The 144,179-nt window shown below is 51.3% G+C and overlaps 2 protein-coding genes across 3 annotated transcripts; both read right to left on the bottom strand.

Annotated features, from left to right (window-relative positions):
- Nucleotides 1-7,601: 7,601 nt before the first annotated feature.
- LOC135905468 (apoptosis regulator Bcl-2-like) lies at nt 7,602-78,275 on the bottom strand. The gene is made up of 2 exons (XM_065436422.2): nt 77,498-78,275; nt 7,602-10,616 (listed from the first exon to the last, which is right to left on the bottom strand). The coding sequence occupies exons 1-2, from the start codon at nt 77,927-77,929 to the stop codon at nt 10,470-10,472; spliced, it is 579 nt and encodes a 192-aa protein (XP_065292494.1). The 5' UTR covers nt 77,930-78,275; the 3' UTR covers nt 7,602-10,469.
- A 35,787-nt stretch (nt 78,276-114,062) lies between these two features.
- Nucleotides 114,063-142,375, bottom strand: LOC135905457 (neurogenic differentiation factor 1-like). Of its 2 annotated transcripts, none has more exons than XM_070531897.1 (3): nt 142,249-142,375; nt 128,593-128,962; nt 114,063-115,689 (listed from the first exon to the last, which is right to left on the bottom strand). In XM_070531897.1, the coding sequence occupies exons 2-3, from the start codon at nt 128,941-128,943 to the stop codon at nt 115,447-115,449; spliced, it is 594 nt and encodes a 197-aa protein (XP_070387998.1). In that variant the 5' UTR covers nt 128,944-128,962; nt 142,249-142,375; the 3' UTR covers nt 114,063-115,446. The 2 variants fall into 2 exon arrangements, with proteins under 2 accessions (XP_070387998.1, XP_065292479.2); XM_065436407.2 differs by lacking the exon at nt 142,249-142,375 and adding an exon at nt 130,038-130,215.
- Nucleotides 142,376-144,179: the final 1,804 nt, after the last annotated feature.

Genomic DNA, 144,179 nt, shown 5'->3' on the forward strand with positions numbered 1-144,179 from the left:
CATTATCTGCGAGGCATGCGCGTAGGAGAACGGTATGTCTCATTTACAAAAGTGACACGCAGGTGTGAAGATAAATGTTCTTTAATGCTCTCATACACTGAGTTGAATATAATTGCGTCACATAATGGACACTTCAAAAGTTGAACAGCTCGGTGTCGCGAAGTTTTTGACAGCTGATGGTGTTTCCAAAACAGAAATTAATCACCATATGACTGCCGTGTACGTTGAACACTGCATTTCATTGACCACTGTGAAGCGTTGGAGCAAACGGTTCAAAGGACGTTGCAAAGACATTCCAAGGCCGGGCCAAAACCATCGTGCAATCACCCCCCACACAATTTCAAAGGTTCATGAGCTGCTGAAACAAGAACGGAGGATAAGCGTCGATGAACTGGCGGACCGTCTGAACATCAGTCACGGTTCCGTTCACGCCATAATTCATGAGCTTCTCGGTTATCGGCTCTTTGGTACGCAATGGATCCCCAAGATTTTTATCCATCGCGAGAAGACGGAGCAGTTTCGCGCTGCCTTGACTCATCTGATCGGGTATCACAATGAGCATGACGACTTCTTGTTTGCAACTGTGATCGGGGACGAACCTTGGTGCCACTACTACGAGCCTGAAACACGACGGCAAAGCTTACAGTGGAAACATTCGAATTTACCACGCCCAAAGAACGTAAAGGCCAACAGGGTCCATTACTGATAGAATTTGCTAAATCTTGAGAGGCTATCAATTGTTTCCGATATTGTAAAACGCCAGAACGGCAGCGTGTCGCAATCAAGAGCGAACAACGTGGAAAATTGACGAATGGGGTCATCTTGTTCCACGACAATGCCTGTCCCCACGTCGCTTATGCGGTTAATACAAAACTGGCCAAGTTCAAGTGGTTCAAAATCCCGCCATACAGCTCAGACCTGTCACCTTGCGACTTCTACATTTTGGGGCAACCGAAAAAACAGCTCAAGGGAACCAGATACAGACTTTTTGAAGCAGCAACCCAAGGAGTTTTATAAGACGGGAATCACGCAACTCGTTAGTCAATAGGACAAATGTCTAAATTCTCATGAAGACTACTTTTAAATAATGTACCCCGTTGTTGGCTCATTCAATTGACTTGCCCTCATATATCTTGAAGAACTCCTGCTTTTTATACGTGCTCTCTGTCGCAACTATAACTTCGGTGCAATTACTCACGATACACGACAAGGAACAGCTACTCCTGCGTAATACATTGGAACAAACGACAGCGTCATTGAGATTTTTCACTGGCCATTGCACATATACAAGAATGTAAGCACGGTTCTTGAATGACAAAGTTTCATTAACATATTTGTCCTCAACTTGTTTAGTTCGTTGCCTTTTAATTTTTCATATCAGCGGCATGCACTGCTTTCCTGGTTTCGAACTGACGTAGTTCTAAAGTTCGTGTGATATTTTCTTTACTTAATAAATAGACAAAAACATGGAAGCATTGACGTCAGTTATGTTGGGCACAATATTTGGCACATACGAGTACAATATTTAATGAAAAAATACATATTTTATTTGTATTTACAGTGCGTAGCTTTCAAGAATTCGTTTGCAGCATCTTTGGCAATGACAATGCAGTTATTATTCATGTATTTGATCCCTCGATAAATTGTGTAAGAGGAAGCTTTAGCTTGGGCCCAATCCGACGCGGCCTATTCAAATACTTGTAAAACGCAGAAATGCTTTTCTGAGATAATCCTGCTAATCACTTCAATTGAAATTGGTTGCATTTGAGAGAGAAAGTTTAAATCCTAGTGTCTGTTGGAAACAGAACTTCGATTTAGGGCCTGAATTTTGTTTAAAATATTTTGGAAAATTCGAAAGTTTGAAAAAATAGAAGCACGGCGTTTACAAACTAATAGCTATGCATGAAGAACAGATATTGTGGTTCTGTAAACGGCATTTATTATAACAGTCAAAGCGGACAAGTTTGCTGTGTCAATTTGTATCTTACGTGAATTGGTTACGTTGTGTACAAGGGTTCTGCAAAAGCCGTATTTCCACAATACTAAATTTTTTTAGATTCATGTGTAACATATCTATTTTGTCCGCTGTAGATCTACTATTAGGTGCAATTCACGGAATTGTGATAATATTTTTCATTGTTGAGTCACGGAGTTTTAAACTTGATAGTTTCGTTTTCTGAAAATTTTTAATTTTGGCCAATTTTTAATAAATAATTGACCACCTAAATGAAAAATTCCAAGCCAGTAGTCACGAGACTTAAACATTTTCTTTTAAATGCAACAAACCTCCTCAAATTTGGTGAAGTGGTTGCAGGGAAAAGCGAATTCCCCTTCTACATGTACGTAAATAGTAGCACCCGAGCTAAAGCTTCCTCTTGAGGAGGAGGCTGAGCTGCAAGGTGGAGCTATATATATATATATATTTATATATATATATATATATATATATATATATATATATATATATATATATATATATATATATATTGGGCCAGTGGCGTAGCCCCCCCCGAACAAAATTTCTGGCTACGCCACTGGCGCGCCGGTGCATCTAGGAGGCTACGAGCGGACTTTGCGACGGCACGGCTAGATGTCACAGCGTGTCCTTAGGAAAACGCGAGAGAGGAGCCCAGCTGCAGTATACGAGGCTCATACGCACCTACGCGCCGCCGATGCAAATCTCGGAGGTCATGCAGAGGACTAATTCGCGCGTACTTCGCGGCTGCGCCGCTAGATGGCTCACCGTGTCTAGAGGGAATCGTAATAGGGGCGCCCGGCTGCAGTAAACATCCACATACATAACGCGTTCCGGCGAAGGCAATACGGTGCGACTCTACATTGCTTCAATGCTAAACGCGTGACTGTCGACTGTTATCCTGAGATGGATACAGCCGGCATTTTTTTTAAATGCCAGTCAGCAATAAGAACCATTCTGATAAGCGACTATGTCCCTGAGCTGTCTTCGGGTCTCAGGAGGTCAAGAACCAGAGAGCCTGGAAGAAAAAGACGTCTTTTAGCGTTTCTTCATATGCGGTGCCCAAAAAACAGGTTAAAATTTTTAAATGCACAGCCTTCTTCGAAACACGTGAAGCCGCTGAACACATGCCCGGTGCTGTCGTCAGGCACGGCTCCTCGGCAGCTACTGAGATTTGTTGCCCCACAGCCTCAGAAGTTGGGAAGACCAGCGTTTCTCTGCTTGGAATCGGAGTGACGGGCGTGCTATAGAAACAATGCAACAGGCTTCTGATACGCGGGAGACGTGGCTTCGAAACCTTTAGCAGAGGTGGTCACTACAAGAACTTGGCCACACGAGGTAGATTCACAGGAGACCAAATTGCCGAATCATAGCGTGGATAGAGCATGACGTAACTCAACGTCATCGCCGCATCTTCTGGCGGCGCGACTCGGTGCCGCTGCTCGGTCCGCGGTCTGAATAAGCGCTTGCACACGTCGTATGACTGTAAGAGCGTACTTCTCGGTTCTCAACGATTCGCGAAAATCCCGAAAACAGGTCCAGGCAATGCATGTGATGTGCAAACAAAAGTGACGCATCGCAGTGTCACTGCATCGTAGCTGTCGTTGATCCTGGGAGGGACGTCTCACCTGACCGACTCATCATTCTGGCTTTATGCGGCGGAGTATACAAAAGGATAGTGCCCCGCACCTTGTTCGTATAATCAGCCGAGTCGGGCGTGTTTGGTCAGGCTGTTGCACAGAGGACCCAAATGGAAGTTTAACGAGAATGACGAGGCTGTGTACTCAGCTTCGCTGTCTGCCTCCATAGTTTTTATTTCTTGTTACTTTAGTTTATTGAATTGTGGGGTTCGGGAGCTTCTCATTTATGCAGCGATGGTCGCCGACCGACAATGTGCGCATACAAAGGCGCATGAAAAAGTGCGCTAACCTCTTTCTTTTCTGTTTTGGTAATCTTTGTTACATACGTGAACAAAGACATAAAAAGGATGCCATGCGTCAAGTGTTCGTGGGGCAATCTGCTCACTTGGAAATAAATGTCGCTCGCCTTTCCACTTTTCCTTTGCTACTGATCTGAACAGGAGATGTTAATACGTTAGAAATACAGTCAGTCTGCGTTTCAGGCAAGAGGTACAACCCGCATTTAACTTGCATGCCGTCGCAGAAGGCTCTGGCTTCATAATTTCAGCTTTCATTTCTTCTGTTTGCTTGCTTGTTCGCAGCGACAAACTGAGCTGCTAGTCTTGGAGCACAACGCCAGATTCCAGGAATCTGTTTGTAAAACAGAGGTTATTATATATCATGGCCGCCTGGAAATTGAATCGTTGAACAACGATCCGATTAAAAAAAAAATGGCTGTGGCTTAGGTAAGGTTAAGCCCAGGATGCGAAGCATACTAGCCTTTATTTTAGTTGTTGAACCACTGTTTAGCCTGGTGAACTGCTGTTGCTTGGCTATATTTGGTTCGGCTAGACGAAGAAACAACTCATGCATTACTGCTTCGCCTTCAAGAGTGGAACGCGACAGCGTTCCCGTCGACCCGCCAAGGGGTGTAAGACAATGGGCTACAGGGCAGCGACTACGCGCCCCGCATTGGACGCGGTGAGCGTCGAGCAAAGCAGCGTTCGGCGCGGCAACGAAATGTGCGCCTGAGCAAGAGACGCACGCCTTAGAAACAGCTCGTTTCTAAGGCAACACCGCATTCACTAGAGGCGCTTTTGTACCGCTTTGAAGCATCGTACTCGTGGCTCAGTGGTAGCGTCTCCGTCCCACACTCCGGAGACCCTGGTTCGATTCCCACCCAGCCCGTCTTGCAAGAGTTGAGCCAAAGCCACTTCTCCTCTGTCGTGACGTCACGGTGTCACGTGGTTTCATGGCGACACCGCCGCGCCTGAGGAGCTGGGTTGAGCTCTCGTAATATGCTTCGCATAAAAGCAAACAGTCGCTTTTTTTAGGGCACTGTCGCAGTGCCCTTAGATACGTATAGATAGCGTTTTAAGAAAAACGCGAAGGGTGTCTGCGCTTCGTTGAAAACACTTACGCAATACTCAGTCAACAATATGAAAGGGAACACCTCAACTTTTTTAAACTCCTGTAAAGGTTACACACACATGCCATCCATAAGAGTGTTCAATGAACCTAAAAGCTAAACAGAAAAAAAAAGTTATTGTTGAGCATCAAGTTTTTAGATTTGCGACCATGCATCAGGGGTTATCGTCAATAATTAAATAGAAAGAGACAGAATGAAAACAAAAGAAAAATTCGCTTTTTCCTTTTATATTGATGGCTGTGCATTCATATGCATGGGTACGTTCATGCGCTTTGCAAGACTGCTATTGCAAATTAATCTCTCTAAGCATCCTGCAGTTGTTGTGCACGCCGTGTTAAAAATACACAATAAATTTTCCTTACTTAACTATGGCCCTGAGTATTGCGACTCTTGATTAAGTGCAAAATGGGCAGCCGGAGTAAAAACTTTACGGACCGCAGGATTTGAGAACAAGCTGAACATTCGCTCACACCCAGCCTGGTTTGCCAATTTCCAGCCAACGCACACATGCATATATATATATATATATATATAGTGCGGTTTGACTGGCTACGCTCACGAACTGCCCGGAAATTTGATGTTTTTCAGATCCCGCAAACTTTTGACGATGACTGTACTTCGCCACTTGTGTTCTCCTGTCACTCGAGATGAAGACCTGAATATTAGTCACGGAAAACCGGTAAAGCGCTTTGTATGGGAGGCATCTGCAGCCGTCAAAGGTTTGCACTTTTGCAGTGCCTTGACCCATTCCTGCTTCGAAAGTTTGAAGCCACTGTTGATGCGCGGCAAAGAGCAGAGGATGATTTATAGGGGATGATTTATAACCCTCGACGAACAGTAAAAAGAGCGATGACTCACCAGCGAGGACGAAACGGGAACGCGTGAGTACACGTACAGCTTCCGCGCGCGCACTAATAACAGAGGCCTGGAGTAGATCTGACCACAATAAATTGTACGAATGTTTCGCAAATGTATTTCTCATATCTAGAACTGACTATCAAGGTGAACACTTATTACGCGTTCCGATTTTCGTTTTCCCCGTTCTATGTATAGGATGTGCTCGATGTTTACCTTCTAAGCCTTACGGCTAGGCGGGCAAACATGTTATATGCTATACGAGGTGATGATTTCCGAGTTCTACGGAATCTTGAAAAGCCGCATGTTGCAGATAAGACAATTCTAACGCTTGAGCGCGATTATTCAGAGAGGCGGATATGCACGAAAAATCGACACACGTATTAAACTAATCACCAAATACTTAACCAAATAATTACTTTACGCCATACATGGCAATTAACGAACTGCAGCCAGCGAGTTTGCGAGGCATAACCTTTTCGAACGAATTTCTAAAATGACACCAGTTCGGAGATATGCACCTTCAAACTCACCGTAAAAATGCACTGTTGCTCCACTTTAACGAAACGCTGATTTATGCATTGAAGCACAAAGGTAACTAGAACGGCCATATGTATTTAGTGGCACGCTTCAGGTAATATCTCGAAACCGGTGTCCTCCTAGCAATTCCTTTCAAGTACATACGTCTCGCAAACTCACCGGCTACAATTCGTACATTTCAAATATGTTCCGTAAAATAATTAAGAAGGTAATTAGTTGAATATGTGTTTCGATTTATCGTGCTAGCAATGTCCACCTCTACGAATAATACAGGAAGAATAATTCATCCCGGTCTGACATTCCAATCCGGGACCAACGCCTTACCGAGGCGGTGGCTCGCTCTACCATCTAAGCTAACCGCGATTCTGACAGATCAAAGGGCGAGGGCCTATTATCAACAGCTCGAACTACTTGCACACCGACTATGGCTAATCAGTGCTGGCGAAGCACGCAAGGTGGAGCATCGAAAGTTCACGAAAGGGAAAAATTGCCGTCCACAACGACTGTATATAACACGAAGCTACAGAGATAACCCACACCCGATTCCCACCACCCCGTGGATGACAATTTATCCCTTTCATAGAGAGATAGATACATGGAGATATAAATGAACTTCATGCACAACAAGCACGCGAACGAAGGTAGCTCCTCTGCTCTGCAGTAGGTGGTCCGCCGAGTCCACGGCCTTAGCTGCCCATCTCGCCCGGTCCAGTAGTGCGAGCAGGTCGGTCCGTCGACTGAGCTGGATAGCGCTGCCTCCAACTACCGTGTGGAGGGAGGCGTTAGAGATGCGAGCTCTGGTGTGCTTGCGCATGGCCTTATCACGTGGTAAGGCGTTGAGCATTTGTCGCACAGTAGAAATTTATAAATGTGCACCAACTCTGGGCTGTCCAGAGGGCCCGTGTGACGGCAGAGGGGCTCGGCCTCTCTGTACCGACGTGGGAGCGGCCAGCATCAGTCCCAGACCGATCCCTCAGGACCTAAATAAAGTTCTTCATACCATGCCGCAAGACGTATGACGTGATACAGACTCCAGGATGGATGTGTGTTTGTTGGGTGCGCAGTGTACAGGCTCCCCCCCCCCCCAAAAGATTGTAAGCCAATGTCTCAGCGCTATGCCCGACGCAGCATGACTGCTCCGTCACAAGGGCACTTGCAAAAAGAGGAGTCTCACGCAGTAATGTACAGCATAACGTGCTTTTTATTTAGTACCTCAATAATTTTATCCTCTTTAGGTTCCAAAAAAGAAAAGCACTAGATATGTACAGTACAGTACGACAAATGAACGAACGCGAACAATCAGAACTGTTGCTGTTTGAACACAGGAACATAGATTCATCATCACGGGGAAGAACTCGGGTCACACTAATTAAACACGAGAACCGAACAGGGTGAGCGGATATTAGAAGTAACTCTGTATAAAAGCTTGCCGCCGAATACAAAAGAACATGCGTGTTCGACAAGCGATACCTGCTCGCGTACACAAGCATCAATTAGTGCAGATCCCCAAGACAAAACGCTTTTACGAAGGGGTAGGGGGGTGGGGGGGGGGACGTGTGCGGCTTGCTCCGCGATTTGAACAAAAGCGCGGCTCCCTAGAAACAATACACGACTGACGATAGGAGAATTGGCCACAGGGAGAAAAAAAACCTTCGCATACAGCACAGACAGACCAAGGCGAACGATGCTATCCCACGCCATTCGTTTTGTCCAGTACTGCATCCATTCTCACCATAGAAGAAACATTCGTTACAAGGTACTCCTAAGGTTGACAGGGGATGAAACACGCACAACCGGCGCGAATTAGATAAATTATAAATACGGCGGCGCATTCGTAGCGTGCGTACGTACAGGATCGCGCATGCCACTGCACATGTGATAAACCTAAGGTAAACGAAGGCCCTCGACCCAGGAGAATGGCCGTCCCGACGGCAATGGTCATGTCGATTAGAGAATTTAAAAAAAAAGCTGCCGGAGAAAAACGGCGCGAACCGGGCCTGCGCGTGTGTGAAATACTGCTAGCTCGCGCAAATGTAGATAACTTTTACAATATCTATGTATGAGGAAACACAAAAACAGGTTACTGTATCACACGGTCGCAGCAATTGTGTCGCCGGGAGAGGGAGGCTCACATAAGCATGCACTTGACATTCACTGCAGGGATGCAGAACTTCCGAGGGTCGGGGGCCTTCGAACGAATAACGCGAGATAATACTCTGCAAATGCTCACACTCGTTTGCAATCAGCTACCTTTCACGCGTTAGCGAAGTAATCGACAGTACTATATAAGAAAAGGTGACCAAGACTCTTTCTTTCTTCCATCACCGCTTTCAGGACATTGGTAGCCACGAGTACACGAAATAATAACGAAGGACTGCAACACTAAACAGAAACACACTCGGAGCGCCGTCGGGTTGAACCGCGCAGCGATGGAGGGCTTAATCAATCGCGGAAGTAATTAAGATTCATATTCACCAAGGGAAGTGCCAGACGAGCAACTAATTGGCGGTGTAAGGCTGTTCCAGCGAGATTTTGCGAGAGCTCGTGCGAACAGGCCCCATTTTCCCTATAGTCACCGCAACATCGACCTGAAAAGGCACCGCTGAAAATAGGAGACCTGGTTAGACATCGCTGAAACTTAAAGCAAAGCCTTAGGTAGTGAAACAAGGCTACCTTCGTCGTCCCGGGCATGTTTTACGCGCGCTCCTTGGGGAATCGGCTGTGTATTTTGGCAGTGTTTCATGAATCGACAAGATCGGCATGACAATGATGCTGTAAAGCGACATTAAGAACATTAAATAATGGACATTAAGTATGGGTGCGTATAAAATGATGCTGAGCAGTCTTTTCGCTGCACTGTTGAGTTCCGCCTACACAGAGAACAGACCCCCCCGCGTATAATAATTGTGCCTAAGTGGTTTCGATAAACTTTTTCCTTTTCGACAACGGCTGTAATCACTGTTTTATTCAAAGAGCAGCGTCGGACTAGCTGGCGTTGCGGACAGTATGCGGTTTCCGGCAGCGGAAGTAAGAGCATTCGAACACAAAAGTAACCAAAAGAACAAAAAAACGCAATCAGAAAAGAAAACGACAAACAGTCAACTACAGGCAAGACTCTCGCACACTGAACACGTTCACACAAGTAGTCCACAGCATTAAGGTGGAACGAGAAAGAAAATTTCACTCAACTACGCAACTAGCACTGCTGTTTTTAAAATTGACAAAGAACGCGACCGAAGCGCGACGCGTACAGTAAAGCGACGCTCATCTCGGCAGGTGATTGCGTTCAGCATACGGAAAGTCCGCGAATAAAAGTAGCAAAAGGTACAGACAATTTTTTTTTTCTTCTTTCGGGCGAACGGCGCACATCGCGGCACTGTAGTAGGCGCTCGCTTTACACACGGGCGAATTCACCGCGGCGGAGGACACTTCCCCCTCACCGCTGCGCCATCACACATTTCGTTCTGGAAGTCCTGCTGGCGAGCGGGCCGTATAAGAGACGACGAAGCAAACGCCGTCGTTTGAACTCTCGTAGAAGGAGGGGTCGCTCGTCCACGGATGGGGTTAAGCATTGTCCGTGCGTCCGTACCACCGCTTTCCGCGAGCACCACACCAACGTGCAGCCGGCCACCGACCGGCCGGCCCGCCTTGACAAATGCCGCGCGCCGCACCACAAACGAGGGAGGCGCCGCCACGACAGCGACGAGGAACGCGAAAAAGTCCGAACCACCGAAGACTCGCCCACTTGACCGCGCGCTGCTGCCGCTGTACTCTTTGTCCACCGCCACAGTCGCGACAGGCACCCTGGAGTTGAGGCACAAGTCCGAGAGTGTCCTCGGCGTGTGCTGGAAGAACGCGAGCTCCTCGGCAACGTCGGTCGGGGACGCAGTGGTCGAGAAAGGCCGGCCGGCTGGTCGCCTTTCTCGTGCAGGTACACGTGAAGCGAGTGTGTACTGGGTGGAGCTTGTGTGTCCAGGCCAGCCGCGGCGCGAAGAATCCGGGGGCGCGGCGGGCCGGGCGGCTGGTTATCGTCCGGCGCCTGCGCGGCGACCTACGACTTGGACGTGAGGAAGGCGCCGAGCGTGAGGGCACCGAGCGCCGTGACGGCCACCCCGCACACCACGTTCTTGAAGATGGGCCAGGGAGACTCGGCAGCGCCGGTGTCGTCGCGCTCCTCGCTGAACACGACCAGGCCGTCCTGCGCAGAGGGGGGGAAAAAGAAACAGTTCCGTGTTTAGCGGTACGCACGTACAGAACAGTCATTTCACGAGCGCTGCAGCGAAACAACGCGAATGCAAACACAGTTTCGCCGCTCGAAATACCAGGGAAAGTGGACGGGATTCCTTGAAGTCCTGTACACCACTACTAGATATCATTGGCTGCGGCGAGTCCTGTATACCATTCCGTGGTATCACAGAATTGCATGATGCAAACTCCTGCGCCTTCTTCCACCGATTCGCGTTTTGCTTCAGGAGGCAGCATTAGATAACAGTCTATGACGTCTACAGGAAACAAGTTTCAAGAAACCAATGATAAGTGCGGAATCGTCAACAAAATTGTAGCCAACTTCAGTTACAGTAATAGTAGAGACTAGGTAACTCAACTCGCTACGAGGCCTGCAACGACACTTGGCAGCGTTTATAACGATTTAGCCCCATGATGCCAGTTCAAGGCGTGCCCGCATATGACGCAATGAACAAAGAGTATGCAGCGTAAAAAAAAAAGAGAGAAAAAAGAAAGCCTCGTATTCTTATGACGCGTGGAAGTTATGCATACACGTGGCGTGAGCTACGCAGGCGGACACAGGAAGGACGCGAACTAGCACGCGGCTTGCGCAAGGAGAAGCCAGGAAAAACAGAGGGCAGAGGCGTTGGCGCTTAGGCAGCTAACGCGTCCGCAAAAACCTCGATGTGTTGGTGTCATCGATTTTGCGATACGCCGCGGCCCGTTTTTATCGATTCGTCGGCGCCCTTCCACCGAGAGACTGCTATTGCCGCGCGAGGGGTCGCGGGGGCCGCTCACCCGATGGCCTCGGGTCACGCAGGGGAAAAATGGGGGAAGCGGAGCGGTACCAGCGGTGCCGCAATGACGCTGGCACGACGTCGCTTGACGATGGTGACAAAAACGGGAGAGACCCCTCTTGGCAGGTTGGGCAACGGCATCGAAACTGGAAAGGCGGGGATGGGGATAGTAGGGCGCTCAAGCAACGTACTTTGGAAGGCGCGCCCGGAATCTTAACTCAACCTTAGCGTTCTGGACACGCGGCTACTCATCCTATATGTCTGCGGGAAACGCAACGCGTTGTGCTTCTAAGTCAAGGATGCGAATGCATGCTTGCTTGGTACGCTGCGAGGAAGCAGTGGTGACGACGGAAACATGACTGCCGGGAAGTGGAAAAAAAATGTGAGCTTTATAACGAAACGAAGAGGGCAAACATACTCGACGTGTACCGCGCTTGCAAACACGGATGAAGCATTAGCGAGAAAAACCGAGGCGTGAAGACGGTCCCATTGAAAAGTGAGAACGTAAACGCGAGCTTCGGCCATCATTACGCGGCGCTGTGTTTACGACGACAGCGTGAAGCACTCACTTAACCCAATACGCGACACCAATTTTGTCGTCTTGGACAGGCCTGTCAGCGAATGCCTTTCGCGTCAACGTGGAGACGGCACGGCGCATCCCTTAGTGGCAAGAGAAACGGCAAGACTCCGCATCGCGACAAGCAAGGCTACATATGCAAGAGCGCGCGTCCTCGGAAAGGCCGCACTACTGGCGCAGACAGGCGCGTTTATTGCGCTCGCTGCGGGCGCCCGCAATCGCTGCCTCATCCGCTAGCAGGAACGAGTCGAACTGCAACACAACAATGGCAGCAGATTATTACAGGCCCTGCGCACTGCTAACCTCGACACTATTCTGACAACCGCAAAACCTGATCGAAATATGTACGCTGTTCAGAAAGCTGGCTGTATAGAGGCCTTCGAAAACAATAAGTGGTTCAATATAAACATTTGCAGGCTTGAAAAAGGCAAGCATGTCCAGCGATGAAAATGTCGGTATACAGGAGCAGCACGTGCAATACGCGAACGAACAGATGGACCCGCTTCATATCTTGGTATCGATTTGAAAGCGCAAACTCTTTTCGAAGGCTCAAAACCGTAAACAGCGGTCATCTCGCAAACTTATCTGAGCAATATCCACATGCCCTCTTCGCCAGAGGGTCGTTCCAAAGTGCGGTACGGGAGACCACGCAGAATAAGGAAAAGATTGGAAGCCCATCCGGGTCGAGGCAGAGGAGCGCCATCAACGTCAGGAAGAAATGAGGAGGAGGAAGCGGGAAGAAGAGAGTCCCGCGCAGTTTATGCAAATGCTTCAAACTCGCACGCGCTTCCCTAAACGGGCGTGACATGTCCCCCGCCCCGACAGCATATTAGCGCGCGCTTTGAGGACACATCACGCGAGGCCGCGGGCCAGGGCGGCGGCGGCTGCAGACTGGTGACAGCGCGAGAGGCGTCAACGCGCGTTCGTTTCCGAGCGGGAAATCGGGGGAGCCGTTCGCACGCACTTGACATACGTCACGGCTGTGAAGAGTTGAGAGGAGATCCTGCAGGACGGGGGCGCCAGTGATGAGAGGCGAATAGGGCCGGAGGTGCGTCAGTTTGCTTATTCCTGCGGTCAGGCCGACGAAACGGATTGTCCACGCATAGTGGTCATATTGCACAACACGGACGGGCCTATGTAGGCTGACAAGCCTGCGAACGTACACAGCCGCGCCCGTAGGGTGGCGCAGCTGTGGAAAGCGGGAGCGCTCGCTCCTCAAGAACCCTTTCTTTTCTATACGACGCGTGACGTGACGTGAATGCGTCGCTGAGCAGACCTGAAAGGCGGGTGTTGTGTACACAGACGACCGGCGACGCGTCGCAAGGTGCGACCCTCGAGGATCCCACGAACGCATAACGTGTGTTCTACACGTGCGCGCGCTGCGGCGCTCTACAATGACGTAGACAATAGGACGGCGGCGCTTACAACGTTTCTCACAACGGTGCACCGTTTTGCCGAGGCATGCGTGGCTACAACGGGCGAAGCATATGCGCTGAAGGGTTGCTTGGCGGTGTGATCTCTCCGGGGCACACGACGATTTGCAAAAAAGAGCGACCACGCAAGCCTCCTTGCTACGTTCAGTATACGGTCTGTTCGCTCAGGAATATTCCGTGCGCGCAGGATGAGTGAGACAGGGAAATCGTGGTTTTGCCGATGGCAGAGAAGACGGCGTGTGTTCTTATCGTTGTGATGCGAGCCGTGCGAACGGAGCAAACATACGGGGTTGCCGATAGGGGGCCGGAAGACGGGGCGGGGGGGAAGGGCGTGAAAGGGAGTGTATACGCTATGATGCGGAGAGTTGAGCGTGCGCGCCGTTGTCGGTTTATTAATTCTTTCTCCACCTCCTTGCAGTCTTTTTTTTGTTTGTTTGTTTGACAACGATTGTTTTGATGCGCCTCGCGTTCCGCCTCGTTTCACACTCGGAGTAGTGTGTCAACATCACGAGATGTTCGGGCTCGCCCGAGGTGACGGCGCCAAGACAGCAGACGAAGCTCGCTTCGCTCTCGTGCAAGTTGGAAGAGGAGGCGAGAAGTCAGCGCGCTTTCGAGTAACAGCCTCCGTGGCCCGTAGTAGAGTAGGTGCTGTTGGCATAGAGAAAGAAAAAGACTAAGAGCGGACACTCCGAGAAATCTGGCCTCAGGAACTACGTCACGGCTACGTAACGAACGAATGCTCTCATCAAACGCCAGGGGACGCACGCGCAAAAAAGAAAATGTTGTAATGAATTCTGCTCAATCGCTTTACAAAATAATAATCATACACCCAAATTTGGCGTGTTTCTGATACATAAGAACAGAATTTATCGAGAACACCTTCCGTGCTTTTTGTTCTTCATTCGTACTGCCATCAACACCAATTCGTGCATGGAGAAGAAATCAACGACACCAGCGGCGTGCCAGCGGGAACGTCTCGTGAACGTCGGCTGCGGCGGTGTTCTTGTGTGTGAGCAAGGTGAGTCACGTTTTTAAGCGAAGCTTGGAGTAATTGACTTGTGAGCGCGACGAGGTTCGCTAAAAAAAAGCAGTTTGCGGCTCTATATGAGGCGGCGAGACGCGAACATTGCGAAAAGCATCCCCCCTCAAGAAACGCGTAGCAAGAGGGCTGTACTAGCTGTACTTCCTTGCTATCTCCACCGAGAACGGCATAATCTTTGTTGGTTGCGTTCCGTGAAAATAATCAAACGACGCGAAGCTGCCATTACCTTCCACCGGTTCACGGCTGTGCACTGCACTGCGACTCGCAGCTTGTCAGACGCCATCGAGACGCTGCGTCTAGGTTTGCGAGGGTAAACCGTTCTTGCCCAGCGCTGTTTGCGATAACCGCGGTATCGGCGTTCCATTGAAATAGTTCGTGTTGGCGGATTAAAAATGATCTGCTGGACAACGCTTAAGGTCGATATCATGAATTGCGCATTTCAGGAAAATTCCGGTGTCGAGAAAATTGAATTCCTAAACCGCGTTTAAATGATCGCGTCACGGTTGACGGTCTTTTCGTTGGCCCGTTCTAGAGGCTGACGAACGCTGGAAAGAACATAAAAGACGCCACGCTGATTCAGTCCGAAAACGGCGTTCCGGGGACGGGCGCTACCTAAATAAAGCAGGACGTTAGGCACGCTGTAGCGAAGTTTTGCTTGCTCGTTTCCTTTATAGAGTAAGGGCTCCTGAATATTTTAACGATATTGCTTGCAAACAATGGCATGTGACATAAACAGCGAGCATAGCTTATTGCGTTTGGTACTTTAGCGAGGTGTGTGTCTAAGGCGCACGGACGGACGCTGGTGTATGCGTCCGTGCGGATTGTTTATACAGAAAAGTAACGGTGGAGAAAAGTCACCAGTGACTACTGCACGTACTTATTGCGGCGGCCGTGTTGGGAAGTACTGCGCATTCTAGTAATTTTCGGTTCCTTATCATTTTTTTGTGGCGAAGACATTGCACAACGTATTGTCGCGTAGGCGTGGCGTGGCGCGCATTTGAACAAAGGCCTCGTATTTGGACGTTTCGAATGTATCTTCATCACGCTTATGTGAACTGCTATTTTGCCTACCAATGTACTCCTTATACTGAGTACGTACTAGGGGTGTCCAAAACTTCACAGGCCGCGATGCCCTCCATGGGATTAAATGGGAAAGCGGCCTGGGAACTTTTGAACACCCCTGTACGGGGTATCAACATTTATCCTTGTAAGTCCGGGTTATATGGGTCAGAGGTCAGGATGTGTCGGTGGTTTTATATTATGCATCGGTTCGCTATTCATTCAAAGCGGTTTCCTGGTACAATTATGACGTGTGCATATGTTTTTGGTAAATAATGAAGCGTGCACTTATTGACATTTTCAGACCGTGCTGATGCCATGCCGTCCGGCGGTCCAAGCTACGGCAGCTACTGCAGTGTGTCGTGGTGCTTTGACAACGGCAGAACCCAGAAGAAGCCTGTCTTGACTTGCAATAAAAACATTGCGGAAACTCTGTCTCTTTGATACATATGAGCGCTTGTACCAAAACACAAAAGACAAGCGCGATGGATAAAGCCGTAGTGAATTATGATTACCTCTATCTCCATCTGTTACAACTTAATCAAAATAAAAATTGTGTCACTACCTCAATTCACACCAAATATTGAACTAGACAAAAGAGTGAATCGCTAAATCAAAGCGACAAATAAAAGCGTTGCCATTTGGGTGACGAAAAGTGGTCTGAAATGACAAGCTTCCGCGACAGCCCAACGTCGGTTACGCGGGGTAATCCAAATTTCGCGCCAGCGGAACCGAAACAGGAAGTGCAGGCCAGTTGCTCTCATCAACCGCCAGGTGCGCTAGGTTCGATTGGGCCGCTGGGGGTGTATGGGAGTGGCCGCTCTTGACTTTTTTTTCTTTCTCTATGCTGTTGGTGGTGGGCGACAACAGTGCTTTTGGGAACGGAACACAAAAAAAGGCAACCGTCTTGTCGACCAGCATCCCTCAGGCCACAGCGGGTTCAATATTGCGCAAACCTCCTGCACGAAGAGGGCTGATGTTCAGTAATGTCAGCAACTTGCGGCTCATCGCGGCAGACGTAGTAGCAAATTACACAACAGGGCTTGGCTGCGACCACTGGGAACGCACGAACTTGAACAGCTCAAGGATTCCGCTTAAGATTGCACAGACGCCTGCTCCAGTCGTAAGAAAAGGAGCGATCGCCCTCTGACGCTGAGCCTTGTCAGATGGAAGGAAGTGCTTAGAGTCCTGCTACGGGGCTCTATATTTCGCAACAATATTTCGCAGCAGTTAGTAGTGCAGTTATGTTTATTCGTCCCCAACCATATGCTGTTAGTGTGGACTAAAGAGTCCATATGGCCGCTCATGGGTGGTAGCACGGCCCTCGCAATGAGGAGGCATGAGAGAGAGAGAGAGTAAAGTAACGGGGCGGTGACGCCTCCGAGGACCACCAAGCGAGCCAATGGGGAAAAAAAGCGAGGCGCCGGCCAAGACCCACACACACGCGAGCTCGCACGCGCATCGGGAGCGCCACGGCGAGGCAGGAACGGCGGTGGTGGCGCCTCTTTTATGACAGCGACAACGTGTCCGCCACACGCTCCTCCGTCCGCGCCGCCGTGAGAACGACCTTGGGGAAATTAACCGCGCAACACAAACACAATCGGACTGCCGCACGCGCGCGAGGCCGCCGCCGCCGCAAAGGCGGAATGACGTCTGCACCGGGCGTGGGACCGCAGACAGCCAAGGAAAGAGCTCCTCCCTCGGCACGTAGGTCTTCGCGAGGGGAGGAGGGCCGCCTCGCCGCCTCACGTGTGACCGCGGCGCCGATGCTCGTCTCGCTGTGCAGGGCGTAGCCAGAATGCATTCACTCCGCATCTGCCGTCGGCATTCAAATGCGGAGACGGGGAGTGGGATGCTGCTAGCAAAAGTGCAAACATCTCGCCGAGAGAGAGAGAGAGAGAGAGAAACAACTTTACTGGTGCATTATGAACTGAAACGCGTTAAGCGTCTGATGGGGTGGCTCCCTCTTCGCGGGCTCCATATGCTTCCAGGGCCGCCTGGCCCCTGTGGATCAGTCGGAGCTGGTCTTCCAGGGCGGAGCGACGACAGGCAAGAACGCCGCTTATGTACTCTGCGCTATTCACCGGAATGCGCGCACAAATGCGCACGCGTTCTCTGCATGCATTTTCGAACGCCACTGATGCGCGCACACGCTATGGTACACACGTCAAGTATCGCGGAGGGATCCGCCACACCCAGGACTGCACGACCAGGGCAAAAGCTGCAACGGATCTTCGGAAGCCTTGATGGGAGCGGCGCAGAGAAAAGGGTCAGAAAAAAAGCGCTGGTACGCCTCATCCCGCGCCAAGAACAAAGCGTCCCCGTCCCTTTCACTCCCGGATGTTGCGTATAGCAATGCGGGGCACAACGACGAGTATCCGCACAATGCGGGCGTCACCCAGAAACAAAAGCCTTTTGTTTGCTACCGCGCGCCATTAGGGAGGAGCACCGCTGGCTTCGAGCACGAGACAAAGTACTTTCCCCGCACGACGCGCCAAGGTGTACCGGTGAAGAGCGCCGTCTCCTCCAGTCCCGGCGTGCGCTCAGCGGAAAGGCGGGGGCTCGGTGACTACGGCACCTCGCGTTCCTCTGCCAGCGAACGTGTCGTTCCGTTTGCCTCGTTGACCGGGGCGCGGAGGCGGACACGAGGCGAGAAAACTCCCAAGCAGCGGTCGAACTGTATACGCCGCGGCAAGCGAGCCAGCCGAAGCAGAAATAAAGACCCCCGGCGGCTGACGTCGCCGCAGCAGCAGCGGGCGGAGTGCTCGGTCTCCCCGGCCGAACGTAAATCACAGCCTCGATCAGAGCGCGAGGCACGCCGAGGAGATAGCCGGAAGGAAGCCTCGCGGGCGAAACGAAAAGATGCCGGCGTTTTGTCTTTCGGGACCGCCGAACGAGCCGCTATAGCCAAACGCACGCACACAGTTCCCATTAAGAGAAGACCAGCCAACCCTCCCCTCCACTGCTCGCGCAGCCAACCAGCGTGCGTGCCCCACCGCTTGGTCCGAAGCCCCGGCGATCTATCTCTCGAGTATTGGCGAACGACGTCGAAAAGGCGCCGCCTTTTGGCCGTGGGAAGCCCCGCTTGACGGACTGCCGAGACTGGACCTTCATTTTTCACTGCCTCGCGGCGCAAACCTCTGGAATGCGGCGGTGGCCGCCTACCATCGTCCTCTTTCCCTGCCTCGACCTCCTCGCCTAGCTCTATCGGCCGGCCGGCATCTCCAGGGTATGGCCGGTGGTCATTCCCGTCAAACATCGGGTGCTTCCGAGACGAGCGTCACAGAAGGTCGAAGCGGGAGAAGGGATTGATGCGCAAAACCAGTCATCGTCGCTGGCGAAGTGCGCGAGATTGCGCTTCTGGCAGGAGACCTTTTTATAACAGCCACCATGTGACCACCGGGAAGTCGTCAGCTGCGCGGTGGCTGGCAGAGCTAGGAACTTCGAAGCGCCTACTTCCCACGGCCGCTATGGCGGGTCGGGAGCTGCCATTTTCGAAGACTAGGCTTACAGGCGAACGTGTCCATTCGGTTGCATTTGTTTTTCCGCGCAAAACTCTCTGCGCAAGGCTGCAGACAGGGCAAGCGAGAATCCCGTTAATGTCCGCGCTGCCAATAATACACTTTCGAACGCAGCAATGAAGTGAAAAAGGGCTCAAAATAATGAGGTTTATCCTCGGGAGAAAACAGTTCGTGCAGACAGCACCAGTGAGCACCGCCAATCTTCCTCTCGCCGCATTCGTGACCGCACTACAAACAGTCGAGCAAGGGCAGGGCCTGAGGGGGGCAAAGCCGCAAAAACAAACGCGCGCGTCCCTTAGCAACAAAACAGTCACAAAGTGAAGGACAGAGGAGTAGCAAGCTGCCGCCGCCGCCGCAGCAGCAGCGGCCGCACACGAGTGCGATTCAGAAAGAAACAAAAACAAGACTTACGCTAAAGAAAGAACGAGACAAATGGCGTTTCACAGATGGGATCGCCCAAGGCCCCCGGATTTCACGCATCGTAGGTCACGGCGTCAGCACGCGCGTGATGCAGAGGGGCGTGGGGGCCAGCCCTCTGTCTCAATGCTTGTGCACTTCTTCCCTGCCTGCCTCAGCAGCCGCCAGCCAGCCTAAAAACAGGAGAGTGGGCAAGGTTGCTTGGGGAATGCAGACGAACACGCGATGAACCCTTCAGCTCCCGGAACGTGCTGGTTGGTCTGTGCTCACACGGAGGACCTTCGCCCCGAGACGCACGGGGAATCGCCGGCAGTGCTTGTGATGCAGTTGCAGCGGGATGCCTGTGTTCGTGGCTAGCACTCAGTTTCTTTGCGAACAGGAGTTGGTGTACGTATGCAATCGCACAGCCTTATCGGCGAGCACATGAACATGCGGCGGATTGGACGTGTGTTCCGTTTTTTTGGGGCGACTTTTGCGGATTAACATGTATCAGCTGGGACGCGGATTACGGCTCTGCAAAGCATTACTCGGTCGTCGCCCTGTCGTCGTAAGATTTTTCAGGATGGACTAAATGTCAAGGAGTGAAGTGAAACCCGTCCTACAGCGACAACAGCATTCAAACGCGAAAGCAGGGCAGCGGTTGTCGCCCCGGCACCCTCGAGGCGATGACGCAGCCCTTTCCCAGGAGGGCCTGAATAGCCTCCCAAGGTCGCATCGTCATGACTACCCCGAGAACCCCGTCTATGGCTCACAAAGAATACAGAGTGCACCCTCACCCCCTCCCAACCACCCCAACTCCGGCAGCCGCAAGGATGTGCAGACCCCCATGCCGCCTACATCCGCCCCCGCGGCCCCGTTTCCCGTACCCACCAATAAATAGACATCGTCTACAGCAGTGATTGATAGCTTTACTCATTTAAGTGAACTCATTGCGATAAATGAGCGCTGCAAGGGTGAACGTTCGGGCTGAGTTTTATTTCAAGCCCTTGCCCGTAGAACGCAGCGAGTAGCTGTCCCGCGATAATGGTCACTACAGAGGTATTGGAGCGCGCAATAGCACGAGACCCTAACTTTCACTCTGAAATTGGAGCTAGTGGAGACGCCGTATACCGTTATCGAACTGAGGCAGCAATGATGGTATAAGCCCCCTAATGAGACTCAAAAGCAAATACGAATGAGCACAGTAAGACCGTTTGCAGGACAAACGCACGCTTCGCATCGCAGCAGGGTCTTCACTGGAGGTTTCCGCACCCGAGGTGAAATATTTCGGCGCACTAGATACCTTGGCTCTGTGGACGAAACAACCGCGAATGCCTCGCACGAAGCCAGAACGCTCGTCAGTATGCCCCCTACACCTCACCTCCTCTTCGAGGCGATATTGTTATACTGCAAGGAAGGCACCTTATTTTGGAATTTGGAAGCACGCCGCCCGTGGGCTATGTAGAATGTCAGCGGCTCCGTGGTGGCGCCGACAGAACAGCAGCTCCGTCACGATCACGAACGAAAAGATGCGCAGCACATTTTCCAGGGCGACCGGCGCCACGTATGGAGGCCGCCGCCGCCGCCCGCCCGCCCGCCCCAGAAGCCTGCAGAGGACTTCACGGGCCAAGATGAAAAGAAGAGAACTGCAGGCGCCACACACGTCGAGGCGCGGCGCGCACTTTGTGGCTTTGCCTTTCACGCGAGGCGTATACGCGGAGCGAAGAGACGACGAAGGGCGCGCCTGCGGCTAAGCCTCGGCGCCCTCTGTATATGTACGCAGCGCGATCCAGGAAGTGACCGGCCTAGACGGCTCTTTTTCCTTACGTCGCCGAGAGACTGAGCGAAGATGCCGCACGCTGGAAGAGTTACGAAAGCTCGTGCGTTCGCGCTTCGCCACCGCGGGCCCTGGCAGAAGGACACGGAAAGAGGCCATAAACACGAAACACGAGACTTCGAAGCGCCGCGATTATATTCTGTAGGTGGAATGCAGTTGACGCCACTTTTGCATGTCATGCGCAATAACTATTTCGGAAGTTCCACTTCGCGGCGTGGACGCGTAAGGCAGCAGCCCTTTCGCGACATAGATGACAGCTCTGCTGTGGTTGCGCAGGTAATAAATCTTGCCTTCTCACTTCTAAATACGCGTGGACAACCGCACAGCTCCAGCAGCATTAGATGCGCTTGAGGTGGTGGATGAGCGGGTGCCGACTGAACACGACGTGACAGCGGCATACTAATAAAATCGACCGTGCGCGTTGCGCAGTAACCGCAGGCGACGTTCCGGCCCACACGCAGCGGCACGTCCAATCAACCGGAACTGCAGTGGCATCGACAGGTACCACGAGCGACTCCAGCCAGTGCACGCGCAGCAAGACTGCCAGGGTCGTTTCGTATCGCCGTGAAACGCATCCCCCCGATGCACGAATTGGCTGACTGCACTACAGCATGCAAGCGGTCAAGCCGAACAGAAGCAGAGATCAGTCCGTGACCAATCCCGTTCCAAGTCGCCAGTCGGCTCGGCTACGCCCCCCTCTGTCGGCACACAGCGTGGGAGCACTAGAGAGCAGAGAGAGGAGAGTCGACGGCAAAGAGAGCCTTGAGCCCGAGAGCCGTGATGGCCCGCTCAGAATGCCGAGCGCCGGCCGTCTCCTACTGGAATTGACAGGAACAACGGCCCGCTTCACTCCTCCCGCTTCTGCTGCAGCGGCGCGCATCCTGTTCAGGGTGGCGGCGGACGGGAAGACAGGGAGGGAGGGGAGGCACGACCGTGAAAACGGACGCAAGCAGAGGTCCCGGCAAAGGAGCAGCGCTGGCTGCAGGCATGCGGGGCGTGGTGCGCGTGGGCTACCGCGGCCCGCGGGTCATTAGGAAGACCTCGAGGCTCGAAGCAGTAGCGAATTGTACGGTCGCTGCACCTCGCAGACCAGAAAGTTCCCCTGCTTCTCTACGCACGACCGCGGCGAGATCCTTGGACTGCATCGCGCGGTGTATTCCGCATGCCAGCGGAGACTCCGCGCGGCGACTTTAAAAGGACGCAAGGGTACTGCGGTGCGGCTTGCCGCCAGCGAATTACGTGGCATATGAAGCAAAGTGATATTTGAAATTACTGCAACTGGTGTTCACAGTAAATGAATTGAACCTTAAGATCTGGGATCGTCTCAAGAACACGTTAGTGTTCTTGCAGCTAAATGTGTGTCACTGTATATAACGCGCGCTCAGCATGAGCTACAACGCGAATGGGCGTGGCAATGCCGCCACGCGTTGTAGCTCATAGTGAGCGCGATAGTATACGCGCCCGGGAGAGGGCCAACTTACGCAACTTTTCACAGCCGTGACCACTTCTCTGCGAGGGTCTGGACACGACGGAGCCTCGGGATGGCACAACGACGGCATTCCAAAGGGGCACGCCTACAGAAGAGGCCCCCGAAGCAGTCACGTTCCTCCCAGACAAAGGGCACCGCGCGGCGAGGGCCCCAAACTAGATGCAGCGCCTTCGACGCCTCGCGCGCAGGATTTGCACGCCCTCGCCTGCATCGTCCTTCTCAACTGTCACAAAGGCAGCAACGGTAATCGATACGCAAACCGCTCAAGGGCGGCTAGAGGCAGTCCTCGGCGGGCCATCGCAGGGAGTGCGGCCGGTTCTCCTGGGGGCCTGCCGTGGGGCGAAGCCGTATCTTGGGAGCGAGCGTCCGCGTCTTAACGAGGACAACAACGTCTTCGCTCGTGATCACTGACACGGGGCGGAGAGTTCGGAACAAGCGCCGTTAAAAAGGCCCGCCGTGATGGATTCGACGGGAAGTCGCGCGAGTGCGGTTGAGCGGGAAATGAAATTGGCTTTTGTGCTGCTGCTGCTGCTCGCCAGCCGAAAACAATCGAGGAGATCCGTGAGGAACGCGCTGCTGCGCGTTTAAACGCTGCGCCACTGCGGCCCTAGCGACTTATTACCTGTAGAAAGGAACGTTATTACCTGTAGAAAGGAACGAACACAACAAGGCAGGGAAGTGACAATAGAGCAAGATTCGATCATACATATGGCGGAGTTGTAAAGCCCTATCCCGGTGAAGTCCGTTGCTGCGCTGGAAAGCGTGCAACCAGACTTGACTGCTTATGGTACAGAGTGGACGAAATTACCGGCACCAGGCGACATCTGAAGTGTCACCTTATAAAGCACTAACAAGCCTATGCCATGTTGCGTGGAAGCATTCAAGCATTCGCCCAAAGCAAGCAAGAGGCCAACAGATGGAATGCGGAAAGAGCTTCGTTAAATATATACGCTGCTTCAGGCGCTATTGCTCTTCCGACCAGGAAGCTGTTTGGCCGATAAACGCAATTACTGGCAAGTGCTACATGCAAAGTTACACAAGTTCACACTCCCCCGTCATGACAGACAAGTCGGCATCAACGTCAGAACACAGACAAAGGAAAGAAAGCTTGCAAAAGTCGTCTTCAAAGAGCACCGTGACAACACCCAAGACACGACCCCAGGAGCAGGAGGCACTCCTCCGCGACAAGCCGAGTCCGGTCCGTGAACTCGACGGCCGAGGACCGTAAGACTGCGGCAGGCAGGCAGGCAGACTCGCATTCTTCGCGTTCGGGATTCACGGCCCACGACCGGCGGCGGCGGCTGTTCGACGGCTCGTCAAAAGCGATGCGGCTGCGGCGCCGCCGCCGCCCATGAACCGCATTCCAAGACCGCCGGTGGTGTCGCGTCTCGCTGCTGCTGCCGCCGCCGAGGAGGAGGAGGAGGAGGAGGAGGGAGCCGGGGAGGGAGGGGAGACTGGCACACCGCGCGCGAGCCTGTCTCGTATACAAAAAAATGCAAACGTCAGGACGAGGTAAGGACTGAGAAGGAAGAGGGTAGACAGGCAAAGAAGCCACGAAGCAGCGGCGGGGCGAATCTAAGGCGATCGCTGAGCCGGGGTCGCAGGGGCCCCCACCGAGCCTCTCCCCCGAAGACGACGTCGGCTGCGACGGCACGAGAGGGAGAAAGGCCTTAGCAACGGCGCGGTTGTTCGAGGCGGTTTCGGGGGCCATGGGAAAAAACAGCCGAGCCACTGTCGAGTCATCGGGACATGGGAACCCGCGAGAACACGCGCTGAGAAACTAAATGCATCACACGCACCAGCGAACGAACAACCACGCCGCCTGCTACCGCGCACACACTGGGGGTGCGAGGTCGCGCAGGAAGCGAGAGAACTGCGGAAGAGTGCTCCGTATCAGCCACGAAGAAGGGACGGCAACCAGTTCACTAGGGACGGGTTCGTCGCAGCTTCGCCTGCGATCAACCGTCGATGCGCGAGCCAGTACACTCGATAAGAGGACGTCCAACGCGCGGAGAGGAGGCGGGAATTCCTCCACAGAGTACGAGAGGTATCACGTGCACTTCCGTGCACCGGCTCGAGCTGGCGAACCGGCCATAACGAGATACTGCAAAGAATTGAAGAAAAGTTAAACTATAGATAACGCGCGTATCGCGCGGCACTTATGTATCGACTCGGCCACGGAGAAAGAAGATGCACCGGATGCTCGAGATGAATGGTCAAACTGGAGAAACCACTCGCACAACATGACACCACAGATAGGCGGCTGTTCAACGTTCCAGACGCGCTAATAACGAGCTTGGAGGGGATCAAATGCAGCGGCGAACTGATACAAGGCTCGCGGAAGTATACCAGCCGACATCGGCGTACACGTCCAATTGGTTGTGCCGACATGAGGACGCTATAGACTGGCAAACCAGAATGTCTGCCAACCACGTAACAGAAACGGGAGGAAGATAGGCAACGCGAACGTGCAGCTGGCGACCAAATCAGCTCCGGAAGCGCAGAGAAGAAAAACCGCCAAAAAACACGCACAAGACGAGCCGGGCGAGGCGTCGCAACGACGAGGGGTGGCGACACGGAGGCGCCCGTTTAATAAGTGCCTCCAAGCGCCAGCCTGGTGACAGCGGAATAACGCCAAAGTGGCCGTAAACGCGCCGGCGCTCGGGGCGCAAGAGGGAAACAGGGCCGCGGCCCTTTCCGGCCGCGTGAATCAGTCAGCGGCTTCGATCGGCCGCCAAGAGAAAAGCGGGCCGACACCTCGAGGCGTTTTCCCATCGCGTCAGCCAGAGAAACCAGGGTCGACGGCCAACAACACAGCTGGAGAACCTGAGGTGGAGGACTGCAAAAACAATGGCTAACGAAGTGACTCCATGCACTCAAGAGTCGCATTTGGGGCGTTAAAGCGCACATGTAAGATGATCATGACGACGGTGCGCTGGTCCCGCGGGGCCGCTAAGTAAACGCGCTCTGTCGAGAAGGAAAAGTGCGTGCGAACCGGCAACCCAGGCGACAATCGCTCATTAAGGCGTTGGTTGACTCCGACCAATCGGTTATGTTCCACTGAGGAAAAAAAGCGTCTCGCCCATCTGTGCTTTGCGCTGCTGTCCACAAAAGCGTTGTTGAGCGTCTTTTGGGTGTTCGAGGAAAGGAATAGAAAGAACACGAAATAAACGGTGTCAAAGCGCGTGGCAGAAATCTGTTTCATGCTACCGAGGGCTCTGGCTGTAGCTGTCACGCGGCTCATATATACTGATATGACAGCGTCCGGTATGTAGAGCGAGACACCCGATGCAACAGTGCCGCGGCGCCAGACGGAGCTCCGGCAGCCGTCAAGCTGGAAGTGATGAGGTCACCGCTCCGCGTGCGTCATAAGCGAAGCAAACACGGAAGCCAACGTAAATCAGACAGAGCCACGTGGTCGAACGGCCTCCGAGATAGAAGACGAAATAAAGTTAATCCGAGTTATGCTATGCCGTACAGCTGGGGCAACTTCCGCCACACTTCCCGTGTTGCATAAACGCGCTAAACTGAATGCTCCCAGTGAACTATATGTAAGACGGGAAAGCGAGAATATAGGTACTTCTTTTTCACGGTCACGTCAACGGCAGGACAAATCCCGCTAAATCACGCGCGGTTAAGAAGTGCAGAAACGAAGAAAGGAAGAAAAAAAGAATTATCGCCATTTTCAGATCAACACTAGCTCCTCGGCTCCCTATTACTGCCCGCCCTCTATTGCCATCTTTCAGACGCCGCTTCGCGTGTGTACACAACGGACAAAAACAGGCCCGTCTCTATGCGAGGAGATCGAACAAGAGGACTCAGACGACGGCGCGAACCGGCTAGAGGCCGAGTCAATAAAGTTGCGTCACGAAAAAAAGGTCCGCCTGCGCGCAAACACGATGGAGCTCGAATCAACACGGCCGCCAAAGCTACGGGTAGCATCAAAAAGAAACACTGGGAACAGGGAGAGAAGGCGAGCTCAGGTCGCCAGCAAAGAGGAAGACGAAGAGGCACCAGTACAGAGTAGTAGCGGGAAGGAGAAGAAAGACTAAAGACGGCGAGCCGTAAGAAGCGACCGAAGGCGACGTTCCCACGCCGCCGCGGAGTGCCGATGGCCTCTTCCCCTTCTTGCCCACGCTTTTTCAAACTCTCCGCCTACCACCGGCATCGCCACTCGTCGGCAACGGAGCTCAAGCTCGCTCGCTCGCGCTTCCGCCTCCTCCAGGCACGACGACAGATGCGTCAGAGCGCTTCTCTTCCGACGCCGGGCGCAATTGCACGCACGTCGGCGCGTAGCGGCGGCGCCTCTTTTCCAGGCAGTGGATGAGAGTCCTCAGTCACCGCGCTGGAAACGAACGACGGGCGAAACGTGAAGCCAGTTGTTTTGCAGCGGCAGCTTGCTGGATGCGTTGCGCACTGGGCCACACATTCTGCGAGAAACGCAGCGCCCCGGGAGAAGGCGAGAGACGTGGCAAGTGCCGAGAAGACGCTGCAGTGACGTGAATGATCGAAGAGGACGAACGCGCTGCGCTAGTAGGCGCGCTTGAGACTGGAACAGCGGTTTAAGAAAAAAAGAAAGAACAAGCTGCACGTACTTCAACTCGATCTTGTCGTGCGACAGAAACGACCCGAACCCCACTTAATCGGCCATCTTGAGTCGAATGCGGTGGCACATTATGACATCAGGCAACAAATGCGCGAAGGCAAATCTGCAAGATTTGAGTCCTCATTGCCGAGCGGCGATGCGACAGTGACGTTTTCACAGATCGTGCGACGGGGCCGCTAATGGGCACAGCTGACAAGCGAGTACTTGTATGTCGTAAGCGAACGTCCCCAACGCGCCGCCGCAGTAAGACGACTCATCCAGCGTTCTTGGATTCTGCGAGCAGGATTCACGAAGGCTGAATCGACACTAATAATAAACAAAACGAAAGACAGAAACAGGCGAGGAGCCGTAAAGGCTGTGCACACGAACTGCAACATGTCGGCACAGCAACAGCGCAGCGAAACTAATCTCCAGGGCGGCTACCTCGCAGAAGCATAACGTCGCAAACAAGACGCGCGCGAGCATTGCTCACCGCCAACGAGGTCGAGAGGAAGACGAGACAAGCACGCCGAAAGTCTCAAAGGAGAGGCGAAGGAAGCCGGAGAGGGCAGAGTTCGCGCACCCTAGGCGGCGGCGCTGCTTCAGCAGAAACGGGGGCCATCGGCAGAGCGACGCCGGAGACTGCGGCAACTGCGGCCGCCGTGCAGGCGCACTTGACGCAATCCGGAGAGAGCGAACACGTCGCGGGCGGTCCACCGGATAGCGTGGACGCGCGGCAGAAAGTCCGTATAAAAGGCTCCTCCCCCACACAAGCTGCCTTGAGGAAACGCCGCGGAGACAAGCTCCCTCGCCCCTCCCCCGTCAGCGGCGCCAAGGATTATACGACTCCGCGCATAACTCGGCAGGGTGGTTCACGTCGGGCGCGAAGTGCGCACAGTTGTCAGCCGCAGCTCGCGAACGCGGCCGGTGAGTTGTGGAATATTGTAGCTACGGTGGGTCCCAAGAGTCAACTTGCCTGTGAACGTCAGCGCTCAATCTACAGAATCAACAAGCCCCAAATGAACGCACGGCAGTCGCGGAAACATCGCCAGAAAAAGCATCCATCGACTGGTTGTAAGCTGCAGCTTACGCTGTGATAAGAGGAATCGCCGCTGTCGACGACTAAGATGTTAACGTGTAACCGTGGAAGATTTAACTTTCCCAGCAAAAGTGTATGGACTCCGTTGCACCGTCCAAACGTCGAGAGGGGGCAAGCTGCATCTGCGGAAGCGGCGTCGATCATGGCCTCCGCATCAGCGTTGTTCCCGCGCCGACGTAGCAACTAAAAGGGAGCGCAGTTCCCGCGACAAGGGAAGGGCGCCCGGGCAACCACTCCTAATGTTTCCAGTCGGCGCCAGCGCAAGGGAACAGTGCTCAGAATCCCCGCCCTCGTAATGACCGGCTCCCGAAAGCGTCCAGTATACGGCACGCGCGTCAGGGTCGGCCCTGCACCCGCGTATGCTCACTCAAAAGTTGACCGGGAAATTCGAGGGGCTGGGCAGGGCGCATGACGCCTCTTCATTGCGAACGCTTCCCACCCAGGAAACTGCACCCGCATATGTAAAAAGGGACACAGCAGAGCACGACGCGCCTTAATAGTTTAACCAAGACTTTCCTGCGGGTCGGGGAAAGCTGTTCGTCCAAGGCGTTTATCCGCCAAGAGCGATGCTTATTAACAATGACAAGAACGAAAGAAGCAGAATAGTGCATCGTATGTTGACGGAAGCTGTTTCAACAATGCAATGCAAGTTAACCGTTTGCTGGCGACAAAATTAGCAGATACACAGGCCGCATCACAGGCGCCGAATGCATGCAGCTTAGAGCGCAGGATGAGGTTTGCGCGGAAGGAACTGCTCACAATGCGAACGACGGTTCACGGGAGTGCGCCTGCTTAACCACGTGCCCCGAAGAATTAGTTCGTCACAGACTCAGTATGTGGATTCCGAACTCCGGTGGTGTACTAGAACTTAAATTTTATGATCTGACTTTCCTTTCAATCACAAATTATAGACCCCGAACCCAAAGCGAATGGTCTCTGCCATGCAAGGCTGTCCACTGCGACACCGATACCTCTTTAGCCGGTATCTATATAAGAGCCAAAACGGCGGCGTGAAGTAACAAATGCGAAGTGAGGCGCCGGCAACAAGAAAAGGGCCGGGAGAGGGGGCAAACCGTTGGTTGCCATTAGGAGCCCCGGTAATGAACTCCCGATATCGGGGGCGCTCATCAATGAAGGTCGTCACGGCGCAGAATGCATTTGAGGCCGGTTTTCGGCTCGCCTGCTGCAGCGCCTAGAAAGGAGCTAGCGTTTACGGCCTGCGTCGGTGCCGTGAATCATGCCTCGGCGGCGCTGGAGAGCGACGGTCGCCGTTCCTCGCTCCGCTTGGCAGCAGCAGCGGTGGCGGCGGCGGCAGACTCCGTCGTGCGATCGGCTCGCACGAGTGCACTGCCTGACGCGCGCGTGCTGCTCCGAAGGTCGAAAAACAACAGTGCGGCGCCGCCGGCAACAGCCAGCCACTGCTGCTGCTGCTGCCAGAGTCGTTGCGAGAGCGGCTTCGAACTGCGCGCTGGGAATACTTCGAAGTTGCTTGAAAGAAGCTCGTATCAAAGACGTGGAGTTCTGCGGCGTCACCGCGACGAATTCGCTGCAGAACAGGCGGGCTAACACCAGAGTCCGCTCGCGCTAAGTATTTTGCCTTTGGATAACGATATCAGCGGCTGCAATTAGGGATGAACGCGCAAGCTACCCGTAAGCTTGTGAAAGTGACGAAGGTTAATTATCGCAAGTGTTGCTTCTAGTCGACTTGAGGCGAGTTTTTCTACCACAGGTCGAAGTGCTTCATGCGATCGGTTCAAAAATGAAAACTCCTAAATGACCAGTTCTTACACAGCCGTGGTAACAACGTCACAGCAGAAGAATCAAACATTCGCGGTCCGCAAAGTTTGGTATGCTGTGTGCGCTTGAGGGTGAACCGAGTGGACACACCATGTGACAAGCGCGTCACGCAGCAGAAATGTTACGAATGTCTCATTAAAGCAAACGTGAGGGACCAGCGCTATTTAGCCAACGCGTGCGAAGGACTCCACCCAAGCAGGCGAAGTGACAACACAGTGGCCTTCAAGACACGCTCTAAGCGATACGCGCCGACGACTGGCAAGTGGCTAATCCCATCTCCGCGAGCTTACACTTTGACGGCAGGCCACTTCCTCCAACCCACAGATAAGCGATGTTTTAAAACACAAACACACGCCGCGACAAAGACTTCCTTCGCGGCGAGTTTCCGCCGAAGGCTTGAGGACGTGCCGTCGCTCTGGCCTGCCAACGTCAATCGCTTCCCGGTCCGTTTCTCACGCGTTCCGCGGCCTTTCTCGGAAAGAAAACGAAGAATGACACGCTTGAGATCCTACGTTCCAGCTGAGAAGGGCGTTACATGCGTGCCGTGCATATATTGGAGTCGCAGATCGCGAAGCTGCATGGTTATAAGGGTGCGTGCATCTGGTTAGGCTTCAGTGAGCTTCGAGGGTCCATATGGCAGGTTCCGAAGCAGGCGTATATATACTGTATGGGCATCTGCCACGTCATCGAGAAATTGCGTCTGGGCACGCGAGCAAGACGACGGCACTACAGCGATCGAGTTTGCCGACTCTCAACGAGGGACTAAGCTTACGACGAAAGTGTGCGACGGTAACATGCGGCGAGCTATGCAACGAACTTAAGGTAGAATATTGTGAAACAATGCGTTGAAAACGCGCGTCCAACCGAAGTGGCAAATTGAGCAGCTGTATAGTCTGCATTAGGGGCATGCGAGTAGTAGTTGCTCGAGCGATCGCCGAAACAATACATGCGGTTTGAAAACTTGTATAAACGGCAAGGTCAGATCGCAACCAGCAGGAACTGCGCGTACCAACGCATTTTGCGTTTCATCGGTGCATTCACTTGGGGGCGGTATTCCAGCCTCTGCGGAGGCTGAATGCGCCGAATGTTATCCATGGCCATAGACAGCGGAAAGTCAGTGCAAATCGAACAGAAGGAACACTAAAGTTCCCTTAAGTTTTGTTGGCGGAAAATGGGCAAGTAAGATGGCCCACCCTAATCAACCGCGAGGGGAGGGAATACCATCCTGTCTGTACGCTGTCGTTTACGCTGCCACTAATCCCCAAATCTTTTTGGAGCCGACGAATGCGAGGGCCCGTAAGCAAAGACCAACAACGAACTGGCTAAAACATTGCTTTTTATTTTATACCGATAGCGCTCATGAGCGCACACGTCATAGACGGGACAAGTGAATGGCGCTGTAGCAACATGAGCACGTTCCTCAGTTCCACAGCGAACGAAGGCAATAGCGGCGTCACTCGAGAGTACCGTTACGCAACGTCCACCTGCGGCTGGCTTGCCAGCGATGCGCGCATACGAACGCGGAAGACATGGCGGCCGGACGTTCACCTTCGGGCGCGCCGCACGTTTTCTGCGCGTGCATTTATTCTGTTCCGGCAGCTGGCAGCGGTCAATCGGGCCGCCGCCGCCATCGACCGCGCACGGCCCGGCGTTTTGCGGGCATGCATGACTGACGCGGTCAAGCTTCGACTCGCGGTCGCGCCTCGAGTCATCCTCGGCCGACGCATCACATCTGCATGACCGAGCGGAGAGCACCGCACGGGGCACCCGCTCGGAATGGACGGTTTGCAAAATAGTGAGCGCCATCTGGTGCATAACAGGCAAAGCTGCAGTTCTCTGCGTGCGAGAGTATGTGGTTAGAGAGCGAGTTTCGTTCCTCGGCTGCTGCCTTGCATCTGCCGCGGAAGCCCCGTGCGTTCATGGCGTCAAAAATAATTGAATACGCCGTCACTCCGTTCCAGTTTTCGTACATGTCATAGACCTCCGACTTCTCGAAGCGTACCACTCAAACTGATCGCGTGTGGCAATATCTGCTTTCTATAACTGCCACTATTCGCCAGGCTCATCGAGGCTCGGCACTGAAGGAAGATCACGTTAAAAAATATCGTATATTTGGGGCTGCTGATGCCAGCACGGGACTGATGCGAGCGAAATACACTCCTCCAACAAAGAGCAGAGTGCGCGTCGTCGAAACACGCTGCCGATGTGTCGCCGAGTGTCCGCACTTGGTTTCGCAGACTGGCCGCGCGCAGCTACCACCGTGCAAGGTTTGCTCTTTGCTGCCGACACAGTATACAGAGAACCAACTCTACGTTCATTTAACCGCGACATAATCGTCCAGACGCTAAAATACTCACGAAAATAAACACATTATGGCCCGCTCCGTTTTCTTTGCAAGCGCCGTCGGCTGCTGCTTCGACAACCGGGAGCTAGGCCTGCCGGCTCGAGCGATCGGCGGCTGCCGACAAAGTCAGCGCGCCGAGGGTGATGCTCCGCTTAGGAGAGTTTATCCTACTAATATAGCCCATCTGGAACAAAGCAAAGCTTCACGGAGCTGTATGATTTGTTACGACGGTCCTTTTTTCGCGCACGGCAAATACGGGAATGTCTCAAACGACGCGCCGTTCTCTCGACTGTATACGCACTAATTGCCATCGCTGAAGACAGTAGGCCTCGCTCGCTGGCCGTGGGTGTCGCCGGTTACGAAGAAGCTTCTGCTGGGAATTGAACGCATAGTTTCCTGCGAGCTCTTCGACTCTTGTATTAATATTAAAAGGCCAAATAAGAAATACATTTGGCTATCTGTACACCGCCGGCAGAAAAGAGCAAACCAGCCGATCGATTCGAACTCCGTCGCACGGTGGTCGCTCCGCGCTGCCCGTCGGTCGCACCAACTGCCTTCCAATGGTGTGTTTCGATCACTTCAGTGGCGTAGTAGTAGGCGCTGATTGTCATATGAGGCGCACTTTCGACATCACTTTATAGTATTTAGTATAATAACATGTCAGCGACAACTGAGTGATACCCCTGCGCGTTCGCAAGCGCTGTCCGTCCTCGTCCATCTTAAGCTTTCCCTATTCCGGCAAAATGCGGCTGCGTTTAAGGGTGTCTCGAAGCTTGCAGGCCGAAATAACCTCGCTGCGCTGGCATATTACAATTCAGTAGCAGCAAATAGCGCGATGAGAACCGGCTCTGCGAGGAGCGAGCAAGTTGTGTGCTGTGATGGCATCTCCGGCCGTCGCTTATACATGCTGTTTTCCTCACCGGATAGCTCTTCTCGGACGGAAACCGAAATAAACTCGTGCTCCGTTTGCTAGTGAAACACTTTGTGCACAACACGCAGCACAACGAGCCGTCCTTTTCACGAAAGTACCGCGATCAAAACCACCACAAACCGTCGTCTCAAGGCGCGCTATAGCTGCGTTGGTTGTTCGTCTGCTTCTCGTACCTAACCATGTAGAGGGCGCTCGTGACAGCCGTGTTCGCGCATGCGCAACAGTATTTTTGCAAACCGTCAATTACTGTGCTCGGTGGTCGCAGTCGCCCGCCCTCGCCCAACCGGATCACAAGCGGGCATGCACGCAAAGCAAGCAGCTCGAGATTTGGAATGCGCAAAAGCAGCTCTTGCGTGCCCTTCGTTGGCGGGTCGCGGCTTATTCTTTCACGCTCCAAAGCGCCAGCAACGCAAAGCATACGCTGCCGTGCAATCGCACAGTCCGACAGTCTGTCGTACCCGGGACACAGGGGTAATGGCGCCTTGCTGCTGCCTTGTGTTGAATGGGAGAGGTAGCGCGTATGCGAATCCTACGACAGCAAATTCGCTGCCGGTGTCCTGGATGACATCCAGATCCAACGAATAAAAACAGCTACATCCAGATCCGACGAATACAATCACCCCCCCCCCCCCCAACCTTTCGGGTTAAACTGGGCCCAGGTGACGCGAGTACAAGTCACCGATTATAAAATCAGCGGCTGAGAACGAAACCGCGGGTGAATACGAACACATACGCAGTTGCGCATGACCGCATCAAGCTTCATTTACACAAAACAGTGCACCGCGGAGCGTGATCAAACAGGAAGACTTATCTGCCTTACCACATGGCCACGCCTTTCACAGCGTGGGGCAACCACGCAAACATTTGCGGTACAAAGCCGTCGGACGTTTGCTACTCGGAGATGTGAAAAAGACGAAAGATAGTCGAAACCACACCAATAAGGTATAAAAAGGATGTTTCCATCTTTTCAAGCCGCGGTTGCCGGCAAAGACGAAGTCCGCGACTCACGCTGCTGTAACAGGACCCCCCGGAGACGAGAGTCGGAAGGTTCTCCGGATCAAAGGAAAGCCGAAGGAGCGCCAATTTCCGCTAGCAGGAGGTGGGTCCGGGAAAGAGCAACGTCCAGATGTCTCAACGAGCGGAAAAGAGCGACGAGAGTCGAACGTACGCGGCAGCGGGAAGCCTGCTGCACCATCGCTGAGGGCACCCTCGTCGAGTACGGTTTCGAACGTCCGTGTGTTCGTGCCGCCTATGTATACAACACAGGGCCGAGCGAGCGCCCATAAGGCTTGGATACCGCGTGCCGCGCTCATAGGGCCGAGCGGGGGAACATTGTGGAGCGAGAGAGGGAAGACAAAGAGGAACGCCGGGCGCACACGTTCTACGGAGGCGCACCACCGCTGCGCGGCAACAGCCGTTTTCTCCCGCAGCGAGCCAGGCGATCGGTCGGCCGACCAAGATAGAAGATGCCTCGCCGCCGGGTCTCATCTGCGCCTCCAATCTCGAGGCGGCGCGAAAAGGAGGAGCTCTCGGGAGAAGGAACGCCAGTGCCCGCAGCACCAGCTATGCGAGGAGGGGAGTGGTGCTGCGGACGCCATCATTTTCGAGGCCTGGCCGGCCCGCTCCCGAGGGCGCTAGGCCGGATGGGCGCCGGGCCAAGCAAGAGCAACAATGGCCGGAGCGGTCACGTGCCGCTGCCGCTCCACGGCCCACATCCGGGTTGCCTCGGCACATCCACCTCGGGCGAGGCGCCAGTGCTGCTCTCGTTCTTGACCGTGCCGCGGCGATACGTATATATCTTGCCTCGATCGCCGCTGCCACACGGACTCAGCCCTGAGCGACGTTACATACGGGCGCCGCCTGGACCGCCCACTTCAGAGACGCCCAGTTGAGAAATGCGACGCTAATGAGCTCGCCAACAACCCGAGCAGCAAGGACAGCCTTGCTGGGATATATTGTTGCTGGGAGGTTTACGAACAGCGCGGTCAAACCGTTACCTATATATATAAAACGCCAAACGTCCTGGCGACAAAACGAGGCCGTGACAAGAGCTGACCTGGTGTGTCATCTAGGTCTGCCGTAGAAGGCTAGCCGTTTCGGATCTTCGCTATGGGGACAAGAATGCGTCAAACTGCAAGCAGAAAAATATGATTCGAAAAGACTGATCCAGCTGAATAAGTGGGCCTCAGAAAGGCAAACCTGTGATGCAAGTTGGTTTGTTGTGCCGCGCGTTTGATCGCACTCGACAATAGGCCGCTTTTCCTAGGGACAAGCAGCCCAACAGCTACTGCGTCCTCACACACAATATAAGACGGGCAGACATACAGGCGAGTAGCGTGACTTGTCCTGCACAGTAAGCAAAGCAGGCGTGCCCCTGAAGAAAGCCGCAGTTCCAGAAGAGAGGGCAGAAGTGACTCGAAAGAAAAACAAGGGAGGCGTGCGGTCGTGGAAAGTTTTAAAAGCTCGGCAAACCGACGAGGGAGACTCGGTGCGGCTCAGCCGGCCGACACGAGAAGCCAGGCAGACGCCCCAACGGCGACGACGAGTGCGAAGCCACGTTCCCACGGAGGAGAACACCGCCGAGATGCGGCAGCGAGGATGAGGAGGAACCGCGGCGACGAATGTGGGAAGAAGGAACGAAGATGGTGATGAACGCCGTGGAGGGAGCGAACGAAGGAGCCAGAGAAGGACGCACGTGACTGGCCCCTCTCCGCCATTCCCCACCCCTCACGTGACGGGCGCAGAGAGAAAGAGGGGGAAAAGTTCATTGAGGAGGCGAGAAAATTCCTGGAACGCGGCCCCTACAACTTATGTATACTCTGGCGGAGAAGCCGCGCAGCGCTAGCGCGCCGCAAAGAACGCACGCACTCGGCGGCAGACCAACAGCCACGGGGAAGGCAGGAGAGAGGAGATTCGTTGAAGGGACGTAGGAGAGAGGACCAGCCGAGAATCCGAGAACGAAAGAAGGAACAAGGATGCGAGAAAGCAGTACGCAGCAGGAGTGCCGGCGGGGCATGCAAAAAAGAACAAAGTCCAAAGGAGGGGAGAGAACGAAGCCCGAGTTGTACTTTCCCCTCCGCGCACGCTCTCTCCAGAGAGAAGAAAGGATGCCTTTTATGTTTGCCGTCGTTTTTATGCACGCCGCGGCGCTCTCCCTCGCCACTCCCCTCTCCGCATATAGAACGGCAGGGCAAGGGAAGCAATGGAGGAGGGCCAAGCGCGCGCACTTTCCCGCGAGGGCCGTCGTTTACGTCCCGTAGAAGTCTCCAAGTGACTACGCGTACACATGGAGCGGCGTCCAGCGGAGGCGCACTGCAAGTGGGGATCTCGAAGCTCATGCACAGTGCATGGTACGAACGCAGCGATGAATTACTTGCGATTTCAGTTATATGCACGGGGGCTGAGATATTTACGTTTCACCCACCTAGCCGAACATATGAAGTACTCCAACGAAGAAAAGGCGCATACGCACTGTCGAAAGCCAGTACGGGGATGTGACATCGCACACGGTAGCGACAGCAGTTTTAAACTCTGGGTATTCGTGAACTGAATAATACTGACAGCAAAAGGTTAGGTGCACTCCGTCATTATGCAGTCTCTTAGCGTGTACATAAGCAGAGCTGCGAACTGCTGGCTACGGAGATATATACGTGGGACACGGGTTGTCCCACCCGGTATCAATCAGCCAGTGAACTACAACATTCGTGGCGCGATTCAACTGCGAAACTCGGCGTGTACAGGCATTTTCGCACAACAGGCCACGAGGAAATTGCACGGTGCGGAATAGCGCACCCTTTGAAAAGCTCGGTGCGCAAGCTTCACGGGCGACCGAGCGTCGGATGAACCGTGATGAGGCCCACGCGAGACCAACTGCGCCCGAGAACACCACTCGAGGCAGACAAAAGCTGTTCTCCAGAAGCGGCTCCTCGCGAAATTTAATTAGGAGCCGGGTGAACCGTGCGCGTACACACGTCGCCGCCGCGCGCGCGCGCGGTCGCCATAGGGGACGGCGCGAAGCCCAGCTGATGCCTGGCGCAGGAGCATCGATCGCTAGGACAACCGTTTCCAGAGGCGCGGGCGATAGCCTGCCCTCTTGTCCTTCACGCTGCGCGCGCTCTGCTTTCGCTGGCCTGACACCTACGAGCGGACGTGGCGACGGAGGGTATCGCCCGGAGAAAGTGCGGCTTCAACGGTTCGTTCACTGCACTGTACACCGCGTTATGGCTCGTCAGGATGCGCAATTGGCGATTCGCGGAATTGAATCGGAGTCCATCCCAGGGATGTCTAGTAGAAAATAAACCAGAGTACCGGCCACAATAGCGATTCATCGTCGAAATGTAGTAGCTTATCCCGCTCTAATCGTAATGCGACAAGCCTTGGGACGTGCTGTGCGAATTCGGCAAGAGTAATTTCGCAAAGTAATTATTGTAAGCAATTTCGCGGAGGCATGTCTTGAGAGGCTGATCGGCTCCCCAGAAGGTAACCTAGCTACTAAATCTGACCTACAGAATGAAGTCCCCCGGTTTGCACGATGCAGATAATGGTTTAACAGAGCCACATAAACTTGAAATCGAGGCGCAAGTTTCGAAACTTGAAACACTGAACAACGAGCATTCTCAAACGAGAGACTGTGCGCGCCCACAGTGCAAAACCAGCGTGCGACGGCCAGTCTGTGGCGGGGGCCCCTCCGAAAATTTTCGGCCAGGCCCTGGCGGCGGCGAGCGACGAGCCAGCCATCACGGAGAAACGGCGAGAAAGACCCTCCCAGCGGCGAAGGTCGTGGGACCGCACGCTTCCCATTGAGTTCCTGTTCCTGGGCACGATGGAATGCGGCCCTCCTCCTCTTCCTCCGCCCCATACGTTTTTTGTTTGTCTTCCCTCCCGTTCTTTGCCGTCACAGGGGTCGGGCGGAGGGCGGCGGTGGCCCCTCTGGGGCCCCCTTCCTGCGTATTACCTCCCCTCCTCCCCCCCCCCCCCCACTGGTACCGAAGGAGAAGGATCCCCCTTCAACCGTCAGTAAAAAGGCCGCCGCCGGCTCTACGAGCTGCTTGCTGCTGCCACACACTGATGCGGCGGCTCCTTCCACCGCCACCGCTGCTGCTGGGACACGTCTCTCGCCCGAGGAATTCGCAGGGCCGTCGAACTGTTGCCGCCGATGGTGCCAACGCGGTCCGCCGGCAGTCACAGTTGCTGTGCGCGAAGAGAGCAATGCTTTGCGCCGAGAACGGCTACTTCACTGAGCTGCATGCGCGGACGTATGTCAGCAAATACTGCGCGCCTGTTTCAACAGGAGAAACGCACCAACGAAAAAATTCCTTCGTAAATACCTGGCACTAAGCAACGTTCAGTGAGAACGTACGAATACTACAGGGTTATTTCTACAGCCCCGTAGGAGCCATCCATCGTAGCACTACAACAACAAGAGCGACCCGTCAGCCGCGCATGAGAGGAGGCTAACAAGTAATTGACGCAGCTGCCTCCACATCCAGCAGACAGCGTGGCCTTCCGTTCGGCTCCAAACCGACCGACACCTAATCCTGATAAGGGCAACGCGCGAGTGTAAATGACGTCGAGGACGCCACTGGATATGCACCTGGCCTACTGATGCGCCCGTACGTGCTTCTGAGTGCGAAGGACAACTGGCCAGGGCGCAGCGACGTGAAGGGGGGGTAGTCTGCGAGAAGACGAGGACCTCCCTAGACGAAGAGAGACTGCGCGCCTGAAGATGAGACGTGACCGAGTGGCTAGACAGCGCCCCGCAGCCGCCGTGTTTACCAGCGTCTCGGCCGCGAACACTCCACTCCGGTTTCGAACAGCAGGCATGCTCGGCTCCGAAGGTCGACGAAATCGACACTTGACGCCCTGCTGCTCTACGGTTAACTGCTCGACCGTCGCGATTCTTGCTGCAGGGCACAGGATCCATCTTCACAAACACAAGCTCCTCCCCCCCCCCCTTTCCCAGTGGAAGGAGGGGGACAACGAAAGCGCACGTTTTAGCACTCGAAAACTATGGACTACCATAGCTCCACACAAATGCAAGAGACTTAACATGCAGCAGTCACATCGAAGCTTAGCCGCTTAAAGGGAGGGCTATGAGAGGTTGCGCAACAGGAAGGGCGGAATAATAACGAATTCAGTTAACGTTCGTCTGAAATATTTCGCAATACGCAGCCGTCAGAACGCTGCTGCTGCCGTGCTTGGAAATTTAACCCGGGATCTAAGGAACAGAACGCGAGAACCTCGACGCTACCGCAACACGTGCCGTATCTGAAAGAAAGCATCCCTTGCAAAATTAATCTGACCCACAGGGCTACCGCGAGTAACCTAAACACCAACGGGAAATCTAAACGCCGCCAGAGGAACGCCAAACAGGTCAACCAGCTTCCTGTGCGAGTCAAGTCACCTGTCCCACTGCGAAAGCACAGGAATGTCCTGTACATGTCCAGGGGCGAAGTAATCCTTTCGTCCACTTGTTGGAGCCCTTCCTTTTGATGACAAGGGCACCCCCAACCACGACAAAAGGAAAGCGGTGCTTCTCCGCTCAACACGCAGCTGGCTGCGTCAGGGCTGCGTTGCTAGCCGCTCGCGGAGAATGCCTGCTACCTCTGAAAGGAACGCGGAGATTGGGAAAGAGACGCGGGGAAGGGGCGAGGTACGGGAAGGTTCTCCAACGTCCTTCACGAATACCACTGCGCATCGAAGACGTCTCGAACTGCTCTGCGCTTTTTTTCCCCTACCCGGCTTGGACGGGTTGTTTTCACGTTTGCTTGCTCCCAGCCATTACAACGTAGTTCTCGGCGGCACACACTTTTCTCCACGGAGAAGGCCACCAGAGGCAGCGGATGCCCTTCGCTCGCCCCCCTCACTTATGAAAGCGGGCGTACCCTCACCCCCCCCCCCCCAACGCCTGTGGCGTGAACTCTCCTCCTCCCCCAAGTGAAATCTTCCCTGGAATGCGTTCCGAGAAGCGCCACCCAGCTGGACTCGTTCTTCTCCGGTCAGGCAGGCGCAAACATAAACAACTAACACAGCGCTGCTCGTGACGGGGGCAGACGAAGAGTAGAGAGAGAAAGAACTATGCCTCCTCTCCTGCAGTACACCGAAGATGCCTGCTTCGGTGATCGTTCTGCGAAAAAGCCGGTTCGACGGGAAAGCACCGCCAATGCCGAAAGCAACAAAGAAGGCGCAGGAATCTTTCACTGTCAAATGGGCGCACTGCAGCAAGCCAAGCTGCGTACGTTGCGAAAGTGCACCAAGCCGGTAAAATGTGGACTCCTCACCAGCGAAGTCGCAGATGCGAGCAAAAATGGTTGAGGCATGTTTACGTATGACCCACAAGCCAATAGGGTAATTCTCTGGATTTTTGCCGGAAGGAAAACCTTGGTCGGGCGTTTGTGCGCGCAGTCAGGCGGCCTGGCTGACGCGAACGCCGTAGCAAAACGACGGGCGTGGCACTTCGCAATTAATTTCTGCACCGAAAAATAGCTCGCACGGAACAGCTACACGAATGGCGAGAAATCGCAGAACTGCAGCGCTCCAGGACGCTTCGAGTGAGGCTAGTGACGTGGTTAGAAAGGAAACAAACAAAAAAACAGGCCAGGCTGACTCTTGCGCTCCCTTCCCTTTTTGCTGAGAGAAGATGGATTCCACCAACACCACTTAAAAGCTAGGTGGCGTTGCTCCCGCGGGAGAGAAGGAGAAAGCCACCAAGGTACAGTGAGCTAGAATGCACCACCACGCTTCGCCTCGACGGTGGTCGTCGCTATTACAGGGCAGGCCTGCAATCCGAAACCGCAGGGAAAACGCGACGGATAGACGCCGCCCCCTACCCGAGAGCGACGGAGTTCCAACTGACGGACAAGGGCCAGCGTTTATCGTTTGTCGTGACAGACGTCACCGAAGGGCGGCACTCGCACCCCTTGTCGGGTACGGGACAGATCGATGCCAGAGAGGTCTTCCCCTGCTGAGACGTCCAATAAGAAGGAAACGATCTGTACTGTACATTCGGTAAATCTTTAGTTTACACGTACTGGTGCCGCCATGAAAGAGGGTGAACGAAAAAAAAAGAAAACGCCCTGTATTCTTGTCATGCTCGGACTGCCGTACCTGTAGGTTAAAACACCGCTGTAACAAGCTGGGCGCGTTGGTTGGTAAAGAGCAACTAAGTATGTTAAAAAGCCCGTTTTACCGTGACAGATCAACTCATAGTAACCGCTGAATGGCGGGGAAATATAATCACTTCCAAGTGACACTGAAGCGCCTCGCGAGGTGGTCCACGCAAGCTGTCTACTGAATTGTCACACGTGTACATGGACACAGAATCAATGCGGGTACTGAAAGATCGTGCAAACTACAAGCATCATCCACACGCCAAGAAGATACCCACCGGCATCCAAGCGGGGCACGGCGCGTCACGACGTCGAGGGGCCCGCCCAGTCACGGCGCAGATCGGCTCGCGCCTCGGCAGAGAGCACGGCTGCTCCGTGAGGGCGCCGCAGTGACCGTGAAAGCGCGCAAATTAATAGCGAAGGCCCAACGCGACGCGACTTGGCCCGACTCCGCCTCGGAATGGAGAAACGAGGGGCGGGCGGCCGTTTTTTCCCTTCCGACAAGGGTAGTAGTAGTGAGCGGACAGACGCACAAACGGCTTCCGCCAGCCGCGCTGCTGATCCGACTGGGTCGACTATCATGCCGCGCCAAGTGTCGTTAACCAGCTGGAACTAACCTTGACCGACGAGACGACGGGGCCTTGAGTGGCGCGGGTGCGGCTGCACTCGGCTGACCCCAGAGACGCGCGCGCGGCCGGCCCCTCGGCAGCGTACGTTTCCGCGTCCCTTTCTCGGCGACCGCACTTTCCCGGAGCGCCTCGTCTCGCTCAACTGAGCTATGCGTAGGAACACACACAGAGCCCCGGCTCGTTTATGAACTCAGAATGGACTATATTCGGCAACACAGGCGAGCAAGAACCTGTGCCCCGGAGAGGCGCGCGAACGCAACAGTTCAACGAAAGGCCACGGTGCAATAGGACCGCGTCACGTGTGCATTGACCGCCAACTGACGTCCCTGCATTGCATGCACTGGACATTGCACATCTGCCAGCAATCAATACAGGCAGGAGGCTGTAACCACTGGGCAGCTCAATACAAAATAAAGTGGCGTACAGTAACAGTCTGCGAGCAGCACAAGACTGCCTGGGCATACTAAACCGGCAGTGTAGAGTGAACAGAACGCACAGCTTCGAATTTCGCTTGTCGCGACGGTTCAAGGACAGTGGGCTCGGTAAATGTCGCCGCGGCCACTGGCACTACGACGGAGAGGGAGAGGCCCTCGGTCCCCTCGCCGCCGCTATGCCGGCGGCCCATTCTTGGGCGGTGAGTCAGCCGCCGAGTATCAGGGGGGACTCGCAAGACGACAGCCGTATCTCCATCCGGAGGCGCCCGCTTTGCCAAGTCCACACGGCGGGACTGCGCCGCGCCAGCTGTCTTCTAGACGGCCAGCACGATAAAGAGGCGCATTTCCGGCAGTGGTGAACAGATACTAACTTCAGTGCCCTTTCTCTGACACCAAGACAGATCAATCGCTAGGGACATTTGTTTTCTTCTTTGACGTCCGCTCTAATTACATCTGATCAGAAAACGCCAAGAGTTGCATCTCAACAGTAGATTGATGACCCCGACAAAACGGTGACACTGCATTTTTGGTGTACAGCATGCCGCGCACTAAGATAAAACATTTGCGCATCTTGATAAATCTGAACACTTAAATGTTGCCAAAATAAATTGCAGTTTGCGAACGTTCTATTCACCGTACACTAAGTCGCCTAAGCAAGCATGAGGTAGTTGAGAGACGTTTACGACAAACAGTGCGCCGGAAAGAACGGGGACAAGGTCTGAAAAACCGTACAATGTGCGGTGTGTACAGGTGTTCCACAAGGGAGTAAAACTTGAATGTTCAGAAGCGAACGCCGACAAAATGCCAGCGATGCCCTGAACCGAGAACAGCAAGCGCGGAAGGGCTGAAGCGCGCGAGCACGACGTCGGGCGACGAAGACGGCGCCTGCGGTTTCTGGAATGCTTGCGTGCTCACGTGCGTAAACATGGAGGGGGAATTCAAACACCCACGAAAAAAGCCCAAGACCCCAGGAGACATGTCAAGCCTGAGCAAGGACTGCGGACAGCAGAATGCACACAAGAGAGCACAGCCGCACACCGGCCACAACCACCGGGACGAGTGAAGCCTTCTCCGGGTTAGTACTGAGACCCGATTCCAGGAAAGATCCACCGAAGCACCAGGAAAGGAAGAAAAACAAACAAACAAGCAAAGTGATAAACAGCCCAGCGGTTATGGGACCCTAGGGGAACCTTCGAAAAAAAAAAACGAAGGGGGAAACACGAGGCGTGCACGTACGCACCACGACGCGGAGGCACTGGAAAGTAGCGACAGCACCACCCGCGCATACCACAACGTTGCCTTGCCCTTTTCCACTGGCTGCATTTCAGCAAGCACGGCAGCTGAGAGGAAGAAGGGGAACAGGCGGCCCAAGAGCAACGAAGGGAAGGGAGTCCTTGCGGGCGGCCTCCGCAACAGCCTCGCTTCCAGGCCAGGTTCTGGCTCGACGGCTCTTTGCACGCGCGGCGGCGGCGGCGAGCAAAGCAAAACAAGAGTGGTCGAGCCCGCTTTCGCGCTGCAACATCCGCGTTCCTCAGAGACGGCGGCCGGCCAGGCCTGCCAAGCAACAGCGCGCAGGGGTGCGTATATTGCCGGACTGCACAGCAGCAGCAGGGAGACGAGGAAGGCTCTGGGAGAGCGTGCCAGGCAGGGAAGAGGAGCGGCGGCCGCCGGAGCTAATCACAGAGTCTGGCGCGCCGTCAGTGCGTCGACGGGTAATGGTCAACGATCGCCCCGGGACCGATCCAAAGAGGAGCCGACAAATTGGGCGGTCAAGGGGGCACGCAACGCGCCGGCTCCCGTGGGCCGCGTTGTGCGGCGGAAGGACTCCCTTCCAGGGGGGCGGAAGGCGCGAGGTCGCGCGAGCGGTGCACGACGGGCAGCAGCGCATACGGGTGCGCGCACCACGCACACTCGCTGCGGCTTTTACGCGTGCCACACCAAGAGGGAGGTACGGACACGGACTGCTTGTACAGCGGTAGACGAGCCATGCCCCCCGCCTTCCGCTTAGAACGGTAGCAATGCGTGAAAGGATGTCTCGCCCCCAACTTTAGAGACCAGAAGCAGCAAGATGCTACGTTAGTTGTCCGCAAAACTCTTTCCCGGTGTTTTGCTAGTCAACAGACGCTGCGGTGAAATACGATACTGCAAGACATCAAGCTTCGACAAAAGAAACCACCCAAACGGCACAACATCAAATTGTTTACGCGCATTCAGCTCCGCCCTGCTAGCTTCCGTGTTTTACCACACCTTAACTAATTGCTGCTGCCCACGCCTTATATAGTAAGCGAAGACGGTGTAGCACATAATGACGTTACGGGCGTCGCTGCTTCAGACATACAAACTCAAGAGGCGCGTCACAATCTAGGCACGTTTTAGTACTAACAGCAGAGCATGACGGGCGCTGGTCATCAGCTAAGAAACCGTCCCGCCCACATTCGCACCAAGAGGTTACCTGCAACGCGAGGGAAACAGCGTTACGCGAAACGTCCACGGGAAATATGCGCTAAAGTTTCTGCCACGCCTGCACCGCGCAGGCACATCATCGCCTTCAGGAGCGCACGCACATGTTTCCACGCAATTTGCTCTCTTATCGAGACAACCATGCCGGTGCGCCGGCGATGATAGAACGCAGGGGTAGGGGAAACAGGGCCGCGAAAAAAAGCTTTTCTTTCTTTCGTTAAGCGCAAAGCTTCTGTCCCGCGTTTTTCCGCACCCAGCCAGGCACAAAGGAGCCGCCAAAGCGCAGAGATAGGAGAGAATGCGACGAGAGAACGCAAAACGCGAAAACAAAAGAGCGAACGTAAACTCCCCAAGTTAAAGCCGCCACACTGACGAGAAACCAGAGAGCACGCCGCAGTGCCGCGCAAAAAAAAAAAAAAAGTGCTCGACACTTTTCGCCGGGCTCCTTACCATCACTCGCACGAGACGGAAAAAAAGTAAACACCGACAAAGCGCGGGAAGCCCCACGAAGAGCAGGCGCGCATGCGCCAAAGCAGAGCCCGCTGTCCTTTTCGCACTACCCCCGAGCGCATCCGCTGTACTCCCCCTCGCATCCTCTTCCTGCGCGGGCAATGGTGAGCAGCACGCTCCCCATCCTCCCTGGGGCTTCGCAGAGCGGGGAAAGCCCGGCAATCGATAATGGAACGCGGAGGAGCCGCGCAGCAACGCCTCCTCGCCACAGTCACTGCCCTCCCCCACATCCCGGAGTTGTTCCTGCTGCGGGAGTGCAAGTCCGCAATACACAGTGCTGCGCCTCTGTCACAACGGACAGTACGCGAAATGCGTTTTGCGCGCTCCTTCCCGGCAATCGAGGCGTGTGCCCTGTACGTTTCTTTCTCCTCCCGCAGGATTCCAGGAATCGCTGGACACGCCTGCGACCTGCGAGACCAGTACGTTAGCCGCAGAAGAGCGAAATTGTATTCGAGAAACCAGTGAGAAAAAGAGCTGAGATCGTACGATAGTGAGAGCTGCCGGTGCCGGTATGCGCCGGCCGCTCAACTGACAACCGCCCGATGCGGCTTGTGCACCAGCTCTGAGCACTTTCAGAAGGAGCAGGCCGTAAAACTTGACCAAGTCACAATGCGCACGCAGAAAGTGCGCGTTCGTAGTCGACTTCTGACCAATCGCGACAGTCCGAGACCATATTTACGAGGGACTGTGTATAATGGCCGCCAACGTTTGAAAGAAGGCAAAATTTCTTCGACAGCGGTCGCGATAGACACGGCCCGTTGAGAGTTGTAACAGTCGGTAGTCTAGGCCTCACAATCGGTGGCATTTAGTTATCAGTGATATGTCTCGTAAAGAAACTACTAACAGAACAGCGGACATTTCGTTGAGCTCAATCTGAAGCCACCCTACGAAAGTATAGGAGGTACCTGCAAAAGTGCGACAGACAGCCCAGCGACCGACAGACCAAATACCAATGAAAGTAGGTATGGAATGTGCTCAACGCACGAAACTAAGTTTCCCGAAGAAAAATTAAAGATATGCGGGCAAGGTACACGCCTGGCGGCCTGAGTGAGGCTCGCTCAGCGAGGTATACAGGGGCTGCAGCAGATTCTGCGCGCATCGCCGGGTGCCAACCATTCACACGCAGATCGCGCGCAGTCCGTTATATATATAAAGTCGACGGGCGCGCACAATAAGCGGCGCGGGGCTGCGTCGGGCCGGAGCCCGGACCGCAGGCGCCGAGCCGAAGGCAATTCCGGGAAAAAAGGAGGGCAGGGTGAGGAGGCGCGCAAAGGAAACGGAGCGCGCTTAAAACCCGTAATCTGGGGCGGCGCAGGCCTCCAAACTCCGGGGCTCGGTTTCGCGAGGCCCACGAGCCCCCCCAGTTCACCCCCGTGACGACGAGACCCCGTGATGCGAGCGGGCACGCGCCAACTTTACATTCCCGGGAAGGCACCCTGCGTTCTCGGCTCTGGGACTGACGAGGCAGTCTCGGGGTCTCTCTCTCTCTCTCGACGCAGCGTGAATGAGACGGGTGATCGAGCCCGCAGCGCATCTCGCCACCCACGTCGCCGACTATGGGTGCGCAGGAATTTAAATTACTAAAGTTGGCGGACAGGCGCGCGCAGATGTCGGCGCGAAACTTGCGTGCCTTGCAGTACAACCAGTGCGAAAGAAGGAAGAGAAATAAATAAAATAACCCTGGCAGATTCACCGCTCACAAAAGTTCACAAATAGCGGACCACAGAGAGCCGCTTGATTCGCTATTAATAGCACTAACGTTTTATAGAACAGAGACGACAAGCAAGAACACGCAGTTACATAGGCTTTAATAGGGGCGCGGTCGGGCTGGACTGCGTCCTAGCCGGAGTTGCTAGTTTGGATGTTGGCGTTTCGAGCCTAGCCAGAGAGACCGCGGCGGATAACCCTCTAACCAATAAGCACTGACAAGATGGCGAGTTTGACTATATCGCGGTATACGAAGGCGTAAAATCGCACAGCGGATGAGAAGTGGCGCGCATAGAAGATACGGAACTCGATGTCGTGCCACAGTGCTCAGGCGCAACCTATTCCCGAAAAGCTGGGTTCTGGGAAGCCCGATTCAATCACACCGAGCGACCTGCTGCCGCGTCATGAGCACGCACTGGGTTGGGCGGTACGCTGCTTCATTTCAGAGTTCAGTACGATGGCAGGCAGTTCGGTATTCGTGGCGGGCGACACCAACGCTGCCTACATTGCCCCCCCCCTCCCCCTCCTTTTTCCAGAGAGGGGCCAACCGGCACCACGGCTAGACATGCCTACACCACGGGCACCCGGCCAGGGATCCCAGCACCGCCTAGCGCGGTGGCAGCAATTAGCCCAGATGCCAGGCGAAGGTGACGCTAATGCCTCGCACGGAACCGAGCATCCACTGCACAGCGCGTCGATCTGCGAGAGGGTGTCTGCGAGGGAGGGGGAGGTTGCGAGGGATGGCGAGCGAGCCTTGATGGGATCCGAACTCATTTAGGCGAAAACGATCCTCGCTGGAAGCCGAGCGGAGGTAAACGCTGCGGCAGCCGGGCGCGCGCCCCCCTGCATTACGCGAGCTCGTTATCGAATTTTCAAAAGGTTCATCGCATCACGCGCTGTCTTATGGCAGATTATACCGGCGTCGGAAAAGGCCGGGCACGGTGCGGGAGGGCCGCTCAAGCGAGGGCGGCAGTTTGCGCGAACAAGTTCATTTCCACCCTGGCGCTTCCTGATTTCCTTCGCCGACTACTCGAGCGCGAATTAGAATGAGAGGGTCTTAGCGACTGAACATTTCCAGACACAAGAATTATAGCTTTAACAAAAAAAAAAAAGAGTGCGCTTTACAAGCAACAGTGTATGGAATGCTTTGCTTAAAAATGGATAGATGAATATAACGGATTGAGTGAGTAAATTTCAGTGCTTGAGAGCGCCACTGACGCGAACAAAAAGAAATTTCGAGCAATGGCGTTAAGATACCGAAACATAACGGACGCACACAAAGGAGGAGAAAATGAACGCGGCGTGATGGACTGCCACTTAAAAATGGGCCGACGCGGGGCCCGAGCCGCGGTTCCCTCGTCTCGCACCGATACTTTCTGCCGGGCGCGCTGCTCACGAACAGCACTTGAACATGATGGATGCGAAGGCGCCTGCGCCGAGATTGCAGGGCGCCAGCAGCGTGGAAACACGGCGTAGGCGGCTTTAAGAGCCGCTGCTCGATGCTGCGGACCCGTGCACGGCCGGCCCCGCCCCGCTCTGCCTGCGCGCTTCGTTTTTTCGCTTCATTAAAAAAATAAAGACGCGCAGCTGTCCGCCCGATATTTGAAGAACCGTGCACGCGGTTTTTCCGCTTCCAGTCCTTTAACGGGGGATTACTGTGCTTCAATGCTGCGCAGCGGGAGTGCATGCTTCGAAAATTGCGAGGCACGCAATCTCGGAAGGAAAGTTTAAAACGCTGAAGCGGAAGAAGGCCGGGGGGAGGTAATGTACGTGTTCAGCAATTTCACCGGGGAAATGGACAACGTGTGCGAATGCGGGAGGGGATTTCGACGCAAATTTCGTTATGATGCAGTAACGCATGGATTGGAAAAAAAAATGTGGGAGGTTTCGGGGAAGCACGGTTACAGAGTTACTACAGTACGTGGCTAATACAGCGCCAGCGCGTACCCTGTTGGCGTTGAGGAAACGCAGGCGAAACGACGCGTGTGCCACGCGCAAACTCGCTCTACACGCGAATATAGATTATGGGCATATCGGCGTTAAAAGGTCCGCAGGTATACGCACCGCCCTTACTGTACAGAAGAAAAGTAGAGGCTGCGCACGCAGATCGCTGCAAAAGCACGTCGAAAACTTATAAGTAAATGAAAAAGAATGTGCCCGAAACAATTGCGGTCCCTGACACACAAGACAATCGACACTGATCAACGAGCGAGAGCCCTCTTGCGCAAACTATCCAAGTTCCCACGGTGCGCACCCAAGGAACTGTCAGCCCGTTCAGTGTGACGAAGGCACGCAACCGTAAGACAAAAGCGTCGCCACGCGCGCCAACTTGCGGCGTAGAAAACAAGCAAAACGGGGCCTCGGCTTTCTCGACACGCATCACAAAGTCTCGCCGCACGGATCGTGGAAGAGGGGCACCGCAAAAGAATGACGCGCGCGCACGCATCGCCGTATAACCGAAGCCCTGGCCGCGCCCGCTGCTGCTGCTTCAGAGGAACGGCCCCGAGTTTTCCATTTCCGTTTCGTCCCGCAGCTTCTTTTCCTCGGCAAGCTTTCGCCGCGGATTCGGAGCCCGCATCGACAAGGAAGCAGCGCGAGAGCAAAGCATGCGTACATGATGGATTCGGTCGCCAGCAGAAGGGACCCGCATCCACAAGCGCGCGCTCTCTGGGGGCTTCCGAGGCAACAGAGGAGAGCCCCACCGCACACCCCGAGGATGCCGCAAGAACGCCGAGCGCAAGTGCGTGTGTGTGTGTGTGTGTGTGTGTGTGTGTGTGTGTGTGTGTGTGTGTGTGTGTGTCGACGGGAAGCGCATGCAAGCGGCCATTCTTGAGGGATGCGCCTCTCGGCTGAATTCGCCGCGTGATGGATGGTTCGGCGCAGCCGATTTCGGGCCGAGGCCCTCGGCAACGCCGGAGAAAAATCACGGTGCCACCGAGGAAAAACGGAGGAAATAACTAAACGAAATTCGTGCGAGGAATATCACTCGGCTCTAAACCGCCTCAAAGCGCGCACCGTACACGATAGGTTCGTCTGTGTCCCGTATCGACTCTGCAGCGTACACTGTATAGCGGGGAAGAGGGCGGCGGCCGATTCGAGAAAATCGTATCCGATTGATGCTTTCCGCGTTGTCGCAAAGATAAACAGATAGTGTACTGCTCTGACAAAAAAAAAAGTGCATTAAGACTAAACGGCTTGAGTACGCGACGAAACTACTGTCCCTGCACGTATAACCGGAATGCCTAAACAACAATACTTCAGGGAAAACTCGGCACTCGGACCACTCTCAAGAAAGCTGGACAGTGCTGTATTTTGTTGAACCGCAGGTGCGCAACCTAGCATTGCAAGCTATCCGCACACGTTTGCAAGTGCGCTATTGGAAGCGAAGCTGCACGTGTGCCGTCATCCGCTAAGGCTTCGTTCATCGTTCATGTCTCAAAAAAAAAAAAAAAAAAGAACGCCCACCAGAGAACATCGCAGTTTCTAACGATGAGAGTCAGTCCGGCGTGCACGATGGACTCAACTACGTCCGCACAGAGTCTTGTCCGAAATCGTAGCAGACGTCGGGCGGAAGACGCCAAGGGCTACTCAACGGACAGCAGCAGCAGCTGACGCTCGCATAATGGCTACCATCAACCAGAGTGGCGCGAGCGCGCACCGCAGCTGTCGCACCGCAGCGCCGACCAAGCGGAGCGAACACATCTCGGAGCCGTGACTCACGCCCGGCACGTGCTCGCCCGAAATGATACGGGCTCGAGGCGAAGGACGATGCGCAGAGAGGAAAGAAACGATGACCACCACCACCTCCGGACCTATTACACCAGGCGAGCGAGAGCGGGGATTACACGCCTACATCCTCCGCAGGTGTCTGTTGCGCCCTCCCTGCATACAGAGAAGTGCGCACGTATACGCCTACATTTTGGCGGCGGGGCTCGGACGAGAAGGGAACGCCGACGGCTGGCGCAACGCGGAGGACGCCGGAGGATATATATGGCCATCCATCTCCACTCGCGCGGATAGGTATGCAAGCACCTGCCCCGTCCCTTACGTGTGACCGTGCCAAGCGCCCGCGCGCGCACGGAGACAAAAGGCATCCGCGCCGATCGCGTAAGTGTGCGCATTTACCAGCGTGCGCGCCGCGATTCTACGCGACCTTCCAACCTCGACAGTCGCCTCGTCGATCCTCGTTGCTCTTTTCCCCCTTTCGTCTGAGAAATTACGCCCCCGTCAGCAAGCCGCACACCTTCGCAGAAGACCACCCGGCGCCCGCGGCTCTGGTGGTTGTCGTCCAAGAGTTGCGCACTCGAGCTGCTGCAAGCAAACATACGCGCATACCGCACGGTCGCGTCGGAGAAGATTAAATAATGCCAGGGTGGTGAGGTACAAAAGGCGCTCCCGAAGGCATACCACGCATGGCTCTCGGCAGTCAAGGCCGCGTGATGCCACGTGATTGAAGAGTTTGGCGCACGCGAGCGACGAAGTAAGGGGCCCGCACGAAAAACACCAATTTGCGGTCCGTTGCGTATGCAGGGGGAGGGCACAAGCAAATCGGCACGGGCGACAGCGGAGCTTGCCACATGGGCTAACCGAATGCGGCATACGTCTTTGGTCAAGGCGAACAGAGAGCGACTATATGACGCCCTTGCTGTGAATTATGGCAGATGACATGTGTGGAAATGGAAGCATGTTAAAACATGCACGAAGCTAGCTGCAGGCGACGTGGAGCGTGTTGAGGACCACAGAGACGAAACAAGCATAACATGGGGCCCAGTACACAGCCTGCAGGGCTCGTCTAAGCCTCCCACGCTATTAAGGAGCTACTTTCGCCACTCATTCTTGAGGGACTGGCTTCGACATAGGAATAGGAGAACGATGCGACTAGTCAGGTTTTCTCCTTTCAAAGGCCTTCGGAATGGTACGGTCGAACTCTGCTCACAAGAAATTGACAATGAGGCTACGAAGTCCAAACATTCAACGCGTACAAAGCCGCCAGGACAAACCATGCTAGAGAGCCAACGAAAAAAAGCAGAAAAAATGCAACGTGGCTTATCACTTACGGCTGACTCGGTGCGCTACCCACACAACAAATCGCAAAACGCCTCCGCAGCAGTACAGCGCGGTACACCGTTGGCGCCGCCTTGATAAACGAGGTGCCCATTCGCACAAACGCGGACTGCCTCTTATTTTCTTTTCGGACTTGCGCGAGCCCCATTGATATGCAAGGGACGTAGCGGTACAAAGCGCCGTCAATGTCAACAACGTACCGCACCTTCTCGCGCGTTACAACAGCCTCAATACTCGCTGTTTTTTAATCAGCGCATTGCAAACTAAGGTCTGCCAATCAGCTAGCTGCAATGATAGCGGTGAAGATATCTAAAACTGTTGCCTTACATATCCGTACATAGCGGATGGTATTGGAGGGCACGGGCTCTAAAGGTAAACCATGGCTGAAAACCATCTTCGCTCTTATGACACGGCCCCCGACTGCCGCACAAAATCACCTGACGTCTGGCCAAACAGCTCACGACCATACCCGTACCTCTCGCGCACGTATTGGCTGCAAGTCGAGACAATGGCGAAGACTAATTCGAGATCACGCCCCGCCACGAACATCCGGGGCCTATATGCTCGAAAAGACGGCACGCGCAGGGCGTCCCTGCGGCCACCTAATGGGTCGTCATTACGGGTCCCCCCCGAGCGACACAGCCTTGATGACTAGCGGCGCCGGTAGGTACCGCTGCTGCTGCGGCCGCAGCTTTTCGCGTTGGCCTTAATGCGCGCGTATTCACGACAGTCGCCTAGGGGAGCACGTCTACGCGGTGGCGCGGGTGCCCTGCGCAAACACTTTGGACAAACTGCGCGCTATCGCGAGCAGCAAAAACAGTGTGCAGCCGGCAGAAGCAAGTGGAGGGAGGTCGCAATATATCGCTGCACCCAAGTGCTTTAATAAATGTGTGTGCGTCAAGGATTAGGGAGGGTAACGAACTAGCCAACGACGCGAGATATAGTTATGATCGGCGGTGGGTAGGGTGCTGCGAAAATGAGTGATGAATGTACACTCCAAGAGCGTACACGCAGTGCTGCTGCATCCGCCTACTGTAGGCGACAGAGATGAGCGTAGCTGCGTTAATAGACGGCAAGAAGCTCGACGAGACCTACGATGGAGCGTATACGCAGTAGCAAAACGAAGGCAACGCACGCGTTAACGTTCAGTACTCTTACGAGCTGTGCACGTAAATTACAGACGAATCGCGCGAACTTAACACAAACCCGCTACCAACAGACAACACCAGCGCCTGCGGACAGCTCGCACTCGCGTGGCAACACGATCTCCGCGCACCCGATGCCACCGTCGCCGTGACGCACACAACGAGCGCGCGCGCGCACAACAGCGCCTCTCGGCATAACCGTCGAGTGGCGGCGCATCGGCTGCCCGACAATGGCGCGTCCAAGGCCTCCGGCACGGCCGGACAATAGGAAGAGGAGGCCGACAACAAAAGGCGCGCACGGGAAGCGGCATTCCGCGCCGGTGGCTTCGCACGCCGCGCTCCGGAGCGACGTGACGCGCGCATGGGAGCACGGACGCGGCGCGAACGGGGCGCGCGACGACGATGAGACAAAAAGAATGCCCTTCGGGCCTCGGCGGCGCAGAGCGGACTTCTGACGGGAACACATGAATGGGCGGCGAGCGCCGCGACCACTTAAGCGCCAGCGAAACAGGACGCGCGTTGTTGGCAGATGTGACTAATGTGACTGACGAAGTGACTCGACTGCAAGCGCGAAGCAGCGCCGCTTCAAGCACGCTGACAGAGGCGGCCTGGACTGAGGCCACCTGCTTTGCAATCCACAGAGCGACAATAAAGTGTTTTCTCTCTGGTCTCTTGAGTTGGCCGCGCGGCCTTCGGCAAGCCCTCGAAATTCTGTTCTTAACAGACGTCACTAAACTGACTATCGCAAGCGGCGGGAAAAGGGTGCTTGCTCCTCTCAATACGGTAAGGTTGCAAGATGTGCTCGGAGCGTAAATTCAACCTATGTTGCTGAAAAGAGCGCAACAAAAGGACCACAGATGCCAGACTTAACCGAGAGAAATGAACGTGTACCGACTCGCCCGAGAGCTTGCGGAGCGCATATTGCCTCCCAAAATGAGGCTTTCGATCGTGCGAAGCAGCTTGCCGGAGGGCAAAAGAAGCGCCACGTGGAGCTGCGGCCTCTGCGGCCATTCTCCGGGTTTTTCCCCGAAAGCGTCAGACTCGCGAGAGAGCGCCCTCGCTGCTGCCCTGGGAAAACGTAGCAGGGGAGGAAAGGGTGGGACCGCGGTCGATGCTCGTATCCCTGGCGGGCCGAGCTCCCGACCTGGCGGCCGCCACGCGCAAGGTATTTTTGGGCAGCGCAAGGCGGGCGCTGCTTCGCGGTGCGTGTCACCCCGCGCGATGCTCCCGGTCCTGGAAATGGCACCGTTGGGGCTAGCGACCGCGAGGTGCGCGAACACCGATTCAGAGCGTCAGAGTGAGACCGTCGTTTCGGGCAGGAGGTGCGCGAGGTTCCCGCTCCTGATGGATGCACGTACGTCGTCGTGCGCTGGCGGACCGAGCGGCGGCGCTTCTGCACGGCGCAGCGCACTGCCACCTCGTGCACCGTGCTGCACACGGCGGGAGGTCGCCCTGAACCTTTCCGGAAACGCTATCATCATGTATGCCAGATATATACAAATATATAAGCGCTAACGTATATGGCGCATAACGAAGCGCACAAGTTTTGCTACATTAGAGCGAGTGAAAACTGGGAATCAGTTAAGTGCGTTAATAGGCACCTTGCGTGCGGAGGCACTGTTGCAGCCATCAAACAACGCGCTTCCTCCTCCCGCTGCCACGCGATGCGCCGATATATTTCCCGCGCAAAAAGAACGGCCATTGGTTCTTTTACGCGAGAGGACGAAAGGGAGGGGGGGAGGTAAGGGGTGGAAGCAGTGAAGCGCGCGGAGACCCAAGGGCCACGCCGAACGCCGTAATGATAATCAAGGAAGTGGGGGGACCTCACAGGTGAACGGGAGGAGGAAACCGAAACACCTGCCGCCGCCGCCGCCGTCGTCGCCTCCGAGAAAAAACGAGCCGCCGTCGCCGACCAATCGCGCGGGCGGGCGCGAGTGTGGCAACGCCGGCCAAAGCGAGCGGGCGAGTCAAATCGTCGCGCACGAGGAACCGGCGAAAGCAGCCAGCCTTCTGCTTCGCCAGCCCGTTTCGCGAGGAAGAAAAAAAAAGACACCTGCGCTTGCTTGCATAATACGCGGGCCAAGGGGGAAAAGGTTTTCTTTCAAGGCGACCCTTTTGTCTCTTCCCGCTGTGTGCCCAACGTCGCCTTGCGAGTGGAAGGAGCCGCGCGCACACACGCACGCATGGTCTTCCGCTCAAGCGAAGAGTACTCGCTTGGGGCCGACCGTCGTGCGAGAGGAACTTTGGGGAGGAGGCGCAGTTGTTCCTCCTCGAGAAGCTTCGTTAACCGCCGGAAGTGGATGTCCGTTGTCGACCCATAATCGCCGCAATCTGTTGCCCTGTCCTGGGCTGTCACCGAGGCCACCACCGGCCATTAGGAGGCGACGTCGCAACTACCTCCGTCGAAGTACGGACGCGCAGACCCTACGACCCTGGGCAGGCCAAGGGAGGAACGGACATTCCGCGAAAACAAAAGCGCTGATCCATTGAGTCTTCAAGGCCATGGAGTTCAATTATTGTGAAATCCGTGCCTCGATTCGAGGTCACCACCGCCCAAGCCAATTGTATGTTTTCATCGATGTGCGATTTCTCCGGCTTCCCCGTGTAAGTGCGGCCTGCTCGCACTTTCTGCTGAAGCCGACAATGGCATCTTGCCCTCCGCGCCATCTCGCCCTCGTGTTGCCAACCCTTCTGTTAAACTGGACGTATTTACAAGGAGAGCTATAAAGCAGTATATCTAGAGAGCGTGAAAAGCAGTGTATATTGAAAGAACCGTGAAATCGCGGATCTTCAAACGATACTCCTAGGTGTCTAGAGGTAGATATGGAGAGCGCTAATTAACGGAACGCACACGCAATCCTGGCTCTGTATATAACTAGCTATAGGATGGACACGAAACTACACTGAGCCACGCAAGGGCCCGACCAAGAGCCGCGAGACAAGCACGGTATTCGAACTGCTCGTCACTGCAGCAGCGGCACGGGCGCATGGCGCGTGCAGCTTCGGAGTCTGGTATATCGTTCGCAGAGATCTGCCGTGACTCCTGCCTGCGGTATCTGCAACGTTGCGAAGTAAGCCGTAATGTGGAGCGTACCTTATATGTACGGGGGAAGAACGATGCGTAACGCAGTCAACATCTGTTGCCATCGTTCACGCTTCTGTAATGCTACGCCTCGATTAATATCGGGGAACCTAAATACCAAAGCAAACTAGAATCTGCCAGTCAGCGTGGAGGAATGCTGGGGCAAAGTTGGCGGCAGCGAAGAGCGGTCACGAGGGCTTCAAGAACTGCGTGCAGCGCTGCCAAAGCTACGGGCTGCGTCAACCTAGTAACGACAGCCAGAAGGGCTCGATCAGTGCCAGTCGCTCAATTAACTACTCTAAATGAAAACCATAGATCGCTTAGTGGAGTATAGAATGTGGCACGCCCCCAGTTCTGGCACCGGGGGCCAGTTAACGTTCCCCAGTGGTCGACACATAACCACAGCTTTCACAGCAATGCACAGAGTTAGCGAAACCGGGGTGCACGCCGTGTCTTAGTGATCCCAACCTTTGTTGCCAAATACAGGCACACCAAGCGTCGTGGCTCGTGGGGTCCTATACGGCGTGAGCGTTCCGTGCCGCCTTCATCAAGCCGCAAGATCTTGCACGTACACCCCCGCGCAACCCTCACGACTTCGCCGGGAACCCTCCTACCTCACGTGCTATTTTTTCTCTCCTTTTCGGCGTCGCTTCCGGCGCGGCTGTTGTCGGTTGCACCTGGCGCCCCGGAAGATGCCGGGCCATCGAGGGGAAAAAAAGGGGCGTATATTTGGAAAGACGGTGCTGCGCAAAAGACGGACGAGACCGCCTACGCCTCTCCTCAGCCATTTCCGCGAAGGGCTTCGAACGACAAGCTGTCGCTATGTGGAAGCGCGATTCGATAGACGAAGGGCCAGCTCCAGAGCACGCATTCGCTGTCGCGAAAGTCGGCACGACAGATTAAACCTGATTAGGAAGGCCACGAACCAGACGCAGATGCGCCGATTATCGCGTACGACAGCCTTACATAGGCCAGTTGGTATGCGTTGATTTAGCGTCCATCAAGCGAAAAACGGCAGAGGCAAAGTGGAAGACGAAATATGCGATTTGAAGGCAAGATTGATCTTCAATTCCAATTGAGAACAGTCCTAAATATATAGGCCCGCAGTATCAGCATGCTTTTTTTTTTCACATATTAATGCGTTTTCTATCCTGGATTCTGCTCCGGATCAACGTTCTTGCTCCACATCCCCATTATCACGGCAAGTGTGCCACCAGCGCCTCTGAAATATAACGTGCACGCAGAAACGTTCCGGCTAATCAGGCAACTTGACACGTGCGCATTTTCGCCCCCACAGCAACCCTAGCAACAGCACCCCTTCTCCTGCCCCTCTAAAAAAGAAAGAAAAATAAAGAAAAGTTGCAGGGCGTTTCCTTTCGGCGAACGACGAGTCCGAACTCGCCAGAGAAGACGTCAACAAAGGCGCCGCATTGAGCAATTCGCCGCTCGTAGTGGGAGGTCCGGCGCGCGACCCTAGTGGAAACGGGGGAGGGGGCATGCTTTTTTACGAGCGAACACGTACGGGCACACAGAGAACAACGAAAGAGGCTCCGAGAGACAGAAAAACACGCACGCTGTTCCTTCCGGGAGGCGATCCTATGGCACAAGCAACAGACTACACGCGCTCAGCACTGCGCAACGGCGAAGAAGCCGGCCGCCGCGCCGACTTTGAGCAAAGAGCAGCATTAATAAATTTCCAGGCTCCCTTCCATAAGCGTCTCCTAGGCGCCGCAGTTCCGCAATGATGCTGCGATCCGCGTGACTCAGCTCTTTCGACCCACGAGTGGAGAGAGAGAGAGAGAGAGAGAGAGAGAAAGAGCATACACACGCAAGCGGGCGCCTCTTCAACGCGGAACGTATTTCTGGAAGTGACGCAACGGGGAGGGCGCGCGAGCGCGTGTGTGGAGGAGGGATGCGGAGGCGGCGCCGTCGCAGCATCTCTCCTAACCTTGCTCCGCTCGTCATCCCGAGCCCTCCGCGCGCCCCCGAGAAAGCACAACTCACGGCAGTTTCTCAAAACCGATGCGCAACGGTGCCTTGGAACCGATCTCGGCGAGGTCGCATGTTTTTAGCATCGAAGAAGGGGTAAAACTGCAATAAAGAAGCTGCAGATAAAATAAGGCGCGCAATGAAACAGCGTCGCGTGTATAGGGCCGAGTTAAAACGCAGTCTACGTGAACAGGAATCACTGTCATATCGTTCATCTACAAAGGATTATGTCATTGCTTGTTGTCCCCGTCTGCGCACACCTTGGTATGACACCTACGATTACCTCCCTGCACCGGCTAAGTAAACTAGACGCGCACTACCATGCACCGGAACACCGCAGAGGAACACACATTGGAAGAAACAGAAACGCAGAAAACGACTCCGAGGAGAAAATGCCATTAAGCGCATACGTGGCGGCACCATTTGCGTAGTAGAATGCCGAAGATAAGCGTATACCCGGCGCCCATTCACCGGCGAACGCCACTACATCCCCAAGCAAGGAAAAAGAACGACGGAGCGCGTAGTGCACTGTGCGCGTCCGTGTTACGAAAGGCGACGTTGATACACATCGCTGCAGGACGGCACCAACGATTCACGAACTACCGACGGGCGCAACGAGGCGCGGGGGGCAGAGCAAAACAAACAACAAAGCCGGCGACGTCGCTCGCCGGCGCCCGTGAGTGGGACGTCCCTCGCTTGCACGAACAACGATGCGAAAGAAAAGAAAGCGAGCTCTCGCTATTACGTTCGCGCTATAGCCGTACGCAGCAGGGCTACACCACTGTTCCTCCGGTGTCATCACGCAGAGGCGCACGCAGGCCTCGTAACGCAAGAATGAACACGAGTGAGACGGAGAGAAGGAAAAATGCCGAGCTGAGCAAAAAGAAAAAAGAATTCTGGGCAAGTGTTTTTTCGCATGGCGGAGAAAACGATCTCCAAGACAAGCAGTCTCTGAACGAACGCCGCTAGCACGACGTCCGTTCACACGCACGCACGCCAAGGACCAGGGCACGGAAGGGAAGCGCCCAGCTGCGAGGCACCAGAGAAGCAGGCTTTCACCAGTACGCAGGGATGACGGAGAGAAAGTGCACACACACGCGCACAGACGAAGGCATGGAAGGAGGAGCAACGGCGCGGAACGAAGACAATGCTGCAGGCAGCAATCTCTCCTGCCCTCCTCTCCCGAACTGTAAGCGCCGCGCTCAGGCCTCGGCCTTTAGCGACCGAGCGAGAAGTTCGGGACACTAATTTCTAACGAGCGCGCCTGCACGGAGGAGAGCACGAAACAATGGGCTCCGCGACGCCAGATGGGAGATCGCGCGCGCGCATGGGAGACTGTGCGCACGCTAAGGGAGAGAGAGACGATGGCAGAGGGTTGAACACGGGTTGAAGCGCAGAGCAGCATCGTCATTCGTGGAGTAGGGCTCGCCAAGAATTGCTCGTCGAATTAGGCCGCGCTTTCGGAGAACAACGGCGGGAGAGAGGAGAAAAGGAGCGGGGGAGATAGAAGATTCGAGCAAAGTCAAGAAGATGAAAGGCGCTAAGGAAAAAAAAAAGGGAAAACGAAAGGAACAACGTCTGAAACGCAGAAGACGAAATGACATCCCCAGCTGATACGGTTCAAGGAGAACGGGGCAGAGAGAAGCGCCCAGCGACACGATTAAGATTAACCTCTCCTCCTTCCCCCTACAGCGCCCATCTCCTTGGGCCCATTCAAGAAAAGACAATAAGAATGCACCATCGCTTATTAGGGCCATTAAAGCGGGCGGAGAGAAAAGTGGCAACGGCTGTAGCGGGGGACCCTAAGACAAAGGGACTGCGCGCGGTCTGGGAGAGAAAAAACAAGTATATATGAAAGCAAAACAAGCAGGTTATAATGACGACGGACGTGAACGTAAATTCACGTCGCGCTCCACGCACACACTGACCGTGCGGGTCTTGTGGCGGTGCACGCACGGCAGTGCTCTCGCGTCTTTCATGTATCTCCATTGAAGGAAGTGCGGCATTGTATACGGTCGTGCAGAGATAGCGCCCGACTGCGCCATTCATGCGGTTCCTTAGGTTTGCACGGAACGCCGTACAGACGTCGGAAAGTACACGTGTATACACGTTGTTCAAGTTTCCACTTTTTACTGCTAGGACACGGTCCACTACGCGTCGAAGGCCACATCAAGCGTGATGGCAGCCGTTGCAACGGCGATTGGTTGAAGCTCCCTGCAGTACCGTATACGTGGCGTATACAAAGTTCTAGATAATGAAGACATTCTTACTAAAATGTGACGCCCGAGAGAAGTTCGCCGGGAGTTACATTAGGGCCCCTACACTCTTCAGCGACACCTTCAGACTACAGAGGTCTACTACAGAGGTTTACTAGGCAATGAGTGAAAGTTGAGCAAGAAGATACCATTGAACTGTCTGCGCGCCGCCTACCGAGGCATTGCTTGGCAAGTTCAAAACTTGCTTCGCCCCAAAGATCTCAGGCGGTAATTGAGTTCCGTACGGAAGGCACCCCAAGTCATTCAAACGAAAGTTCCCGAGCACATGCATGCAGGTGAAAGCTCCATGCTGCCCTAACGAGGAGTCTGGCAGAATTGACTTCAGGGACTACGCGCAGCAGCAGCAGACAACGCATAATTTCGGGGAAAGCCACCCAGTTGCTCGCCTCAAAACGAGCAGGAACGCTGCAGGGGAGAAAAAGGAGTTATCTGACGAACTCCCGCGGCATGCAGGCAAGGCTCGGGCCAAGGCGTGAATTATAAATGGGAGGGGGGGGGGGGGGGGCGCCGAGGAACGAGATAACGGGCGCGCAGGCGACGACGGTTTCTGCGCACTCTTTTCTTACCTGCCTCACGCACGCGAAAAGCTATAACGCGAGCAACGGTGGGATGATGAGACGGGCCGCGGCTGAGCATACGCAAGTAGGCGTCGTCGGTTGAGCGAGTGGTGCGGAAGGGGGGGTGGGGGGGACGCGAGCCAGCCGGTGCGCCCGCGAGAGAGCGCGCGGCGCTTATGCGGCTGCGGTTGGCCCCGTAATTTGATTTGGGCTCCCAGCGCAGTGGCGACTTCGTTTTCGGCATCGCTTCGTCGACGGAGCTGTCTGGGGCCGCGAGTGATACGTGCGCGGCGCGAAAACGCTTGCGCCCCGGGGCGCTGTGCATAAGGAGGCGGTGCTGAAAAGAGGACGAGGAGGGGGACGCTGTAGTGAAGGTGTTCAGATTAGCACGAAGCCACGGAATGAATTGGCGCCGGAAATGAATTGCGTCGTACAGAGGAGATCCGCGCGAAGCCCCCGGCTAATGCCAATATCTCCCACCGCGTTTCTTTGCACGTTGGCGCTCGAAGAATATTTTGCGGGGAGATGACAAGCGATGACGGATGATACTGGTATACTTTGCCACGCGATGCGCGTAAATTGAATAAATAAAATTCCACAAAATTCAACGCGCTGAGATATGGTAGACATTCAAACGCGAAGGCAAATTCAAGTGTGGCCGGCCTGCGCATGCAACCAGACACCGTGGCAGCAGTGTCGCAAGGTTAGCAACGGCTACATTAACAGTTAGAAATACACGAGGACGCTGGTGAACAGAGGACACGTTTTCGTTTCTGAAAGGAACAGAGCCGTCAGTGAACCTAGTTGCACTAACGTGCTATGGATCGGCCACGGGATGCTTGCAAACAAGTATACATGTGCCCCAGGCAACTCACTGGCCTGTTTATATATCTATATTTCGTTTTAATTGGGCCACAATGCCACAATTAGGCCACAATTGGGCCCTTATGGATTCCTATGGAATGCAACGGGTTCGTGATGGTGAAGACAGGGGCCACGAGATAATGTATTAGTCTGCGTAGCAACTCGATCACAATCCGAGTTAAGGGCACTCGTGAAATTCAGTTCCGCTGAAAATCAGTACACTGGTGTACAGTTCAGACAGTTTAATCGAGAAAAAAAAAATCGGGCCATGGCTAATATGGCGAGGCTGAAACACGAGGCACTCGAGTTTAGAACTACGACAGCGAGTGCATAAGATATAGCGTGTAAATGAGCAGTACATAAACGCCCTATTCGCATAGCAGCGTATGTACCACGTAATCAACGTAGAACCAAGTGGACATCGCAATGTTCGCGCGATAAGATGCCTCGAACGTTCTCGAAGCCACTTCCCGAGGTACTACCTAAACAAAGCCTCGTTCACTTCGCCTGCCCGAACGTTCACGCAGAGAACGACACAACGGGTCGTATAGACTTCCAAGAGCGGGGCGCAACGTAAAGGAGCCGGACTCAAGCTTGCATTCACGCCTCAGAGCGGAGGCTAATTGTGTCCCTAATAACTAATAAGGCAAGATTTAATGCCGCATTATGAATGCGTGTACGGCCCGCCAAGGAGCCCGCCCGACGCCTACACGAACGTCGCTCATCCGAAGCAGCTAACAGCGTCCGTGTCTCGCATCGGCGTTCGTCTGACCTCACTCTGGGCACAGACGCCGCGGCAGGATCAAGGGAGCCCCCGCACAGGATGAAGGAAGGCGCCACGCCCTGGAATACACAACGCTGCCGACACAACCGCGCCGAAGAGAAACGCTCCGCAACCCACGACGACGCACAATGGTCCCGCGAAGCCGAACGCGCCAGGGACACGGACGACTGAGGCGCGCCACAACGGCGGCTCCGCGGTTGATCACGCCGACGCTGGTAAGAAAACGCACGCGCGGGCGGTATTTTGGAATCGGCTAAGCGCGTGTTGGGAATTTCTAGCGACGACTTTACGGGCCAGAACAGGCTAAGCTGGGACCGTGTATATAGACATGCAGGTTAATTCCCGAACTACACCGAACCGCATACAGTGTATATACACTACGGTCGCAACGAGGCGTATTGTTTCGTGCCCGATAGCGTGGCTCGAGGTGGAGTACCGCATATAGGAGGGCGTTAGGAGGGCGTTACATAGAACGAATACGGCGGTTCATATCTTGGAAGTCGGCTAGCAAAAACACCGCGCGCCGAAAATCGGCGATGCGGGTTGCAGCCAGCTCGAAAAAAAAGCCTCAGGCGGGCACGTTATAGAAACAGGGACGACGTTTCCCGGAGCACCGACGCCAACGCCCGCAGGCAGGCAGGCACCGGTGCATATACGCACGTAAACAAAAACCTCCGGAGAGACTGACGCGGCACAGCAGCAGCTGGACGACGCGCTCGCGAGCAGCTTCCAAGCCAGGGGTGGAAAGAAAAACAGGGCGAGGAAAAAAAGACCGAGAGGAGAACGCGGAAGCGCGCGCACCGCAGGAGATGCAGCTGCCGCTGCTGGCCCCGTCACGGACTGCTCGGTCAGCTACGATCCTGGCAAGCGAAGATGGCGGAGGCTCGCTCCATCGCCACAACTTGCCGCCTCTAGGTCTGCACACAAGCTCGAACCTAGACGGCTGGCGCGTTGCACGCGCAGCACCGTCAGTAGCAAAAATTAACGTACTACAGTGCGTATAAATGAACCTTAAAAGGAAGCTGTAGCTCGGTGTTCCTATCTAAATACATGTAAAAAGAGAATTCGTTTTTCTCGGCAAACACTGCGCCAAATTTGACGAGGTTTGTTGCATTAAAACAAAATCTTAAGATATAGCGACTTCATTTCAAAATTTTGATTTAGGTTGTCATTTTTTTTTATAAGAAATTGACAAAAAGCGCTAATTTTCAGAACTAAACTCAAGTTTACAACTCTGATTCAGCAATGATAAATCATCACCATTATGTGAATTGCATGTAGTAATACATCTAATGATGACAAAATTGATATGTTACGCAACAATCTCAAAAAAATTTATCAATACGGAATTACAGCTTTTGCAGAACCCTTGCACACAACGTAACGAATTCACATAAGATATAAATTTAGATATCTAAGTTGCCCGCTCTGAATGATCTAATGGGTGCCGTTTACAGAACCGTGATATCTGTTCTTGATGCAGAGCTATTGATTTGTAAAATTTGTGCTTTTCTTTCAAGCTCCCGAATCTTCGAATTTTTTTTTACAAAATTCGGGCCCTAAATCGAAATTCCGCTTGCAACAGTCACTAGAATTTACCCTTATCTCTAAAATGCAACGAATTCCATTAAAATCGGTCCAGGGGTTACCTGAGAAAAGCGGTTCTGCGTTTTTCATGCATTTGAATAGGCGGCGTCGGAGTTGGGCCCCAGCTAAAGCTTCCTCTTAACAGTTTCTAGTGTATGCTACGCCAGTTGCGACGGCAACGTTTACCCAAGTATGTTTTTGTTTTCCAATATGTCATTCGGCGGGCTATAGGCTTAGCGTGGCTTGATCGCTAGTTAGAACATAAAGGCGTTGTAAGCTTCACGATAAAGGCCCAAACACTAGTGCCCAGCACTAGTTGAGTAAAAGTGAATTGCCAGGACCCAGATGCATGGTGCAAACAGCAGAAATGGAATTAACTCAGAGTCAGCTATACCACCGGCGGAAGCGTTCGTAACGTGGAATGAAGAAATTGAAATCCTCGAGTTACAACGGCTAAGTAGGCGAACCAAAGCCCTTCCTCACCCAGGCCTAGACAGGAGGCAAGCACGGGACTGGCGCCGCCTGCAAACAAACACTTTCCCACATTTATACAGGCTACACAAAATGTACCCAGACAAATACAGCAACACTTGCCCGTGGTGCGAAGGAACACCGACATTGGAACACATAACATTCCAGTGCGCGTCACGTCCGGCGGCTGCCACCTCGCCGCTGCTAGACAACACTCTAACAACACTCTACATAACTGGTCGTGGGAGGCGCGACTCGCGGAAGTGGAATTGGGAAGCCAACTGGCGACCCTTGACCAGGCCCAGCGAGCCGCTGTAACCAGTGGGGCCCTGGAGGAGGGGCTCCACCCACCATAACCAAACAGTCTCTGTTACAATAAACGTTTACTCTCTCTCTCTCTCTGTTCACGTAGCGAAACAGTCGGCGGCATTGAGCGCTGCGGTTGCACGGGGAACCCGCGGCTGCAACTTCGCTGAGCAGCGCATCTCCCGCTGAGGCTTGTGCGTTCCGAACATGGCGCCTGAACGTCCAACGCACCCTGAGCGCTTTTCGTGGAGCCCCGAGATGCGCATAATGTTTGCTTCTGATATTTCCCTCGATATCGACTTTTCGGGAATAAACGCACAAAAAAAAAAACCTCGCCGAAGTCGTTTCCGCGGCGCGAGCGGCGCTGGCGGCGGCAGAAGCATTACCGAAGAAATGCTCGGAAAACGAGACGACCTCCGCACGTATTACCGCCGCGCGATAAAAGCGGCGTTCGCGGTACAGTATATCTGCGCTAAGACCAGTTGTCGGTCCAACATCCAAGGCCTCAGATGAACGTATACGGTTGTCTCGCAGCATCTATTCGCCGCTGGGAAAGAACGTGACGCTGGGAGAACATTCTCATCACGTAGCTGCCAGTGGAGAAGCCACGCCGAAGCCAAAGAAGAGCGAAAAAAAAAAAAAGGAACAGCTATGGCTGTTAATGGCTTCTGAACACGGCCGCTTGTTCTGGACCACAAAGGCCCGAAAGTAAAGGAACCAACAAAAATCAATTCGCTGCGGTCTTCCTATACCACGTCATCGAAGACAAATGTATCGTGGTTATCTTCGTTAAGTCCGCCGGCCCGTTAATATGAGCGCTCGCAAAAAGCAGAAAAAAAAAGAAAAGAAAAAGAAACGAACACATGGCACAGGCACTCCACCCCGGTGGGGGTCAGCCAAGAGTTCACGTCTAACCGCTCACACGCAGGGTTTTTTTTTTTTTTTTCCGGGGGGAGGCGTTGTTTCATGAACGAAACACTGAAACAGCAACGACTAACGCACATATCAAAACGGACGAAACGAAAGAAAAATATGGAACCCGCATCCGCGCAGGGCCCACGGCGCCATATTCCACCACCCTGCGCCCTCATTTTCCGGCGTCCCTCCTCGCCGCCGTTTCTATTTCCACGCCGGGGCCGTCACGCCCGTCGGAAGCAGCGCGCTTCCTGTTTCCGGTCCGCGCAAGGGACCAGCGTACAAGTCTCGCCCCAACAGCGACGGTCGGCTGGTCGGTCGGTCGGTCCGGAGCGGCCGGAGATTCGCAAGTCGGCGCATAATAAGGCACACGCAAAGCTCAGCAACACATTCGAACAAGCCCCGTTTTCTGCAGGCGCACCTAACCCGCGAACCGGACTTCAGAATATAACGCCTGTCCAGTAGTAGTAGTACTCGACAACTGACAAGGCGACTTCACAGCGTACCAATAATTAGATAATTTTATAAGCAGCGCATCGAAAGCTAAGAGTTTAGACAAAATGAGCGCAAACCATCAGCGCAGTCAGAATATCCGCAGTACCCAACGTAAGTACAGGGTGGGATGGTGCAGCAAAATTAGTCCCAAACGCAATGTAAAAGTGGCCAGGACAAATGCTGCCCTTTTCGTGTCCACTTTTAAATTGCGTTTCTGATTAAATTTGCGAATTGCTCCCACCCTGTACGATGAACCGACTCGCTGCGCAAACTAATGGATTCGGGTCCATTGCTACGCAGGGCGGATAGCGCTTGCTCGCTATAGCGTATTTTCGCTATAGTCGAATTTTTCAACTTCAAAGGTTTGCAAGAAACCCGTGACGGTTTCCTTCGTAGCTTCGTGTTATAGTCGGGCGGATGACAATGTATACTTTTGATAAACTGCCTACGTTGGCCGCAGAGGCAGTACGAGAGAACTCAGCCAGTAACTGAAAAGCTACATCGAAATGGTCACCTCCCAAACAGTTTTTCGTGTCGATAAAGGTCAAGCTTTTATGAATCCGCATGACTTGTGCAGCTCATACAGATATAAAGGGGCGCAGAATTCGTGGCATGAAGGAAAATAACGACCCGGGGAAAAGAAAAGGTGATGGGAAATTGCAACAACGTCCGGAGGATAGAAGCCAAATGACTCGACGCTGTCCGAGATAGTTGAAAAATTCATCGGTGCAACCTAGAGGCGCATGAGCACGGGAAAGGAAGGAAATAAAGTAAAGAATGCATGCGCGCTAAGGCTCAGCCGCTATAGCTACACGCAGGAACCAAAAAGTAAAAGCCAAGCCACGGGGTCTGCGTCCCCAGGGGATGGCAGCTGCTCGGGGTGGGAGGGGGTCCGGCGTCGACCACAAGCGCAAAGACCGGAGCGGAAGGAAGAGATCCGGGTTTTTTACGACCGCTGCGGCAGGACGGTCACGAGGTGTCACACCACGTCCGAATCGCGCCTGCCCGCTGGCGATGACCTGCGCCCATCGACGTTACGACCGGTCACCGGAAGAACTTCACCGAAAGGAATGGTCGAGAACCCCGCGGTGCCAGACCAGCGCGGTGCGCCAAGGCGCGGCCTGGCAGGGGCAAGCAGGCTGCGTGCTGCCCAGCAATGCTGCGAAGGTGTGCTGCAGTGCAAAGCGCAGTTAAGGGCTTCAACCGTCGCACTGCCTAGGCTAAAGATAATTTTACAGGTCCAGCATACTTGTCGGAGTCTACATTAAGCAAAACTTCGTTGAAACGTTTCGTTTCAATTAAATGCTACGCAGAGAGAAAAGATGCGCGGACGAAAGTCGGTACGTGGCATTTTCGGCTATAGCGTGGCAACTCCAAACTTTTCAGCAGCTAGTTAGCGGGAGCAGCTCAAGTGCCGAGTGCTAACGATACGTGCTCTGTACATGATGTGGAGCGTGACAGGATATAAAGTTTCTAGGCATTCGCCAACCCTATATATACTGAGACTTGCTTTAAGCGCGGGAACTTTAGTAGTAGTTAACGCAACTGTCGTGAAGAGGTTTCGAGCTTGCCCACTGTGTAAATAAGCGGTACCGTATGCATAACACATCGCGGGGTCTCACAAAGAAAGCGGCAAGGGTAGCTCGGAAAAATATGCGTTCCCGAAGAGTATCGACAACGCTTTACGTCAGGACAAACCGGCGGACGTTAAGGGCAAGGTTTTAGACCTACGAGGGAAAATACGCGGCGCTGCATTACGACGCATTCGCAATAGAACAGATATCGCGGTACAAATCGCATCCGCAATCCATATTCGAGAGCAAACTAAACGCCGGGACGAGTGTTCGCCTGGCCGCTTGTTTCACACGCCGCGTACACACCACAGAGCGGAAGAGCGACGAGGGGGGGGGGGTGAAGGGGGGAGGCGAGAGTGCCAGGGAGAATGAGCATTTGCATCGCGAAGCCTCCGTATGCAAATGACGCTTCCACTTAGCCCCTGCTCATGATTAAACAAGCGATGCACCCCGCCGACGCAGCGAGCGCTGCAGGACGCCGCGGAGCAAGAGGACGAGAAAGAGTCACGGGCCGTTATATCCGCTACGAGCCGGGACAGAATGCGAGAGGAAGAGAAGGAGGAAGGGGGTTGCAGTAGTTTGCACACGCGGGATTGAACGGAGGAGGAGGGGAAAAGACGTGCATCATTCTCTGCTTTCTATGTTTCAGTTGCGTTCGTCTAGAAGACTGGGCCAGAGAGGAACGAAAAGGGAGGAAGAGCAATGCGTCTGACTACCGCGCGCGCAACGAAGACAGCCGCCGCGACGACGAGAAGGCAAAGAAAAAAAACGACGCGATCATCCGGAATAAGGAGCGAGGCAGAGGAGGAAGGAGGCTGCGGAAACACGACACCGAGAAAGAGGATGCAAATTGCGGGAGGGCATCTCCCGCACTGCGCAGCGCTGCGGCGGCCGCCGCCACCAGACACTTCGACTCTGCCTGCCTACATGGCGTTCTCGTCGGTCGGGGTTCGCGGGGAGCTCCGAAACCCAGGAAGACCACGCGCCCGCGCACGGCAATGGCCGAGAGAGACGCTCCGCGGCCCTGACTCCGCAAACTGACGCTGCAGGAACGGAACTTATACGGAGCGCAGAAAAAAAAGAAAACGCGCGCCAACCGCGAGCGCGAACGCCACACGAGCTCGGCGATTACGTTCCGGTGATTTACGGACCTCCCCTGCCGAGTTTATGGCTCGCACTGCATGCGTCGTGCCCTTGCCCGCCTCCTCCTCCTCCGAATCGTTCTGCCTCCTTCAGCCCGCTGCATGATCGCTGTGCCTTCGCACAGTCCTGGCCCAGTATACAGCCTGCGAGTGTCATGCGTGCGCGCAGCAGTGCACCAAACAAGACGTGCACTTGTGTCGGCTTGTTAAGCTCTGCAGGGATCACATCTGCAAGACAGCGAACGCCGTGCACCGCAGATGTTAACTCTGCCAACAAAGAAAGCACATCGGGGGGTGGGGAGAAAGTCCGCAATTCCCGTTCGCACGGCGCGCAGTTCTGCGCCGCCCATATCGTGCCATGCTGTGAGAGGCGCTTTGAAGTCCTCGCGACACACCATGCCCGCCGAGGGTCTTCTGAATTGCGAGGCGAACAGGTGACAGACATCCTATACCTAGAGAAAGCACGTTTCTCGACAAGTACCTTCAACTGAACACAATGTAAAGAGGAGCGCGCGGCGAGGCCTACACCCCAAGACCACGAACCCTGTACGATAAGTTCAAGTCCCCGGGAAAACAACAATGGCTCAAACAATGAGCTGACCGGCGCTGCGAACGTCTGCAAGCACTGGCCAGTGATGTTAAAAGAAGCGGCGCTGCTCTCGTGCGACACAACCCGCGCGTTCCTTTATTGTGCAGGCCGTTACGATGGCCGTCGTGCTTTGCGCTTCGTGGGCGTCATCGCCCTGGGAATCCGCGTCATCCTGGGAAAGCCGCGGCGACCGAATTCTCGAACCATTAAGGGCGTGAGCGCTCCGCGGCGAACCGCAGAGCCGCGCACATCACAGGCGAGAGGAAAGTGCTGCGCGCGCTTCTGGCGCAGGCTGCGCAGCTCTCGGTTGCCTGCTCGCAGGGCGCCGCGCGTGGGGCGAACGATCGACATGCCAGCCTCCCCCGTGAACGCACGGGACAGCAGCAGGACGGGTTGCAGCGGGCCTGCAGCTGGGTCACGTGAGCAGGAATTCTTGGAAGGCGCAGGCACCCATCGCTGACCGCCGTAATAAGGGATCACGCGGATGTACGGTGGGAAAGGGCCTGGTCGCTGCGATGCCGCCAGGCATGGTGAGGTAATGGGGGTTGCGGCGAGCACATCAGGTGCACATCACACCAGTAGCACTCCCAAAGTGAACTTATGCTATCCGTAAATATGCGCAAATAGTGCGCAAATAGCTAACATGGAGCTTTAGATTTTGAGCACACAAAAGGACGCCAACCGCCGGGCTGAAAAAAGAACACGCGATAAGTTAGACAAGAGAACGCAAGCAGGGCGTGGCGTTGTGAGTACGCGCCGACGCTTGGGTGCGCTATTTCTAACAGTCGCAACGCGATCCCCAAGGAGCTCAGGACCCCAGGGGAACTAGATGTAAACCACCGCTTGTATGTACGCGAGTACGATTGTTGCCTAAAACATATCAACCATCCTTATCTTAGATCAATGTATAACAAACAAGGCACATATTACGGCGCAAGACTCATTCCCACGGCATGAACGCATGCGCAACAACGTCTGTTTCGAGATTGGTAGCCAGGGGCGGGGAGAGGTCCCTCTAAGCGTGACGAGGACAAACGAGGCGCAACGGGCGGCGAAACCAGAGCTCGCAGCATTTCGCACATGTCAAGCTCTGCACACGCGTTACGCACATACGCGAAAGGTGCGTTGCACCGTCGGGACACAAGCGAAAAAGGAAAAAAGGAAGCCCAAGCCACGCTTAACCACGCCCGTAAACACGAGCTGACACGCGATCACGACAAACAGCTGTGCGAAAAACGCACTCGCGTCACAAACAAGCTGGAAAAATAGGCTCGGCGGCTGCGTACACATCCGAACCGCGCAGTTGGCGGCTATACACGGGATACAGAAGGAGCAAGCAGGCACCGCGTGTAGCCGAGCACAGGTTTTCGCCAAATATAGGCTGTCCTATACGCACGAGAATGGGAGAAAACAACGGAACCGCTGCATCTTTGCCCCTGATCCGGAATGTCACGCGTGTGATTAGGGGTTGTGCTCGTTCAAGTTTCAGTGGGTCATCGCCGACCACCTGAGAGGGATGGATAATGGCACGATTGGGGTGAAACTGTTGAGGCGTGTTCAATTTATGTCTTGAACCGTGAATAGGCGATTTGGCGACGCGTTCGTGGTAAACATACGGCGAAATCTTATACAGAAAGAGCTGAACATTTTCGCACCCTGTAATTGGGAATTCCAGCTTGCGCTGCCTATGCGAACAACGCGGCGTTGTACGGCTTCATTGGCTACGGCCACAAAACTTGTGAAATGTAAAGTTCCCGCAGATCGCGCGGACCGTAAGCTTGTTGGCTCCGACTGTAGAGCTGCAGCGCAGGAGACGCTCGCACAGGCCGTTAACAAATGCTAGAAGGTTGCGTGCGGCATTGCCAGAAGCATGGCGTCTCACGCGACAAGGAAAGCTGAACCACGCCGGTTACCAGACCGTTTTCGTCTCGTCAGCGAGGCACACAATGAGACGCTGTCAGGAAATGCGTTGCTCAAAGAGAGAAAACGACTCAAGGCGCGGCCGCCGAAGTGCGGCTGATATTTGCGCTGCCGCCAACACAGGGACGCTACGCCAACCGGATGTGCGACTGACATCGCGGCAGATTTCCAGCCGGCTCTTGCAGTGCAAATGCGAGTGAGCAGGGCGCTGCGCAACATACGAATGAAAAGCAGCACTGCACAAACGCACAGTTAGGAGACTTCCGTCGATGAATCAGTGCCTGCGGTGAACTCATGTCCGATGTATGGCGCGGTCGCATGCCCCAGTTGGGGAATTGCTTGAGCGCGAGTTCAAAGGAACCTGCGGAAGCTTAAGGTGTAAGTTGCGCAACGCGCCCGACTTACTGCATCAAACAGGTCGACAGAGTGGTGACCGAACGTGTACGTAGACGGAAATGATAGCCAACGGCTCGAATACCGAGTGATAGCTTCGGTGGCAAAAAGCAAATGTAGAAGAGAAACAGGAACCCGTAGTAAGCTTAGAAGAACGCTTTCTGAAGCGCGCAAGTCCAGCATGAATGTGCCAAGGAGCTACGTAGTTTAAGTTCAATGTGTTCCATAAGGTGTGTAGGGGGGAGGAAGATAAACAAATGGTAAATTTATATCGGACAAGAATGAATAGCCGCGAATTCTCACTCCGAAAGGTGACGTGCAGAGTTACGAAACTACCGCTGCAACACAGTAATGACTTAAGGAAAAGAAAATGACTCATGGATACAAGCTCCTGCACGAAGAAGGCATACACCTGCGTGCACAACGGTCACTTCCCCTGGGAGCATTACCTCGCCCGAGGGTCGGGAGGTCAACGACCGTGCGTGAAGCTGCGGACCTGCCAACGGCTGAATTACAACTCGCCTGCAAAACAAAACGCTGAGCTGCGACAGCTGCATGAACAGCGCCGCTCGGCTGCAATACGAATAGGCGGGCAGAGAGCGAGGAAACTGGAGAACCTGAAACCAAGATTTCGCCACCCCACTTTGCTGTGACAGCGACAAGCAGTGAACTAATGACGGTGACAACGAGATCTCGCTCTATCTGGTCGGCCTTCGTTCCTAAGCAACCCGCGATGCCACCTACGCTTTATCCCGCTTTTTTTTTCGAACGCATATCCCAGCGCTTGTGACGCAACTAGCATAACGACGGCAAGACAGGCGCTCGCGATCCTGCGCGTCCCAGTGAGGTTACAGCAGCTTTCACATATGGATGGCGCTTGTCCTGTGTCGTTGTCCCCACTTGTGATCGTCTTAGTTGGCGCTGTTCCTATTCAAGTATGCACCATCTAGCCCAAATGAATGTTGTCCTGAACTATGTTTCACATATACTTGCCATATTGAAGGCACACACACTAAGCTATAGCACCCAGGCACAGGCTCAAGAAACATGCAATGTTCCGCACGATTTCTTCCCTGCTTAGAAGTCTCACGTTTCCCGACTTGAGCCAGGAGAGCCCCCACCGGATAATCGTCAGTCGCACTCGCATAACAAGAAACCTGAAGACAAAAACTGCCGCTAAAGGCCTACTTATCACTCGCGCCAAACACGGCGGCTACATCCGGAGCTGCCGTCGCAACAGCGCGAGCGCGACAGGCTTGCCGTGCAATTCACCTTGAAGGCAGCCAGCCGCAGCGCCGGCACGAAAACTGCCCTGCAGCAACGCCAGCTAAACCTTCTCGGTAAACGAACCGCGCGAACATTGGAAAGCAACCGCATATAGATAGATAGACACGAGCTCCACTACGTCTCCGCACGCAGGACTTCCGAGATATCCGATCGGAGCGGCCAAGTCCGTTGGGCAAAGCTCTCGGAATCGAGAACCCAAGGTCTCCCGCGCCACCCGAACACTGCCCTCGGGCCCTTTCGCACGGCCTTCTTTCGGGCTGCGCTCGATCGGGCCCGACGCAGCTTTTTTGCTACGATTACCGAGCTTTTCATTCGCATAAGCAGGCAACGCGCCAGCGGTTCCGGACACGCCAGGTCAGCGGTATAGACAACGGCTAAAGAAAGCGCTTCGAGAAGCTGGCTTTCTCCATTACACAGTGGGCACAAGACGAGCGCGTGGAGCGCTTAAACGAAGTGCCGACTTTATTTATAGGCACCATATCGATGTCGACGCACGGAGAAACGCTCGAGGAGCCAAGACTGGCTTTGCCACGCCTCGTCAAAGCGATGCCGCGCTCTCGAATTCAGTTAGCGACAACGGTGGCGGCTCTAATCGCTACACTTACGCAATGGCGCCGTAAGTGGCGGTATGCAAAACGAAGATGCATTTGCACGACAATTAGGTGACAGCGCATGTGTGCATAGAGCAAAGCATGAACCGACCAGTGCGTTTAGACCGGCTCCTGCGGAAGCCTGCTTCGGTGTGAACTGCGAGAACGAAATGTTGGGTTTGCTAGCCGATACAGGTGGTGGTCTCGTCTGTGAACCGCGTGTTTCAGAAAAAAAAAAAAGAAGACTGCGCTGTAGGGAGATTTGTTTTAAAGATGTTGGCGACCCCGCGGACAGAGTGAACGATGTCTGCTAATGAACAGTTAAAATCACGGTAAATCACGAAACTCCCTTTTAAGAACACGTTGCAACTGCCCCGGAATTTCATGCCAACCACACCTAAAATCATTTCCGCTTTCCAGAAATGGTGCAGAAGTGCCGAGTTCTGTGTGCAAAACATGCAACGCACTATATGTCGGGGCCTCAAATACTTGCGAAATTGTTCATGGCGCACCTTGGGGTGAAACTACGTGGTACATTGGACTAAAGCGTTTAACAGCTGTCTTTGTTGATACCTCATAAACATACCCATATTATCGGCTAGTTTCAACGCAAACAGGGCACTACGAGACATCACAAATTGAGCAAGCGAGTTGTCGAAACTTTCTAAAAGAAAAAGTTTCCGCCCCCAGGAAGTGGATCTATAAGGGCGGGGTTTAGAGGAGGGGTGATGAACGCACATCTGTGAGCAGCACCACAGGGGACACCGAAATACACATTCAAGAGACCAAGGCTGGTTTCCGAACACGAATGCGTTTCCTGACACCATGCGTTCGGAACTGCTAGTCAAATTCACATGCGAGCTTAAATCCGAACACCAGGAGAGTAAGTGCTCAAAAACTACCTCCCGATGGACTATAATAAAAAACTTAGAGCGCTAAAAACACAAGATGTAGAAGGAGAAACACCCCACGCGCGTGTGGTATGTTTCTTCTACGTCCTTTGTATCTTCAGTGCTCTAAATTATTATAATGCAATACCAACTAGCCCACCTATCCATCCTTTTGCCGATGGATAACGAATGATTATACCGAAAGTCGCGAGAATATCGGGAACTTTTGGTATAGATGAGGAACGTGTCCCAAGATTATCTCGGAAAGCACAGGAAGTAACTTCTTTGCGCGAGACGTCGATTGTGAAACAAGCCCGACAGACAAGCGCCGGAGAGACGGTACAAACAACGCTTTATCCCGCAAAATAACGCAACATAAATGTGCAGCGGCGATAAGGGGGGGGCAAGATTGGCCGCGATAAACAGTTGCTAGGAGTAAAAGTGCGGTGCGTCGCCCATTATCAAGCAAGAGACTTGCCGCGCTACGGAGACAGACGCCTCAACAGCAGCGGCAGGCAGCGCGTTGCTGACACGGCACCCGGAGACTCGATTACACGGCCGTTTCGGAAGTCCAAGCAAGGCAGCGCTGCCGTCATGCGCAGGAGCTCTTCGACAAAGCGCCTGGCATTGAAGAGCAGGCCATATGAGCAGGCCGGCTCGCTCGCCTAATTGAACGCGCCGCTTAATTGGGCTACAACGCCACGAGCGGCGACGAAGAGACATCGCTCCCCGTTCCAAGAAGCGCCGGCCTCAGCGCGAACCATTTCGGCGCTGGCCGGCCGGGCGACCTCGCCAAGCTCTGGAAAAAAACAGGCCGTTCGCTGCGTAGTAGGGCGTTACAGCGTGCGGCGCACTAGTACCCGAGGAACGGTCACGCTCCGAGCTCGTGAGCGTCGGTTGCGCGCCAAGACGGGAGAAAAACCCAAGCCAGCTGGAGCCGAGGGCACGAAGTAACAAAGCACGCAGGTCTTCACTGTCACTCGTTGCCTACAGTACAGTCGACATAACTGCTGCTGCTTCTCCAAATACCAGGGTCATGAATAACTTCCCCGAGAACGTCGAGGAAAAACCGAACGCTGGCATAGCCGTGCCAGAGAGGACGAGAAGTAGCAGCCGGCATCCGCTAGATAGGCTCCTGAAGAAAACGCCGGAGGGATGGAGCGGGGCACTGCCTGGGGATGCGATAAGAAGTAGGAAGGAGCCGGAAGTGGCTCAGAGGCGACACTCCCATTGACTGCTGGGCACAGTTGCTGCCCCTGCGAGTCTTGCAAAGAGTGCGTGCACACATGGGTGCAACCGCTCGCCGCTACTATCGCGAGAATGCGCTGCGAACGCCGGCGCTACTACAACTCGTGCAGACTCATGGCTAGCAAACAGTCGCATATCCGCTCGCAGAAAGCACTGAACCCGCCTGAACAGCGGACTAGACGGCAAACTGGTAGATTACGTGGTAGTGGAAACGTAATGGCGACTAATGCTCTTCCGTCAGCACTGGCATGGATACCTACTGTACATAAAAAATATAACGTGGTTACATTCATGCTCCGAAGTACGGTTCCCTTTGTGAGCAACGTGGCCGCCGTTACAGTGCGCTAGGCTTGGGACGTGCTCAGATGCACCAACGCATAATCGTGCAATGAGTACAGAAGCGAGTGAATTAACAGCAGAGACGTAATACCAATGATTTTAATATGAGCTGCGCACAACGCAGAATTGAGGTTACCTTAGTAGATCATAGCGCAGTTGAAATGACTTTATAAGCCACTTTGACATAGCGGCAAGTTTCGAGAACTTCAGCGCCAACGAAAAGGAGTGCGACATTAATTTGATACTTTACTGATTCGCAGTGCTCACAATGTGGAAAACAATGAAGTTATTCGCGAGAAGCACTAAAAATTTGTGCGCTAATCACTTTTGACTGCACTGCGAGCAGCCATCTTGTGGCACACTTCTGGTTGAACGCCAACGAATTTCATTGCCTGAGCGAAGAGACTCGCACTGATGCGAGTGCAGCAGCGGTGGACTAGCGCTATTGTCTCACGCAAATTACAAATTGATAATAGGCTAGTATTAACTGCGGAGGCTCATGAACAGCCGACGGCATCTGGGCGAGGATTTGAAAATGCCGGCTCGCGCCTAAAGCACAAAACGGGGTCGTCTGGTCCCCAAAGCGTACTCACCCATCCTTGGTGGTCCCTTATCCAGGGAAGAAGCCTCGTACAGACGTACGAAGACAACCAGGATGCGATGCTGTCCACCAGCTCCGACCAGTTCTTCTCGACACAGAGCGCCGACAGCTCCACACTGAATGCGAAGGCACCCACGATGCGTGCCCACGTAATCCCTTCGCTGAAGAGCTCGTTCAGGACGTCCATGTACGCTGTCTGGGCCACAGAGGGAGTCATGTCGAGTCGGCCACACATCTGAGTGAACTCCTCCCGGTATTTGGTGATGAATTCGTCCCCCAGCGTCCGCAGTACGAGAGCCACTTTGGAAGGTCGCTGCAATGGCGGGCACGTATTCCACTGAAGGCCGCGCCGGTTTAGCTGGTAACGCATGAAGTCGTTCACCAAATCGGTCACCTGATTCTTCTCAGCCTCGTTGACGGCCATGGTGGCGACGCCGGCGGCTACAGACACAGGAACGAGACAAAACTGCACCGAGCCTTCAACCGCACACTCGCCGCTCACCGGCAACACAATTCGTTGACTGCCGGCTCCCTCGACGCCGGCTTGAAAGCAGCTTTGCCGACTGCTCCCCCTGCGTGTATGAGGCACGCCGCCGAGTTGGACGCAGTTCGCCGTCTGCCGGTCGCTAGACGAAACACGCTCGCGCTGAAAAGGGGGCGTATAGCAACGATCGCGATGGCGACGCCGGCGGCGCGGTGCTCTATCTAGGCAATCTAGGCCGCGTTTGTAGCGTGCTCTAGTCGCGTTCTCGCCCTGCCTGCACCTTTTCATCCGCAGCAAAGCGCTGCGCAGTGAACGCTTGTGGCTGAAAGCCAATCAGCTGCGATAACACCGACACTCATGTAACCGGGGGAGCGATGAATACATCCTAGTCCGTTATCTCTGTTATAGTGCTTATCTTCTCCTGAGAGTGCAAGACGACCAAAATTAACGCAGATCAGTGAGCTGTCGTTTTCAGAACGTAGTTTTCCTTCTATTGACAGCACCTTTTTTTTTAATACCTTATCCCGCAGTTTGACAACGGATTGTACAAACTTCGTGCTATGTGCAGTAAATGATCAGCGAGTATGTCGAATGTTTCTCGCAGCCTATGAACTGTTAAAGCGGCACTAAAGAGAAAAGTTATTTCTTCTGTATCAGTAAATTACTCTTCCGGAATACCAAAAACAGCACTCTTACCCCGACTTGGTAATCGCGAAAAAAACGAAAAACGCAAAAGTCAGGTGACGACGCCGCCTTGAAGTTTTCGTGCCGTCATGGATTTTGACAGCGCTTGCTAGGGCCCAGTTATTTTTTTAGCGGTAAAGATTGACTACATTGTGTTCTAAAGGAGCCAAAGACTGAATATGGCAAGTTTCGTAAACTTTTACTGAGTGAAATGCCAAATACGAAAAAAAAAATGGCTGTGGCTTAGCTAAGGTTAAGCCCAGGATGCGAAGCATACTAGCCTTTATTTTAACGCGACAGCGTTAAGGAGCTCGTGTCGCAGAAAAGCCAGCCGGTGTCGTCGGCGTCGGCTCAGGCGTGCGGCGCTTGCTCAGGCGCACATTTCGTTGTCGCGCCGAACGCTGCGTTGCTCGACGCTCACCGCATCCGATGCGGGGCGCGTAGTCGCTGCGCCGTAGCAAAGCCACCTAGAAACAGTCTCTGTAGCATGCCGCAACCTTCGCTTCTCATTCCAACGAGCAGCTCTGTCTCCAGGAGACATCTCACCTCGTGAGTGTCTAGCAGAGGCAAGCGCAGTTGCTTATATACCGCAGCGACGCCGCGAGCGACGGCGCGAGTTGGAGCCCCGTTTCTCCTCTGTCGTGACGTCATGGCGTCACGTGGTCAGCCTTGAAGGCGACGCCGCGAGCGACGGCGCGAGTTGGAGCCCCGTTTCTCCTCTGTCGTGACGTCACGGTGTCACGTGGTATTGAAGGCGACACCGCCGCGCCTGAGGAGCTGGGTTGAGCTCTAGTAATATGCTTCGCATAATAAATACTTTGAAATCCGTGACGTCACACTGACGTGCCGGTTCTTGGGTTTCGGCTTGAACTTAAATATGAAAATGACACTCAGCTTCATTTTCTCTTCTAATAAGCGATCTATTATCGTATAAATAGCAACATACTTTTCAAAGAATTCTTTGTCAGACTAAATTGGATTATCGTTTTGCTTTAGTGTCCCTTTGACTTGAAATTGAAGGGTTCAGAAAAGTCCAGTTCCATCTTATTCCTAAGCTCACTACCAACATGGCAAATTAACTTGTTTAGTGGAAGGCGCACGTTCTGACAGCGTTAGAGCACGAGAGTAAGTTATAGTGCTTGATACGCCAGAATCGACTGCGGTGGGAATCACGACAGGCTCAGAAAGGCGTCGGAATGTTGCCGGCCGGCATCAACTCTGAAATGGCATTTGTTTTTCTTTTATGAAAAAAAAAAATGGTACGGTGCAGGGGAGGGGGGGGGGGAGGAAGGAAGAACAAAAGTGGCAGCGCATTCATCCTTATTTCGAGATAACTGACGACGCTGATGGCTGTTAGCAATCGTTCTTGTGATGTCTACGTAAATAGTGATGATGCGTTTATGTTATGATGGTTATTGTTATGATTACTGTCCCCCCTGCCATCTGTGAATCACGAAACCTTACGGGGACGTCAGCAGGCACACCAAGTGGAAATCTCGCTGCCAACTACAATGTCGAATGATACCACGACGCAGTATATCTTGCAACCACTGCGCACCAGTTGAAACATGTAGCATGTAGTTGTGTCCTTCTGCGCCGCGTTTCGGTTACCCTGGTCAAACGTTTCAGGGCTTCGGGTGAAACGCGCCCTTTCGCGAAATTTCGTGTGGCTGTCTTCCAGTCGCTGACTACGAATTCGGCTGCGGAGGAGGCGTACCCCAAGACGACTGCGACTTCCTCCCCGACCTTCGGCGAGGCTGTAATGATTGAGCTGGCAGCGATGGTTTGATTTTGTTGATCTAGTACAGCCGCTGTCGTGGCGTTTCGATCACGAACTCGGACGCGTCTACATGGGCCACGTCCCGAGAGTTTGGAAAGCGTTTCTATAAGGATTTGGCTCTTTCCTGCGTGTGCTCTTGTTTGTGCAGAGGGTGGGTGTTCTTATGTAATAGTGGCACGTGCATGTGTTTTCTGGAATGAACTCTGTTGGAGCGCCCCACTTTCGTCCGCATAGGGGGTTGTATATGTAACCCCGAGAGACTGGAGGATGTGCTGCTCCGTCGGGGACTGCGAGAGTCTCTCCAGTTGGGCAATTCTTTGGGCTTCTATGAGCTCGTCAAGAGCGTGTATTCCTAGAACCTCTAACTTTTCGTTGGCGGTCGTAATAGGGAGGTGTAGAAGCTGCTTGTAGGCGCTCTGAATCATGAGGTTAATTTTGGTGCGTTCAGCACTCTTAAGTTGCAACAATGGCGTAGCGTAGGCTATTCTGCTTATAACAAACGCCTCCACGATATTAAAGAAACGTCCGCGGTGAAAAAACATAATTATTATAATAATTAGTAATAATTATTATATTATTTGTAGGAGTTATACCGATACAATAGGAACTCTACTGCCATCGAAAATTAGCGAAATGGTTACCGCTAAAGTTCCGGCAAATATCCCACGAGTCAGCATCCCTTTCCTATGGGTTACTATACTTTACAGGTTCGGGCAATATGATTTCCATCCTATCTTTATTTATTTATTTATTTATTTAAAAGTATACAGAACCCAAGTGGGGCATAGAGTAAGTGATGTTATGCCTAAAAGATATTACATAGTAATCATGAGAGGAAACAGCAAGGGTAGAACAATGTCAATACATAAGCACGGTACTCTTCTAGTCCTTCTTATTCCCATACCTTATTTTACGTGCTCCATGCTCGTGTCATCGCAGCAGGGAACTTTTTTTATTTCTTCTGGCAAAGCCGTACCGCCCAGGATTTGGCTGCATTGGTTGAATGCGTTCGCGTTCATTGTGCCATGAGCATAATACAAAGCATGTGCAGGGGTTGGAAACGAAGAAGAAGAGGAAAAAAAAGGGTTGTCCTTTGCTCGACATTGCGCTACACATACATGGCCCATATCGCAAATGGACGAGACACGATCACTTTCCATCGAAGTCCTTGGCTATTTACTGACGCATGACGACGACTGTCTCTCACTCGTCTCAGAAGCGGTATAGTTCTTTCGAGCGCCGTTAAATCCGTGGTAATTAATAACTGTCTGGTGACTCAAATGCCACGAGCACTCTACCCTCTTTCGAAAACATCCGTGATATTTTTTTCCGTTCCTCTTCTTCTTTTCCTTTCTTTTTTAATTCTTCTGACATCGTTTGCTGAGTTAGCGCGTAGCGGCTGCAATAAGCCTCGTTCGTAAACAATGAATGCCTTCTCGCGAAGTTTGTACGCGTGCGCGAATGGAAATGGCGGGGGAGGAGAGAAGGAAAACCGGCTGGCGCGCGTGCGTGCGTGTCTTGGCGGCTCGAAAGTTTTCCGCTCAGCCTGTTTCCTACCCGTACAATTTTTTTACCACTACGCAGCTACGCATTCCACCGAGTACGGCGTCATTTGTGAAGCGTACGGGGCGGGGCGTCTTGAATATACACATATTGCACGGGAAACGGAGAGTACGTGGTGCAGACGCTCGAAGAAAAAAAAAATATATTGACACAGAAGAGGCGGAAGGCCACGCACCGTTTACAGAAGAAAACAAAACAGCAAGAAAGGAAACAAATTCTGTTATTTAAGACGTTTTGCGCTCTGTGGTGTAGTCTCACCGCAGAGAAAGGAAAAGGCGAGTAGAAAGCGGATATAATCATCTTTCCGGACAGAGTAGATATGCTTCACATAATAGCCTTCCTCCTTCGCTATTCTTTGGGCTACAGAGTAACCTTATTCTTAATTATTTCTTTGTCGACTCCTTCGCTGTCGCTTGTTTTTTCTAGACGTCGTGGAAAAAAATCACCACCCAAGCACTCCGTACAGATGGTCAACCAGCAAAGCTGAAACTTGCGGCCCCGGTGTTTATCTCCGGGCTAATCCCAACGGTTCACTAAACGACGGCTTGGTAGGCTGCCGGATCCTCGGTACGGAGTTGCTGCTTGCGTTCGGCTGCACCAGCCTGTTCTTGTGCCCGGGCTGCAGCATCGGCACGGCGTAGACGAGCTCGTTCCCGATTCTGCTCGCGGCTTTGCTGATTGAAAGCTGCCTGCTCCTCAGAAGTATGTATGACGTGTGGTCTACCCATTTCGGAGCGGGAGAGAAACTGCTGCGCGCGTGCTCGGAGGGCTCGGCTGCGACGGAGAGCAACGACGTCACTACTGGTGCAGCTAATCCAACACCACGTTTTCACTCCGATCAATGACGTCATGTTACCTGGCCTGACTGCCATAGAATATAATGGGGATGCTCCCGAGTAGGCAACATTGATTTTGACGTCAGCGCTTTCGTTACGCCAGCCTTCTCAATCGAAATTTCCGGATAGGTAGCGTGACGTCATGGATCGGAGTAAACAGGCCTTGTGCTATCTAGATCGCGTTGGCTAATCACGCGCCTCTCCTTTTCTTTTTCGTCGCGCCTGCGCATGGAGCTGCGCCAGATGAGTTATTCGGCGTACAGGCGACCGACAAACGGACGGGCGGACGGACGAATCGGCTAGCCAACAACAACTTCGCTGTAAAACCTAGAGCTCCCACTTCAGCCTTGTACGTACTGTGTAGACTCTAATAAATAAATAAATAAATAAATAAATAAATAAATAAATAAATAAATAAATAAATAAGCTTGTCGCTCAGCCGCCGATATCGAGTAATCATGTTTGTGGGTATATACATGAATACCGAAGCATCAAAACCGGTACGCTAGATAGCTTAGCTGCACGATTTACGTCCCGAAGTCCTTCCAAACATAAGAATCGGAATAAGCAAGAATCGGCTTGCTTATTATGACTAATCGGAATTCACCGACTGCTACAAATATAAATTTAAACCTTCCAGTTTCCAGTAGCACATATGGTAGCATGCTCTAAGTGTTCTTTCACTAAGTATTATAGGTTTGTACTTATTTCTTGCAGCTGTTACTATGCGTGTATTGATCATGGACCTTCACTAGCCCTTGGATACTGGTCAAACAGTATTTTGTGCAAGTTCAATGTATGAATGACAAACAAGTGAAACGAAATTTAAAGAAACAAAGGGACAGAGAAAAAAAAAGAAATGAAATTAGAAATTAGTGGTAGACTTGGCCATTTACAGAAATCGGAAGAGCAGGTGACGAGCCCGGTAAACAGAAGCAAAATACTTTTACCGCTGTCTTTCTTTCCATCCTCCACGACATTTTTACCCGACAGGACCGAGGCACAGGTTGCCGTTCGCGCCCTCGACCGCGGTACGTGACAACCGCAGCCGCCGTTCCGATAGGAGTGTCGCAGTGCCCGCAAATTAGGGAGGGTATTGGTGGGACGGCCTGTGTAGAGCTGAGAGACATCCCGAAGTCGGTCGTGCTAGCCACTGATTCATGTGGAAGCTCCAGCCTGTTTCATACCTACCTCGAAATTTCGTAGGCTGTTGTCACTTTCCTGTGGTCAGCCTCAATCGGAGTTAGTGTACCATCCTACAAGCCGTCCGAAAAAGCTCCGCAATGGAGTTGTACAGAGGGATCATTTTTAAGTGTTGCGGTATTTTCAAAAATCGTCTGTTGCAAATTACATAAATCTAGTCCTTGAGCTGGATTACTCAGAGAGGCGGACATTACTTGCGCGAGAAATCGAAACACATATTCAAATAATTAACAAACAATCACTAAATAACTTCACGATTATTTTTGTTGCGCGACAGCTTGCAATTTACGAATTGTAACCGGTGAGTTTGCCAGGTGTCACCAGTAGAAATTATGTTCCAGAATGACAACAGTTAGGAGGTATGCGCCATCAAAGTCGCCGTAACAATGCAGTGGTTTCACTTGATTTCTTTAACAAAACGCTTTTTTGTGAATTTGGATGCTGGTGTTTTACGCGCCAAAACCACGATATGACTATGAGGCACTTCGTAGTGGGGTACACCGGATTCATTTTGACCATTTGGAGATCTTTAACGCGCACCCAATGCACGGGACACGGGCGTTTTTGCATTTCGCCCCCAATCGAAATGCGGCCGCCGCGGTCGGGATTGGAACCCTGACCTCGTGCTAACACCACAGCCGCAAAGTTACTACGGCGGATGGCTCTGTTGTGCATTGAAGCACGAAAGTAACTGGAACGCACGCTTATTTCGTCCCGCACTATCCGAAATATTTCGAATATGATGTCATCCTGAAAATTCATTTCGAGTGGATACGTCTTGCAAACTCACCGGCTACAGTTCGTAAATTGCAATATCTGTTTAAAGTACGTAATTAAGAAGTTAAGAAATTTTCGGTAATTAGTATAGAATATGTGTTTCAATTTCTCGTGCAAGTAATGCCAACCTCTTCGAAGAATCCAGTTCAAGGACAAAAATAATGCTATCTGCGATGGGCGATTTTTCAAAAAATTCCGTAAGACTTAAAAATCATCCCCCCGTACACCAGGAAGACAGAGAAAGCTCTCTAACGAAACACAGAGGTTTCTGCCGGCGTCTGCATAACTGCCCACATGCTATGGTCTGCATGGGGATGAAGGCTTGAAAGGCTCTAGGAGAGAGAGAGAGAGAGAGAGAGAGAGAGAGCAGCGCTCGCTCTGATAAGAACTCTTTAGCCCTGACGCATTTCTATATCAACAGTATATACTACGATACGGTAAACCTGGTAAGCTTCTGTCGTGCGGCTGCACCGCATAGCCGCGGAAGAGCATTTACCATATGTTTGGGTGCGTTCACGTACGGCAGTTTGGCATATTGCTAAGCCTCCCTTATATAATAGACCGTATATACTGAGCGACAACCTGAGAATTCAGCACAAGCTTCGCCTAGAATACCGCACTGCAGCTTCCCTCCGTGCCTCCGCGCTCCAAAACGTGTAGTTCTCGAGAGACATGCCGATAGCGAGGAAAATTCGCCTCCGTCATGACGTCACGGAAATGAGTGAATTAATGTGTATATGGCCTGGCGCATCGATGCAGACTCTCTTCGGCGTTAGAGCGCGGTACATTTGTCGCTGCCTTCTTAGGCTGCCAACTACAGAAATCAGTAGCATATATCTACCGCTTATCGCTTTAGCACAGCGGAGCCTTTCCATCCCGGCTATCATGCGCGCTCGAAAGGTATGTCCGCACTAGTGAGAAAAGCGCGTGCGGGAAGCCGCTCATGGAAGCAAGTGGTAAGTTCTATGCGAGCATCTTTGCATGCCGCACAAGCACGCGATCGATTCGCTGTCGGCTGAAATCCTTGCAGCGTGATCAACGATGGTGAGAGAGGGTGGCACATAGCTATTCACCGCGTTGGCTCCACGTGCGCGAATCGGCCGCTCCTCGTTGGTCTCCCCAAACGTCGACGAGCGCCTCTGGAAGAGACCACATGGTAGAAGCGTAGCAGGTGGACACGGCCGTAACGTAACGGTTACGTGGCTGTTCTATGCTGATGCAGCTCGTTGCCTAATAGCCATAACTGTCGCAGCGGCTCAGCGACTACGGTGTTCTTGTACAGGACCCTTGGTCGCGGGTTTGACTGCCCGCTACAGCGGGTGCATTTCGAATTTCCGACGCCAGCTGGTCGCGAAAAAAAAGAGATGGATAGAAAGAGAGAGAAAGAAAGAAAGGAAGAAAGAAAGAAGAAGAAAGAAGAGCGCATAAATGAGCTTTTTTGCGGCCAGAGTTTATTTGGAGCCGACACCACGACAACTCGCGTAGTCGACATGCATCTCGAGCATGTAAAGAAAAAAAAATACATATATAAATGAAAATAAAACGAACGGAAATTGTACAATTCATATGTGTATATAGTTTTCAATTCCACCGTCTTGCCTTGTTAATGCGGAATGTTTGAAGCAGTGGAGACCGCATGTTGCGGCACGTTTGGCAACACATCAAGAACCACATTGCATTCACGTTTCACGTCCTTCGAGGACGCCAAGCGACGGTCACTGCCACGAAACGCTGAAACAATTATCCGCCAGCTTTCTTTTTCGAGATGGCGGCAGTTCTTTATCGGCTACATACCGAAAAGCTCTATGGTCCTTATGGGACACCTCAGACATCGCCGCAACGCTGCCGAGTCCGCTGCATTCATTCCACTGTTCGGTGAATGGCGATGGGAAGAAAGAATTAAAAAAAAAATTGCCCGGTGAACGCGGACATTGATTAACAGTGGCCCTGATCGGCCGAGATTGCGTGCGTGCGGGCGACTGGGCGAGCGGCACGGGCCGCTTGCCTTCCTGTACGAAGCCGCCCGGTGCGCTATTTGTAAAGAGGGATTCCGCGCGCTCGCGTCACGTGTAATTAGACGACCCATTCGTCTCGCCCGTTCGTGCAGATGGCGTCCAGGGCCGCGCTGTGCGTGCGATTGCGCAGGCTTTGCAGACGCACGCAACGCCAAGCGCGCCTCGTATATGAGGAACGGTATTATAAAAAGCGAAATACGTTGGATCTAACGTCAGGAGAAGAACATGAGGAAGAGCTTCACGTGGAACGAGCACAATTTTTCTTATTTAGGGTGCCGTTATTGTTTTCTGGTATATGGACTTGTGCCTTCACAATGAATGTGAATTCTCTCGCGGAGAAAAATGAGGTATATAGTTGTTGTGAACGTGGGCTTAACGTTTTCTCCCGGGGTAATAATAAATCAAATACGAAAAGAATAAAGAAGCGAGATGTTTAACGCTTTGAAGTTAGAGAAATTGTGCATTATTCTCACAGTATGTTGTTACTTTGTTGCGAAGGTCTGCGAAAGAAATGGGCTTGGGCAGGGCATGTATTGCGGAGGGAAGATAACCTATGATCATTAAGGATTACGGACTGGATTCCAAGAGAAAAGAAGCGTAGCAGGGGGCAGCAGAAAGTTAGGTGGGCGGATGAGATAAAGAAGTTTACAGGGACAACATAATTTACATTATTTAATTTCTTTACGTTTACTTATTTTACCGGAATTCCTAACAATATTTAATTACACTTCTAAATTACAGTACTATCGTCCCACGCTCCACCATACAAATCTAGTTTCTCTATAATTCTAACCATACGGAAAACCGCCTGCTTCTTGGCCAATCCCCCATAGTGGGTATGCGCCACTGTCTGGGACACAAGACAAGACATGGCCACAATTATAGCACAATACCGGGGTAGTTGGAGAAGTATGGGAGAGGCATTTGCCCTGCAGTGGGCTTAGCCAGGCTGATGATGATGATGATGATGCTGATGATGATGATGATGACGACGACGACGACGATGACGACGACGATGATGATGATGTGTGGGTAAGAGTGGCAAAAAAAGGCAACTAAATGCCTGACAATGTGCCAATACCCGCACTAACCCCGAGAATTGCGTGCACAAAGCTCAGCATCACGGGCTAGCTACTACATTTTTCAACGATATGGCGAGGTTAGACGCACACATAATTTTACACTTACAAATAGACAAATAATAAAAATGAAAAGACGCACAGATTGGCAGCATTTAGCAAACTGCTTGAGAAATAAAATCATGAAACCTTGATCGCAGCAACAAGGTTATGAACACCTCAAAGGAACAACAAATCAGAAAGCAGACTGTGAGATTAAGTATAATATTGTAGCACTTGTCCATGCCATCGCGCAACGCACCTATGTAATAACACCCTTCAAGAAAAAGAACAGATAACAAAATAATAAAATTCACATCTCAAGCGTGAGTGGATAAGCACGCACCTTCTCTTTAAAAAAGCACTTCTGAGCGGCATTCTTCTACCGAGACACATGATGTGTATTTTATAGCTGAGTAATCACGTGTGTAAGTTCTCGCCTGCCATAATTTGTCCGGATTATCTCGCTGCAATCGGTACCGTACCCAAAACTATCGGTATGTTGTTTCCGAAAATAAGCTACACGGAATGCATCCGCGTTTTGTCTCCTTTGGTCGTAAATAGATACCCCTATCTTTTCGTTAAAAATATTTAAAAAACTTAAATTGTGGGGCTTTACGTGCCAAAACTACGATCTGATTATGAGGCACGCCGTAGTGGGGGACTCCGGAAATTTGGACCACCTGGAGTTTTTTAAGTGCACTTAAATCTAAGTACACATGTGTTTTCGCATCCATGTAGTTATGTTCAATCGTATTACGGCTGGCAAGGGCTAACCGTGTGTAATATATCTAGTCTTGGGTGTATATATATATATATATATATATATATATATATATATATATATATATATATATATATATATATATATATATATATATATATATATATATATATATATATAGACTGTTGTGCGTGTGAAATGGTGGGGCGGAGTGCGTTCGGCGTAGAACGCCTTCGATTATGCATACCGTTCTCTTTTGCAGTCTAGAAATATGTTTGTTTTAGTGGTCGTGCCCCAAATTAACGAACAGTAATTGATACGTGAGTACACTAACATATAACAGAGCTGCTTTGCAACCCAAAATGGCGACAAAGACCTGATTTTTCCGATTATGTACCAATGGACTGTGAAATATCTGTATGAAGCTTGTTGGTGGGGAATGGCCACTTTAGTGTTTCATGGAAAATAGTGCCAAAACATTTCTGGCATGCAGCGCGTTCCATCAAAACCCCTGGAAATGCAACTTGAATTTCGCGGAGTATACTTTGTTTCTTGGTCGAAATGCAACATATTTTGTCTTTTTAGTGTCTATTTCAAGTTTATTCGTTTTTAGCCATACTGACAAATGATTACACCATTCATCAGCTTGCTTCTCAAGGTTACCTAATCTTTACCAGAGAGGAGAATGTTAGTGTCATCAGCATATAAAATGACGTCTGGTGTTAGCGGCATATTTACGATATCATTTATGTACAACATGAACAAAAGCGGGCCAATTACAGACCTTTGTGGGATGCCATACTTTATCTTATCTTATCCCACCATCGTCCATCCGTCTTCGTCATTCTGTCGTACTCACGCTGTCCTGATTCAGTCGTGATTGTGCCACCGCTGTCATGCCGTCATCAGATAGTCGCTATCGTGCATCCGTTGCAGATACGACCGTTGTCACGGTGCCGTGACCGTGCCACCCTCGTCACCCCATTGTCGGCAAGCCGTCGTTATCATACCGTTTTAGTCATTCTGTCATCGTCACTGTGTCGGCGTCACAAAGTTATTTTCATGCCGATTCATGCTCGTAGGCGAATATATTACACTATTACATATCAGCGTTTGGACTAGCGAGCGAAAACGAAGAGAGCGAAGTGGCGCGACGAAGGACGCAGCCTGCCTTGCAGCGTTCTAAAATGCAATAAAATACCTTTTACAATAGACACCTAAGCCCTGCTTACGAGTTGCGAATGCAAAAGCATCTATGGCCAATTGAACGCAGCTGAGCGGTCCTTCGAGTTATGAACTCCTCGCGGACAAGCGAGCACGTGGAGACGCTTGGCCAACGCTGGCTTAGCCCGGTGGGTAAGAAGCATGGGGTCGTAGGCTATAAACTCACTATACCGCCAACGATTTTCCTTTCGAATTTATTCTGTTTTATTTTGTGCAATAATTTCTTTACAGCAATTACCGAGGCGTAGTTAAAAACCAGGCGGGAACTCGCGCGTACAAGGAACGCACGTATAAAGGCGCGCTCACACTAGCGGGAAAGCGCGCAACGCAGAACGTTTCCCGCACGCCGCTTCCCGCACAAACCGGTTTTTCTCCCGCAGACAGGCTGCTCTGCCGTCCCGCAGAGCGATGGGTCGGGTACCTATTTTTGCCGTGCCGCTGACGAGAACAGCCAATGGGGGCCGACCGTGAACCGTGACGTCGGTCCCAGTTCAGTGACCCCGTCGGCGGAGGCAGGAGGCTGCGCGCGTGCTGCCGGACACTCGGCTGTTGCTCGGCGCGCTGTCCTGTGTGTTCCTGCCTCGAGGGTCCTCCCTCAACGCCTCCTCTCTCTACATCCCAAGAACCGCAGCGAGAAAACGCGCGCAGTGTGATCGTCATTCCGAGCAGCTGCGACGCAGCGGCGTCGTTTACGCTGTGCCGCTGCGGGAAGTCTCCCACTAGTGTGAGCGCGCCTTTACACAGGCTTCCGAGAGTGAGTGTGACGTGGCGTCGCGGCGAAGCCTTCTCCCCTCACTCAACACCTGGCGCGCTAACGCAGCAGTAGGTGTACCCTCTCGCGCGCTCTGCTCCGTCGAGGCGCGCTCGTGACGTGGAGTCTCAGCCAATGGGGAATTAAGGCGCCGTTACGCTGCTCCAGACGCCGGACGCCGGCGTGTCGCTCAATGGGCCATTTTGTGCATTCGCATCTATAAATGCGACTTCAGAAACATGGTGTGTCGGTGCATTGCTCGAATGATAATCGCTCTACCGTCGAGAGTCGTCGCGACTCCCGCTGCGAGTTTTTGGACAGCAGTGGCTCTTAATCAGTCAAACTTCCAGTTTTGTCGCAGCTAATAACCAGCAACACCTTTTTCTCGAAGGCAGGAAATTTGAGACGATAAAAAGAACAAGGGAGTGAAATTCCCCACTGGCGCCAGGGTCTGAAAAAAAAAACAAAAAACAAAAGCTTTCCTGAAAGCTATACCAGATGGAAGTAAACAAATCGCCTCGGGGGAAGGGGGAGCTTTTCGCGAGGTGAGCAAAGTGTTCCGTAATTGGGAGAAACAGGCCTCGAGAAAACCCTCCCGCGTGTGTGTCAAGCAGTAAACAAACTCATAAATAACGGGCGAAGGAAAAAAACAAACAAGCTAGGCGGCGGCGGCCAGGATGGAAGGAGGAGGGGGAGTGGATTCTCTCTTGACGCGTGAGCATGCGCGCGCTGTATCGCGCAAAACAAGCATCGAGCACGCGCCGCTATCGTCGAATGTTCGTGCCTGCTCTCGGGCGCACACACAGCCGAGACAAAAGCCCCGGCGCTAATTTAATACGGGCCCTCATCAATAAAGAGCGAGGGTGGACGGAAAAGGAATGAGCACTGCAATTCTCCCGGGGCAACGGCGCAAGAAAGAAAGAAAAAAAAACGCGTACATGTTGACGACAGATTCCTCGTATACGCCATGGGAGGATTAAATGGGAAAGGCAAATACGTACTATACAAAGCGTAAGAAGTGTATAAAACGTGACAACGTTAATTCCTGGACCAAAAATGTGCCCCGAAGGTGGTATAACAAGAAAGGCGACGTGCCTAATACGTATACGCACGCCCTCCATTCAGCCTAGAAAAAAAGAAAAGTAAGAATAAAACGGATGTTGAGGTAAACAAGAAATTGCTTTCGCGTTTCGCGTACGTATCCGGAAATGAGCAAATCCCAGCTTTTTCCTCGTGTCTCCTTTTATGTTCGGAATCGAGGAGAACATCAGTGTATTCGCCGAAGGAGGGTTTTCTCGAATTTTGCGAGGTCGCCTGCAATTTTACGTGCCTTTTCCTTCCGAGAAGTTCGCGCAGTCTCGCGTTTCGGCGACTGCGTGTGTAACGGAGCTTTTATTTATACAGTGTGATCTCGTTCACATGATTTCTTCTTGGTTTTTATTTATAGATGTCTCACTCGCTGGGGAGGGTCTTGCAGGAACGATGCGCAATAGACGACAAAACAAAGTGTTTGACGTTTACGGAAGCAAGAAAAGAAAAACAGCAGAGAAAAAAGAAAAAAAATTCCCGTGTGTACTTCTATCAGTAAAGAGACGCGAAGGCGAAAGCCTTGTGAAGCCTGCTGTAATTCACCTTAATCCACCTTAGTCCACCCTAATCCACCTTAATCCTCCTTCGTGCACTTTATTCGAGTTTAATCCACCTTAATACTTCTTGTTAAACCTTAATCCACTTAAATTTACACTAATACATCTTAATCCATCATAATTCACCGTAATACAGATTAATCAAATTTACTCGACCTTAATCCACTCTAATCCACTTTAATACTCCTTATTAAACATTACCCCACTCTGATCGACTCAAATCCACCTTAGTCCACTCTAATACACCCTAGTTCACTTCAGTGCACCTTAATCCACTCTAATCCACCTTAAGCCTCATTCATCCACCTTAATAAACATTAATCCACCATAATTCACCCGAATCCACTTGAATCCTCCTTAATCCACCTTAGCCGAACTTTAATCCACATTATTCCAATCACTAATTATTCATTATATAACTTTGATAATCATTAATCACCTCCTATGCACGGCTGGTCATGCTTTTGTACGCTTCTGGCCTTCCTTGGGTCACGTGCTATTTTCTGTACCTCACAACGTGACCTTGAAAAATTAAGATCTAAGGCTTTCCCCTTAAAATTACAATTTTAGCATATATATGCGAACACTTATGCGCACGCACAAACAAAGGCGTCAGCTCAAAGCGGATTAACTAAATTAAATTCTCGGGTTTTACGTGCCAGAACCATGGTTTGATTACGAGGCACGCCGGAGTGAGGGACTTCGGAATCATTTTGACAACCCGGGGTTCTTCAACGTGCACCCAATGCACGGTACACGGGTGTTTTTTTTTGCATTCCGATCCCATCGGAATGCGGCAGCCGCGGCCGGCTATCGATAAGGTCCTCAGATAAAACTTGTTTATCTAGGGACCTTAGGTTTCGATCCCGCAAGTTCGGACTTAGCAGCCCAACGCCATAGCCACTCTGCCATTTCGGCGGGTTAAAGCGGATTGCCAAAGGCCCCCAAGGCCTTTCAAATACAACCAAAGGTTGCTTTAAAATTTGTTCTTTAATTACGGGATTCGGGATTTTACCGGACGCAGAGGTATCGTGCTCTACGGGGTTATCGTTATTTAGGTTATGCGGAACTTAAAACGAAGATCGCCTGGGGCAGGCAGCATAAGTGTTAAAATAATTATGGGTTTTTACGTGCCAGAACCCCGATCTGATTATGAGGCACATCGTAGTGGGGCGGCTCCAGATTAATTTGGATCACCTGGGACTCTTTAACGTGTACCCAAATCTAAGAATGGAGCATGGTTCTTGTCCGTGAGCTGGATTATTCGAAGAGACGGACATTACCAGCACGATAAATCGAAAGAAGTATTCAACTAATTAACTAAAATTTCTTAAATAACTTCTTGTATAATAACATTGCGGCACGTATTGGAATTTACGGATTGTAGGCGGTGGGTGGGCAAGATGCATCCATTTCAAATTAATTCCCAGGATATCACCAGCTTCTAGATAATATTTTTCAAAGTGTGGTATGAAATACATGGGTGTTCCGATTAATTTTGCTCTTCAGTGCATAAAAGAGTGTTTTCTTAAAGAAAGTAAGTGGAAGAACAGTGAACTTTTACGGCGAGTTTGATGGCGCATATCTCATAAATGATGTCATCCTGGAAGTTCATTCCAAGTTAGGGTGCCTCGATACGGCACTGACACATCGAGGAGCCCTATTTCAAGTGAACACGCCTTGTACTCTCACCGGCTACAATTTGCTAATTGTCATATGTGCCGTAAATGAATCAATTAAAAAGTTAATTAGTGTACTTTTGTTCATTTGTTGAATTTGTGTTCGGATTTCTCGTGCGAGTAATGCCCGCCTCTCTCAATAATCCAGCTTAAGGACTTAAATTGTGTTATCTGCAACAGACGATTTTTAAACATTCCGTAAAACCTAAAAGCTGATTACCTCGTAAATGATGTCCATTTGCAAGATTTCAACCCGCTATTTAGGGTGAGTGGAAACCACCCCTGCGTACACTAAGATCGCACGAACGCAGCAAGGCGTGGATAAACTCTTAGGTACAGATATAATTTGGAGTTATTAATTGCGCAGGGCGTATACTGAAGGAATCTTACTGTAAAAGCTGCTCTTAATCGCAACTGTTCACTGATTACGGAATCCCTGTATCGTGCGACGCCCTGCAATCTACAAGTGCAGTTCTTTATATAACACAAAGTACAACTTTGTGTTATATAAAGTTATAGTTACGTAGTTATACAGCGGGTCCTGGTAAATTATGCTGCTTGTAAATATTGCTTTCCGGTATTTTTACTTTGATGGGAGAAAAGAAAAAAACAACATCAAGCAGATCCAACGCAATGTTGGAATCTAAGTGACGCGAAACTTGTTTCAGTTAGCAGAAACAGCGGCAAATTCGAAAGAGGAGCCACAGAAAGCTTCGCGTTAGAAAAGAGTCGGCGAAGACTGAAGGCACTGGACGACAACCCTGTTAGCAATTTCCTCCGATTCAGACCTGCTCGTGATGATTTGTATTCTCTACAAGAGGAGTGCCGACAGAAAATAAATTTGCTGGGGAGAAGATTACGGTGTTATTACTCTCTGAGAAGATTACGGTGTTAAAGAAGACGTGCATGGAGTGATCAGGACGATTACTGATTATGTGCACTTGTGTTGCTCGCACACTGCTTCTGGTGATTCGTAGGGGTTTCAAGAGCTTGAATCATAACTACCTAACCAATTACCATGTATATATATATGTATATATTCTTTCTTATTTGGGGGTAAACGCACCTGAGTATGAAGGCCTATTTCTCATCGATAAGGCAGATGCTTTCGTGAAGGTGTCAATGTATATATGGCATGGCTATTGCGATTCTCCTTTCATCAGCTTTGATCATGGCAAATGGATTTAGGAGTTAGATATTGCGATAATTTTCTTTGTCGTCTATGAGAAGCTCCTCAGAGTTTAGGCACACTTTAAACAAACTAAGACACCAAGATGAAGTAGCTATCCCTAGGCCACGTTGTCTTATACCATATTAAATTTTTATTTACTCGAGACTGGTCTGACGCTTTCACCGATGTGTTATTTTTTAGGAAAGATAAGCCACAGGATATTATTATATTTTTTTCTTTTATTCTTGGCGATTTCTTATCTAACGAAAAAGGACAAAAGAAGCATCGCTTCGCTTCTCAGATTAGATATATGAGTGTTACTAACTTGCTCTCCTTGGGTGCCGTCGCTCTGCTTGGGTACAGCAACGTTAATTAAGGTTTGCGCTGCTACCCAGGGCTTTCTTGCAGGTTCAATTCAATTTAATCTTGAAACTCTGATTTTAATGTTTCCTTTTATTTCTACCAAATTTAGGTGGATTGGATTTATTTTGATGTTTTGTATTTATTAATCCGTCATTTTCATAAATTTATACTCTTCAGTCTCTTTCTTTTGATTCTAACCTACATATTGTGAGTTTTTGTTTTATTTCGTTTGCATTTCATATTTTATTTTGACCTATCCGGTTTTGGGAGAGTCGATCCCACAGAGCATAGACGGCGAGATTGTAGGGGGAGCCTACAGTGGACGTAATTAGGCAAGAGATTGATGACTGACAGCTAATTAACGGGGCATTGCAGATATTTAGCCTTGCACAACGGAAATGCCGTCTGCCACGTGCCATTTTGGCTGCGTTGGGAACTTCAGTCATATAATAAATAGATAATCTCGTGAGGCGCACGGCTTGCCAGAATGTGACTGAATATATTCAGAACTCGTTCTTGGCTTATTTGCTGTTTATTATGAAGGACGTACTTACAGTTAAAATATGAAACACAAACCAGAGCAAAAACATCCGTGTCGTTGTTCTAATTGTTTATTTTTTTGCCACCTGAGCGCCAAAAGCGACGGAGGCGACGAGGGGCCTGTTTCCGGAGGGAATGTGACCCGAGTGAAGGTTTATTGCTTTAGGTAGGGCACTGGGGGTGACGTCAGGGGTACGTGGCAATGATAATAGCTGTACGTGCTAGCGAAATAGCTATTAGATGAAGACCATTCGAGACCTACAACGGCGAGCACGTCCTACGTAGTTGATGGAATAATTATTGCGGCATGAAGCTGTTTCTTGCTGATGTGCTGCCTTCGCCCCAGCCCCGGTCCTAACGGACTACCTGTTAGTTAGTCCCATACCCGAAGGGGCCCTTTAAAAAAGTGCCGCCATTTCCGTGCATAGAATAGTTGGTTCGAACGTGATACGAAAGGTGTTGGCCCGGAACAGAGAGGTAAGACAAACAGCAACATACCCGCTAAAGCATATGTGTTCGACCATTTAATTAACAATACTTGATTACTGAAGTCACTGAGGTCGGTTACTTATACACGCTGTCTATAAGTACCGTGGCCCGGCGGATTAGGTGCTCCGCTTCGGAGCGCAGAGTAGACACCACCCGCGTGCTTAGGCTGAAAGCCTTCAGGTTGTGAAAATTAATTCGGAGCTCTCCAATATATATGTAAGAATAGTACGTACGATGCAGGCAGACTAGAACTGTCAGTCCCGTCGTGGGATTAGCCGGGCGCGTTTTATCGCGCTTTGCTGGACCAAATAAAAGTTTATTCACTCACTCATTCACTCACTCTTCAATATATATGCGATCTCTCTTTATAGACTGTGCTGCAGCTTTGTGGTGTTAAACTGCGTTAATTATTATTTTCTTACTACTATCTACATTCTAGAGCCTCCGACAGATGAAAAACGCATGCGCTTTATAAGATGCTGTCCAACAGCACGCTAAGTTCGGTCGGTTGCCACGTTATGCAGCTACAACATCAGCTATATATACTGCTACGAAGACCGTGTTCACGACCTTCCACGTGTTCGTGTATCTACGATCTGGCTCATGATTACTTAACTTCTAAATTAGGTCTGTTCAGTGACCGTGGCTCCGTCTTCAGTATCCGTGATTCACGTAAAATGCAAAGAACCAAAAGAGAGAGGAGGAAAAAAGGAAACAAGAAGAACTGGTGCTGTAAACGACATCGGGTTCGTAGTTCTTCTGCAAAGCTTGACTTATGCATATTGAATCTGTGTACTCCCCAAAAAAGGTGTCTACGCTTTTCACTTTGACAGCAATACTATTGCGTCAGCATGGATGCTTTGTTTCAACGGCTTTGCGACTAAACCGCTGCTTCGGTTGCTCTCAAATTTTGCAGTGAGTTGTCATTTCATGGTACATTCTGTATATTGTCAACATGCCGATTTCCAGTATTTGCCCGTTTCAACCTTAAGCATCCCGGTATACATCGTCCGGAACGATGTCAATATAGAAAAAAAATTATATTCTCTCAACGGGACGAATATGTTGGCGTCTTCGGTAGCTCAAAAGGCGAAGCTTTGTGGAATTCCTTCGATTCTGCAGCCAACATTTTGTCCTTCTCAGAAGTGACTTCGCCTCTGCACTTTTCATTGAGAAAGTAACATCAGTCCAGCATCGCCTTAAACGACGTTCCGGATAAAGTAAGCGAACATTGCATTCAAACGTGGTGTACTGAACAAGATCCATCGAGAAGCATCACCTTCTGTGAGTACTTTGAGCGCTAACAAGCCAAAAACTTAGCCAGAATAGCCGTTCATAGTATTTCTGAAGTTTATTGAACAATAAAGGAAGCTACAGAATATCCGCAAGAATTTTTTATTTTCAGGGATGTTGACAAGCATTCTTGTATAAGTGTTAACGTCATTGCTTAAAGACGAAGAAGGGGCGGGGCGATTCGGAGAAGGGAGGGCCCCCCTACGAAGTTTTGTCAGAGGCGCCGGCCCCTCCTCCCTCGCAAAAAAATTTTAGAGAGCGAAATGAACGAGTAACGATGGGTTATGCAAGAATGACGACCTGTCCTGCTCAGGGCGAGTTAAGCGGTGAAACTTTTGGATTATCTTATTAGCTTAAACTGTGCACCCAGGCATATATATATATATATATATATATATATATATATATATATATATATATATAGAGAGAGAGAGAGAGAGAGAGAGTTAGAGTTAGAGAGACGGACAGATAGATAGATAGATAGATAGATAGATAGATAGATAGATAGATAGATAGATAGATAGATAGATAGATAGATAGATAGATAGATAGATAGATAGATAGATAGATAGATAGATAGATAGATAGATAGATAGATAACACATATACCAGTAACATGTAGCCCATGTAAATATGCAAGAAAGCTCCCCTCCCTCCTACCTTCCCCCTCACTATCATCAAGCCCTAGTTAACTTATTAGTTATTCAATAATAGGCCGTTTTCTGAAAGCAATATAACTATCCGGCATCGTGCGAGCACCGTTATACAGCTGCGGTTGTCGCAATTACTGCGACCACAGCGCTACGCGTCGCGTGTTGACACTGCTCTCGTCGCGTGGCGGAAACGCCGCCCCGCGTTTTTTCCCGTCCCGAAGTTTGCGAGTGAGTCGAGTGCGCAATGTGGGCAACGCTTATCTTAGCGACCTACGTTCGCATGCGAAACCGAGTTGCCCCGGCGACCGACGCGCGCAGGAAAGCAAACAGAATAATGCACGCATTAAAAAAAAAGGAAAACGGAGAAAATAAACATAATTACAGATAGCGCCAGGCAAGAGCTCACGCGCATCTAGAGTAGCTGTTATCGCCTCTACTCCAGTGAGGCCTGGTGCATATTTTTATACTCTACGGTCTGTGAGGCTAGGCGTCGTCCCGTACTGTGCAAGTGGCAACCAGCGGAGTAAGCTTAGCAACGAATATGCCCACGGATTGCTTGCTGCAGCTACCGTTCGTTATGCCTGGGTGCACCGGCGGGAAACAGAATATCGTCCACTTTTTTTTTCTCGTATTATAAACACGCAGGAATGTCAGACTTGTAGAAGTGGCAATGGTACGACGGGAAAGCCAGAATAATAAATTATTGGGTTAGTATATTTGATAAAGGGTGTACCGCTGAAACGACGAACATAAATGCATATAATTGTATAAGCGTCATCGACGACACAGTCGGTCGTCAGCAGAATAATCATGTGTATATATATGCTCGGTGACATTTGTAAACCACTCTAGTTTACTAAGCGGTAGGCGGACAGCCGCAGGAAGGGGGTTAAGATTAGTGAAATAAGAATTTCTATGCTCATGACTGAGGAAATCGTTACAAAGGGAGCACTCGAAAACCGCATTGCGGCTAAAAAAGAAAGAAGAAAAAAGAAGTTCTAGTTCGGTAGTTGAAACCGGGAATCCCGCCCAGTCACTGGGCCAACTGAGTTAAGCAAACATAGAGGAGCTATTGGCCTCGAGCTCCACCACTGGAAATGCTGGCGCCACCGTCGGCGTGACGTGCTAGGAGGGATCACGTGGACATAGCGGCCGCGTCGGCTGCTTCGGGAGCGCCGAAGCGAGCTGAAAACGAGTTTAAATTCCCTCGTACGCTGCGGTCCTCATTCAGTGGTGAAATTTTCCCCCTTCGAGTGTCTCCTTTACAACGCTTGCAAGCACTACAATAGGTAGTGGCTGCCTTTGAAGGCGCGCAACATGGTAGGCTACTGCTCGGTGCCGCAGGGCCGGACGCACGTAACGGAGGCCATTGTCAGCCTTATTCACACGTAGCCACAGGACAAGAAGCTGTGTGAAGCTTGGCTCGCGAAACATAAAACCGGCAAACAGTCATCGGCTACAGCTCGGGTATGCAGCAAGCACAGACGCGAGCAAGATTTCTGCTACGGCGCCCGGTCTGCGATGTTCTGAAAACGCGCACTGAGACGCTCGCCCCAGTCCGCTGCCCGACTAATGTCATGATGGTTTGGTCTACGAACTTGTCGATGCTATAGATACTGGCAAGTTCAGTGGAGTGGAAAGGCAGCGGTAAGAAGCACATTTAAATAAAGCATGGCATATGGTCATGTTTATGTTATCAATTAATGCACTGGATTACAAAAAAGGAGCAGCGGGAAATTGCACGCTGAGAACACCGATAAACATACACAGTGCGACGCAACTCGAGAAATAATTTTGAAAGTTCAAAGAATTTAGAATCGTCGCGACGGCACATCACAGTCCCTGTAGGCGTGGAAGTCTCTACAATTAAAATATTTTTGAACAGCTCTGACAGCGCCCACGCAACAAGGGTTGCTTGTATACTGTCAAATGCTCATATTCTGCGGCCTAAAGCTCATGGCACGGTGCGAAAACGCGCGCGCGGAGAAAGCGAAACAGTGCGCGGACAAGCATGCAGACGCGCAATCGGTCGCTGCGAATCTGCGCGATCGCTGCATTGAGGCTTCATTCTATTACGCTCCATTTAGTTATACAAACACTACAAGAACATATTTCACATAGTTTTCTCTCAGCGTTTACCTACCTTTCACGCAGCTGGTTCGTGATGCTCCATCGCGGCGACCACGCGCAGTGGCGTTCACTGTACGTATTCGGTAAAGAGATAGCGTCTGCAAACGATTCTGTGCGTTCAGTTTGCCTAAGATTATTATTTAGACAGTAAGAAACTTCTCTCGTTTCGAAAGTACTTACAGAAATGTCCGGGAGAGCTCGCGCGTGGTGTTTTCAGTGAGCGCTGACAGCAAAACCTATGAGGAGCGCGCCACGTGATCCCTCATACTACGCCAGCGAGGCGCTTCCGATAGATGGCGACTCCGTAACTCCGCGCCGCCAATACAGAGGGGAGATCAAAGTCGATGTCACGCGGCTTGCCTGTTTAGCGGAGAGAGAAAAGAGCCAGGCCCACACTTCAACCCTTACGTGAAACAGACTAGGCGAACGTTTTAGCAAATACAAGGTGCCCCAACCATCATGCACCAAGATTGAAAAACAAATATTCAAATGCCACATAGCTGGACAGATCCAAGGTAATGTTGTTTGCCTTCGCTTGGAGATACTCAGATTACGTTTCGCATTCCACCTAATTACATAATTAGTCCTAATTATTTGATCAACTTCTCAAATAATAGAATTAGAGGGAAGATGTCAATGGAGACAATTGCAGAGCGACATGAAAAACTTCCGATACAGCTATCTGTTGCTCGAGAGGTGCTAAATAAAATTGTTGTTCCGCGCGTGAAAGAAGCCCGCGAATACACGCAAAATTGCCGCGCGATTGGCCGCTCGAAGACGTGGGTTCCTGCCCCACATGCGGCCAGTTGTTTTTTCATCCACTTTCGTTTCCATTAATTTATCATTTCTTTAATTCACTTAATAAGTACATGTAATTTCCCCCATGCTGTTCTTGGTGTCCTTGTTTGTTGGCTTCTTATGATGCGACTAATAAAAATCGGGCCCTCGGTTTCCTTTCTTCTCGTTCTTTATAATCAGCAAATATATATGACGTTCTGACTATAGATATATCCCTTGCAGGCTTCAAATAACTTTGAGGAATTGAGGAATGCAGAAGCAGGGATGCCACATTCTTGAGGCAGGACACTTGCAAACAAGTTCGTACGCCGCCGGTGGAGCTATTCAATGCTTGAGTTTTCCAGAAAGCGAGGGGATAGCACTGCATTGTTGGAAGTAAAGTGGGTGCCAAACCAAGACGGCGCTAATGCGCCGTGACAGCCAGACGAGCCGGGAAGGCCCAAGCGTACCCCTGCTTCATCGCCTTTGAAGAAGACATTTGCTACCCCTGCGCGGCCGTAGCACCGGGAGCAGGTGGGCCCTCGGACAATGGAGCATGAGCACCCCCCCCATTCTCCGCCTCGGAAGAAGCGCATTGCAAGTCTGCGAGGCAAGACCGCAGTGAGCCGCCGGGTGTGACAACGCGATACGGGCGCCAACCATTGGCTGAAAATGGCGTCATCTGAGCGGACTCTCCCATTGGTCGAACATGACGCGACTTCCAGTCCTCGAAGGGTTTAAAAGAAGCATTCCAGAGAGACCAGAGCATTCCCTGATTCCCTGATTGACCTCTCTCGAACTTCTTGCCGCGGGCCGCAGCGTCCGAGTTGCTGTCGGCCCGTAATGACTGCACGTCTGTTACTTGACTCTCACCTCTCTGTATATAATGTAAAATAAACCCTCCCAAGTTGGTTTTCATCCCGAAGTCCGTCCCCCAACCCCTACAATACACGTTATTCAAGCTCGCAGAACCGGCCCAATCAGAAGTGTCTCAAGATCAGTGCGACACATTTGAAGTAGCAGTATTTTGACTACTGCTTTCGCTTTTCATGCACTGTCACTGCATGGCGTGCACAATTGTGAGCACAGTGGCTGATGGGGCTACAGGAAGCGATACCATGTCCATTAGGGGACGATGCATGTACCTAATGCATGTGGTCTTTCGCGAGCTAACCCGTGGCGCATAACCTGGGTAGTGCAAAGGTTTATTTCTTTGGCATGCAACTGATAATGCGGAGTGCGTGCCGATAAGAAAAGGCACCATGTAGCGACAGCTATCGCCTTGAAATTTTCCGGGAAGGGCAACTAGACCTTGCTTACCCAAAAGTGTGCGGCCCAGCCTTGTTTCAACCCAGCAGTACGAAATGCCAAACTCAATGGTCGCATAGTGCCCCAACTCTGCCCCTAATTAGCATAACGGAAGCTACCGCCGAGGGAGAGAGCGATATGCTCCTTTTAGGCTGAAAAGACAGGGGGAAGTCCTCAACTGCAAAACTGTTTGCAATGCAGCAGCGGCGCGCAGAAAAAGTGGTGTACGAACGCTCGAGCTGCTGAATAAAATCAAGATGTTGGGAACGTGCAAGGGAGTGGGGTTGGGTTGGGGGCACACTAATGGAGGTAGTACGGAACGGGGCCCGTATGGTAATGTAATTTCTTAGACCATTCTTGTTTTTGTTGTGGTTTTTAATATCAACGACGGCTTCCATGAGAACCGGCGCGTAAGCCTCTTGTACGCAGAAAAAAAAAAGAAAGAAAAGAAAACTGGAAATAAAGGAAAGAGAAACAAATAATACTGTGCGTGAACGATGCTATCTGCATATAGCGTTCATACGACCGTGCGAGATGAAAGCCAAGCAAAGAAAATACTATATCGCCAAGCGGTGTGTATGCTTTGGAAGGCCAACACGATGCTTATATAGGCCCTTATCGAGACTGCTTTGCACCGGAGACTCGCAGAGGGCGCGACGTCGTGCGCATACTACGAAGGCTGCGAGAACAGCTGAGAGACCCAAAAGCGTATGTCGGTTCCCGCGCTTGTGGACTGATCGCGGGCGCGATGTGAAGAGGCGACACGTTGGGAGCGGCTGCCTCCTCAAGCGCCCTCTGGCGTGCGGTCGCGCGTGAGCGGTCGCGTGCAGAATTCGGGGACGCAAAAGCGGTTTCAGGCTCGCAAATAAGATAACAAATCCTAGTCGCCCGGAGTCACAACCTGAATGGCAATATGGTTGTCTGGAAAAGAGACAGAGAGAGACTGAGAAATAGTGTTTACCGTGTCCGCTACAGGTACATAAATAACTGGTACTAATTTATTTTCTCTTTTTTTTCTTTCCTCTGCGTATATAAACGCAAAAGGCTTCAAGTAGGTATGATGGACGTATACAGTGATCCTTGGTTCCGTATGTTTATTTGAATGTGAAAAGGAATTGGCATTACGGGAACTAATGTGTTATATGGAAGCGAACTCGGATTGAATGTTGCGGCAGCGTTCTCCAATACTCTTACTGAAGCTATACCGTTACCACATTAGCACCACGCTCTACCGACATGCCAAGCGAGTGTAATGAATTTGACGGCGTCTGCCCGAGTTTACCTGTATATTTATCGGTGAAGGTTTACTACATTGTGCTCTAACAGGGTCAAAGGTTTAACTTTGCAAGATTGAAGAACCTTTACTGAGCCACTGTACGGCCCAAATTCGAAAATATACACTGAAATCCGTGAAGCCGCACTTTATGACATACCGGCGCTGAAGTTTCTTCGCGAATTCAATAAATGACACTTTGACCTTAATTTTCTCTCCTAATGAACAACTTATTATTATTTTTAATATACTGCAGGCCCTTCACGGCCCGTGCAGGAGTGGTACATAAATGTAATGACAAAGAAAAAATCATGGTGAAAAGTCAATACACTGAATGCGGTTAATAAAACTCAATAGAGGTTAACTGACGTAAAATTAGTGCATATGGAGCTTTAAAAGAATACTTTATCGATATAAACTGATTTAGTGTTTCTTCTATAGTGTCCCTTTTTTAAACAATACGCGTTAGGCCTGCCTGAGTTACGATGTTCTGAATATCTGTACTCAGCCCTCAAGTTGGCATGAATAGTGCCTAAGTGACCATGTCTTCATAGTCATTTGGTGTCTGAATCGCACTCGGTGAGGCTCGTACGCAACCAATGCAATAAACGGGGCTAGTTGGTGCTAGCAGCCACATACGCTCCCTCGCGCACACACGTACACTAGTGGGGCATTTATTTTTAGTCGGAACACAAAAAGTACTGTCATATCTAAACCACTGCTCTTCTTGCAAATAACCTAGGTGGCTAGGCAGACATTAGCAGCAACAATGATTTCTAGGATGACTTCGCTTATTACCTAAAACGTACTAATTAAATTTTGGATGACTAACCTTTGGCCACATGTAATCGCGAAATTGAAGCCAAGTATTAAAATGCTATCTGCTTAGCAGAACTCCTAAGATACAGCACCGCATGCGAGATGTGCAACCTCAAAATTTGCTACGAAATAAATTGACGTTTCAGCTAACCGTTTCCCAAAAGCGCGCCTCCAACAGTTCGGGACGTCCTTAACCGGAACGTCGAGGTACGTTGTAGATTTTGGGAATGGATATCTTGGAAGTGGCGCCAGTCCTAGGATTTCTACTGAGCAGACATGACTTCGCTACTCCCAGGCTTGGCTTCAATTTAGCAATTACAACATATGCCTTAATGATAGTAATCAATGAGTTAATTAGCATGTTCTCGTTAAATATGGCAATTATCTTTGAAAGTTTTCTAGCTGCTAATGTCTGCCTGACCACCTATTGCATCTAAAAAAACGGCACTGGGCCTACAGATAAGAGTTTTCTTTTTAAGTGTACCGCATAAAAAGAAATATCTGGTATACGAAAGTTCTTTCACATAACTTCGCTTGCGTCATTCTCTCTCTCCCTCCTTTTTTTTCTGTCTAACAGGCATTTCAAGATAAAAATCAATAGAATCGCATGCAGTTCTTTTCTCTCGACGTTGTGTGTCATGGCACTGAACAACTCGCGGCTTGCCCGAACCTTTTCTATTATGCTGAATTTCCTTTTCTTTTACTTCGTTTGCAATGTTCTAAATGAGAGAGAAGCTTCTTGTGGGACTACAATTCTGCGAGGACCACGACGGAAAACAAAGCCAATCACAATACATCGCTCTAAGTATGCGACAAATTACGCGTATACCCAAGAAATGCAGCACACTGAAATGTAGGAATCTCAGCACATAACCGCGAAAACGATCGATTTAAGCAAGGTAACGCCGATTTCGCGAGCGCATTCCCCCCTTTAAAGCAAGCAATCCTCCCTCGCCACCGCGCTCTCCTCCTCCCGCCACTTTTTACTTCCGCTAACCTTTCGTCATTGTGGCATGGCACGATGGTGCGCCTGCGTGGTATTAAACGGTAATTATTATTTTTTCTCCCTTATCACCCTGAATCACAGATCCATCATTTCGTCTTCGTTCTAATCTGAAACTGAAACATGGACGGGCACTTTTGTTCACTTGCTCAAGTTTAAGGCTTTTATTTTTTTTTTCGTGCTCAGAAGCATCCCCCGAATCAAACGAATATTAAGAAAATGAAGTAAACAGTGGTTATAAGACCGAAGAGCAAACGCTAACGAGAAGCAACGCACATATAAGTAAAGCCGCGAAGCGGGCCAAGGCAAGCAGTGCGCGCGGAGATACCATCGCTCCTTTGCCAAAGGGAGCGTAAAGATCATTTTCTCCCCACTCCGCCGGCGCGCCTCGGTGACCTGCTCGTTTTAGTATTTGTGCCGCACTTAGGGGGCGTCCCGCGCTCACGAGATCGATAGGAACGGCGGGGGCCGCGCGGCGTTATCGACAACGCGGCGAACGTGATCGACCGGCAAACAGTGCGGCTGCAGGGAAGACGGCGAGCGAGCGAAGGGACGAACGGAAACGAACGCACGCGTAAAGAAAGAACGAACAAAACAGCGGCAGGAAAGACGAAAGCTCGCGAAACGCCCTATACGTACGGGCTTCCAGGAACTATCCGTCAGGGACTGCACGACAATCTCGGGTCCGTAAACGTGACAGGGGGAGCAGGCCGGGCTCGAGCACCGAAATAAAGCTGACGCCGAGCCCGCCGTGCGGCTGGCTTGGAAGCACGGCACGCCCGCGCGGAGTCGCTTGCTGGAGATCGTGCGCTGCCGGGGAAACAGATTAAGCCTCAGACGTGTAACAATGGTAAAAAAAAATAATAAGAGGGAAAAAAGGTAATGAGATGTGAAGTCAATGACGAGGAAACAAATTGACGGGAAATCAATAAAATGGCGACGAACGAAAATAAAGAGACGCAAGCACCGGAGCTATACATCACGGAGAAGAAAGATTGCCTCTTCTCTGAAAGCAACTCGGTGCAGCTCCACGAGAGGAAACACACACAGACACACAGGCACACGCCCGCGCCGCCACGCCGCATTCCTGCCACTCGGGCAGCAATAGACAGACATTTTCTTTGTCAGATGAGTAGGGGTGTGCGAGCATTCGAAACCTTCAAATAAAGTATCGAATGGCGTCCTATTCGATTTGGTATTCGAATCGTATAGCCACTATTCGTAAATACGAATATGTTTCGAACACATCTAGAATGTCTTCAAAACGTCAACTGCGCCCAAATAAACATAATATTGTAGCAATTGAGTACGGCAAATTTTCTTCCCCGTGGGCGTAGTATAGACGTAAAACATGATAACTTGCGCAGTCGAGCAGGCTACATCACATAGGTAGCCACAATTTACACGCTGTACAGCGATCATTCGCCCCCTGTGAAGAGTCATGCGCATGCGAACGAATTACTTGTTCGCTCGTAATGCTCTATTTGTGGTTTTTAATAAACAACGCTTCATAACGTAGTATGTAATGACATAAACTCGCCAACCTTACGATACTGGGATGTGAACATCGTTATATATTAATTGGGACAACGCCTGTTCATTATTCGAAAAGTATTCAATATTAATTTCGATTCCATTCGCTTCTGGCACTATCCTATTCTTATTTTATTTGTTCTCAAGTACGACCACGCGCACACCCCTACAGATGAGTCGATGAAGCAAGCAAGCGGGATTCCTTCAGCTGTATCACTCAAATCGCGCCCCTGGCACAGACCCAAGGTACAAAAATAAGCGCGGATGGTGAAGTATGCACGTAGGCGAGGCATCCGCACAGTCCTGACAGCAGACGGTATTAGTCGTTCGACAGCGCGTCCCGTATATGACGCACCGTTAAATGTATAGCCTAGCTTCCGGGAAATGCCGTAAATAATAGCAGGGATGGAATGTAAACGTCGGTGCGCACACGCAAGGATAGAGTCGGCGTTTGTAAGTCCACTTGTCGAAACGTTGGCGCCCGCTTTCGCCTTGTTCTCGTTTTGCTCATCGTCTTGCATTTCAACCTCCCGCCTTCCCCCTGTTTTCTCTCTTTCAGCTAATGCAATTCGCAGAAGCGGGACGGAGGCTATAACTCTCACGTTTATTGCGGGCTAATTTTTATTGTCATTTACCATCGAGGGCTGTGTGGTTCTTCTGATACGTTGGCCGTGGCGTAAGCCCGCACTTAGCTATTCTCTAAGTGCACCTAACTTCACTTCGGCCGAACTTCCCATCAGAAATAGGTCTTAGCTTCGGCTAGGTAAATTCGCATTCTTTGGGAAATCTGGATAGAAGAATACCTACTTTGAACAAGTTTAGGCTATTTTCTAGTGGCTCGTAGCCTTTGCAACTTGCTGCTCGGTTATGCTTATAAAGAGCAAGAAGAAGATTTCACATACGACGAGGAGGCGTGCAAGATTTTATTTGCACGCTCAGGCCAGTTGCTGCCCCGCGGGTCACAGCGGGGGAGAGAGTGCAGCCTCGGTGCGAAGGCTTCCTCGCAGCGCAACTTCAAATGCTTCTCGATTAGTAGAGTAGCACGCCAGACAACTTGCCTCTTACCTGCGGCCTTGCAGCATGCATGCCTACCTGCAGCGGCCACCCTTAAAACCGCCGGCGCGCAGGCTCCGTAAACGACGAGCGAGGCGCGCGTTAGCTCACACAGCGCACCTGCCGTGTCATCGGGTCGTCACGCGTTTTAATGCGAACATTCACTCCGGCCACAGCAGGTCTGTACGACGGGAGAGCAGCTGAAGGACGAGGTGTAGTTGTTTTGAAACTGGCTCCGATCAGGAAAAACCCTTTAGTCAACCCCGCGGTTCGTCACGTGTCCCGGACGATCATTGCTCGCGGCCACTCCTTTCGTGTGGCCGCAATAAAACGAAAACGAAATGCGAAGCGAGAAAAATACTTAAAGTGCTCATGCGCTGGTGCAAGGTGTGCGCGCGTGAACAAAAAGAAGCCAGGCAGCAAAGTCGAGCAGCCTTTACCTGAACAATTAAGGGCGAGGAGCGTCGAAGAACCGCCACGTCTGAGTCACGCGTCGTCTGGGAGGAACCTCCTCTGGGAAGAATGAACTCGTGTTCATTGCACCTCCACGCGGCTTCCCGCAGTTCCAAGAATTGCAGCGATGTCTTGGAATGGCCGGGCTGGGGCTGCGCCTTGCTTTCGCGCGAACGGAAGAAGACCCTCCGCGCTGATAAGACGGTGCATGAACACACCACGCCTCGGTATAACTTTTACGTACTTAAAAAAAGATATTCGCGCAGCAGCTCCTCCGGGGAGTTGTCTAAGTATGCGTAAGCATTGTGCCACTTGCTCATATTCAAGCAGCCCGGTGTCATTATCAATCTTATGAAACCTGATCCGACCAGCGTTAACGACAGCGCTGCGGCGACAGGAACTGCTGCGGACGGCAGCGCAAGGTGAATTGATGACGCAATCTAACTATACTGCAAGTGGCGGCGCCAGGTGGCTGATGACGTTTCGATCATTATAAGCCGCTATCGCTCTTCAGCGCGTTATCCATCCGCGTCCAACCATTATCAACCGTGATCAACCGTACACCGGCGGCGGCTGGCGCGGCCGCCCGGGCCCATATCTTGAAAGCGATCCGGGAAGAGGACAGAGTGCGCCGAGTGCTGATAGCTTCGTGTGCGCTGTGTTCTCGCCACTTAGTTGGCGTTGAAGCGAGAGGCAGCACGAATGTCAATACGCTCGCTGATGCGGAACTATATCTTGAAAGCGATCATCTTGCGTGACGACAGAGGGACGGACGGACGGACGGATTTCCTCGTTAGTTAGGCACAGAAATGCTTACGAATAATAATAAAAAAAACGGACGTGCGTAAACGTGTGGGGCAGCATCCTTTATGGTGCGAAAGGTAGCACAGAGTGTCAGCAGTAATTGCTCGGAATAGGTAGTACGCGTTAAACCAGCGAGTTGTCGTTGGCAGAGGTATACAGGAGCGAAAAAGAAAGAAGGCATTCTGTAAATAACTCGCACATTAGACGGCCCGGTGACACAAAATGCCTTATATTGTGGTTCAGTGCCCACACTCCCAAAGCAAATTTTACGCCACAACGATTCGTAAGTGAATCGTTTTAGCGAACATGGTATTAATTAGGTCGCCCTAGTAATAACTAAGAAAAGCGGTCAATGACATATTGTTCTTAAATTATTAGCTTTGTTGATTCGGTTGGATTCAGCTATATTACCTAGCTGCAGTGTACCTGCAGGTCTCCCCTGAGAGTGACGTAGCCGAGGTGGTACGCATTCCAAATAGAGACGTGCGAATATGAGAAATTTCGAGTTCGAATCCATCAATCTTTGCTATTCAATTCGTATTTGATTCCAGAGCAAAGCTTCGGAGTCCCGAGGGACGGAGGCCGGCCGATGCAAGTGAGGACTGTTCCGAATGATTCTTCGGCAGGAGAGCCGCAGTTGCTGAGCGAACGTATACGGGACAGGTAGTTTATTTCTCCCGAATGATTTGTGGTGCAAATAACTAAATGATCCTCTGCAGTTTTGCCAAACGGACTGTGCGCCAACATTGTATTTGACTTTCTTTTGAAATGGGAAAATATTCGATTGAATATTCGGAGGTTATTTCTCTCGAATATTCGTATACGATACGATTCGTAAATTTCTCTATTCGAACACCCCTAATGACAATGGAAACCTTTAGTAGCATGCACCTCTACAACCCCCAAGAGGGCTCTGCAGGGTGTCACGCCCCCATAAGCTGCGTGGTACGGCTGGCACTCATGCCGCCAGCTGGCATCCGACTGTCGAGATAACGGTCGGCAAAAATATTCCGTGGTACCCCACAAGTACAAATCCACGACATATGATATAACTGAACAACATTAAGAAAAAAATATATATAGAATGCCCGAAAGCAAAGTATTGCACAAGAGTAAATTTATCCTCAGGCGCAGTGCAAGAGCTATACTTCAGTAACAGTTGTATTCTCGCGCGTGTACCCGGCTTGTCCCGCAGGCTAAACGAAACCGCGGTGCGTGCAGGCATTGAATTCGTGGTGTTCGCCGCACTAAAACGCCTTGGTTTCGTTTGCAAAAACGTTGGAATTGGTGAAATTAGAATTCCCCAATCAAAGGGAGAGAAAAAGAAAATCGGTGTATGATGGATTCACAGTGTGCTACAGTAATGCGACTTACGAGATCCCATTAAGATATGGTAAACGTTACGCTTGAGATGGAGGAACGTATGCGAACAACCTGGTCCGCAGAGCACATAAAGAGGAGGCGCCAGATATAGGTGCAATTGCTTCGTCTGGCCTTCTATATCTCCCCTAAACCCAACTCTGCCCAGCACCTCCGTCTTTTTGTTGTCATTGTTAATGAAATTTCTTTTGTCACTTTGGCATGTGGCCATATTGAAATGCAGTCAAACCTCGATTAAAAAAAAAACCAATTTTGCGATTTTTTTTTATTTAACGAAGTGCTTTCGATTCTTTTACACGTATTTATAAAGCCCAATGCAACAGGAACCTCGATGAAACGAACAGAATTCAACGTCTCTCCCGATTTTACGAAGCGTAGGAGAAGCGGAGAGAACGGTAAGATATGGAGAAAATGTGAATAGGCCAGGCTCTTGTCGAGGCAATATATCTCCAGCTGTTAGGTAGGCCTGCCGCTAACACGAAGGAACAGAAGAAGCGCTCAATCACACCGCTGTCTGCAGTAGGTTCGTATGAAGGCATAATTACATCTTTTTGGTTTTTAATAAGCACAATATTATTTGCATAAGTGTGTTCAGTATTTTAGATTTAACCAAGTTCTCGATTTAACGAAATAACTCGCTAGTCTCATTTACTTCGTTAAATTGATGTTAAGCTCTAATATACGCGACTCCCTCACATCATCGGTGTGCTATAGCCGCGACAGTTATTGCGGTTATTGCGACAGTATTGAAGTTCTTCCTTTACTGAGACAGCTTAATCACAGCGGTGATATTTCGTACGTGCGTAACTTCTTCGCGAACCTAAAGGCGATGTTTTCATTTCATGCACCACCGTTCTATGCGATGCAGATAATTTCGTCCTCATCAACTACGGCATTGCTCGTTCTGACCTCATGTACATGCACAGAAGCCACTGCTCTCTGGAGTCTGCGTGAACTAGAAAGCCTTACGTTAATTGCCCAGCACTGTAGTTGCACGATAGCTTGATTGTTAGTGCGCTCGACTCCCAAATTTGCATTTCTTCACTGACATTTATTCACGCTGTGGCAATGACAAAGCACAGGATAATGAGTTGATCTGAAAAAAAATTGTCGTCAGCGTAAAGAAATCGACGGATGGGCAAGGCAAATCCCAATATCTAACACTTAACAGCTGTCACATTACAATTGCATGAGCTTACACGTTGCATAGGATGAAAGTAAATACACACCGCCATAAGTATAGCATGTCGCCGACTTCGTCTTATTTTTTATTTCGTTTAACTTGTATCCTGCTGGTCGTAAACCGCTACACTACAGCTTCCCTACCCGTAGATTAAACGTGCCCATTTGATCTGCATAATTTTTTTCCCGTACATCTACAGCATCACTCCGTTTTTCATCCAGTGGTTCTCGGCTGCGCGCAACCAGACGAGCCCTCCCGCAGGTTGGGTTATGGCCGTTCCGGTAAAAATGTCTCCCTAGTCGCACATTCGGCGCGCTGACGCGTGCTCCTCTAACGACCACGGCAAGAAACTATACCACTGCGCGCAAACTGCCGCTTTTTGTCTCTAACTTCTTTCGCCGGCGCGTCTGCCAACAAGAAACTGGTCTGCGGCCACTTCTCCTCCAGATGCTAACGGTTGCTCTGTGGACGGACACGCGCAGTCCGTACAACTGCAAGGACGTGGCCGGACCCACGCGAACGGGGGCGGCCCGACGGTGACCCCTGCATGGCTGTGCTCTCCTTGTTGTTGTTGTTGTTGTTGCCTTTATCGGGCGCGCCGTAGACTCGTCGTCGTCGCCGCCGTGACCGGCTGGCGTGGGCTTACCCGCTCTCGTTCTACTACGCGAGTGTGGTTATGGCCCTGATGCGGGCATGAGTCACCGCCGGCGCTATGCGCTGCGGCAGCGTGAGGTGCCTCGGGTGTGTGCCGGCTCTGCCGACGAGCTCCTTGTCATTGCAAGGCGGTCTTTTTCCTCCTCTCCGCACAAGGTGCGATGCGGCTGCCACGGCCGGCGCGGAGTTTCATTCAAGGCTGGGAGATTATTTCGCGTGGGCGTACCGCAGTTTCCGGTCTGTATGCGTCGCGAACTTCTGATGCGGCGCCAGCACACGAGACAGGCGAAACGAACACCCGTCACTGTTCGCGGTTTCGCGGCGTCCCATTGAAGCGGGCACACGTCCCTAAATTTGTGGCCGATATAAAAGCGAACAGATTTTATGCGAAGCATACTAGCCGCACAACCACGCTCTTCCTTGCTGCGCCGCGCGCGGCCGCGTAGCTACCATATGACGTCATAACAGCTGCAAAAGCGGAGGCTCAACTCGTGCGCTCGCTTGCGGCCGCGTAGCTACATAGCCGGGTCTCAGCTCGTGCGCTCGCCTGCATGAGTTGTTTCTTCGTCTAGCCGAACCAAATATAGCCAAGCAACAGCAGTTCATCAGGCTAAACAGTGGTTCAACAACTAAAATAAAGGCTAGTATGCTTCGCATCCTGGGCTTAACCTTAGCTAAGCCACAGCCATCTTTAATTGCGCTGTAGCATATGCGCTGACGTGCTAGCATCTCACCATAACTGTCGCCGTTCCCATATAATTGCACACACACACACACACACACACACACACACACACACACACACACACACACACACACACACACACACACACACACACACACACACACACACACACACACACACACACACGCACACACACGCACACACACACACAATATATATATATATATATATATATATAGCGATGTGTCAGAGGACGACAGGAGGAAGCGTCCATCAATAGAGAAGCTCTTGAAAGGCAATATGTGGTGTTGTTTGCTAAGTTGTGATATCACGCATACAATTAACTTCATAATTAAATTAGTCTGATATCTTTAGGTTGTCGTCCACCTGAAGACACAAGCTGTGGGCCATATAAAATATTTGTGGAGCTGCAGAAACGTTCAGCAAGAAACTTCAATATTTAGTCACGATCAGTATCAGTAGACTTTATTAGCAACTTAGTTCCGGGGTGTGTGCGCACTAAAGAATGAGAAGAAAACAAGTCACTGACAGTTTGGCGACGTGCAAGACAATAACAAAGGTGATCTGCACGATGTGCAGAAGCAGTTTGGCACAATGTTGCTCTAACAACGCCCTAACAAGCGAAACAATACGTAACAGCAAATTGCGCGCGTACGCGAGTTGGCTGATCGTCAAGAACGATGAATCCAAAAACATCGCTTATAATTATTTACAAGCCTCGCGCAATAATTTCGACATGACAGCATCAAACATTCTTTTTCTTGGGAAATGTTGCCTTCAAGCGAGAAATTCTTTAAAATTTTAACATTTTGACGTTTCTCTTTTTTTTCTTTTTCCTTTATTTTTTTCTGGCCAGTTGCCCAGCGCTACAGAAGATAGAAAAGTAAGAACTATATTCATTCGATTTACAGACAGAAATGTCGTATTAAATACGGTGAAACTTGTCGAAATGTACCCTGTACGGAACGTTGGCGCAAAATGATCGTCCAATTTGCTGCATCATAAAGAAAGAGATCCCTTTACAGACTTTTACACATTAAGGACGTGGCCGCATCAGACATCTCATCAGAAACCTGACGTAAATGTGCGTACTTAACTTTCAAAACGATATTTCTTTTCCTTCACCGGAGTGAAAGGAAGCTGTCGCGTTTCACATTTACCAAGGAAAGCAATACTCATTCTCAGAGTGTGTGCGCGACTGACTCCAATCATTAAACATTATGTGTCCAGGTCCTAACATTTAGAGCAACAGTTTCAGTGGGAACACTATAAGTAGTGCATCATTGTTATAGGTAAATATGGCACCTACACATGTTATGCTTCTGCCCTGAAATGGATTTCTTCAGGATTACGAGAAAGAAAAGGTAGTTTGCATTGACTGGCACAACAATCTTGAATAACTGCACTCTCTTCTCAGAATTATTCCTCAGAAATTAGAAGCACACTAAATTTTTCTTGTCACCGTTCTTCAGTCGTGTGCATTATAGCGGGCAAAAAGCACCTGCGGATAAACAATGTCCCCAACGGAAAGGGAGAAAGAGCGAAGAAAGAGCAAATATTAACAGCCTCTAGTCCGGGTTCAGAATTGTAGAGGAGCGAGCACTAGGTTCAAGACCCACCATCTGATCCAATAGGGATGCCAAAGTACTGGACCTAAGGTCTGAGTGTTTTAGTGCACGTCTTCGGAAAGGTGGATATTTTGAAAGCGTTTTCTCGATTTGGAGAAACGAAATGCCGCAGAAAAAAAAAAAATCGCCTCGCTCCACCTTTTTTTTTCCTTAGTTCTGTACCGTTAGAGGCTAAGTGCGCTCGAGAGTGGAATGATCGCAGAGAGTAGAGCAACTGACGCGACGGCGGGGCAAGAAAGGCGGCCTAGGGAGCCGCCCCCGGATACGACGACGGCGCCAAGGGCCGTTGAACCAGCGCGGCGGCGGCGTCCGGCGTCCGGGGTGGCCTCTCGTAGGCGTCCGCGATGGCGGGCGACGACGGCTGCGGGGGCGTCTTCCCTAACGTGGCGACCCAGTGCGGCGCCGGGGACGGCGAGGCGCCGTTGTCCGGGACGGCGATCGCGCGCGGACTCAGTCGCAGCTGGCCGGCAATCAGGTTGACCGTGGCCTGCAGAGAACAATAGCGTGCACGAGCATCGATGGCATGAGTATAACCGCAAACACGCGCCTCGTGCGGTGTTTTGCATCGATGGGGGCACTTCCGAAATGTCCACCCTCTCTTGCAGCCCATTCAAATTTGGAAGAGCCACCCTGACGTCTGCACTAAACATACATCAAATGCCTTGAGCTACCACCAGACATAGGCACCTTCGTGCGAGGTTGTCCTCACCCTCAGCTGCCCTCACTCTCACAGAGGGAGGTGAGAGCACAGGTGAAGAATGCATTGGAAAATCTGTGAGGGCAAAGGTGAGGGAGTGCGAGCATCGTGAGGTGAGGGCTATGGGGAGGGAGACTTCGACGAAGTGAGGCCAAATTTATAAGGCCAGATTAAAGCCGCTACGGTTGTCTGTATCAGACGCTCTATAGACAAGCGCACAATACTATATGAATGAGAATCGGCCAATTTTCTCTCAGTCGGCTTCAACAACAACGTTTTCCATCACGTCGACGCGCCTCTCACAATGCGCGGACGCCATAAATCTGCAAATAATCCGCCGACGTCCGCGTCAGCAGATTCTTACTGTCGGGAGACGCAGGTTTTGTTGTAACACTGCAATGAAAGGACGGCATGGCTCCTACATGGCTCTACACGCCGCTGCCAAGGAGTTCGTTAACGCTGATTTTTACATGTGGTGATCCCTTTTATTTACTGCTTCTGAAAGATAAATTCTATTTCTCGTTAGTACACGGACTCAAGTAAACAATGATGCCTCCAGAATTGTAGTTACTGAATTAATGGACATTCTTGCTCTCCATTTACTGAATACCCTTATAAACAAAATCGCTTCTGAATTCGCGTAACTTTCTTTTTTACACACATCGCGCCATGCAGAACAGCTCATTGACATGGCGCTTGAAAGTACGTGTTGGCGGAATAACGCCCAGAATGCCAGAGGAACTTCATAAATAAATAAATAAATAAATAAATATATATATATATATATATATATATATATATATATATATATATATATATATATATATATATATATATATATATATATATATATATATTGTAGCGAGATATAAGCTATTCTTTGTCATCTGTACATGATCATCATCATGTGGGGCTCATATGGGGTTCTTCTTCATCATCGCTTGTGGGGCTGGCTCTCGAGTGTGATCCGTGCTGTGGGCGTGATCGCTTCGCCGTATCTTCGAGTCGGAATAAACGTAGTGACGACTGCTACGTCACAAGTGGTGGAGGTGCGGGGTAGCCGAGGCCGAGATGGTGGAAGTAGAAGTGCCTGTTGGCTCGTCCTGCGACATGGTGGCGGACAGCTGGCACAATCGGCGACCCGATCGAAGCTCCAGGAGGTTGAGCGGGGAGTCAGAGGACGGAGGACCGAAAAGCACACTCCACCACTTGTGACGTAGCAGTCGTCACTACGTTTATTCCGACTCGAAGATACGGCGAAGCGATCACGCTTAGATTCACTTCATGCAGATGACGCACGACTTCACTTTCTTGCTGCAGAAGATACCGCGCTACCTCCTCGCCATCAAAGCATTGTGACTATCATGTCTGATGTGATTGACTGCGGCGACGTGCTTGTATTACCATCTGCACGCTGTCTCGCAAGAGGGATTACCTTTGCATCAGGGCTGGTTAGGTTTGATCATGGCTCTGCGCTTCTCTACGCTACAAACCCGACATCCGAAAAAATTCTCATCCCTAAAGGCACTACATTGGCTTCCGCCACCGAATCGGAGTCTATATCTGTTGTTTCATTTAAACCAGCTTCCTCTGAAGTTCCTTGTACCGGACGGACCGCATCTCCTTCAGCTCTTGCAGCTGCCATCAGTTCCGACCTGACACCTTCACAGTCACAACAATTGCTTGCTTTGCTCCAGAAACATGAAGCTTCGTTTGACGTGCATTCAGCTTCGTTGGGAAAGACTTCGATTACGACGCATCGGATACAGACAGATGGTACATCCATCGTGCGCCGTAGACCATATCGCGTATCGCTAGCCGAGAGGAAAGTCATTGACGAGAACGTCGCGGACATGCTCCAACGGAATATAATACGCCCTTCTGCTAGCCCTTGGTCTTCCCCCGTTGTTTTGGTTCGGAAGAAAGACGGCTCTGTTCGATTTTGTGTCGACTACCGAGCACTTAACAAGATCACGCGCAAGGATGTATACCCTATGCCGCGAATAGACGATGCCTTGGATTCCCTGCAAGGTGCCGAGTACTTCTCCAGCATCGATCTACGTTCCGGCTACTGGCAGATACCTATGCATGAGGACGATAAAGAGAAAACAGCGTTTTCAACACCAGATGGGCTCTACGAATTTAATGTCATGCCATTCGGCCTCTGCAATGCACCCGCAACGTTCGAGCGCATGATTGACACCGTTCTTCGTGGCCTGAAGTGGAAGACGTGCCTGTGCTATCTGGATGATATTGTTGTTTTCTCGTCAACTTTCTCTCAGCACCTGCAACGTCTGGATCAAGTTCTCACATGCCTTGCCAACGCTGGACTTCAGCTAAACACCAAGAAATGCCATTTTGCGAGCAAGACGATTAAGGTACTCGGTCACATTGTGAGCAAAGATGGCATTCGTCCTGATCCTGACAAGGTTTCGGCAGTTCGGCACTTCCCTCGTCCCGAAAAGACCAAAGATTTGCGCAGTTTCCTAGGCCTCGCCTCCTATTTTCGCCGATTCATACGAGGCTTCGCCTCAATAGCGTCACCTCTGCACAAATTACTGGGTTCTAATGTTCCCTTTGTGTGGTCTCCCGAATGTGAATCTGCGTTCGCCCATCTGAAGCGCGCTCTCACATCGGAACCAGTACTACGCCATTTTGATGAAGCTGCTCCTACCCTCCTGCATACGGATGCTAGTGGTCATGGCATTGGTGGCATTCTCCTACAGCGAGACGACGCTTTAGGGGAGAGGGTCGTCGCATACGCAAGTCGCGTTCTGACAAACGCCGAAAGGAATTACACCATCACCGAGCAGGAATGCCTAGCTATCGTTTGGTCTGTACAGAAGTTTCGACCTTATCTTCACGGCCGTCATTTCACCATCGTTACAGACCATCATGCATTGTGCTGGCTTTCGACGCTGAAAAACTTGTCTGGACGGCTTGGTCGGTGGATCCTTCGTCTACAGGAATACGAATTTACTATTACCTACAAGTGCGGAAAAAAACACCAGGATGCAGACGCGCTTTCTCGCTGTCCGCTTCCTACGACGCCATGCAATGGACCTCCAACTACCATCCGTGACAAGCTTTCGCATGACCCCTCTTCACATGCTTTCTTGTTGGCCCCTGTAGACGAGATGCCTAAACACGACAACGGATTCTTTCAATCTCATCAATTGGCGGACTCTTACTGTCGGCGCATCATAGACCACCTTCAAGGAGCTTCGCGCCCACCTAACGCCCGCCTTCGTCGACAGCTGACGCAATTTAAGATTGACAACCGCGTCCTGTACCGTCATGTCTATCACCCTGACGGTCAGCGCTGGGTTCCTGTCCTGCCACGCTCTCTACGTGCTCATGTCCTGCAGGCTTCTCACGACGACATGACTGCTGGTCACCTTGGTTTCCGGAAAACCTATGACCGCATCAAAGGTCGCTTCTACTGGCCTGGATTGTCCGCCAGTGTAGCGAGGTATGTCGCTTCCTGCGCCCTATGTCAGCGTCGAAAGCTCCCTACATCAGCTCCAAGCGGACAACTGCAACCGGTTCCTTGTCCGTCGCAACCATTTGAAATCGTTGGCATTGACCTGTATGGTCCTCTTCCTGTGACTCCCACCGGTAAACGATGGATTGTGACAGCCGTTGATCACTTGACACGCTACGCCGAAACAACTTGTGTGAGCTCTGCCTCAGCCTCTGAAGTTGCTGCATTCATACTTCAATCCTTAATACTGCGCCACGGTGCTCCTCGCGTCCTCCTGAGCGACCGTGGAAAAGCATTCCTCTCGCAACTAGTAGACGAGGTACTCAGAGCCTCCGGAACCACCCACAAGACTACCTCCAGTTACCATCCGCAAACTAACGGCCTCACAGAGCGATTTCATCGCACGCTGTCAGACATGCTAGCCATGTACATCGAACCGGATCACAGAAACTGGGACGCAATTTTGCCATTCGTGACTTTTGCGTATAATACCGCGGTTCAACGCACGACCGGTTACTCGCCATTCTACCTTGTCTATGGTCGTTCGCCCAGTTCCTGTCTTGACGCCTCTTTCTTCGCGCCAACTGTCAATCAATGTCCATCCTCCTGTGAAGAATATGTGTCCCGCATTCTGCGTTGTCGCCAGCTCGCTCGCATCAACACCGAAGCACAGCAACAGGACCGCAAGCAGCATTACGACGCCTCTCATCGCGTTGTGTGCTTCCGCCCTGGCGACGAAGTGCTACTCCGGACACCAGTTCGTACTCCTGGCTTGTGTGACAAGTTTCAACTTCGGTTCATCGGCCCCTACAAAGTCTTGGAGCAGACTTCCCCGGTTAACTATCGCGTGGTACCAGTTATTGTTCTAAGTGACCGCCGCTGCCGCGCTGCTGAGGTTGTCCACGTGTCCCGTATGAAGCCTTTCACGCGGCGTTCGCGGCCCCTTTGAATTGCGGCCAGGATGGCCGCTCTCGCGCGAGGGGACATTAGTGTAGCGAGATATAAGCTATTCTTTGTCATCTGTACATGATCATCATCATGTGGGGCTCATATGGGGTTCTTCTTCATCATCGCTTGTGGGGCTGGCTCTCGAGTGTGATCCGTGCTGTGGGCGTGATCGCTTCGCCGTATCTTCGAGTCGGAATAAACGTAGTGACGACTGCTACGTCACAATATATATATATATATATATATATATCATCATCATCATCAGCCTGGTTACGCCCACTGCAGGGCAAAGGCCTCTCCCATATTTCTCCAACAACCCGGTCATTTACTAATTGTGGCCATGCCGTCCCTGCAAATTTCTTAATCTCATCCGCCCACCTAACTTTCTGCCGTCCCCTGCTACGCTTCCCTTCCCTTGGAATCCAGTCCGTAACCCTTAATGACCATCGGTTATCTTCCCTCCTCATTACATGTCCTGCCCATGCCCATTTCTTTTTCTTGATTTCAACTAAGATGTCATTAACTCGCGTTTGTTCCCTCACCCAATCTGCTCTTTTCTTATCCCTTAACGTTACACCTATCATTCTTCTTTCCATAGCTCGTTGCGTTGTCCTCAATTTGAGTAGAACCCTTTTCGTAAGCCTCCAGGTTTCTGCCCCGTAGGTGAGTACTGGTAAGACACAGCTGTTATACACTTTTCTCTTGAGGGATAATGGCAACCTGCTGTTCATGATCTGAGAATGACTGCCAAAGGCACCCCAGCCCATTCTTATTCTTCTGATTATTTCTGTCTCATGATCCGGATCCGCAGTCACTACCTGCCCTAAGTAGACGTATTCCCTTACGACTTCCAGTGCCTCGCGGCCTATTGTAAACTGCTGTTCTCTTCCGAGACTGTTAAACATTACTTTAGTTTTCTGCAGATTAATTTTTAGACCCACTCTTCTGCTTTGCTTCTCCAGGTCAGTGAGCATGCATTGCAGTTGGTCCCCTGAGTTACTAAGCAAGGCAATATCATCAGCGAATCGCAAGTTACTAAGGTATTCTCCATTAACTCTTATCCCCATTTCTTCCCAATCCAGGTCTCTGAATACCTCCTGTAAACACGCTGTGAATAGCATTGGAGAGATCGTATCTCCCTGCCTGACGCCTTTCTTTATTGGGATTTTGTTGCTTTCTTTATGGAGGACTACGGTGGCTGTGGAGCCGCTATAGATATTTTTCAGTATTTTTACATATGGCTCGTCTACACCCTGATTCCGTAATGCCTCCATGACTGCTGAGGTTTCGACAGAATCAAATGCTTTCTCGTAATCAATGAAAGCTATATATAAGGGCTGGTTATATTCCGCACACTTCTCTATCACCTGATTAATAGTGTGAATATGATCTATTGTTGAGTATCCTTTACGGAATCCTGCCTGGTCCTTTGCTTGACAGAAGTCTAAGGTGTTCCTGATTCTATTTGCGATTACCTTAGTAAATAGTTTGTAGGCAACGGACAGTAAGCTGATCGGTCTATAATTTTTCAAGTCTTTGTCGTCCCCTTTCTTATGGATTAGGATTATGTTAGCGTTTTTCCAAGGTTCCGGTACGCTCGACGTTATGAGGCATTGCGTATACAGGGTGGCCAGTTTCTCTAGAACAATCTGCCCACCATTTTTCAATAAATCTGCTGTTACCTGATCCTCCCCAGCTGCCTTCCCCCTTTGCATATCTCCCAAGGCTTTCTTTACTTCTTCCGGCGTTACCTGTGGGATTTAGAATTCCTCTAGACGATTTTCTCTTCCATTATCGTCGTGGGTGGCACTGGTACTGTATAAATCTCTATAGAACTCCTCAGCCACTTGTACTATCTCATCCATATTAGTAATGATATTGCCGGCTTTGTCTCTTAACGCATACATTTGATTCTTGCCAATTCCTAGTTTCTTCTTCCCTGTTTTCAGGCTTCCTCCGTTCCTGAGAGCCTGTTCAATTCTATCCATATTATACTTCCTTATGTCAGCTGTCTTACGCTTGTTGATTAACTTCGAAAGTTCTGCCAGTTCTATTCTAGCTGTAGGGTCAGAGGCTTTCATACATTGGCGTTTCTTGATCAGATCTTTCGTCTCCTGCGATAGTTTACTGGTATCCTGCCTATCGGAGTTACCACCGACTTCCATTGCACACTCCTTAATGATGTCCACAAGATTGTCGTTCATTGCTTCAACACTAAGGTCCTCTTCCTGAGTTAAAGCCGAATACCTGTTCTGAAGCTTGATCTGGAATTCCTCTATTTTCCCTCTTACCGCTAACTCATTGATCGGCTTCTTATGTACCAGTTTCTTCCGTTCCCTTCTCAGGTCTAGGCTAATTCGAGTTCTTACCATCCTGTGGTCACTGCAGCGCACCTTGCCGAGCACGTCCACATCTTTTATGATGCAAGGGTTAGCGCAGAGTATGAAGTCTATTTCATTTCTAGTCTCGCCGTTCGGGCCCCTCCACGTCCACTTTCGGCTATCCCGCTTGCGGAAGAAGGTATTCATTATCCTCATATTATTCTGTTCCGCAAACTCTACTAATAACTCCCCCCTGATATTCCTAGTGCCTATGCCATATTCCCCCACTGCCTTGTCTCCAGCCTGCTTTTTGCCTACCTTGGCATTAAAGTCACCCATTAGTATAGTGTATTTAGTTTTCACTCTACCCATCGCCGATTCCACGTCTTCATAGAAGCTTTCGACTTCCTGGTCATCATGACTGGATGTAGGGGCGTAGGCCTGTACAATCTTCATTTTGTACCTCTTATTAAGTTTCACAATAAGACCTGCCACCCTCTCGTTAATGCTATAGAATTCCTGTATGTTACCAGCTATATTCTTATTAATCAGGAATCCGACGCCTAGTTCCCTTCTCTCTGCTAAGCCCCGGTAGCACAGGACGTGCCCGCTGTTTAGCACTGTATATGCTTCTTTTGGCCTCCTAACTTCACTGAGCCCTATTATATCCCATTTACTGCCCTCTAATTCCTCCAATAGCACTGCTAGACTCGCCTCACTAGATAACGTTCTAGCATTAAACGTTGCCAGGTTCATATTCCAATGGCGGCCTGTCCGGAGCCAGTGATTCTTAGCACCCTCTGCAGCGTCGCAGGTCTGACCGCCGCCGTGGTTTGATTGTGTTGTTATATATATATATATATATATATATATATATATATATATATATATATATATATATATATATATATATATATATATATATATATATATATATATTTTTTTTTTTTTTCACAGAACGTGGAATGTCTTCCCGTGCGTTATATGCTACTTCCGTGCATCACAAAGATGAGGCAGGTGGAGAAGAAGACGCCTACTCTTTCTGACCCCTGCCGAGCACCAAACACTGCATTCTCGCTCTTATCTAAAACACGAAAACGTCCAGTGTTTGGCAGACTGGAAAGCTTCCTTTTGCGCGTCCCTGGAGGAAGAACTCCCAAGTCGCTGCATAGAATGACTTCTGCTAGGGCACGTTTCTGCTAGTAAGCCATGCAGTGTTTTTTGAGTTGTCATAACATTAGTTCCACCGGATCAAAAAACAACAGCATATTTTTTTCTAATCCCTTGCTGTTACGGCTTTCAGAGAAAGAAAAGTAAACTACGGCTATGTCATCCATTCACACACACATGAATTCTCTCTTGTAGGCATCTGCCTGAACTGTGTGTTACGAAAGCGTGTGATACTATAGCCACACCAACAGCCACGTACAACAAGCTTCTAATAGCAATTATAACAACAGTCTAATCAGCCATCAAGAGCGCAACATACGTGCGTTAGAATCATACGATTTGCCTTACGACTGTACAGTCAATGCCATAAAGGCAGCCAACAGTCTTCGAAGCGATGTAAGCCTTCTAACAGTTCCAGCAATTTGCAAAACTCCGAGAAGCCACCTTTAGATGTATATCAACCGACGGATCTCACTATTTTGACGTACCGTTGCAAATTTTTAATGATATCGCACGGAACTTGTTTCCTAACTCGTTTTGAGCGTGGTGTAAGAGCGCGAACAAAACAAGAAGAAAAACCAGCGTTGTGTCGTCGTATTTCTGCCTCGCATCTTGCACGTTCAAAATGAATCTTAACCAGCTCATCAATGTACGCTGACGTTATCAGCGAGATTACGCGCTGCTGGTGAACGCTAGTAAATGATGCGGATGGTATCTACACGTGCTGTTGTTAACAGATCTGCCGTGAGGTCCGTACTGACAAAGGCCGTTGCCACCTTTTACTAATTATCGCCCTCGGGTAACGCGCGTCCTCTGAAATTACCGAAACGGGCAATTCATAGAAGACCTATAACATGGAGGGGGAAAGAGACGGAGCCTCTAAGACAATCACTATAGAACTTCCCGTATACACCATAGCGAAATGGTCAGACTTTTCATAGGCAATCTAAATAAATGTTTTGTGATGGTTTAATCAGATTGACAAGGGACATCAAGTACGAATTCCTGTAACATAGGGAACTGGCAATCGTACTTATGGCTTGTTCTCACCAAATCTTTCTCTCTCTCTCTCTCTCTCTCTATATATATATATATATATATATATATATATATATATATATATATATATATATATATATATATATATATATATATATATATATATATATATATATATATATATATATATATATATATATATATATATATAGCTTTCTGATCACAGGTAGTTAACGGGTAACTTATACTTAGTTCAAGTTCGCGCTGGAAAATCATTACCATGAAATCAATCTATGGGTTTTATAACAGAAGCAGAATAATAAAAGTGGCAGAAGTATTAAAGCTACAATATCTTTGGCAGAGCATTAAACACTTGAACACCGACTCTCACACTTAAGTATCCTTAAGGATGCAGATCGGTTCGTAGCTCACTCTTACACCCATAAAGTGTGCAAGGGTGCGAGCTACAGACAGAAAGCAGTAGTAAGGGTGCAAATCCATTTACAGTGAAATTATGTAAAATGTAACGTAAAATGTAACGAAAGTCACAGCGGCGCCCGGCATGCTTCGGCTGGCCCATATAAGACCGCACCACGATGTCGTTCGCATCACGCGGTCTTTGCAGTCTCTGTTACGAATGGGAAAGCGGTGCACTGGTATCGCTCCGCAATGGGAGAGCCTCGCGACCTCCACTTTCGAAAGCACAATGCTTTCAATGTTGCCGCCGGACAACCTTCCCAGCACCAGAGAGGAGCAGAACCCCCCCGCAAGAAAGTTCGAAAAAGCATTGTGGCCGCTTCTGGTGCAGCACATCAATATTATGCTGGGCCAGGAGGCCTACGCCTGCCAAAAAGGTCCAGACTGGGGTTTTGCTTTCTATGGGACTAAAATATATTTACTCCTCCTCCTCCTCATTCAACACAGTGCAATTGCGCCTGCTAGCGGAGGTGCTGTTCGCTCCACATAGAGTTTGTCTGCGAAGCGTCCGAGCATCTTCTTCTAAGTGACCTTTCCAACCCTGCTTGCCCATCAGGATTTTCACTGGCTTGAGTACGCGCCCGTTCCGCTTATCTATGACCCTATACAGTGCTCCAAAGAAATTTGCTGACCACCAGACATACAAAATCAGGCCATCTCTTAAATCCGTCCGTGCCTTACACATACCCTCCATATTGAATGTTACGCCAATGGCGCACAATGGGATTGCGTGATAAGCATTTGCCGTACAGTCTGTTGAGAACACTTGTGCGGGTGGCCACAACCAGAGCGTCGAACCGAAACTCTTTCATTTCGGTTCACCAAAACCGGTTCAGTTCTGATTCAATCCCGATGCAAAAAAAAAAAAAGAGATCGCGGTTCAGACCAGTTCGAACCGGTTTAAGCTCATTTCCATAACCGAAGAAGGTGCTCCTAAGCTGCACTTAAAGATTACGCCTGTTGTTCGCTCTTCAGGCAGCACGTAGTTGCAAAAGGATCCATGCAAAGTGAAGCTTTATTGAGGGAGAGAGAGATCAGATAAATAATATATTGAGGAAAACGCAGAGTGTCCTCCGGCCTGCTACTCTCCTCAGGAGGAAAACGAAGATGAGAATAATAAGCGAGTGAGGAGTAATGATGACGACAGGCAGTAGGATGCGATTATGCACACCATCAGCATCAGCATCAGCATCAGCCATGGTTACGCCCACTGCAGGGCAAAGGCCTCTCCCATACTTCTCCAACAACCCCGGTCATGTACTAATTGTGGCCATGTCGTGCCTGCAAACTTCTTAATCTCATACGCCCACCTAACTTTCTGCCGCCCCCTGCTACGCTTCCCTTCCCTTGGGATCCAGTCCGTAACCCTTAATGACCATCGGTTGTCTTCCCTCCTCATTACATGTCCTGCCCATGCCCATTTCTTTTTCTTGATTTCAACTGTGATGTCATTAACTCTCGTTTGTTCCCTCACCCAATCTGCTCTTTTCTTATCCCTTAACGTTACACCTATCATTCTTCTTTCCATAGCTCGTTGCGTTGTCCTCAATTTGAGTAGAACCTTCGTAAGCCTCCAGGTTTCTGCCCCGTAGGTGAGTACTGGTAAGACACAGCTATTATATATTTTTCTCTTGAGGGATAATGGCAACCTGCTGTTCGTGATCTGAGAATGCCTGCCAAATGCACCCCAGCCCATTCTTATTCTTCTGATTATTTCCGTCTCATGATCCGGATCCGCCGTCACTACCTGCCCTAAGTAGATGCATTCCCTTACGACTTCCAGTGCCTCGCTGCCTATTGTAAATTGCTGTTCTCTTCCGAGACTGTTAAGCATTACTTTAGTTTTCTGCAGAAAAATTTTTAGACCCACTCTTCTGATTTGCCTCTCCAGGTCAGTGAGCATGCATTGCAATTGGTCCCCTGAGTTACTAAGCAAGGCAATATCATCAGCGAATCGCAAATTACTAAGGTATTCTCCATTAACTTTTATCCCCAATTCTTCCCAATCCAGCTCTCTGAATACCTCCTGTAAGCACGCTGTGAATAGCATTGGAGATATTGTATCTCCCTGCCTGATGCCTTTCTTTATTGGGATTTTGTTGCTTGCTTTATGGAGGACTACGGTGGCTGTGGAGCCGCTATAGAAATCTTTCAGTATTTTTACATACGGCTCGTCTACACCCTGATTCCGTAATGCCTCCATGACTGCTGAGGTTTCGACAGAATCAAACGCTTTCTCGTAATCAATGAAAGCTATATATAAGGGTTGGTTATATTCCGCACTTTTCTCTATCACCTGATTGATTATACACACGTCCGTGCTTGAAGGGCTCGTTCCCAACCTTGAATCTACAGGCCGGTGCTATAACTAAATATTTTAAGAGAGCCTTGATGGCTCGCTTCATTTATGTATCCGGTCAATGGTTCAGTAACACTTTTTCATTAAACGGCCTGTCACTAACTGGCGCTGATGAAAGATCAATGCCTGCCGTTCACAGTCGTACTGGAGGAAGACGTATGTTCCTTTGTCTCAAGTACTTGGCATGCACGCATCGCAGTGTAGCAAGTTCGCGCGTCGAATGCGATGCGAATGTTGTCGCGGTAATACAACACCTATATAGTCCGTCCCCTGACGCGGTACGCTGAAAACCATCCTAACGGCGCTGCTATATTTAAAATGACGGGAAGATGGTGTGCATCTACAAATAAGGTAGCATACTTGAGCCACAAGTGCAGGCAGTGCATAGATGAAAAGCTCCAGAAAAGGTGGTCAACCTGAACCGAAACCCTTTATTTTCTTTCCCTTTCGTTGTCGCTCTGGAGTGACAAACGAATGGTAACACTTTGATTCAGTTCCCGTTTGAGGGGGACAAAAAATTTTTTTTCAAGGTTTTAGGTTCTCGGTTCAGTTCCGGTTCGATATCCTGGACGCAATATCCTGTAGTTTAAACAGATTTGTCTTTTCTCTGTGATAACAAGCCTAAAATGGCTATGGGAAAATGCCGCGTACGCTGACCTTAATTGGCTGGCGACTCGTTGGCAGCGATGTGCCACAGCAAGCCTCTGTAAAGGACGTGTACAGCCACGAACGATTTCAATTACGCTGTAGTTGGTTCCTTATTGATGTACAGCCCAATTTACAAAGAGGGCGTTAGGAAACAACAGCGCCCGTATAACATTCTCAAGCAGCAAAGCTTTGTCCAGTGAGGGGCGTATTCAACTCGAAACCCGGCAGAGCTTCGCGTTCCTTGCGACGCACATGCCAAAAAAAGAAAAAAAAAACAACGTGCCGACCTGCGAGAGTCCCCTGGCCAGGTGGCGTGCGAACACGGTGGCCTCCATGGGACTGCCCTGGCGCAGCGTCTCGGCCAGGGCGCCGATGTAGTTCTTGGCCAGCCGCAGGGTCTCGATCTTGGAGAGGCGGGGCACCGCGCTGCCTGGCTCCTGGTGGTTGATGGGCACGCGACGCCTCAGCGTGTCCAGCGCCGCGTTCAAGCCGTGCATGCGCTGGCGCTCGCGCGCGTTGGCCTTGTGCCGGCGCTGGCGGAACTTGGACAGCAGCCGCGGCGAGGACGAGTCGCACGGGCACGGCGACGGGACACCGCCGCGCGGGCTCGAGCTGGACGGGGCCGGACACCTGCGCATGTCGCAACGCTGTCCTTCGCTGCGGAGAGAGCAAGGGACAACAGCGAGGACATCAGTGTTCCGCTTGCCATTCTCACGACCGCGCACGTTACCAATATACATTTCGTGAAACGAAAATGTAACGTTTTCTGCAGACTGCTGCTGTCGCATGAAGACTCCTTAACGAGCTCCTACTGCCGTTCTGCATGCTCAAATTACGCACCGTAAGAATTTTCCAGCTCTCCTTAAGGCTACGAGCCGTGAGCTTTGCATGGAAGGGCGTGTGTAGGTTTCAGGTACGCTTGTTTTTTCTCGCATAATTGTGAGTGAGTAGAAAAGCAGGTAACACAAAGTATTTTATCGGAATTTCTTTTTTTTAACGTTACGCTGTTCATGTTACACACCACGAACAATCTACAAGCCATCGCTCAGACAAATTGACGGAACCGCCGATTTCACTCCGGAATGTGTCGATGTTCTGAAGAAGGAAAGCCAAAATGTTGGGAACCATTCCTGAACTCTCGCTTTGTGTGATTACCACACGGAGCGCCGAATCATCAAGCAGGGTACAAAACGAAGCCACCTTCTAGGGGCACTACGAGGCCAACTGCCCTATGCTAAGACCATCTCGGTCAGTAATCTCTCGCGGGTACGGAGTAAAATTAGCACGAGTGTTAAACTTGTTTTTCTCCTCTGTGGACCATCGATTTCTGAGAAGTGCAAGTCACCGTTGGCTGAGGCCACACTTTAAGTTGGGATTTGTTGATTTGCCGACATATTCGTCTCAATATACATACGTCAAACACACTGACGCCGTTCTTTAAACAGAGAGAGAGAAAAGAACGAAGTCTCACACAGCTTCGAGACGTTGCGTGCTCCATAACTTTTTTGAATTGTAAAACGACAGACCGGACAAAGAAAGCGATAGGCACTGAGATGCAGATTGCATGTTTCTTTCTTTCTGGGTCCCATACGTCACTTCGCGGCACACGGAGTAACGAGAAATATTTTTGTAATAACCCTGGGCGTCGCTTCCTTTTCTCGAAGCGAGCCTACGGAGTTCGGCTGTGCAGTCACAGCTGGTCGAAGCTGAACGTCGCAGTGCGAAAACTCACCTCAGGCGAGCGGCTGGCTTGATTGATACGGGGGGGCCTCGCAGTGGGTCGAGTTCGCGCAGTGTTGTGCCCCCAGCTCGAGTGTTCCGAACGTGCAGCCAAACTGCCCTGCCGTGCGCACTGCGGCGCCCGAGCTCACGGGCGCACCTTTATGGGCCGCTTATCAGTATCTCGGACTACGGCAACACCTTTCTCCCCCATTCCCTATACTCTACCTTTGCTTCCTTTTATTTCCCAATCTCTCTCTCCCCCTCCCGTGCGCACGTTCGCGCACGTGTACACCTTATTTTCCCTTCCATGAGGCATGCGGCGCCATGTTGCCTCGCATCGTCCAATGGCGTTAAGCGCGAGCTCGCGAGCTCACACGCGTATAGACGCCGCAAGCGTTTTACCCAACGCCAGGCATCGCGCAAAAGTAATTACTCCCAGCCGCCGCTGCCACGCTTGGGCCGATACCTGGAATATGTAGGAAGAATTTTGCGCTTCAAGCGGCCCCTGCGCTCAGAGAGAGAAAGACGGGCGTTTGTTATTTCGCACTCGCGCGGCCCGTACACGCATGCACGAGCTCCGGGCGGCGCCCGGGCTTGTTTACCTTGGCCAGGCCGCGGGCTCGCGTCTTCGGCGGGCGAGCGCCGCGGGACTGATCTCTGTGGAGTTTAATGGGCTAAGATTGGTAATTGGAGGCGATGCAGCGTAATAGGCGCGCGCCGCGCGCTTCCTCTGGCACGCCTGCTTGCGTGACGGCCTGCCGGTTCGCCGCGTGCTTCCTATCTGCCGGAGGCTCCGACTGCGCGCTGGCAGAATCGATAGAGATAGCGCGCGTCCCTCCCGATGGCCGTTCATCTTCTCTCGCTGCCGAGGCAGCGCGCCGCGGGATTAATGTGCCTCCGCTGCTGCGAGGCAGGAATCCGGCGTGTGTTCCCGCTGCCAAGGAGGCGCCTGGGTTATGCAAATGCGCCCACCTTCTCCGCCGAAGGCAGGGCTCCCGTCTTTATCGGACGGCAATATATTTCAGCCGCCAAGTGCGAAACCCTCGCCCCTGTCTTCCTTCCTTCCTTCCTTCCGCGAGGCGTCTTAGCGATGCTTCGGCTTAAGCCGTCCTCCTATTCTTCCTCGTCTCCTGTGAGTCATCTACGCGGGGTAAAGAAAATCGAGGAAAAGGAACAAGATGGTACACAGATTTTGCTAGAGGGGGTCGCGGAATTAAAGACAGAAGGAGCTTCAGCATTGCCGAAAAAGATGCGTAGGTGCAAATACAACAACGCGGAATTCCTTAATAGAATTTGCTGTTAGGTTGGTTGGTAACTCGTCATATTGAAGTAATCAGGCGCAAATTCATCACTTCCGCATTCACGCACACACCCACACACACATACACACAGGAACACCCTCCATACACAGCGCTCTGAGCCACCCCTCGCACCCCCCCCCCCCCCCACACACACACACAGAGCGCTCGCTGTGTGTGGAGGGTGTTCCTGTGTGTATGTGTGTGTGGGTGTGTGCATGAATGCGGGATTGCTGAATTTGCGCCTGATTACTTCAATATGGAATTCATTGCCGAGCATGTGCCACGCGATTAGCTTTAGCTAATATTCGTTCTCCGTTCCACCCCAGCTGACGTAAGTTGCTCAATCTAGTGGCGTAGGAAGTCACAGCCGTATAACCAAGGCGCACCGAGGCATTACGCCTGTTTGGAGAGAAAGTGTGCGAATCAGTCACTGGACAAAGCAGGATCCATGTGTGGTTTCATAAAGAGGCATGCATGTTGTTAACTCAATTTTCTTTCTTTATTTTGTTGGTGCCATAGTTAACCCGGTTTATTGGCTAAATTGATTTTCGAGCTGTGCGACAAGAGCACGGGAGAGTTCAGGCTCGGGAGCTGTCGTGTTAGTGCTCATTACGGTGTGTACCGAGGCGGTAGACTTTCTTCTGTATCCTGATAATCGGCTTGCGCGTGATCATTTTAATACTGCTGACACTTGTTGCTGCTATTTATCAACGGCTGTATTCATTTTTTGTTGACTAATTCGATCACGCCGCCATGCTTCAGAACCGAAAAACGCTCTCGTGACGGAAAGCGTGCTTCACTGCACATAAATATATCTTGAGGGAAAGCCACAGATCAGCGCTGGAGGTGAGTGAGTGAGAAAAATTTATTTCGAATCAGACGATTCGCGTCCTAGAGTTAGTGGGATAGGACACCCGCCGAGGTTACGGCCAAGAGTTCTTGCCTCCCGACGCCTTCTTTGGCCCGCCGGACTGCCCTGAGTTGTTCTTCCAGGTTCGAGCTGATTAGCGCGGCCTGCCATCGCGCGCGGAAGCTGTCGGTGGAAGTCTTGCTGTCATTGTCGTGTATTGGTCCCTGGCATTCCCATGGCATGTGTTCTAGCATGGCTCTGGTGCCACCCACTTTGCACCTATCTGTTATGTATATGTCTGGATAAATACCGTGCATTAGTATTGGACTTTTGTATGATTTGGTTTGTAGTTGTCGCCACTGGACAGCTTGCGATCTAATGTATTTTGGAGGGGGTGGTGGATAAGTGTACCTTTGCATCTTGTAATGGTTGGTGATTCCGTTGAACCTGATCGTTCTGTCTTCCCATTCCCATACTTTTGAGGGCCCTATCGAGTGTTCTACGTTCGTCGCAGCTCGGAAAGGGAGCCCTCGAGCTACGTTGTGTGCCGCCGCCGTTAGGGTTGTCCTCTCCCTTTGAGTCGGGGGTGTGGCCGGTGTCCATAAGGTTAGGACGCATCTGTCTTCCCTTGTTGTTTTGCCTTTTTTGGGTATATTTAACGCCTCAGGTGAGATTCGGCCGTTCGCGAAGTTGCATACTGCCCTTTGGGAATCGCTGAATAAATCGTATGCGTTGCTTTGTGCTATGGCTAACGCTATAGCCGTTTCCTCCGCCGTTTCGATGCGTGTCGTGTTTATAGTCAAGCTTATGCAGCATTGTCTGTTGTGGTTAAGTACTGCTGCGACAAAGCTACGTTTGTGTTTGTAACGTGCAGCCCCTACAACAACCACGTCCGTGTTTCTTCCGTAGTTCTTGGCGAAATGCGAAAACACCCGTGTGCTTAGATTTAGGTGCACGTTAAAGAACCCCTGGTGGTCGAAATTTCCGGAGTCCTCCACTACGGCGTGCCTCATAATCAGAAAGTGGTTTTGGCACGTAAAACCCCATAATTCAATTCATTCATTCTTCCGTAGTTCTTCGCCAAGTTATTTGCCCTGTTTTTTCTCCTGCCCTCGTGGTATACAGGATGCATATTTTTGGGCGGTGGGGGTACCGTGAGTTTGGCCGGTTATGATCGACCTGACAGGTGTGAAAGGCATTCAAACTCCGCTTTTACCCGAGCTGACACAAAAGGATAGAAGAAGAAATCGGAGGTCAAGACGACGTCACGCTTTTTCCCTAGCTGACACCAAGGATGGGCAAAAGGGAAAGACAGGCTCCGGAGGAAAACGGCGGCGGCGACGACGACGACAGGATTGCCAGAAGTTATTTAAGGCCGTGCTGGCCCACCTGTTAAAGAGAACCGCTCGAGACTCCGATAAGAGTCACAACCATGTACAAATGAAGTGAATACAATCTTTTCTACTTTTTTTCAGCATCCCGATGCCTTGCTTCGTCGTCGTTTCGTGATTCTTGCGGGGAAGACCCACCTCACCCGGTCGAGATCATATCAACTGATAGGCAGCAATGGGATGCTTCACCCTTCGTCCTGGCTTCACTAGAATGGTGAGCACTTAACTTTTCTTGAGAATTTGCCAAGTGTTAGCTCGTGTGTTTTCTAAAACTACAAATTAGTTTCTGTACGTGCAGGATCCTGTTGAAAGCTTCGTCACGTCGCAGCAGAGTAAGAAAGTCCTCGTTCTTGATTAACCATGGATTTAAGCAAATGGAGAAATACAGAGTTGTTATTAACTTGTGAAGAGCTGGGAATTGAGGTCGGGAAAATTCAGAGAAAGTTGCAGTTTTTTGAGGCGATGGAGAAGTGCGGTGCTTTGAGGACGAAATATCCCAAGCGTGGGAAGGGATGGAGATACGAGCTAAGAAAGCTGAACAAAACGGTGCAGAAGAAAGGCAAAGAGCTGCAGAGGAAAGGCAAAAAGATGAACAAAACGCTGCAGAAGAAAGGCAGAGAGCTGATCAAAGGGAAGGTGCAGAAAGAAAGGAACGATAGGAACAGAGAGCTTACGAATTAAAGCTAAGAGAACTAGACGTGCAGCAGGATCTGGCCATGCAGTCGGCAAATAACATTTCAATAAAGGAAAGACGTTCAGGTGAAGCAGGAGTGAAAATAAGGGATCTCATGCCGTCGTACAATGTAAACGATGACATGGGATTGTTTATCGTTACTTTTGAACGAACATGCGAGAAAAACGGGTAGGCGCTAGAGGGTCAGCCACAACAGATTATGACCGTTCTTCCTGGCGACGCAACCGAAATAATTGCAAGGTTATCGATGATGATGATGATGATGAAAAACTTTATTTATCCCTCTTTAAAGGGAAGGGGGCAATGGAATAGAGGGTGGGGGGAGGAACTACTCGAAGTAGGCCTCCTTTATCCTCTCAGCCCACTCCAGGATGGCCTCCTGAAGACCGGGCCTGGAGCTGCGCAAGGCAGCCTCCCACTGCTCCTCATTAGATATTAATTGCTTGAGGAAAGAGGGAAGGGGGTGCTTAGGGCACCCCCACATGACGTGGTTTAAGTCTGCTTTGGGAGAGACACAGAATTTACTAGAAGGAGAAAGGTAAATGGCGGGATGAATGCGGTGGAGGAGGTAAGGGGACGGAAAGGTGCGAGTCTGCAGCTGTCGCCATAGAACTTCACACCTACGCGGGGATTTACCCATGAGTGGCGGAAAGGTCAAGCGGTCTAATCGGTAGTGTGTGCAGATGTCGTGGTAAGTAATAAGTCGATCCCGCGCTGTAAACGGCGCCTCCTCCGTATCGAGAGACGACGCAGATGACTATCAGAAAGTAAAAGCCGCGTTGCTAAGGACATATCGGCTCTCAGCGGAGGCTTTCCGCCGTCGTTTTCAGATGACAGCTACAACACCGGGCGAATCTTTTCAAGATTTCACTTATAAGTTGAAGGTTAATTTAATTGAGTGGTTAAAGGGGAGACGCGTTTAGTTGTCACGACAAGGTTATTGAGCTAATCTGCATGGAGCAGTTCTATGGGTCCTTGAACGAAGAGATGCGCCTGTGGATGCAAGATAGGTCGGGTGAAAAGGACTTAGAAGGTGCTGCAGTGCTAGCAGATGAATTCGCTGCACGTCGCGAATGTGAGAAAACGCGTGTCAGGCCATTAACTAAATTCAGCAAAGAAGAAAACAGGCGCCCCAGTCAACACGAAAAGGCCGGAGGTGGGACAAAAGACATGCAGCCCGATAATTCAGGAGAGAATCGGACGTCCACCCGTTCGTAGCAATTGCTACAAAGGAAACCCATACGGGTTCCTCGAAAGAAAAATCTCAGAGTTGAAGAAAAGTTCGTCCTGGTCCGGGACTCGAACCCGGGACCACCGTCTTTCCGGGCCAGCCGCTCTACCATCTGAGCTAACCAGGTGGCTAGCAGAAGGCAGGGCGAAGTCGAATTTGTCGAAAACACAAAGCAAAGGCAAGTGTTTGACGTAGCAGTTCTGCGTAAACCCGCAAGGTGGAGAGCAGTAATGCATGAAGGGAAATCAGACATCCACCCGTTCGTAGCAATTGCTACAAAGGAAACCCATAAGGGTTCCTCGAAAGAAAAGCCTCAGAGTTGAAGAAAAATTCGCCCTGATCCGGGACTCGAACTCGGGACCTACCATCTACCATCTGAGCTAACAAGGCGGCTAGCAGATGGCAGGGCGAAGTCGAAAAAGTCAAGTTTTCTTCAACTCTGAGGCTTTTCTTTCGAGGAACCCGAATGGATTTCCTTTGTAGCGATTGCTACGAACGGGTGGGTGTCTGATTTTCCCTTTATTCACAGGGGAATATGCATGGATCCGCAGGTAGTCGAGAAGAATAGTGTTTGCTTGCCCATAGCCAGCGTAAAGATTGAATGGCCGTTTGGACTATTGCTGACTGAAGCATCAGTATCACCAAATCTGTCGAAACACTATCCCTACCTATTTTCAAATCACTCGGAGGTGCTGTTAAAGAAGAAGGGCCTGAGTTTTGGCGACCATACTGTCCTAGCTCTCACGCCTTCCAAGGCTCAAGAGATCAAACAGAGATAAATCACAGCAACGAAGCCAAAAATATGCTTCGTGACAGTGACATTCAGGAAGTAAAGCACATAGCTAGTGAAATCAGTGAGAAAGGCGCTAGCGAGAAGGCATCCGGGTCAGTGAGAATACCGCAGCAAAGGCTAGCAGAGGAATTAGAGACTAATTTGGCACTAACACGTTCGGAAAGCTCTTCAGGCTTACTGAAGGTAGTTGAAGGAATCGCAACAGAAGAAGGGAGTGGTTGCGTCGCGAAAGTAGAAACAAGGACTACCCCGGAGGACGTTCCTTATGTAGACGAGACTAGTTTAAACAGCCCCAAAGGGTTCAAGGAGGCGCTGAAAAACTCCCTCGTACCTGCGCACTTGGGCGACTTTCCAGAGTCGTCAAAAGGAGAGGAAAATGGCAGGGTGGTCTAGCAGGGCAGGAACCCAACGCTCGGGAACTTCAGAGGTGCATTAGGCGACCGCCTGGCATGACAAAAATTGGTTAAACAGCGCAAGATCAGGCGAGCCAAGTATTCGGATCAGCAAAGAATAGAGGAAGTCGCCACACCGCAGCCCGTAAGACAAACGAACATGCCATCACGCAGATCTTCAAAGGGATCGTTGTGGCGGGTGAGAAAACGAAGGTGTCACGTAACAACAAATTAGAACGCGTCTCCGCGAGGAGGGGTGCGACTGAAAAGTTCAACCGGGCGGAGATATGCGTGTGCGAACAGGACCAGTCAGACTGTCACTGCAGTAGAATGCGCCGCGAGAGTGAGGGAAAAAGGAGGCTGGCGCAATTCCTCCCGCGTTTAGGCCTGAATTTCAAGGACGAAAAAGCAAGCCGCTGGCACACAATGTGGCAGACGACGATAGGGGCAGCGTATGCCTGGCGATCCAATCGATCAAATTGAGTGCGCATTAAGCGTTAGTAATTGTCGAATTAGGCGCATTCATTAGTCTTTTGTTTGTTGTAACGGTTCCCTTTTGTTCTTTGCTTTTCTTCAAGGGCACTTTGCTTGTCCGTTTTGAAGTTATGATTAACGCTATTGCTGTATTTCAATGCGTTCTCAGTCTCTCAACAAAGGTGGCTTTCTGGGAAAAAGAAAATACAAAAACGTTAGGCATTAGGCTGGTTGAAATACGCACTGAAATCTGGTTCTTTTTTTGTTTTGTTAGTTTTCAGGAATCTTGAACGAGGGCTGCAGGTACGATTCTGATAGGGTTTTATCGGAAGAACGTGTTAACTTGGACGTTATCGTGGTTGGTTGGGTGCTCGCTGTTGGTTGTCCCTTGGGATGGGCGTGGTTTATTTCAAGAAGGTGTCACCAGGCGGGCCTTGGAACGATTGGCAGAACGAAGCAAGAAGCGCGGGCTCTACCGCGGTCTCTTCGAGGGGCTTCGAGCCCCTTCGAACCCCTTCGAGACCTGTGGCGGCGGCCGGGCTGTTCTGATCGACCTGTCAAGTGCGAGAGACATTCAAACGGGCTTCCCCACGGCAACATAATTGCCATCTTCTCCGAATCAATGCCACCTCGTTCTCCACGAGCTGACACAAAAGGATAGAAGAAGAAACCGGGGGTCAAGACGATGTCCCGCTTTTTCTCGAGCCGACACCAAGGATGGGCAAAAGGGAAAGACAGGCCCCGGAGGAAGACGGAGATGACGACAGGACCGCCAGAGATTATTTAAGGCCGTGCTCAGATGGGAGTCACATCCATGTACCAATGAAGTGAATGCAATCTTTTCTACTTTTTTTCCTCCTCACGATGCCCGGCTTCGTCGTCGTTTCCTGATTCCTGCGGTGAAGACCGACCTCACCCGGTCGAGATTATATCAGGGCCTTATTTCCTTGGGTATGTCCCATTTGTCTCGATGTGTGTGGTAACGGATCCCTAGTTTATCTAGAATGTGTCAGCCCGCCGTCGTCTTGGAGAGGCGTTCGTATAGCGCTTATACGTTGCGCTTCTATTAGCTACTCCAGCGTGCTGTGCAGTTCCAGCTTTAGAAGTTTCTCCGTGCTTTTACTTAGCATGAGTCCAATTGCTTGTTTATATACTTTCCTAATCAGGCCGTCTAGCTTCTTCTTTTCTGTGGCGTACCATCTGTGAAATGCTAGAACATACGTGATCTGACTTATGACGAACGCCTGGATGATTCTCATGACGCTTGCTTCTTTCATGCGCTCGCTCCTGTTGGTGATTCTCTTAATCAATCGCATCGTCTGAGAAACTTTGGCTTCGATATTGCGAATGGTTTCTCCAACGGTGCCCTTGGCTTCTATGATCATTCCCAACACTCTTACCTTCTCGACTTTGGGTATGGGTTGTCCAACTTGGGTCTTGACCTGTATGTCTGTGTAGGTTTGTGTGCTGTGGGTCTTGCGAGGTCTCCCCTTTAGCGTTGGTCGGTACAACAACAGCTCAGATTTTTTGGCCGAACATGTTAGACCGGTATTTCTCGACTGTTTCAAGTGCTTCTTGTAGTCTCTGTTCAATCGATCCATTACTGCCATCGTTTATCCATAGCGTGAATTAGGGTAGTTCACGACTGCGGACTGTTACGACATCCAACCGGTGCCGCCAGTGTTCCGAACTTGTACCGCTGCACCACGATTACGGCTTTGTGGTCCCGTAGCGCTCGTCACCCGTTTCGTGACAGAGCGTTGGTAGCGATGACTCCGAGCCTGGCGTCGATGAGAATAACAAAAGGGACTTTATACATTATATACAGGTTATCATACAGGACATGAACGGGTCGGCACTGGGGCCGAGTGCTCACAACAAACGCGACTGTTCTCGCACGACGACGTCCGGCGAAAACGCGTTACACATCTCACCCCAGTCGGGAGCGACACTCTCTCCCGGTGGGGTCGGCAGATCCTGTTTTCGAGCGGCGTGTCGCTGCTTTTATAATCCCCGAGGCCCATTGTCACTCAAACGGCCCAATACAAAGTCAGCACACGACGGTCGTCCGAGGGGTCCAACCAGCGACCGCGCTGGCCACCCGGTTCAAAGTTCGCGCGCGCGGTGACCTCCAGGCAAGGGAGGTGCGGCGCCGGGCCGTCTGGCACACGCGGACACGTCTAAACACGCTGCTCGCCGAGGCTTCTCCCGCACGACGGCGCAGCATCTTGTCTTGTGAAGGGAGAATTATGGCGCTCGCAGGATAGATTCCGCATCTTGCAGATTCGGAATCCGGGCTTGTGGTAATGGCACAACAGCATCCCCGCCCTCAGATAAGGCGCCGGGAAGACGAGCTGCCTCCACGTGGCTCGGATGCCAGGCGCGCACGTTCGTCAGGCTCGTCCAAGTTCACGTCCAGTGTCGGGACGCCAGGTAACATCACGTGCCCAGGTCCGACTCGCCAGGACAGGAGCTCTGCTCACCACGTCGTCGCCAAGGCACCTTGATCAGCTCCGCTCGGGTCGTTCCTAAGACCTTGCTTCTCGCCACTGGTCCCGCTTGGTCGTTCTGCAGCTTGCAAAACCGACCGGCAAAAAGGCAACACCCAACACGAAGAAGTGCCCTCTGTCTCCCGTCGAACACCAGACAAGGCCATAATTCAAATCAACCTAACTAAATTGTTTTCCCCTTTTTTCTCCCGCTGCAACAAGAGGCAGGTGTACGATCTAGCACACAAGGCTCAAACAACCAGTTTTCAAATTAACAACACAACAAAATAGAAACAATTATTAATCAGCAATAATAATTACAAATAGAATGGTCCCCTTGAAATCGCTTTGGACCGAAAACATACTTCTGAGGAAGCAAATGAGGTCATTCATTTTTCCCGGCGATATTTTCGCGGAATCTGAAGCTGCTTATATTTGCGACCCTGCTTATCCGTGTAGCGGCGGTACAATAAGCCAGGTTCCTTGCCAAATGAAACCCCCTTTTTTTCCACTCCCCGTTTGACGCTCTTCCTCAGATCGGCTAATGAACAATCTTCCTGTCGCTCGCGAATCAGACTTTTTCTTTCAACTGCAGCCTGCTCCTGCCGGCTGGCGGAAACCGGAGCGAGTGTGGAGCCCGCGTCGCCTAATTGCGGCGTCGAGTCTATATCGCGGCTAGCACTGCGCGCGTCACTCCCACTCACTTCCAGGACCCGCTCGTCTAGGCCAGCCTCCGAGCTCTGCCTCTCTCGTGACTGCTCGCCACTCAAGTTACCGTGATCGGTCCGTGTGCCGCACCGCCTTTCGCTCACCGACGCTAAGTCAAGTTCCCTCGACAGCGGGCGCGCTTTGGATCGCGTGGGGGCCATGTACGCCACGTCGGCAAAGAATGATTTGCCCTGATCCCTCAGCAGCTGCTCCGAGCTATTTGAGAAGAGGTAGGAAAATTGCTCCGGGAGGGCGGCTGACACAGCGGCTTCGGTGTTAAGTTTCCCAAATTCTCCTTCAATGCTAACCGTTGCGATCGGTAAACAGACACTCTCCTTCTCGGCCACTTGCCGTATCCTAACGCACTCTCCCGTAAAATCCCTCGAGGAGACGAAAGACGGGTGAACAACGTCCATAGTTGCTGCAGAGTCCCGCAGTGCTCGGCACTTCTTGCCGTTTACCTTAATTTCCTGCACATAGGGCTCCAATAGACGTATGTTTTTGTGAGTTTCCTGTACCGTTGCAAAAGCAATTCTCTCTGGGCAGCTTGCAGCGATGTGCCCTTGCTTTTTGCAATTGTAGCAGGTTAACGGTCTCCGTTTTTCAAAAGAACGCGTCATTTCGTTTCGCTGTTTCGGACCATCGTCATCATTCTGAGATGCATTCTGTCCATCCCTTACAGTTTCTTTGGGAAGGGACTCGTCGTCCCGAAACTCGCGACGCGTGATTTCCTTCCGTTCGTCGGGCTTCCCGTAAAACCCATCTCTTCTATCTGCTTTTTCTATGCGCACTGCCTTGCTGTGCAAGCTGCGGCGGGTGTAATACTCTTCCGCTAACTCTGCTGCCTTGTTTAGCTTAACCTCCTTTAGCCTATCTTGCAGCCAGAGCCGGACATCCTCATCAATGCAACGGTAGAACTGCTCCAACGCGATGCATTCGACAATTTTGTCGCGGTCGTCGTAAACCTCTTCGCCCTTCAGCCATTCCACCAGGTCGGCTTTTAGACGAAACGCGAAGTCAACATTCGACTCCTTACCCTTTTTTGCATACCGGAACCTCTGCCGGAAAGCTTCGGGCGACAATTTGTACTTCCGCAGTAGCGCTTCCTTCACATCACTGTAGCTCTCAAACGCCTCTTTCGATAAGCAAGTTATTACGTCTGATGCCTCCCCAGGAAGCAACGCTAACAGATTCTGTGCCCAGAGGGATCGCTCAATGCTATTCCGTTCGCACACGTGCTCAAATTTCACGAGGTATTTGGCCATATCCTCTCCGACGACAAAGGGTGGAAGTTGATCGCGTATTCTGGGAACATTAGAAGTGAGACTAGGCGCCGGCGAGTTATTTCGGTTCTCCAACTCTTTCATTTTAAGCTCGTGCTCACGAATCTCTCTCCTTTCCTCCCTTTCCTCCTCGCGACGTTGCTGTTCTCTCCTTTCCTCCTCTTCGCGACGTTCCTGTTCTCTCCTTTCCTCCCTTTCCCGTCGTTCATTGATATCCGCCCAGGCCTCAGCGGCCTCCTCAGCCGTTACGTCCCCAGTCCTCATGACCTCAAGGATCGCATTCTTTCTTTTGGTTGAGCCCAACTCAATGCCCAACTCCTCACAAATTTCGAGAAGTTCCTTCACCTTGTACTTCTCCATCGTTCACACTGTCCTCCTGCTGTTTACCCTTTTTGAATATACCTGCCGTACGCTACTATAACACTACTAGTAAGACATATGCAAGTATATCACACACTGCCCTGTTTACCCCCTCAGCATCCCCTGGTTTTCAAAACACTCTTACTAGGCTTGAAACACACAAGGTTATCACAATGCAACACCAAATCCTTCCCTAAGCTACTATAACCTGTGTCAGAGAAAGTCTGGTGTTTGAGGTAAACTTCAGGCACTCACCGCGCCGAGGTAGCTGATGCCGGTCAATCCCGTAGCTGCCATCCAGTGTTACGACATCCAACCGGTGCCGCCAGTGTTCCGAACTTGTACCGCTGCACCACGATTACGGCTTTGTGGTCCCGTAGCGCTCGTCACCCGTTTCGTGACAGAGCGTTGGTAGCGATGACTCCGAGCCTGGCGTCGATGAGAATAACAAAAGGGACTTTATACATTATATACAGGTTATCATACAGGACATGAACGGGTCGGCACTGGGGCCGAGTGCTCACAACAAACGCGACTGTTCTCGCACGACGACGTCCGGCGAAAACGCGTTACACATCTCACCCCAGTCGGGAGCGACACTCTCTCCCGGTGGGGTCGGCAGATCCTGTTTTCGAGCGGCGTGTCGCTGCTTTTATAATCCCCGAGGCCCATTGTCACTCAAACGGCCCAATACAAAGTCAGCACACGACGGTCGTCCGAGGGGTCCAACCAGCGACCGCGCTGGCCACCCGGTTCAAAGTTCGCGCGCGCGGTGACCTCCAGGCAAGGGAGGTGCGGCGCCGGGCCGTCTGGCACACGCGGACACGTCTAAACACGCTGCTCGCCGAGGCTTCTCCCGCACGACGGCGCAGCATCTTGTCTTGTGAAGGGAGAATTATGGCGCTCGCAGGATAGATTCCGCATCTTGCAGATTCGGAATCCGGGCTTGTGGTAATGGCACAACAGGACTTGTTCGGTCACTTCTTCGGAAGAGTAGTTCGGTGGTGGTGGTGGTGGTGATGATGATGATGATGCTGATGATGGCGGCACCAAGCGGAAGGTGCATTGTCTTCTTTCTTCGACAAACACACCGCAAGCTCCCGTTACTTCCTTCTGGTTATTTCTTTCCCAGTGCCATCATTTGGAATACGTTACTCACACTTGGACGTAACAAATTTACATGTAATTGATTACTAGTAATCAGTTGCATTTCTTGTAGTTTTGTAATTCATCGATTACTTGTTCTATTAGGTAACGCTCACTTGTAAATTAATTTTTTTTTACATTACATGTTTATTTACATGTTAGCAGCATCCTTATTGACGTGAGAAGCTGCAACTGGCCACAGAGCTTCGGGCACATTACCTTGGCGTGAACTGCAGTAGAACGCCTGCTGTCGAGCCACGCAGCAGCTTGGCGGATGTTCAGAAAGGCAAGCGCGGGCGCTCAGTATTAGTTTCCTCATTTCAACGCTCCAACAGAATTTGAACTGGCGCTGGTATGACTCGATAGCGATGGCCACACCGTGTACGTCGATGCCAGGAAATCAACTACGGGCGATTTTTTCAGCTTCTTACTGGCCCTACCGGGAGCCCCTTTTCTGAGCCCCAGCAACAATGAAGTGTCGCGCTTCATAGAGGATCCAGACGCGAGAATCGCATCATTGAGTAACCACAATCTTGTGCGAAAGATGCTCGTACATTGCAACGTCACCCTTCCCTACAGCGCACGCGTACGTCTGTCGAGTTTTCGGCGTCGATCGCTGCTGCTACCTTCACAAGAAAATGAGTGAATATGACCACCGGAAACTTAAAAAGCAATTGTTAGCACTGAGAGACCAAGGCCAGCTGAAGCTCATTCTATTAACTGTTGGGAGGAAAGTAACGTAAAAGTAATCGATTACAATTTTGTTATTGATCAGTTACTTTCCTGGGGCCATTAATTGGTCACTGTAATCAATTACATGTTGTAATTGTAATCGTTTATCTTTTTGTTGCGATATCAATTATATGGACACTTCAGGCGCATTCTCCGTCGCCGTGCTGTTTCGTGTAAAGTACAATGACGATAACAAACGTCGCCGCGCGCCGCATGCTGTATGTGCGAGAGAACGCGTGCGAGAGTGAGCCGACGATGGTGGCTCAACCTTGTGCGCGCAAGGGAGGAAAGCGGGGAGGAAGCGCGCC

Source organism: Dermacentor albipictus, chromosome 1, assembly GCF_038994185.2.
Source record: "Dermacentor albipictus isolate Rhodes 1998 colony chromosome 1, USDA_Dalb.pri_finalv2, whole genome shotgun sequence".
NCBI classification, from domain to species: Eukaryota; Metazoa; Arthropoda; class Arachnida; order Ixodida; family Ixodidae; genus Dermacentor; species Dermacentor albipictus.

What these genes read in the sequence shown, in the direction of transcription:
- LOC135905457 (XM_070531897.1), bottom strand. Translation starts at nt 128,943, where the DNA reads ATGCGCAGGTGTCCGGCCCCGTCCAGCTCGAGCCCGCGCGGCGGTGTC. An exon ending in TGGCCAGGGGACTCTCGCAG is followed by an intron (nt 115,690 to 128,592) that starts GTCGGCACGTTG and finishes TGTTCTCTGCAG; the next exon opens with GCCACGGTCAACCTGATTGC.
- LOC135905468 (XM_065436422.2), bottom strand. Translation starts at nt 77,929, where the DNA reads ATGGCCGTCAACGAGGCTGAGAAGAATCAGGTGACCGATTTGGTGAAC. An exon ending in TAAGGGACCACCAAGGATGG is followed by an intron (nt 10,617 to 77,497) that starts GTGAGTACGCTT and finishes CCCTCTGCGCAG; the next exon opens with GACGGCCTGGTCGTGTTCAG.